The sequence below is a fragment of the Bufo gargarizans genome, unplaced genomic scaffold (assembly GCF_014858855.1).
Source record: "Bufo gargarizans isolate SCDJY-AF-19 unplaced genomic scaffold, ASM1485885v1 original_scaffold_1772_pilon, whole genome shotgun sequence".
Taxonomy (NCBI): Eukaryota; Metazoa; Chordata; class Amphibia; order Anura; family Bufonidae; genus Bufo; species Bufo gargarizans.
This window is the reverse complement of record NW_025334508.1, coordinates 149,373-293,551: the sequence shown is the minus strand read 5'-3', so window position 1 is coordinate 293,551 and position 144,179 is coordinate 149,373. Positions and strand designations below refer to the sequence as shown.

The 144,179-nt window shown below is 45.0% G+C and overlaps 1 protein-coding gene across 1 annotated transcript; it reads left to right on the top strand.

Annotated features, from left to right (window-relative positions):
- The first annotated feature begins 45,589 nt into the window (after nucleotides 1–45,589).
- On the top strand, nucleotides 45,590–121,289 carry LMTK2 (lemur tyrosine kinase 2). The gene is made up of 15 exons (XM_044274469.1): nucleotides 45,590–45,993; nucleotides 69,622–69,743; nucleotides 72,344–72,488; nucleotides 78,866–78,939; nucleotides 83,812–83,930; nucleotides 85,023–85,110; nucleotides 95,568–95,701; nucleotides 104,684–104,768; nucleotides 105,357–105,478; nucleotides 106,569–106,718; nucleotides 107,729–110,261; nucleotides 111,147–111,279; nucleotides 113,015–113,269; nucleotides 115,252–119,973; nucleotides 120,347–121,289. The coding sequence occupies exons 1-14, from the start codon at nucleotides 45,897–45,899 to the stop codon at nucleotides 115,278–115,280; spliced, it is 4,086 nt and encodes a 1,361-aa protein (XP_044130404.1). The 5' UTR covers nucleotides 45,590–45,896; the 3' UTR covers nucleotides 115,281–119,973; nucleotides 120,347–121,289.
- The last annotated feature ends 22,890 nt before the right edge of the window (nucleotides 121,290–144,179 follow it).

Below are 144,179 nucleotides of genomic sequence, written 5' to 3'. Positions count from 1 at the left end.
TACATGCAACTGGTATCACTAGGGGAATGAGTTTCATTGTGCTTTTCCTGTGCAATATTGTTTTCTACTGGGGTTCTATGACAATGTTTGTTGAATCTTATCACTTATTTACTGTATTTTATTTTTGACCCCCATGATTGTTCATTGATTTTGTTGCATTGGTTGCGATTTAAGGTTTGTTATATGTCTTCTTAAAATCATATTTTTACATATTTGATTATTATTTTAGGTGTGCACATCATTTTCTATATGTGTTACTATTATTACGCTATTAAGCTTGCCTTTACAAGTTGCATCCTGCTTCAATATCACTGTTGGTTCTCATCAGTGCCCGTCTTACCTATTGTTGCTCTGTTCATCGACAACTTAGATGATGTGTATATGATATGGTGAAAGTACAGGCTGCTACACACATACTGACACCAAATAGGTGGGGGTTATTTGTGGGTTATTTTATGTTATAGGCATTTAATTAAATAAAGATACCACATTTCAAAATGAGGTTTTAGTGTGTATTTTTTATTTTATTCATATTTATAATTATATTTTTATATATTTTTATTTTTCCCCATATTTGGATGTGAGCAGGAGGAGGCAGGCCACAGGTGGGAACTCAGCAGCCTGACTCATTTAACATGTGCACCAGAAATCTACTCCAGCTCCTGTGCGCAGTGGAATTTCCTCGTGCTTCGTGGTAGCGAATCAATTTTCCCTGAAATGGTGTAAAAAACTAAAAAATATCATAGTTAACTCATCCATTTGCTTGTGACGGGCCGCCGCCATCTTGATTGAAGATCTCGCACGAAATCCTGTGCGAGGTGAGGTATGATGTCACCCAGCCAACTGGCGTGATGGCGTCATCACAGGCCGTGTGAGATTTCGACAAGATCTTTAATCAAGATGGCGGCGTCCGGCCCGTCGCGAGCAAATGGTTGACGTAAGTATGATGTCATTTATTTTTATTTTACACTGTAATATTGCTATCAGATGCCAAGATCAGCTATGAACGCGGCCTCTGTGGGGTACAGTGACGGGGAGCGACGCAACCGCCGCTCCCTGTCATTGCACCCACTACTGCTTACAAAGAAATGCACTTTGTGATGAAGTAATTCGTCACAAAGCAAATTGTCTTGTAAAATTCAGCAAAACAGCAGAATCAAATTTTTCAATACTTCACTCAACACTAATTCCTACAAACATTTGCCCCATCTAGTGGCCATTTCAGAGAATGCAACAGCCTGTTAAAATTCATTGGTTAGAGTAATCACATCAACACACAAAAACATACCTTCACCGCTACTTTATAACACGTGTGTTTAAGTAGCTTTTATCAGTTAGGAATCATGAGCAGCAAGGTGAATCACTGCAGAGAGGCAGTACTATCTGTGCCTATGTAATGTACTAGAATAAACAGGGAGGCAGTATAACGTATGTTCACATTATAGGCAACAGGCTTAGTGGTTACAGAGTAACTGCAGGTTCAGTTAAAGGCAAAAAGTTTATTAGGGACACTGCGGGTCATTTACTATTCAGAAATACGCCTATATTAGGCGTATTTCTGGCGATGACGCTCACGCGAGGTCTAAAAAAGTGGGGTTGAAGGGGCGGACCAGCAGTTCCATCTCATTCATTATTTTTTATGCCCGGTATAGACGTAGAAAATGGTCTAAACGTAAGACAGCAAGGAAGCTGTTTTACATTTAGAATGGGCGGTGGATAGGCTGAAGTTATATGGAGGCCAGCACATCTACATACTGTAACTTCGGTGATCCACCTCCAGCTATAGGGGTATTAAGACTGGCATCTAAAACACCGGTCTTAATAAATGTGCCCTACTCTCTTTTTAAGTGGCAACAAGCAAATATTGAATCAAATCTAACGCCCTAATAGGGACCCTCGGGATATGATAATCAATGTAATGTACGGTCAACAGACCAAAAAAATCCCTTTAGGGGTCTCTAACTAATGCTGAAATATATCTTTATTCATGCTGTATTAAAATCGTGATTCAATAATTCGATAAAGGAACACCTAATGTTAAAGCTTTCAGAGTACAGTGAGGTGTGATATATATTAGGTTCTCATATATATTCAACTTTCCCCTGTTGGCTGTTGCTACCAGTAACTCAGGGATATAGTCCCAGTCAACATTTATTTGTATATATACCTATCATGGTGCATCACCCATGAAGGTACTTGGAGCAAAGGAACAGTTTTGTGTGTTGATATATCACTGGTTTATGACAGAAATTGATATAACTGTCACTACGTCACATTGCAGTGGAGTGTTGGCAGGGTAGGAGTTTATGGTTTTTATTTTGTACCCCCTCAGTCCAACATGTTGCTAGTGCGTGGCCGCTTATTCACAGTCGACCACACATCTCAACTGTTCGAGACACTCAGTATATCTAGCGTGTGACAATTTAGAGGTGGTTGCAACTTTTTGAAACAATTGACAATACTTATATGGTGACCTTCTTGTGTTGCTAGTACTGTATGTTGGCACTTGATTGCAACAATGTGGCTGGATTGAAAGGTCTCTCCTATGTTCTGTTAACTCTTTACTCTGCCTGATATTCCTAATCAGCTAGATCTTAGCTTGATTGGTATTAACACTCTGCCGTTCGTCTGCTCCTATCTCATCTAAGGCTACTTTCACACTAGCGTTCGGGCGGATCCGTTCAGAACGGATCCGCCCATAATAATGCAGACGGAGGCTCCGTTCAGTACGGATCCGTCTGCATTATTTTAGCAAAAAAAAGCTAAGTGTGGAAATAGCCTGGGACGGATCCGTCCAGACTTTCAATGTAAAGTCAATGGGGGACGGATCCGCTTGAAGATTGAGCCACATTGTGGCATCTTCAAACGGATCCGTCCCCATTGACTTACATTGTAAGTCTGGACGGATCCGCACGCCTCCGCACGGCCAGGCGGACACCCGAACGCTGCAAGCAGCGTTCAGCTGTCCGCCTGTCCGTGCGGAGGCGAGCGGAGCGGAGGCTGAACGCCACCAGACTGATGCAGTCTGAGCGGATCCGCCTCCATTCAGACTGCATCAGGGGTGGACGGCTGCGTTCGGGTCCGCTCGTGAGCTCCTTCAAACGGAGCTCACGAACGGAATACCGAACGCTAGTGTGAAAGCAGCCTAAGACTGTTCCTGTTGCTCCTTATTGCCTTCTCACTGTATTCTGCCTAAAACTTAGCACTGAACTATTAGCACCCCTCCCTACATGTTTAGCCACTGGCTTCGTCAGGGGAAGTGGGGTCCTTATGTAACATCCTGAATTATGTCACTAAAACTACTGTCACCCAGCTACATGATGTTAAGTGTATATGTGTTATCATCCTGTGTAATCTTACATTGCATTTTCCATTATCTGGATTTCCTATGTCTGTTTATATAAATTGCTGTAATTCTCCATGTACACCAGTAGGTGGCGGCAATGTGTAGGCAGTCTATAGAATAGTTTAGTATATCTAGCCTGGAATAGTCCATTCCAGTCTAGGCTCCCCTGTATGAGCAGAAGTGGGAGGTTCCCATGTCCTGTATCATGAGGAGGAGAAGGAAGTCTTGTGAGTGTAACAGCCACGCCCTGCCGGGGTAGGTTGTGTTATTAGGAGCTCCCAGAACCAGGGATCCCAACCCTGGATCCCGCCTCGGCTGAGGCCAGGATCCATCTTCCCAGCTTGAGTTATCCGCCTCAGCTGGTCGACCAGAGAAGCAGCCAATCTCCAGCCTCCAGGGAGAAGCATACCCTGTGAGCCAAGCTGTGAGTACATTTCCCAAGTCCAGGAGAAGCCAAATACCTCTTCAGCTAGTCAGACCCATTATAAAGCAGACTACAGACAGAGCAGAAGACAGATACCTGCCAGATCTACTAGGCATATGATAAGAAGCAGAATACGTATAAATTCTTGCCACATATTGCCAATACCTGCTGGGACCCAAGTCTAAAAGCTGTAACTTGTATGGATTTAAAGCTGCCATTCAGTAAAGACGAGTTGGACGATATCTCCTGTCTGGATCTCAATTATTCCATCAAATCTCCTATTAACAGCACTCAGATTTATTGCAAGTGAGCCAGGACTCAGGAGTCCAGCCGTACCAAGGTAGGAGACACCGTTGACACAACCATATCTGCCATACAGAGACATTATCCCCCTCTGGCATTCCTCACCTGGTATGTGAGCTATTACATCTCAAAGGGCCCTGCTACAGTACCTGCGCAAGCTGCAATTGGCGTCACAAACTTTTACACATATAAACTGACCCACTGCATAGCAACCCCACTGACCCAGTGTCCTGCTCATTGCACTTAGCGTGCACGCGCTCTCATTGACCTCTATTTGTGCACTGCAAATGTCCATCCATCTGCTGTCTACAGCCTATCGTAACATTATTATCCCACAATGGCAGGTGCGCCTTCCTATCAGTTCAGAGCGCGTCATTTTACTCACATACTATGCGCTTGCTTCCCTTAGATCCGTCACAGGCTCTGCGACACTGATGCCTCCTCCCCTCAGATTATGTCAGTTTTAACATTAGGTGTTCCTTTATAGAATTATTGAATCACGATTTTAATACAGCATGAATAAAGATATATTTTAGTATTAGTTAGAGACCCCTAAAGGGATTTTTTTGGTCTGTTGACCAACACAGTCCTTTTAAGAGGCCCCCAGTTACTGGCTGCTATTCTTACTCTAGTCTCCTCAGTGACAGCAATGACCATGACTGCATGGCTTTCTTTCCAATCTGCACAGTCCCGATCAGTTGCCATATCCCTAACCTCATGGCAACCAGTATTCCACACAATCTCTCACACAAGGTTGCTTACAGGCAGTAGACTGGCTGGTCTTGATTACAGGTCTATTATACAGGCCTTGGTCTCTTCCAGGATTGCATCAGCTAGCTGTATTCTTTGTATCCTCAGCTCCGACCTCCACAATGCTTAACTGCTCTGTGGCCCTAATTATGCCCTGAGGTGTTGTCCTCTTATGATGAGTACCAAGCACCTCCACTTCCTAGCTAGCTACATCTAGGAACATTACTGACTTTGTTTCCAGGAGGGTTTTCAGTGGGCTAATGCCAATTGGGCTTGCTGGGTTAATTAATGCTGGTAGCTCCAGGTACATATCTTCAGGATGGCAATGCAGCTAAATACTGCAGTGGGGCACGTGAGCAGATGGCGGGCGGTCACAAAGCAATGACATTTACACGACTGCCTGTGCTGGGTCCCGGGAGTCACAATGACATCATTGCAACTGCTTGCTCAGCGATGCAGGCATCTCAGGACGTAGCCTGGGGCCTACATCATGGACGGTGGCCAGGAACAGCACACAGGTATTAGTTGTTTGTTTGTTTTTTCTTCACTGGCCACTTGGGGACATCACTGAGCAATTATAAGGGACATTTTTGGGGGCACTATGGGGGAAATCACTGAGGCACTATAAAAGACAATGCTGTGGGCACTGGGAGGACATCACTGGGGCACTAAAAAGGACACTATTAGGGGCACTGTGGGGACGTTAATGGCAGCATTATAGGGAGGTATTACAAAGGCACTATAGACATCATTACTGGTGGCACTATGAGGGAGTTTTTTATACTGAAGACACTATAGGGGCATTTTTTGTAATCCCGTGGGAACTATAGGGGGCATTACTGAGGCATTTTCTAATACTGTGGGCACTATACAGGGTATTACTGGAGAAACTGTCAGCTTTGTAATACTTGGGAACTATAGGAGGTACTACAGGGGGCAATTTTTAATACTGGGAGCATTACAATAGGGGCATTACTGAAGGCACTTTGGACATTTAATACTGGGGCACTATAGGGGAATTTTTAGTTCTGGGGGTATTATCACTGGGTTTTTTATTGCTGGAGGCACTATAGGGGACGTTACTAATACTGGGGCACTATATAGGCATTATCACTGGGGGTACAATGGGGGATATCGCTGGAGGCACTATAGGGGATTTCTTATTACTAGAAGCATTTTATGAGGCCTTATTATTACTGGGGACCATGATGGACATTAATACTGGCGACACTACAGGCATTATTACTGGGGGCACAATTGGGTTTATTATTGCTGGAGGCACTATAGGGGCATTATTATTACTGGGGGGGCATTTAAAGGGACACTATTATTACTCAGGGCACTATAGGGGTCATTATTACTACTGGGGCACTGTTTTTTTTATCAGTATAGTATTTGGGGGCATTGGGGAGCACAGCAGGTACAGTACTGGGGGTGGCACGAGGATGACACTATTGGGGAACAAGGATAGGAAGTTTGTGTTAATAAAGTGGCCAGAATGATGGAAAAGTAAGGAATCTAAGATGTCTTAGTAAACTGTAGAAACAAGATGTGGCTGAAAGAATTTGTCATGGCAGTCTACGTCAGACGGAGAAGATGAGGAAAGAGAACGTCTACATCAGAGGAGACGTCACTTGATGTAATAGGTATGTGATGCTGTATTCTCCTGTATGTTTGGTATTGCTGAAAGACCAGGCAGTATGCTGGCTCGCTACTGTGGCCCACGTCTCACCTCCTTAGCCCCCTCCTCCATATCTTAATTAGAGGCAACTGTACTGCTCCAGCAGAAACAAATATCACAGTGCAGCACAGTATATTGCCCCATTACAATCTGGTTTTTACACCCTACATTCAAAAGAAACTGCCTCACCAAAGTGACAAATGACCTCCTAATAGCAAAATGCAACGATCACTACTCTCTGCTCATTCTCCTTGACCTCTCTGCAGCTTTTGACACTGTAGACCACCATCTCCTTCTCACTATGCTCCAATCTATCGGCCTAAAAAACACTGCCCTCTCCTGGTTTTCTTCCTATCTCTCTAGCCATTCTTTCAGTGTATCATTCGCCCCCTATATTCAGTCTCTCGCCCGCTCATGTCGCCTGCACCTCAAAAACATCTCTAAAATCTGCCCCTTTCTCACTATGGAAACAACAAAAACTTTCATTGTCGCCCTGATCCATTCCCGCCTTGATTACTGTAACTCACTATTAATTGGCCTCCCCCTCACCAGACTCTCCCCTCTCCAATCTTTACCTAATGCAGCAGCCAGGGTCACCTATCTGTCCAACCGCTACTCCAATGCCTCCGCCCTGTTCCAGTCATTGCACTTGTTGCCCAAACAGTATAGAATCCAATTTAAACTGCTTGTTCTTACCCACAAAGTGGGTGAGAGGTTTGGTCTGGTAAACAGGTATTTTCCTCCAAGCATGTGCTGCTTGGGCTGATTTACAGCCAGGTGAGGTCAAATACCAGACCGGATTTTAAATGCCGGTCCAGGTTTTGGCAGCACCTGGCTGTCCTTAAATAGGCAGCTGGGCTCAGAAGCCAAGTCTCTGTGTTCGGATCTGGGAGCCTTGTGTCTGGATGAAGGCTTGCTAGCTGTTTGGCGTGAAAACAGGTTGGTGCTACTATCAGCAAGGACTCTTTGAGGCAGAATTGCCGCATGGTGTGAATTACCACCAACACCGCAAGGTGACTTTTTGTTTGAATATGACTGCTTGTTTTGTCACTTGCCTAAAGTGTGAATAAAACACTGAACTGTTTGATCCAAAGAACTTGTTGTTGCCTCTGTACTGACTCCGCTAATCCTGTCTGCCAGAGCGAGTCCACACACACCCTACCCGTGCTCTCCGTTCAGCCAATGACTTATGACTGACATCCACCATAATCCGAACCTCTCATTCCCATCTCCAAGACTTCTCCCGAGCTGCACCCGTTCTCTGAAATGCCCTACCCCAAGAAATTAGGTTCAATCACAATATACACAGTTGTAGGCGCTTCCTAAAAACACATCTATTTAGGGTGTCCTATCACATCCGCAGATCTAACTCCTCTCCATATATAGACCATTTATCATTTCCTGAACCTGATCCTCCACCGCACCCAGAAGGACTACAGATATTGGCTGGTGGCTGGCTCATGCAACTTTATATCTACTCCCCTATTTTCCTAAAATGGCTGGATCACTGTACAAAACAAGCACTTTTTAGCTTTTTTGTCACCCCTTCCTCCACATAGATTGTAAGCTCTTGCGAGCAGGGCCCTCAGGACTGTTTTGTACATGAACCCCTTAATCGTAAAGCGCTGCAGAATATGTTGGCGCTATATAAATAAAGATAATAATAATTATTATTATTATTGTGCAGCAGCTGCCATTGTGTGGTACCTGTATAAATTCTTATGCACTAATCTCCCTCTCTTGGTGGCTTTAGCATGTAATTCAAGAAGAGATTTATAGCAGTATGGGGTAGATTTATTATTGTATTTGTGCCATTTGTCTAATTTTGCTATGAGGCTCTTTGAGATACGTTTACACCCTTGGCTAAGAAGTAATACTAGGAATAGTACAAGGACAAGATGGTGCAACACTTCGAGATGGTCAAAGATTGACTTACATGATGGCTGCCTTCCAGCAGATTGTGCTAGAGGCTCAGCTTTCACTCCTTTGTTTGAAAGCGGGCTAATTTTAATACATTTTACCCAGAGGGGCAATGCATGGCCTATAAGACTCCTTCTACTAGATGCTCTCCACAAGAAGAAGTAATACCCCCAGATCCCGTATGCAGCCTTTAACTCGGCTGATAAAGGAAGTTATTTCACATCAGATAACACACAACCCTAATTCACTAGCACCACTTATCTCCTTTGGAAACAATGTGATCAGGCAGGTAGATAATTAACGGGAGTAAAACGTTGATGACCTCAGTTCAGGATAGGTCATCAATATCTAATCGTGGAGTCCGACTCCTGGCACCCCAGCTGATCAGCTGTTTGAGGAGTCCAGGGTGCTCCAGTGGGTGCTCCAAGCTCTTCCTAAGGCATGTGACGTCTTCTTCATTGGTCACATGGCCTCTGTGCCACTCAGTCCCATCGAATCGAATTTGGCATCTTCAAACAGCCGATCGATGTGGGTGCCAGAAGTCAGACCCCCCACTGATCAGATATTGGTGACCTATCCTGAGGATTGTACTCCTGGAAAACCCCTTTAAATTTCTGCTGACTATAACATAAGGTCATTTCCTAGCTATAGTGAGAAGTACATTTACCTGGATGCAAGGTATCTGATCAATAAGTCTATTTACTACCTGCACAACAGACTGCCATGCAGTAAACACTCAGACGGTCATGTGTAACTGGAGTTTTCCTAAAGCAAGAAGATATTCTGATCTTTACAAGGTTGATTTAGAAGCTGTCAGCTTGTTGGGCCCTTTTCCAGCCACCTGTTTAAAGCCAAAGTGCCAAGCAATAGATCAAATCTCTCTTCTCCGGTCCCCGAACACTTCTTGCCTTGTCTCATTAGTGACCCTTTGTGCTTTATGCATTGGTGGGACGTGCCTAGATGGGAGTAAATCATGTTGCAAAAACCAGACCGTCACTTCGCAGTAGATGACTTTAATATGGTGGATTTATTGGTCACATATTACAGCATAGTGACGCGTTTCGGCACCAACGTGCTTTCATCAGACTAGGTATATACATCTCTACATTGATTCTTTAAACAGACAACTAAAATACAGAGGAACTGACGTCATATATAGGGCTCCTCTCCTTATGCAAATACAGAAAACTCAGCAATGATAATGTGTAATATTATATGAAGTCTGAAAAAAGGATATACGGTAATCCAATTCATCGGGTCGTTTAATTCCGCTAAAGAAAAAGAAATTGCTTACAATCTATATACTCCAATGCCTGCAATTAACATGCAGGATACATCAAAGGAAACAGGATACATTGTATTCACGGTTAAGGCCCCTGGGTTCCATCGTTTGCAAACGGTGGATCCAATATGCCTCTCTCTTTAGTAATAACTTATTTCGGGGTAACGGAACGCGGTTGTGCTATATTGTGTTTCTGTTGGTGAAAGTGAAAGCGCGCAGGGAGTAGTAGATTGCCTTTTCTGATAGTAGATTTGTGCTTACTCAGTCTGTCCTTCATTCTCATTGAGGTTTCCCCTACATATAGCAAACCGCATGGACACTTGAGAATGTTAATCACAAATCTACTATCGCAATGTGAATGTGCCCCGTATTGGGATGTTTTCACCCGAATGTGGGAGCCCTTGATAACACTGGAGTAATTTACACAGTTACCTTGTCTAGGAGAAGACAATGTGCTCTGTCTCATTTCCATTTTATTACTACCCACATCGGCCCCAACTATTTTGTTTCTGATGTTATCAGCTCGTTTAAAACACATCATGGGTGGTCTCTGAAATTTACCTATCTGTGGGTAGGTTTTGGCTATAATATGCCAATGTTTATTAACAATGGTCTTCAGACGTTGGGTCCAGGGGTGGTATTTTACCACTAAAGGAATCCGTGATTCCTTTTGGTCTCTGGCCACCTGTATGTTCTCCACTTTATCTCTCTGTGCCTGTAATAGTGCTAAGGGGTAACCTCTTTCTCTAAACTTAGTTGTCATCTCATCTAATCTTTTTTGACATGTATCGGCATGACTGACAATACGTTTCACCCTTTGATATTGGGAATAGGGGATGGATTGTTTTATGGATGCTGGATGGCTACTGGAGAAGGTGAGTAGACTATTCCTGTCCGTGCTTTTTGAAAATAGATCAGTGCGTATCTTACCGTCAGCCCCCTTGATGACCCAGGTGTCCAAAAATGGAATTCTATCTAAATCCTGATGTACAGTAAATTGTAGCTCCTCCCAGATGGAGTTCAAATATGTAGTAAATTCCGTGAGGGATCGGACGTCGCCCCGCCATACGCAAAAAATATCCTCGATAAAACGACGCCAGAATATGCAATGTTGCTGGTACATTAAATTGGAATAAACAAACTGACTCTCAAATTGCGCCATATAAGTATTTGCGTACGGCGGCGCGATGTTCGATCCCATCGCGGTCCCACGGCACTGCCGATAGAACGAATCTTGAAACAAAAAATAATTTTGCTCAACTAATATTCTCAGGAGTGTTAGAAAAAAATTCTCTCTATTCTTTTGTATGGACTAGTGTCTAAGAGACCTGCGACCGCTCTAATGCCCTTCTCATGTGTAATTGATGTCTAAAGATGCACACGTCAAGAGTGACCAGTATGCAGCCATCACCCACCTGGAGCGCGTTAATTTCAGACCAGTGTCACGTATGTATGATGATGCTTGTTGAGTTAGAGGTGTTAATATCTTCTCAAGGAAAAGAGCTGGAGGAGAGAGAATGGAGTCTGTGGATGCCACAATGGGGCATACTTTGCACTTTCGGTAAAGTATAAAAAAACAGGGGTAATCGGGTGTTGATTAATGAGAAAATCACCCAACTTGGCATCTACAACTCCATTCCCTTTTGCTTTATTGACCACCCTCTGTAAAATCTCTTTAATATGATAAACAGGGTCATTTTGTAGTATCTGGTAAGTACTACTGTCCTGTAATTGTTGCAGGATTTCAGTAACATTGCATTATTTATCAAGGACAACCTTTCTTACCTCGGGGCACTCCCCAGTGTTAGGACTCCCGACCAGATGGTAGTTTGGCGTGCCCCTGGTGTGAATTGTTGTATGAGTGCAAGGCAAGGCGTGTAGGGTGTGTAGTGGACGGCGTATGGTGCAGGAGTCAGTAACCAGGTTAGATTTAACAGAAAAAATGTTTCTCTTTACTGTAGTTCAAAATGTAGTTTGTAGTACTTCCAACAGTCTCAGAACATGGTTTCAACAATGTACAGTGCAAATCTTCCCCTAGATGGTTCTGTATGGGATAGACAGGTTTAGATTCAATGCACTCCTTCACTATTCCTCTGCAGAATCTGAGACTAACAATAATACTTCTGATAAAGATAGCTGTAATACGCTACTGTGACGTACAGAATTAGGGAAACAACTGACCAGGTTGTGTCTAAGCGTGGATGGTACCTGAGCAGTATTTCCCTCACAGCACTAATGTCTATAGCTTTTGATAGCAGTTTTCTGTAGATTGTATTATTTTCCCTTATAACATGGTTATAAGGGAAAATAATAGCATTCTGAATACAGAATGCATAGTACAATAGCGCTGGAGGGGTTAAAAAAATTATAATAATAATTTAACTCACCTTAGTCCACTTGATCGCGTAGCCCGGCATCTCTTCTGTCTCCTTTGCTGAACAGGACCTGTGGTGAGCATTCATTGCAGGAACAGGACCTGTGGTGATGTCACTCCGGTCATCACATGATCCATCACCATGGTAAAAGATCATGTGATGGAACATGTGATGACCGGAGTGACATCACCACAGGTCCTGTTCAGCAAAGGAGACAGACGAGACAGCGCGATCAAGTGGACTAAGGTGAGTTAAATTATTATTATTATTTTTTAACCCCTCCAGCGCTATTTTACTATGCATTCTCAGAATGCTATTATTTTCCCTTATAACCATGTTATAAGGGAAAATAATAATGATCGGGTCTTCATCCCGATCGTCTCCTAGCAACCGTGCGTGAAAATCGCACCGCATCCGCACTTGCTTGCGGATGCTTGCGATTTTCACGCAACCCCATTCACTTCTATGGGGCCTGCGTTGCGTGAAAAACGCACAAAGGGGAGCATGCTGCGATTTTCACGCAACGCACAAGTGATGCGTGAAAATCACCGCTCATGTGAACAGCCCCATAGAAATGAATGGGTCTGTATTCAGTGCGGGTGCAATGCGTTCAACTCAATGCGTTCATCTGCGCGGAATACTCGCCCGTGTGAAAGGGGCCTTAGAGATTTCCTTTCCTTCTCTCTATTTCTCTCTTTCCAGGAATATTTCAATCTAAAGAAGGTTCTCTCTTGGTAGATCATGGTTAGTCTCTGTAGCTTGAGGCCTAGTACTGATGACAGAAACATATGGACATTGCCTCCTCTCTCCTTCCCTGCTAAAACTAAATGCCTCTACTAGAACTAGGGGTGGAGATAACCATCCACACTGCAGTTTCCCTAGGGATCGTGGTAGAGTTGATTAACTCTGGGGTACTGCATAAGCAACACCACAGATATGTCTTGACTGCTAACCCCATCAACAAAAATTTTATGGTACACTTAAAGGGCGGTTTGAATTCAAAATCTCGTACCTGTCTTTAATCGGCGCAGGCGCGAGACTTTGAATTCAAACAGGGCCAGCAGAGAACGATTCCGTTCCCTGGCCCTGTCAATCACACAGCGGAGGGGGCGTCATTAGGATCGGAGGATGCGGCTGCTACCAGCAAGTAGCCGCCCTACTTGCTGGTAACAAGGTAATTTACATATTATAAAAATAGCTTTTTAACAAAATCTACTGAACCAAAATGAATATTTAGCTTATGTATAGGGAGCTCGCAGTGTAGGGATTATTATTAACCAAGAAAAAAAAAATACGGTTTAGTTGGCTGACAGAAGCCCTTTAAGGCCACATACACAAGTTGCTGTGGAAAATCTCTGCAGCAATTCCAAGGATTTGCAGGGAAATCTGCAGAAGCAAATCCATACCAAATTGTTTGGATTTTGGTGCAGATTTTCTTGTAGACCTCAGCGGCGGCACCCGAAGAGAAGCAAAAAAAAACACACACACACAGAATCCTCCCCTCTCCTAGTGCTCCTCTGACTCGCTTGCCAGTCTCTGTACAACCCAGGAAAAAGGATTTTTTTCTTTTCATCGCTATATTCTGACCCCCATAACTTTTTTATAGTTTTGTCTACGGAGATGTGTGGGAGCTCATTTTTTGAGGGACCATCTGTCATTTTTGACAATACCATTGTGGGGTATATATGACAATTACTTTTTATAAAATTTTCTTGGGAGATAAAATGATAAAAAAACATTGAATCGCCCTTTTTTATATTTCTTCTGTTATGTCATTTACCTTATGGGCTAACTTTTTTTTATATTTTAATAGTACGGGCGTTTTTGCATACAGCATACAGCGATGCCCATGGTGTTATTTTATTTTGGGGAAAGGGGGGTTGATTTGAATTTTTATATTTTTTTTATATTTTCAAAACTTTTTTATTTTTTTTTAATCTTTTTCTTAGGTCCCCAACCGGACCACAACTTGCAATCCTTAGAATGCAACTTATACAGAATAATGCAAATTGATCCATTATTCTGTATAGAAATCACTGTATCACAGTTCAGTGCTGCCATCTAGTTGCTTGAACTTGGATATAGTAATAATGATGTCACGGTCCCTCCAGTGACAGAAGTTAGAAGATCTGAGAGACTGGCTGCACGTAAGGTCATCTGACAGCCTATCTGTTTTCACTTGTTGCAGTGTTGTTGTTGGTAATGACCACACCTCTTGTCTCGGGTGTAGCTGGTGGTCATTACTGCTCCTCTATTTAGTCTGGACTCACACTTCATACCATGCGGTTGATATTCTCTGCCTGGAGTTGGAAGAGCTGGTGTGTGAGCCTCATCTGAGTTCCTGCTCATCCATTTTCTTTTGAAGATAAGTGTACTTCTCTTGATATTTTGTTGCTCCCATTTGCTTGTTGTTTACTAGGTCTTAGGGAGATGCTGGTTTGTTCATCTGGGAAGGAACCAGTGGTCTTAGACCCCGTCACTAATCCTAGGGATTTTCAGGGTTACTAGGGCCTAGGTTTCCGGTGTATGAATATTACCACCTTCAGGGTCTATTCATACTGACAGGAGTCAGGTCTAGGTTTAGGGTTTCCTTAGGTGGTCACCATTTCCCTTTCCCTAGTCTTGAGGCCTAGTTCCTGGTAATTTTCCTTCTGTTGTCATTGTGGTGTTCCTCCCCTCCCCCTACAATGTGACAAATGAACCTGGGAGTCTAGGATAGGCTGTGGCTAATTTATAGAACAGGGTGCTTTCCCTGATCTCTACTGGTGGAAATCGTCCCTGAACAGGAAGCCCGCGCTTCCGGTTTTTAACACTCTCAGATGCTGTGGTGACATTTGACCATGACATCTGAGTAATTAAATGTCCAGGTCAACATTACCACAGATCGCGGACATTGGCCTCGGGTGCCTGCTGTTTCATACTATGGCACCTGCTCCAGAGCAGACACCATCTTTCAAGACCCAAAAGGCGCCGTACATTTACAGCGGATGACGGAAATGGTTGCATGACCAAATGTGTATAGGACAGAGCTTTCTTTCTGCACAGACACTGGAGCTCGTGGAGGTACTTTGGGAGAGAGGGGTTGTGTATTACTGCAAGCCACCCGGTGAGGGGGAGTCCACTGGTGTGCAGTCCTGGGGTACAGGCTGTATGACCACCCGCTCCACTGCTGTAGCTTTTTGTGAGGGAGGGGAACTCAATCCTGTTAGGGGAGGGGGCATGTGGCGTATTCTGGGCCATGAGGGTGCACATCTGTGTGAGGGGCTTTATGGGGTGTAAATATGTGAGGGAGGGCTGGAATCAACAGAATGTGACTGTGTTTTGGGGGCCCCACTTTAGATTTTGCCCAGGGCCACATTTTGTCTAAAACCGGCCCTGCCAGTATGGACCATCATGTGACAAGGGTTAAACCACAAAAAATATAAAGTCCCAGTATTCGCACAGGTGACGGCATCTTGAGACTTTTAAAGAGAGCTATAGATAGTAGACGGAGCGGAGCAGCTGTTGGTGAGAACAGAATTAATCAGCTCTAACACAGCAGGGGGAGTTTTAATATCAGCCTCCAAACCATAGTTCTGAAGACGCGAGCTCATTACACTGGAGCTGGCGGGGAAGGACAGGAGGAACCTCCGATAAAACAACATCATCTTTATATTATACCGTGCAAGTCTAAAAGCTCAGTCCGGCCCCCACATCGCAGCACAGCCGCCACAAGCATTTAAAATAATTACCGACTGAGAATATGAATATAATAAAGAGGAACAGCAGTCCTAGAGGCGCAATGTATGGTGTATCTTAAAGGGCATCTGTCAGCAGTTTTGCACTTATGACACTGGCTGACCTGTTACATGTGCACTTGGCAGCTGAAGGCATCTGTGTTGGGCCCATGTTCATATGTGCCCGCATTGCTGAGAAAAATGACGTTTTAATATATGCAAATTAGCCTCTAGGAGCAATGGGGGCGTTGTCATTACACCTAGAGGCTCAGCTGTCTCCGCAACTGCTGCACTGTCTTAACTTTGACAAGGCCAGGCAGTGTAAACGTGATCACACCCGGCCCTGACTTCTCCTAAAGTCAGATTGCAGAGGACGCGGCAGTTGCAGAGAGAGCAGAGCCTCTAGGTGTAACGGCAACGCCCCCGTTGCTCCTAGTGGCTCATTTGCATATATTAAGACATCATTTTTCTCAGCAATGCGGGCACATAGGAACACGGGACCAACACAGATGCCTTCAGCTGCCAAGCGCAGATATAAGGCCCCTTTCACACGATCGCATTTTCAGCGCGGGTGCAATGCGTGAACGCACTGAATCCTGACCCATTCATTTCAGGGTCTGTGTACATTTTTTCACGCATCAGTTCTGCATTACGTGAAAATCGCAGTATGTTCTATATTCTGCGTTTTTCACAGAAGTGAATGGGGTTTTAGTGAAAAACGCATTGCATCCGGATGTAACCTGGTGCGAGTTTCTCTGAACGCATCCTCAGCCAGTTTCGTAGTTACAAATCTGCTGACAGATGCCCTTTAAGTGAAAAGGATCAAACATACATTTTAGTAATAATTTAATTACAATAAAATACAGTTAGTCGCTGTGACCGATGAGCAAATTGATTGCTGACATAAAAATTTGCCGTTTGCAAACTAGTTTTTAAAGATTATGGGGTAATTTAAAGGGATTCTGTCAGCAAGATTTTCGATATAGAGCTGTTCATATCATCCTCTCAGTCTCCATTATCTAATTAAAAATATACTGGTTTTACCCCCCCTGTCCTTTCATTTTTGATAAAAATCGGTTTTATTAATATGCTAATTACCTTACTTACTCGTAGCCCAGCGCCGCCCCACTGCTAATTATGCACTCCTCTCATCGCTGATGGTGCGCCGTAATCTCGCGCATGCGCCCTAAATCCACTGGTCAGCGCCCGCGCGGTGTCCTGGCAGCAGCCTCAGCGAACGAAGCGCGCATGCACCAGCTGTCTGCACACTTCGCTCGCGGGCGCTGACCAGTGGATTTAGGGCGCATGCGCGAGATTACGGCGCACCATCGGCGATGAAAGGAGTGCATAATTAGCACTGGGGCGGCGCTGGGCTACGAGATAAGGGGCGCGGCTGGGCACAAATGGCCGGAGGTACAGCCCCTTGGACATGCTGGTAAGGTATTTAGCATATTAATAAAACCGATTTTTATCAAAAATGAAAGGACGGGGGGGGGGGGGGGGTAAAACTAGTATATTTTTTATTAGATAATGGAGACTGAGAGGATGATATGAACAGCTCCATATCGAAAATCTTGCTGACAGAATCCCTTTAAGAACTGATATACACCAGAAAGGTTAGTTGTGCCTCAATCTGCGACTTTTTCCCGCTCATGCCTAAAAAGGGGGGCACGACGTGGGCCTGTCTCATTCATTCCGCTCCTCTACATAACTTTGGCTGATCCACAGACAGCGCAGAGGTTATTAAGTTGATAAATGACCCCCTATGCGCAAATACATTTTCCAGATTGGAGATTTAATTTGCCAACTTTGATATTCCATGATGGCATGCTTTTTCAGCACTGAGTAAAATTAAAAATTCTCAAATTAATCTTCAGACTGAGAATCTTCAAGTCTAGTGAGTAACTCATTCAACCCCAGCCACTTATTTAAAAGGTTGTCCGGGATTTACATATTGGTGATCTATCCTCAGTATAGGTCATCAATAAGAGATCAGCGAGGGTCCTGGGAGTCAGACTTAGGCCCCTTTCACACGAGCGTGACGGATTGGCTCCGGATGCGTTCAGGGTGCGTTCAGTGAAACTCGCACTATTTTGCAAGCAAGGTCAGTCAGTTTCATCTGCGATTGCGTTTAGTTGTTCAGTTTTTTCCGCGTGGGTGCAATGCGTTTTGACGCGTGTGATAAAAACTGAAGGTTTACAAATAACATCTCCTAGCAACCATCAGTGAAAAACGCTGAATATAGAACATGCTGCGATTTTCACGCAACGCAGAACTAATGCGTGAAAAACAACGCTCATGTACACAGACCCATTGAAATGAATGGGTCAGGATTCAGTGCGGGTGCAATGCGTTCATGTCACGCATTGCACCCGCGTGGAAAACTCGCTCGTGTGAAAGGGGCCTTAGACCTCTTCTTAGGCCAGTGACGTCACGTACATCAGTCGCATGGCCTAGGAGCAGCTCAATCCCATTCAAATGAAATGGCCTGAGCTGCAATACCAAGCACAGCCACTACGTGATGTATGGCACTGTCCGTGGTAAGCCGCGAGGAGACCACAGCTGATTGGCACGGGTGCTGGGAGTTGGACTCTCGCCAATCTCATATAATGACCGATCCTGATGATCAGTCATCAATATGGAAATCATGGAAAACCCCTTTAAAGTTAAAGGGGTTGTCCAGGTTATAAAATCCATTTAAAAACTCCATTGGATAAGGAGTCATTCACACGACCGTATTTTCGATGCGGATTGTATAAGCACCCATTCATTTCAATGGGCCCACAAAAGATGGGGACACCCCTGTGCTGTCAGATCCGTATGTCTGTTCCACGTGCTCGCAAAAAAAAAAAGAACATGTCCTATTCTTGTCCGTTTTGCAGACAAGAATAGATATTTCTAACAAAAGAAGGGATGTGTTGATCTGCAAAATGCGGAATGCACACAGCCAGTATCTGTGTTTTGCGGATCCGCGGAATGGCTACATTCATGTGAATGCTCCCTTTTACTCCTAATTATCAGTAATTACCTGGAGTGGTGAGAAGCAACAAGTAGGATCTCCCTTTCTGGGGAACTTGGGTGACACAATTAGGGCCCATTCACACGATCGTAAAAAAAAATCTGCAGAATGGAACAAATGTGGACCCATTAATTTCAATGGGACCTCAAAATATGCGGACAGCACATCTTGTTCCGTGGCCCCGCAAAAAAGATAGAACATGCAATTGCGGACAAGAATAGGCAATTCTATCATAGGGTTGGCAGTTCCGTTCCGCATTGCCGTTATCCATGTTTTGTGGCTACGCAATATGCGGACCGCAAAAACGGATACAGTTGTCTGAATGAGCCCTAACTCAAATAATGTTTCATCCGTGAAGATGTTTGTGAAGTATCCATGTTTGGTCCCGGTGTCTGTTTTTTGCCCTCCACGTGACATCCGCACTCCACGAGCACCGCTCAGCTGAAAATTTATTTCCAGAACGTCTCCTCTATTAGTGATCAGTGAAAAATGGACCAAACACGCATGTCATCCGTGTTGTGTCAGTGATTTTTCACGAACCCATAGACTTCAATGAGCGTGTTTTTTCCGCATCACGGACCAGAGTGGTTCATGTCTTTGTGATTTTTTCACCGACCCCCGGACAGTGAAAAAATACAGATATATGTGAACAAACACATTAAAATCAATGGGTACGTGTGCTGTTTGCAGAAAATGCGGGCTACACATGTCAGTGAAAAACGGAAATGTGAACGAGGCCTTAGGTGATGGTCAGACCAATCCATTAGGGTACTTTCACACTAGCGTTATTCTTTTCGGGTATTGAAATCCGGTAATGGGTCTCAATACTGGGGAAAAAAAATGCTTCAGTTTTGTCCTAATGCATTCTGAATGGAGAGCAATCCGTTCAGTGTGCATCAGGATGTCTTCTGTTCCGTCCCTTGTACCGTATTTGATCGGACAAAATACCGCAGCTTGCTGCTGTATTTTTTCCAGCCAAAATCCCGGAACACAACCGCACTTTCCATAGAGATGTATTACTGCTGGATCCGGTACCAAGTGTTCTGAAAATTGCCGCATTGCCGGATCCGGTTTTCTGGTCTGCGCATGCGCAGGGACATGGGAGGAGCTATTTTAGCTTTTGATCTTTGAAAAAATTTAAATACCAGATCCGTTATTCCGGATGAGACAGAGCCAGTATATTACCGGATCAGTCTAACGGACCAAGAAAAAACATATTTGCCGGATCCGAACAACACTGGTGTGAAAGTACCCTAAGCCAAGGTTACATTTCAGTGATTTTCTGAGACATCAGTTCGATTTTAGATGCACTGACTACAGGGATTCGTAGGATTTCTCCAGCCCTGCTCTTCAGCTACATAGTCACTGTAACCTATGCTCCAGATACATGACGTCAGCCAGATTGTAAAATATCACCTACGACTTCCTCCTTGTGAGCTGTTTGCTTTTGGAGAATGCAATAAATTCCTTGGTTAAAACCAGTAATAGAAGATAAGAAAAACGGTCACGGGGCGACTTATCTTCTAATCCAAGAATGTTAAGGTGACTGAAAGGAAGAAAAATCCAAGTTCAAGCACTATAGACATTCAAGCTGTCAAATAAGGAGTGCTTTCTCCCAAATAATAAAAAAAAACCTGTAATTATAACCTTCATTGGCGTTCTGTCCGTATGCTGACATAAACAAGACAGACTTTAGAATTTCAGATTGGGGGAGTTCAGGGGGCGTTTCTGTAGCCTTAGGGCTCGTTCACCCGACCGTGTGAAGCCCGTGCCCGTATTGCGGATCCGCAATACACGGGTCCCGTTCCGTGGCCATTCAGCATCATGGATGCGGACCTATTCCTTTCAATGGGTCCGCAAATCCGGAGATGCGGAACGGAACCATGGAACGGAACACTACGGAAGGAGTGCTTTCTGAGGTTCCGTTCCGTGCTTCTGCTCCACAAAAAGATAGAGCTTGCTCGATCTTTTTGCGGAACCGAGGGATTGCGGACCCATTCAAGTGAATAGGGCTGCGATCCCTATGGGGCTGCCACACGGCAGGTGCCCGTGCTTAGCGGACCGCAATTTGCGGTCCACAGCACGGGCACGAGCTTTACACGTCATGTGAACAAGCCCTTAGGGCTCATACACACGAATATATGTATTTTGTGGTCCGCAAAACACGGATCCATAAAAAATACGGTTGACGTATGCGCGACATCCGTATTGCATCTTAATTTTTGGTGGATCCAATGTAACCATGCCTGTCCCTCTCCGCAAAATGGACAATAATAGGACATGTTCTATCTTTTTTGCGGAACAGACATACAGACATACGGAAACAGAATGCACACTTTTCAGTTTTTTTTTATTTTGCGGACCCATTGAGGTGAATGGCTCTGCATACGGGAGACACAAAAAAAAAAAAAAAACGGAACGGACTCTGAGAAAAATACGTTTGTGTGCATGAGCCCCTAGTATGATGCCTGTAAGCTCTGTACAATGCTCACTGGTCACGGTCTATCCCTCCCCTCCAGCCATTACTCCATCCAGTGTATTTGTTACTCCCTCTCCTGTGGGCATGCTCAGTCGGAGGGAGAATGTAGCCAGCCCACCCAATGGGGCGTCACTGCTGAGGTCCCATCCACTGTGGTGCTAGCATTCTAGATGGGACATTATGACTTCCGATGAAGCTCCAGCACTATGTATCCAGTTCCACAAACACAGTAAATGCGGCCGAGGGGTGACCGGCGTGTCCTTTCTGCTGCGACTCTCTCATTGCAACTGCCACATCTTCTAACCGAACATACGGCTGGTGGCGGTTGAAGATTTAAACTGAGCACGTTCGACCAGCTGAGTTAGACGGTCAAAAAAATAGTTCAGTCTTTTTGACTGATCAGGACGGAGATAATACCGCAGCATGCTACGGTTTTATCTCCGGCCAAAAATCCAGAACACTTGCCAGAATGCCGGATCCGGCATTTTTTTCCATAGGAATGTATTAGTGCTGGATCCACCATTAAAAATACTGAAATGCCGGATCCGTCCTTGCGCAGACCGAAAAAAACGTGAAAAAAATAAATGCCGGATACGTTTTTCCGGATGACACCAGAAAGACGGATCTGGCATTTCAGTGCTTTTGTAAGACGGATCAGGATCCTGATCATTCTTACTAATGCCATCAGTTGGCATACGTTTTGACGGATCCGGCAGGCAGTTTCAGCGATGCAACTGCTTGCCGGATCACTCTGCCGCAAGTGTGAAAGTAGCCTAAGAGATGTTTTTTGTAAACCTTCAGTTTTTTTATCACGTGCACGAAAAACGCATCAAAACTGCACTGCATCTGCACGGAAAAAACTGAACAACTGAACGCAATCGCAGACAAAACTGGCTGAACTTGCTTGCAAAATGGTGCGAGTTTCACTGAACGCATCCGGAGCCGATCAGCCACGCTCGTGTGAAAGGGTCCTAAAAAAATAAAAATGTAAAGAGGACCTGTCACCTCTCCTGTTTTGTAATAACGTCCCTGGAGCATCTATTCTTATGACTCGATGATGTGCCGTTCCTCTATTATTTACACTAAAAATGTATGAATGAACTGCTAGCGGCCTGTATTAAAGTTCCATCTGGGTGTCACCAGTTGGGGGGGTGTCCTCGCACAGTCTGACACTGGAGGCACTGATCGGATAGTGTCAGACTGTGCAGGACACCCCCAGCTGGTAACACCTAGACGGACCTTCTTTCATTCTTTCAGGAAACGTCCAGCAGGAATAATAAAGGGACTGGCACAACGCAGAGTAATAAGAATAGAGGCTCCAGAATTGTTACTACACGGAGAATGGAACAGACACGTCAGGAGAGGAGACACGCGGCTGGACAACCCCTTTAAGTTCATTCAAACCTGTATTTTCAGCTTTCAGTATTTTTATTAGTTGTTATGCAGCATTTTCAGCACCAATCATCATGAGATCATTGAAAAACAAATGACATAGATATTTTTATGTTTTACAGGAATCTGTCACTGCCGTCTCGGACTAATATTTCCTGTAATACGTGAGTAGTCCTGCAGATAAGGAGAAGTTCAGATCACTATATTTTATTTTCCTAATGTCCCCGGTTCCCCCGCTGTCAGCGTTGGAAGCTGTGCTGGAATACATTGTCAGGAGTCCTCTCCATTATATTAGCATGGACTGTGTATCTCAGCGCAGCTTTGAGTGCTGACAGCGGGAGAATGGGGGACAGTAGGAAAATAGGAAATAGTGATCTGGACTCCTTATGTGTAGTACTACTCATGATAACAGTCCAGAATCCTGCTGGCATATTCCCTTTAAGGGTCCATTCACACGTCCGTTGATTCTTTCCGGATCCGTTCCGTTTTTTTGCAGAACGGATGCGGACCAGTTGTGTAACCATTCATTTTCAATGGGTCCTGAAAATGGGTCCTGTGTGCTGTCCGTTTCCGTTGTTCCGTTCCGCATGTCCGATAAAATATAAAACTTGTCCTATTATTATCCGCAAAAATCGGTTCCTGGTACAATACAAAGTCAATAGAGCCGAAAAAAAACGAATGACATACGGAAACATTTTCAGGAACAACGGATCTGCAAAAAACGGACCAACATTCAGGGTTATAGAAAAATACTGACGTGTAAATGGACCCCTAATCAGTATTTCCATCTACCAGCTTTATTTCTGCAGACAGAGACAATTTGCAAATTAGGAGGGACCATGGCTATTGATGGTGCGACTGTCAGGTAACGCTTGGCATCTGTGCAGATTGCTAATGCCATTTGTCACTGACCTACTGACACAGACGCAGCTATTGCTCCCTCCGTCCAGACAGGGCAGGTCAGGTAAAGGCTGATGCCGTCTGGTCCCAGGCGTCTCTCTTCTCTCTGCTAATACCCCCACGGCTTCCGCCACCTGCTGCATAGGCTCTTAGAGGGTCGTGTCGCCATCATTTCCTATGAACGGGACAAAAAAAAACAGCGTAAAACATATCGTTATGTGCACAGGGTCAGATGTGATCTGCCAGAAATCATCTGGGGTTTGCCAGTACGGGTTAAGCCTCAGCGTTCCACGTACGTGTTCTCCATTCATTCATTTTAATGTGTGTATTCACACATCACTTTTTTACCGTGGTCCGCGGGTCCGTGTTTTTAGCACGGATGCATGCTCTATTTTATCCATATTCACGGATCCATCACGCCCATTATAGTCTATGGGTCCGTGAAAACCACGGATGCAACACGGATCACCAAGAAGAGATGCTTTGAAAATGATTTTTCAGCTGTGCAGTGTGAGTGAAACACGGATGACACACGGACAGCAAAAAAACGGACACACGGATCCAACACGGAGGCTTTACTGACACCATGGTGTCAGGATCTGTTCTAGAAAAAACTGATGGTTTTGCAGGCAAGTTCAATCAGTTTTTTTTCTGCCACTGCGTTCAGGGTGTGCGTTTTTTCTGTCCGGATTGTATCCAGATTGAACGCATTTTTGACGCGCGTGAAAAAAACCCTGAAGAATAACAATCTACATCTGCCAGCAACGATCATTAAAAAACGCATTGCAGCCAGGTGACTAGTTTTTCACGCAAGTCCCATTAGTTTCTATAGGTTGAGGGCTACGGGAAAAACGCACAATATAGAAGATACTGCGATTTTTCCTGAACGCAGAGATGACGAGTGAAAAACGACGCTCATGAACATAGACCCATTGAAATGAATGGGTCAGGATTCAGTGCATATGCTATGCGTTCACTACACGTATCACATCTTGACGGAAAACGTGCTCATGTGAAAGGAGCCTAAGGCCCACACTGAATCCGGACCCATTCATTTCAATGGGGCTGTGTACATGAGCGTTGTTTTTCACGCATCACTTGTGCGTTGCGTGAAAATCGCAGCATGTTCTATATTCAGCGATTTTCATGCAACGCAAGCCCCATAGAAGTGAATGGGGCTGAGAGAAAATTGCATTGCAAGATGGTTGCTAAGAAATGTTGTTTGTATACCTTCAGTTTTTTATCACACTCGTGCAAAACTCATGAAATCGCATTGCGATAAAAAACTGAACGCGATCGCAAACAAAACTGAATGAACACCCGCCGTGGGGCAGCCGCAGCGGATCGAGGACCCATTCACTTTAATAGGTCAGTGATCAGGCCGTTCCGCAAAACGATAGGAAATGTTCTATCTTTTTGGGGAACGGAAGTACGGGACGAAACCCCACGGAAGTGCGTCCGTAGGGTTCCGTTCCGTGCTTCCGTTCCGCACCATTCCGCATCTCCGGATTTGCGGACCCATTAAGGTGAACAGGTCCGGATCAATGATGCAGAATGCACACGGAACGGTGCCCGTGTTTTGTGGATCCGCAAATGCGGTCCGCGATTCGGCCACGGAGCGCACACGTTCGTGTGCAATAAGCCTAAATGTAAGTGAAAATGCCAGGGCCGATGGCACATCCGCGGCCCCCACCATTACAATGTGGCGAGGACGGTGTAAAAATTCAGCGTGCAACAAAAAATTGTCACATTGGCATTAAAGGGGCTTCCCACGAAAAATATTCTACAGTTTTCAAAATTTTAAAATTTACTATAGCCACTGAGCTATTTAATAAAATGTATCTGTATAGCGCCACCTGCTGTTTGTTCTTTTTCTTATTTCTTTGTACTGCTCACTGAGATGGCCGCACATGCTCAGTTTATTCCTTCATCTGCTGCCTCCTGTGCTGTGATAGGGAGAGCATGGACACGCCCCCTGAGCTGCAGCAGAAAGGACACTCCCCTTGATATAAATCTAGCAGAGCAATGAATGTGGAGAACCCTGGACCCATGTGAGGTACAGGGCTGGGTCTAGCATTGTTAGAAAGAGATTGTCATGTCCTATATGATGTCTGATTTTCAGATGGATAGCAATACAACAGCAGTATCAGACTACACAGTTTGTAGTCTGTTACCATGGAAACAAGTGGTAGCTATAGACACAAATATGAGACTTTTAATTGAAGGGGCCATCCTGTGATTAATATAAAAAATTAAAATCTCTAACAAAGCCAGAACCAGCCCTGTACCTCACATGGATCCAGAGATCTCCCCATTAATTGCTCCAATTGCTCTGCTAGATTTATGTCAAGCTGCTGGCTCAGGGGGAGTGTTCTTTCTCAGGGGGAGTGTCCTTTCTCAGGGGGGAGTGTCCCTTCTCAGGGGGGAGTGTCCTTTCTCAGGGGGAGTGTCCTGTCTGCTGCAGCTGGTAACAGTCGATAGATGGAACTGAGCATGTGCCTCCACCTCAGGCGGACAGAGAAATTAGAAGAAGAACAAACAGAAGGTGGCGCTATACAGATTTCCTTGAATAACGCGATGGCTATCCAAAATTTTTAACTACATGCAATTACAGAAGTATTCCACACCCAGGTGCTGTAAAACTGAAAACTGTAGAATATTTTTCATGGGATAACCTCTTTAAGACTTAAAGTAAGTTGCAGGGATTACCGTATTTTTTTTTTTCATTTGAGTTGCACTGGATCAATAAAAAATTACCAAGAATGATGGACCTTCCCTTTAAGTGTTTATCCTATATGGACGCCTTTGTCTTACATCGGTCATGCTGAACACAAGGCAGCTGGATATTGTCAGAGTGAGGCTACTTTCACACTAGCGTTTTTGCTGGATCCGGCAGGGTTCAGCAAAAACGCTTCCGTTACTGATAATACAACCATCTGCATCCGTTATGAACGGATCCGGTTGTATTATCTTTAACATTGCCAAGACGGATCCGTCATGAACTCTATTGAAAGTCAATGGGGGACGGATCCGTTTTCTATTGTGGCAGAGAAAACGGATCCATCCGCATTGACTTGGGGGTCATGCCGGATCAGTCTTGCTCCGCATCCCAGGACGGAAAGCAAACTACAACATGCTGCGGTTTGCTCTCCGGTATGAGAACGGAACGGAATGCATTTTGGATCATTGCTTTCTGTTCAGTTCCATTTTGTCCCCATTGACAATGAATGGGGACAAAACTGAAGCGTTTTTTTACGTTATTGAGCCCCCTATGACGGATCTCAATACCGGAAAACTAAAACGCTAGTGTGAAAGTAGCCTAACCCACAAAGCAAATGCCTGATTTCCCTACAGCGCCACTCCCAGGAATGGTGAGGCATTGCCGACAGCCCATTACCATCAGTCGGCCTCCATGGATGCCTATGGATGGATATGGCTCTTATCTTAACTAGGGTGCTCGGATTCGGGTTGAGTTTAATATTTTACAAAATGCTGAAGGATTACATATATTTGCATTCTCCGATGGCAATAAAACGTATACAGCCGGCCAGATTCACTAAGCACTGCTAAGCTGAATCACATCTTCCTGCCAAGTCATGCAGACAGGACAGAGCTTAGCATCGGCGAACGTGGATGATGCAAAATAATGCAGCTGCTCGTGGGTTAATGACACATATTGCTCCATCCTGAGAGGGTTAACAAAGAGGAAGAGGATTACGACAAGGAAGCTTAAAATTACAGGCCGTGCCCGTGTCATTGAAGAACATAACATGCTAATAGACATCTGTAATTGCTGGGTGCTCACAAGCGAGCTGTAATAAATATGCATAAGTAATAAAACAATCTATCGGTATTAACTATAAATCAGCAGAGTGCAATGAGCCGCCATAATAGGTAATTGCGTAATATCATATCACACACCTGCATCCTGCAACACTCGCGTTGTTGTTTTCCGATATTGAGATCCGGCAGAGGATCTCAATACCGGAAATAAGCGGATCCGTTTTGATTTTGCTCATCGGGATGCATCCCTTCTGTTAGGATGCGGTTGTGTGAAATCAAAACGGAACAAACCAGATGCGTCACTAAATACATTGAAAGTCAATAGGTGATGGATCAAGTTTTTGAGGATCCTAAAAAATCGGATCCGTCACCATTGACTTACATTGTTTTTAGTGATGGATACGTTTTTTTTTCAGTTTCTATGACCGGACACAAAAAACGCAGCTTGCAGTCACAAAATGAAATGCTGACGGAACAGAAGACATCCTGAAGGGAGCTCTTTCCAATCAGAATGCATGAGGACTAAACGGAAACGTTTTTTTCCCCCCTGGTTTTGAGATCCTCTGCCGAATCTCAATACCATTAAAAAAAAAAAAAAACTATGCAAATGTGAAACAGGCCTAATTCGGGACAATCTGTGTTTTGCCCCCCTGGAAATGCCCCCAAAGAGCACAGGGTCGCCCATTTATGAGCAGGGCTAACATAAGTGCCCAATTTTTGGCATGGGACAGGCTCTGAACATTAGGGACAGTCCCTGCATAATCAGGTCTATTGGCAACTACGTAGGTATAAGAGACACCAGTCTCTAATATGGGTGAACTGCAGAGCCCAGCATGCCTTAACATTGTGATCCCTAATATAATATATAATTATTCCAGAAGGAAATGGGACAATCTTGTGCTCTACCACTCTGGAGGACCTGCCTCCTCTCCATTACATGGAAAACCCATTGATTTCTATGGACTGATCTGGATATTAGCAAGAAGGCACCCTGTCCTCAACTTATCCTTCGGGATGCCTTCTTATAAAATGGGAGCAGTGCTGCAGTTAACAGCTCCATCCATTGCACAATGGGCGAAGCTGTGAACTTCCAGTACAGCAGCTACACTGAAACAGGTGATTGAGGTGATTGGTGAGATTGCGGAGTGATATTGATGGTCTATCCTGAGGATAGACCTTCAATATCAAAATCCTAGACAACCACTTTAAGGCTGACCAACCATTCAAGAATGCTGTTGGCGGATGGTTTGTGCTGTCTAGCACACGGACGCTCCGCTTGTCCAAGCATGCATGTGTTCTGAACGGAGAGAAAGGCACTGCTAGATACCTCTGGCAGTGGCTAGTCTCCCAAGAACAAAAGGATCATGCAGTTAAAATCCAGCTGCCTGATCCATATCTCCTCTAGGTTTGGCCAACATGTATCTGAAGTGCGTGACCAGCTTAAAAATTAGGGTACAGATAGAAGAGAGTATGTCTGCAGTATCTGACTACATGCAGGCCGAATTTGTAGTCTGTAACCACGGAGACACACAAATCTGCATATGAGCTACAGACACAATACCATAGAGGATTTTTAATTAAAACAGTTTCCAAACTTGCTTTATTTTTCATGTTATGTACATTGGAAGAATAATAAAAAAAATGTGAAAATGGACCTTCTCTTAAAGAAGCACTCCCACTCTTCTTACCAGTAACTGTATTTGTGTGTTATACCCTCCCTTCTGATCCTCAGCTGTGTCATGTGACCAGCACTCTGACTTTCCAACTCACACAGCACCTTATCATGCGTATAGGTCAGTTTCTCTGTGTATTCCTATAGAAGCCTCAATGTCAGTCTCATAGGAATACATAGAGAAGTGACTGACTTCCTGTCCTCTGTCAGTTGGAGATCAGAGTGTTGGTCACATGACATTACTGAGGATCAGAAGGGAGGTTATAACTCACAAATACAGTCACTGGTAAGAAGATTATCTTCACTATAGATTACATCATGCACCTTTCTAACAGGCCAGAGAATAACATTTTTTTGTGGGAGAGCTTCTTAAAACCTCTGCCTTTATACCCTGAAACCACTGGACCAAGTCACAAGAAATGCCTCTATGACAAGTCCTCATGTAATCTAAATCTAAAGTTCTATACCATTCCAAATAGTCCAAGCTGTTCTAAAGCATCCTAATTACCCTGATTAATTGGGAACAGCTGTTTTAATCAACTCAACAGGTGAAAAACAGCAGCTCTCTGCAGTTGGTTTGTGGACAGTCATGGCTAAGACAAAGGAGCTCAGTGAGGACCTGCGGCTGCACATTGTGGCTGCTCACAAGTCAGGAAAGGGCTACAAGGCCATTTCTAAATGTTTTCAAGTTCCAGTGGCTACAGTGCAAAGTATTATAAAAAAAATACAAGATGTGGAAAATCTCAGAGGACGTGGTCGGAAGCCAAAAGTGACACCTGTGCTGGCCAGGAGGATAGTTAGAGAGGTGAAAAAGAATCCAAGGATCACCACAAAGACCATCCTGGTGAATCTGGGCTCTGCTGGTGGCAATGTCTCAAGGCAGACAATCCAATGGACACTGCACACTGCTGGGTTCCACTTCTCCAGATAAGGCACACAAAAGCTCGCTTGGCCTTTGCAAAAGCTCATCTGGACAAAGAAGACGACTTCTGGTCTTCTGTGTTATGGTCAGATGAAACAAAAATTTAATTGTTTGGTCACAATGATGTTTCCTTCATTTGGCGTAAAAAAGGAGAAGCTTTCAACCCAAAGAACACCTTCCCCACTGTCAAACATGGTGGTGGGAACCTAATGCTTTGGGGGTGTTTTTCAGCCAATGGACCAGGGAACCTAATCACAGTAAACGGCACCATGAAAAAAGAGCAATACATGAGGATTCTCAACGACAACATCAGGCAGTCTGCAGAGAAACTTGGCTTTGGGCACCAGTGGACATTTCAGCATGACAATGACCCAAAACACACAGCAAAAGTGGTGAAGAAATGGTTAGCAGACAACAACATTAAAGTTTTGGAGTGGCCCAGCCAGAGCCCAGACTTGAATCCAATTGAGAATCTGTGGAGGGAGCTAAAGATCAGGGTGATGGCAAGAAGACCCTCCAACCTGAAAGATTTGGAGCTCATTGCTAAAGATGAATGGGCAAAAATACCTGTGGAGACCTGCAAAAAGCTGGTCTGCAATTATAGGGAGCGTTTGATTGCTGTAATAGCCAATAAAGACTTTTCTATTGATTATTGAGAAGGGTATGAATAATTTTGGACTGGACACTTTTTGCTCAAATGTAAATAAAAGCTGAGAAATGTTTTCCCCCACAATAATGCCTCTTGTACATCGTCTTATTATCTTTTGGGAGACACCTAGGTCATTTCCCGTCAAAAAATTACTTGCTGGTTTAATAAAAGTAACTAAGTAAAAATTTGCCAGGGGTATATAAATAATTATGGGCAGCACTGTATGTTGCCCCCTTATCCCAGTCTACAACTTTCTTCTCTAAAATTATAAAAATAATACACTGGTATCTGAGTGGTTGGTCACTGCCCATGAAAGTGGGAGAGTAATAAAAGTCCAATAGGGCTCATGCACACGAACATATTTTCTTTCCGTGTCCGTTCCGTTTTATATTTTTTGCTGACCGCAAAATACATACGGTCGTGTGCATGAGCCCTAATAGTGCATGTTCTCCAGATATCTACATAAATATAAAGTTTTGTTGCTTTCTAAGGACAATTCCTCACAAAACAAAGAGGGAGATTTATCAAGACTGGTGTAAAGGAAAATTGGCTTAGTTGCCAATAGCAACCAATCAGATTGATCCTTTCATTTTCCAAAGCAGCTCTGAAAAATGAAAGGTGGAATCTGATTGGTTGCTATGGGCAAGTAAGCCAGTTGCTCTTTACACCAGTTTTGATAAATCTCCCCTAAATTCCGGGTTTTTCATATTCTTGGCCTATCCCCAGGATAGGTTATCAATATGAGATTGGTCGGGGGTCCAGCTCCCAGCTCCTCCGGACGATCAGCTGTTTAAGGAAGCTGTGGCGCTCACTGGAGCTCCAATGAGTGTTGCAGCCTCCTTTCGGCTTACCAAGCACAGCACTGTATCATTTTGGTGCACTTGAATGGGACTGAGCTGCCCCTAGGCCACGTGACCAATGAACGTGACGTCACATGGCCTAGTGAGAGGCCTAAACGCTCACAGAGCATCGCGGCCTCTTTGAATAGTTATACGGCGAAGGTGCTGGGAGTCCTGGCCCCGGCCAATGAGATATTGATGACCTATCCTGACGATAGGCTATCAATATGAAAATCCCGTAAAGGCTATCAAAATGAAAATTCCACACATGGAGGACTGTGTACAGTTCTGGGCTCTTGTAAACAAGGCAGACATAGCAGAGCTGGAGAGGGTCCAGAGGAGGACAACTAAAGTAATAACTGGAATGGGACAACTACAGTACCCAGAAAGATTAACAACATTAGGGTTATTCACTTTAGAAAAAAGACGACTGAGGGGAGATCTAATTAATATGTATAAATATATCAGGGGTCAGTACAGAGATCTCTCCCATCATCTATTCATTCCCAGGACGGTGACTGTGACGAGGGGACATCCTCTGCGTCTGGAGGAAAGAAGGTTTGTACACAAACATAGAAGAGGATTCTTTACGGTAAGAGCAGTGAGACTATGGAACTCTCTGCCTGAGGAGGTGGTGATGGTGAGTACAATAAAGGAATTCAAGAGGGGCCTGGATGTATTTCTGGAGTGTAATAATATTACAGGCTATAGCTACTAGAGAGGGGTCAGTGATCCAGGGAGTTATTCTGATGCCTGATTGGAGTCAAGAAGGATTTTTTCCCCTAAAATAAGGAAATTTGGCTTCTATCAAATGAGGTTTTTTTTTGCCTTTCTCTGGATCATTTTGCAGGATAACAGGCTTTACTGGATGGACAGATTTTTTTTTTTGCGTTATAAACTATGTAAAATTGTCCCTTTAACTGTTAATTTTTTTCGCAAGGTTCTGCTCTACAGGCTTTGCCCGCACTAAATACTGCAGAGCGTACAGATGTCTTTGTAAGTATGGAGTATGGAGGCACTAAATATAAAAGCAACTGTCAGATCGTCATGGAAACGGGATGAGTAAGGTTCATGGCTAGTGTACTCGAATCTAAAAATTCACGATGAGGAAAAGATTAAATGATGGACTCTGCACAGGGGAATGTGGCCTCCTGCACTCGGCCCAGATTTTTGGGCAGGTCCCGGAGGGTGACCAAAGCTCCTCTAACTGGTCCATTGTCTGCTGACAGAATGTGAAATGCTCCGGGGCACAGGAGGCCGGTTAATGCTGCATAATGGCTTATATTGGCTTCAAGAATGAATGGGCAACCCATCATCACTAGAACATAGAATAGCTGACCTTCTCTGGTCACCATAGTTATGAATGATCCACTGCTTTCCACCAGCAATACACTGTGCTGACATTGGGCACATGGAAAGTATTCATCATGTCCCGGATGACCGGACCTGGGTGCAGCACCCCTTAGGCCCCTTTCACACAAGCGAGTTTTCCGCGCGGGTGCAATGCGTGAAATGAACGCATAGCACCCGCACTGAATCCTGACCCATTCATTTCACTAGGTCTGTGTACATGAGCGTTTTTTTCACGCATCAGTTCTGCGTTGCGTGAAAAACGCAGTATGTTCTATATTTTGCGTTTTTTCACGCAGCCCTGGCCCCATAGAAGTGAATTGGGCTTCAGTGAAAAACATATTGCACCCGCAAGCAAGTGCCGACACAATGCATTTTTCACTGACGGTTGCTAAGAAATGTTGTTTGTAAACCTTCAGTTTTTTATTCCGCCCGTGAAAACGCATCAAAAACGCATTGCACCCGCGCGGAAAAAACTGAACAACTAAACGCAATCGCAGACAAAACTGACTGAACTTGCTTGCAAAATGGTGCGAGTTTCACTGAACGCATCCGGAGCCAATCTGCCACCTTCATGTGAAAGAGGCCTTACACCGGGCATCCTGACGTGGCTTCAGTCCACCAGGGTTTGTATCTCTGCCCTTCAGCCGCTGCACTGTGCAATGGTCCGGTGGTACTGTTATAAACTTACCTGGCTTCAGTAAAGCAGGGTCTGTCTCACCAGCCATCAGCCGCCGCTCTGGTCCATGCTATGGTGGTACTGTTATAAACTTACCTGTCTTCAGTCCAGCAGTGTCTGTCTCACCAGCCATCAGCCACCACTCTGGTCCTTGTTATGGTGGTACTGGTATAAACTTACCTGACCTCAGTCCAGCAGGGTCTGTCTCACCAGCCATCAGCCGCCGCTCTGGTCCATGCTATGGTGGTACTGGTATAAACGTACCTGACCTCGGTCCAGTAGTGTCTGTCTCACCGGCCATCAGCCACCACTCTGGTCCTTGTTATGGTGGTACTGTTATAATCTCACCTGGCCTTAGTCCAGCAGTGTCTGTCTCACCGGCCATCAGCCACCACTCTGGTCCATGTTATGGTGGTACTGTTATAAACTTACCTGACCTCGGTACAGCAGTGTCTGTCTCACCGGCCATCAGCCACCACTCTGGTCCATGTTATGGTAGTACTGTTATAATCTCACCTGGCCTCGGTCTAGCAGTGTCTGTCTCTTATGCCATCAGCCACCACTCTGGTCCATGTTATGGTGGTACTGTTATAAACTTACCTGACCTCGGTCCAGCAGTGTCTGTCTCACCGGCCATCAGCCACCACTCTGGTCCATGTTATGGTAGTACTGTTATAATCTCACCCAGCCTCGGTCTAGCAGTGTCTGTCTCTCATGCCATCAGCCGCCGCTCTGGTCCATGTTATGGTGGTACTGTTATAAACTTACCTGACCTCGGTCCAGCAGTGTCTGTCTTTCCGCTCATCAGCTGCCACTCCAGTCTGTGCTTACGAAGCTAGGGGATATCAGGAGTGGAGCATAGGTGGCTGTTACATGGTTGTTCCAGGTCTCCACCAGCATCATAGCATAGACCAGTGTGGCAGCTGTTCGGCAAAGACAGCTGGATGAAGGCCAGGTGTAGCTGGCCAGCTAAGACCTGTCCTAGGTTGCTAGTATAGCTTATATGTGTATACAGCTTAACCTGCTAATAACCTTAATACAGTTCCTATGTTTATGTGTTAAAGACAAAAGCATGTTTTGGATGTCATATAACTTATATTTTGTGTTCACAGAAGGAGAAAAAGATAATATTCCTTTAGGATTCATTTTGTAATGTAAGGTGGGCTCAGTGGCACAACAGAAACAACAGAAAGCATAGTGTTAATCTGTTGTTGCTGGGAAGAAGTCTAGACAAATCACAGCCAGCTTCTTACACAGCAAGAATTTTAACCAATCACAGCCAGCCTCACACACAGCCTGTCTGGGAATTCCCCTAGCAGGAGCTGCTGGAATCATTACTCACCAGAGAGAGGAGCTGAACAGACACACAGTTCCAGTCAGAGTCCAGTTTTATGGGAACAAGAGGCCAAAATAGGTATTTAAAACAGTGATATAATGTTCATATTGTTAGTATTGTGATTAGAACTGTATACCGAACCAGTTATATATGTGTTTACTTACAGTTCCACCAAATTGCAAGCATACAAATTAGATTCCATACAAATTGCATACAAACTGCAAACTGCACATACCAGATCATAAGCAATTACATACTCCAAACTAAGTTGAGCAAGCAGAACTATTAGTTAGACCTCAGATATACCTCTCAAAGAGATCATAAAGTGCTTAAATAACTTAAAGTGAGAGTACAGATACCCAAGAGAGAAATATATCCACTATTTTATGTTAAATGACAAGATTGGACAGTTGAACCACCATCTTAATCATACTGCCATTTTGTGATATCTTTTCAACACTTGTTATGTACATGGACTATCTGCTGCGGAGGCGGCAGTGTTATATATGAAGAAAAGTTGAAGTTATTTCAAGCATTTGTTGTGCTCTTTAAACCTACTGTTTCCATAGAACGGCGCTAGAGGAATTACAGAGTGATAGACAGTCTGGTTAGACTAAAAGTCAGAGATACCAAAATTCTTCTAATGCCACAGCGCAAAAGGCACTTTATAGTGCTGCGCCTGCCACACCAGGTAAGTTCATAACACTACCATCATAGACACAGCAGTGGCTGCTGAGCAAACAGACAGAGACTGCTGGGTCGAGGTTAGGGACGTTTTTAACAGTACCTTCAAAGCAGGGGCGTAGCTATAGGGGGTGCAGAGGTAGCAGTCGCTACCGGGCCCAGGAGCCTGAGGGGGCCCAAAGACCCTTGTGGTGCATAAGAAGACACTAGTAATATAGAAAGTCCATGCTGGTTAAGTTACACCTCTGGCTCAAGGGAAAGGGGTTAAATCAAGAATTTGGCATGGGGGCAGAAGTGCCGTTTCAATTTTAGCCTCGGGCAGCACGAAGGCTATGTGCTTCCTGCCCTTGGCCACAAAGCACTGAGGGAAGGGGGGCCCCAAGCTGAACTCTTGACCCAGGGCCCATGAGCCATTAGCTACGCCCCTGCTTCAAAGCATGGACCAGAGTGGTGGCTGCTATGCAAACAGACTGCTTGATCGAGGTCAGGTAAGTTTATAACAGTACCATCATAGAACGAACTAGGGCGGTGGCTGACAGAGACTGCTGGATCGAGGTCAGGTAAGTTTATAACAGTACCATCATAGAACGAACTAGGGCGGTGGCTGATGGCGGGAAGACAGAGACTGCTGGATCGATGTCAGGTAAGTTTATAGCAGTACCAACGTAGCAAGGACCAGAGAGGCAGCTGAGGGGCAGAGACAGCTGGATCAAGGCTAGGGAAGTTTATAGCAGTACCTTCATAGCACAGACCTGAGTGGTGGCTGATGGGTGAAGAGAGATAGACCGCTTGATCAAGGTCAGGTATTAACAGTACCATTGTAGCATGGACCTGTACGGTAGCTGATGGGCGAAGAGATAGAGACTGCTGGATGAAGGTCAGGTAAGAGTACATTCACACTAGCGTTTTATTTTGCCCCTATGACGGAACTCAATACCGGAAAAAAACTCTTCAGTTTTGTCCCTATTCATTGTCAATGGGGACAAAACTGAACTGAACAGAACAGAACGCTCCAAAAAGCATTCCGTTCCGTTTAGTTACGTTCCCAGACCAAAGAGCAAACCGCAACATGTTGTATTTTGCTTTCCGTCCTGGGAAACTGATCAAAACGGATCCGTCGGGACCCCCAATGCAAGTCAATGGGGAGGGATCCGTTTTCTCTGCCACCATAGAAAACGGATCCGTCCCCCATTGACTTTCAATGGAGTTCATGATGGATCCGTCTTGGCTATGTTAAAGATAATACAACCGGATCCGTTCATAACGGATGCAGATGGTTGTATTATCAATAACGGAAGCGTTTTTGGTGAGCCCTGCCAGATCCAGCAAAAACGCTAGTGTGAAAGTAGCCTGAGTTTATAACAATACCATTGTAGCACGGACCTAAGTGACTGTGGACTCATTGAGTTAAACTCTAAGGGCGTTATTCTGGCACTTAACTGGTATTCACCCTTTAACCCCTGTACAGGCATCTGGTCTTTGCTGCAGGTAAGCAACCAGACCACTACCTCCTGGGATAATCCCAGTGCAGTTGGCAGCTGATCCACAGGGAACAGGGACTCTGGTGCAAGCACCATAAGCTTGGGACACAGAAAACGCACCAAAAACCGTAGGTATAGGCTAAATAGTCACTAAGGCTACTTTCACACTTGCGTTTTGGCTTTCCGTTTGTGAGATCCGTTCAGGGCTCTCGCACCCGGTCCAAAACGGATCAGTTTTGCCCTAATGCATTCTGAATGGAAAAGGATCTGCTCAAATTGCATCAGTTTGCCTCCGATCTGTCTCCATTCCGCTCTGGAGGCGGACACCAAAACACTGCCTGCAGAGTTTTGCTGTCCGCCTGACAAAGCAATTTAAGTCAATGGGGACGTATCCGTTTTTTCAGACACAATAGAAAACGGATCCGTCCCCCATTGACTTTCAATGGTGTTCAAGACGGATCCGTCATGGCTACAGAAGACATAATACAACCCGATACGTTCATGACGGATGCCTGCGGTTATATTATTGTAATGGAAGCGTTTTTGCAGATCCATGACGGATCCGCAAAAAACGCTAGTGTGAAAGTAGCCAAAGACTTGAATGCAGGTTTCTGAGATCCAGACAACACACTTGAAGCACAGATGGTGGGAGACACAGGATAGACAGGCAGATAGGCAGGGTGATAGTGAAGATAGACACGAGGTAGGCAGACTGGACATTTGGTAGGAACACAGATGAGGCAGATGAACAGGGTTAACTTAGGCCTCATGCACACGACCGTTGTTGTTTTCCGTTCCACAGAATGGGGTTCCGTTGTTCTGTGATCCGTTTCCGTTTTTGATTCCGTGTGTCTTCCGGACAAGAATAGGACAGGTTATATTTTTTTTACAGACTGGAACCACGGACGCGGATTGCAAACGGTGGACTATCCGCATTTTCAACGGCTCCATAGAAATGAATGGGTCCGCATCTGAAACGCTAAAATCGGCGGAACGGACGCGGAAACAAACAACGGTCGTGTGCATGAGGTCTTCAGCAAATAGCATTTATCATGTAGAGAAATTTAATACAAGGCACTTACTAATGTATTGTGATTGTCCATATTGCCTTCTTATTTTTCCATCACATTATACACTGCTCATATCCAGGGATTATGACCACCCTGTAATCTAGCAGCGGTGGTCGTGTTTGCACACTATAAGAAAACGCGCTCTAGTGACCGGGACTGTGGGAGCTCACATAGGCACGCATGAGCAGCAGCTCCCGTCCTGACCACCTTGTATCTGCGCTGCAGCGGTGGTCGTAACCTCTGGAAACGAGCAGTGTATAATGCAATTAATCCAGCCAGCGAAGGAGGCAATATGGACAATCACAATACATTAGTAACTGCCTTATATTAACTTTCTCTACATGATAAATGCCATCTGCTGAAGAGAGACAGACCCTTGAAACACACACTGAACTGAAACTGGTAGTGCTGGAACAGATAGGGCAGGTAGAAGCTGGAACACAGGAACGGGATAAACGCTGGTAAATTGCAATAGCACTAGACCAGGCATGCTCAACCTGCGGCCCTCCAGCTGTTGCAAAACTACAACTCCCAGCATGCCTGAACACCCTACTGCTATCAGCCTACAGCAGGGCATTGTGGGAGTTGTAGTTTTACAACAGCTGGAGGGCCGCAGGTTGAGCATGCCTGCACTAGACTATCAAACACCTTTGTTAGTCACCAGGTAACCTAAGGCCTCATGCACACGATCGTTGTGTGTTTTGCGTTCCACAAATTGCGGATCCGCAAAACACGGATGGCGTCCGTGTGCGTTCCACAATTTGTGGAACGGCACGTACAGCCATTGATATAACTGCCTATTCTTGTCCGCAAAACGGACAAGAATAGGACAGGTTATATTTTTTTTTTGCGGACAACGGAACGGAACTACCAGTGTGCTGTCCGCATCTTTTGCGGCCCTATTGAAGTGAATGGATCCGCATCCAAGCCAGCAAAAATTGCGGCTCGGATGCGGACCAAAACAACGGTCGTGTGCATGAGGCCTAAAGCTCAGGCACCCTCTGCCTGGAGAGAGCAGGGAGATGCAGACATAGACAGCTTGCCTAATACCACATTGTGTCATAAAATACCTCCCCGGGACTGGCAAATAAACTGCAAAGTGCAGCACACAATACCGCCCAAGCAGCGCCAAGCTAATGCCATACTGCAATACAAACTGCCTCCTCAGAAGTGCCAAACAACACAGGGCAACACAAAATACATCCGCAAAACATCATAGTGCAGCACAAAATACCTTCCTAGAAGCGCCAAACAATACTGCAGCATAGCACAGAGTACTTCCCCGCATCATCAAACACCACAGTGCAGCACAACATACCTCCCCAGAAGCACCAAATACCACAGTGCTGCAAAAGATACCTCCCCAGCAGTGCCACGTAAACAACACAGTGTACCACAAAATACTTCCATAGCAGTGCCAAACAAGTACCACAGTGCCGCACAATAAACAACTCCAAATACTACAGTGCAGCACCATATACCTCTCCAGCAGTGACAAACAAATACCACAGTGCCGTGGGAAATACCCCCTCAACAGCACCGCATACCACAACGGACAACAAATTGTATCCCTGCGGCACCAAACATACAAAGTGAAGGAAAAAATGCAGTCCAGCAGCAGGAAATATATAAATGGCAGCATACAGAACATGCTATTCTACCTGCTCGGCAAGACTCAGCACGAGGGGAATGTGGACAAGACTGACTGTACTCTGAAGGCCTGGTGTGGGACAAGGGGGTAGAGCTCACTGCAAGTGCAAGCTCTTACCCCGGTCTCTATCATGTACCACCAATAGGTAAAGAGGTTTCTTCCAGGAAAAGAGAACCATCTCGCTAGCGCCACCTTCTGGAAGTGTCTCCCTATGAGTCAAAATCTGACTTTTTAACAAGCCTTAGGACATGATAAGGAAAGTAGCCAGCCAGCCATCCATCCATCCATCCATCGACAGCTGTTACGGGGTGCTTGCCCCTCGTCAGTACAGAGCAGGATTCTGGCTGGCTGGGTGCAACGCCTTGAGTGCACCTGAGGCAGGGTACTGGTTCCCTTAAAGAGAACAGCTATGCATGGAGGCTTAGTAACAATGCTCGATGGGGGAAAAATTATGCAAAAGAGGTAACTCCCAAGGAAAGAGAACCATCTTGCCCGCGCCACCTTGTCGAAGTGAGTCCAAATCAGATTTTTTAACAAGCGTTGGGACATGCGGAGGGAGGGGGGGCCCACTGGCCACCAATGAGTTAACTACAGGGGAGGGAGGGGGGGGGCCCACTGGCCACCAATGAGTTAACTACAGGGGAAGGAGGGGGGGGGCCCACTGGCCACCAATGAGTTAACTACAGGGGAGGGAGGGGGGGCCCACTGGCCACCAATGAGTTAACTACTGGGGAGGGAGGGGGGGGACCGGCCGCACTGGCCACCAATGAGTTAAAAACAGGGGGGGGGGGGCACCTGCCAGGCAGCAGGGGGCAGTCATGTACACAGTTTTTTTTAGTATATTCTAACCTGAAGCGTCCCCATGCCTCTGTGTTAGAATATACTGTCGGATCTGAGTTTCACAATGTAACTCATATCCGACAGTATAACTAACATAGAGGTGTTCCCATGGTGATGGGGACGCTTCAAGTTAAAATATACCATCGGATTGGAGAAAACTCCGATCCGATGGTATAAAAGGGACTCCTGACTTTACATTGAAAGTTAATGGGGGACGGATCCGTTTGCAATTGCACCATATTGTGTCAATGTCAAACGGATCCGTCCCCATTGACTTGCATTGTAATTCAGGACGAATCCGTTTGGCTCCGCACGGCCAGGCGGACACCAAAACGACATTTTTTTCATGTTCGTGGATCCTCCAAAAATCAAGGAAGACCCACGGACGAAAAAACGGTCACGGATCACGGACCTACGGACCCCGTTTTTGCGGACCGTGAAAAAAACCTGTCGTGTGCATGAGGCCTTAAACTGGTGCAAAAGATTTTCTAGAGGATCAGACTTGATGAAGAGAAGGGTACGCCCATTTTTTTCTTGGGTCCATTGACATTTTTTAGGGCATGTTATTTTTTTTCCCCAGGACCCTCTACATATAACTGTCACGTGAAGCTGCAGCAATAACACAGCGCTGATGTTAATACGACCCGTGACCCTGTATGGACGGATCCATTGATTACTGTTGACTAAGGCATTTTATAAAGCAAATACAGTCATATTTATATAAGCTGCTGAATGTGTACAGTGCAAACTGCTCGGGAGGCGTCTGGTATGTGCTTATATAAGGAACACGCCGCTTGTCATCGCCGCAATTCTCAAGATTCCACATTTCTGCACCTTATCCCATCCAGACAGCGCTGCCGTGGGACAAAATACATCACTCCTCCCTATTCAGTGCACTAGATTCCTCATGCTCAGGACCTGCGCAGGCGCGGTGTGTTTCAATGGAGGACACATCACTCCTCCCTATTCAGTGCACTAGATTCCTCACCTCCAGGACCTGCGCAGGCGCGGTGTGTTTCAATGGAGGACACATCACTCCTCCCTATTCACTGCACTAGATTCCTGATGCCCAGGTGCCATTGGCGGATCGGGAAGGGGGTGGGGCAACAGGGCAATTGCCCCTCCCCCGAGAATATAGTTAGAGCCAGGGGCGGACTGACCATTCCGGCGGCGGCGGCGGCAGGGAAAGATAGGTGCTTCCATTATGGAAGCGCTCATCTCTATATTCATCTGATGAACGGTGCGGGGCAGGTGAGAGGCGTCTCCCTTGCCCATTCCTCTGATAGGCTACAGGCACTAGGCCTGCAGCCTATAAGACTCCCGTGCAGGCGGCGCGATGATGTCATCACGCCGCCTGAGCCGTACAGAGCGGGACACAGGCCGGAAGAGGCCTGCATCGCATCGCAGTGTCATGGAGGTAAGTAAAGGGGTTATTGTTTTAATTATTTTTAGTACAGTATAGCAAGGAGGGGGGATGGGGCCCTATATACTGGCACATTATGGGGGGGAGCACCATGGAGAAGGGGGGAAGGAGCACTATGGGGGCATCTAATGGGGGCCCTATATACTGGCATATTATGGGGGGGGAGCACTATGGAGAAGGGGGGAAAGAGCACTATGGGGGCATCTAATGGGGCCCTATATACTGGCACATTATGGGGGGACACTATGGAGAAGGGGGAGAATTATTAGTATTGTTGGGATTTTGGGGAGCACTATTACTGTGGGGGCGCCCTGGCACAGTATCAGCTTAGCACAGTTATTTTTGGGGGGACATTACGGTTACACTATTAGTGTCAGGGGCATTATTTGCTGGGTGCAGTTATTTTTTTGTGCATTGTGTTTTAATAATAATTGAAGGGGGTGCTATCTGTGTGTAACTAGTATTTTCAGGGGGTTTATCTGTTTCTACATTATAGTTTTGGGGGGCACAGCGTCTCAGTATTGGGGGTGCATGATGGGATGTTGAGAAGGTGGGAGGAAAAGTAGGAAACTAAGATGTCTGTCTGTCTGTCAAACTCCACAGAGATGAGAGATGGCTGAAAGAAATCATCATGGCGGTCTGGTCTGAATGAAGAAGATGAAGAAAGAGAACATCTACATCAAAGGAGACGTCACTGGATGGAAGAGGTATGGGCGCGATATATGGGTGGGGCTGTGTGTGGGTGTCGCTTGAGGGTGGGCGGGAACACAGGGGCCCCACAATCTCCCCCCCCGAGACCAGGCTCTGGATCCGCCACTGCCAGGTGCAGCATGTTTCAATGGGTGACACGTCACTCCTCCCTATTCAGTGCACTAGATTCCTGACGTCCAGGACCTGCGCAGGCGTGGTGTGTTTCAATGGGTGACACATCACTCCTCCCTATTCAGTGCACTAGATTCCTGAAGTCCAGGACCTGCACAGGCGCGGTGTGTTTCAATGGAGGACACATCACTCCTCCCTATTCACTGCACTAGATTCCTGACGTCCAGGACCTGCGCAGACGTGGTGTGTTTCAATGGAGGACACATCACTCCTCCCTATTCAGTGCACCCAGATTCTTGACGTCCAGGACCTGCGCAGGCGTGGTGTGTTTCAATGGAGGACACATCACTCCTCCCTATTCAGTGCACTAGATTCCTGACGTCCAGGACCTGCGCAGGCGTGGTGTGTTTCAATGGAGGACACATCACTCCTCCCTAGTCAGTGCACTAGATTCCTGACCTCCAGGACCTGCGCAGGCGTGGTGTGTTTCAATGGAGGACACATCACTCCTCCCTATTCAGTGCACTAGATTCCTGACGTCCAGGACCTGCGCAGGCGTGGTGTGTTTCAATGGAGGACACATCACTCCTCCCTAGTCAGTGCACTAGATTCCTGACCTCCAGGACCTGCGCAGGCGTGGTGTGTTTCAATGGAGGACACATCACTCCTCCCTATTCAGTGCACTAGATTCCTGACGTCCAGGACCTGCGCAGGCGTGGTGTGTTTCAATGGAGGACACATCACTCCTCCCTAGTCAGTGCACTAGATTCCTGACCTCCAGGACCTGCGCAGGCGTGGTGTGTTTCAATGGAGGACACATCACTCCGTCCTCCCTATTCACTGCACTAGATTCCTGACGTCCAGGACCTGCACAGGCGTGATGTGTTTCAATGGAGGACACATCACTCCTCCCTATTCACTGCACATGATTCCTGACGTCCAGGACCTGCGCAGGCGCGGTGTGTTTCAATGGAAGACACATCACTCCTCCCTATTCAGTGCACTAGATTCCTGACGTCCAGGACCTGCGCAGGCGTGGTGTGTTTCCAGGGGCGTAGCTAAAAGCTCATGGGCCCTGGTGCAAGAGTTCAGCTTGGGCCCCCGTCCCTCAGTGCTTGTTGGCAAGGGGCAGGGGAGCACATATCCTTCCTGCTGCCTGAGGCAAACATTGAAAGGGCACCCCCTCATGTCAAATTCTTAACCTAACCCCTTCCCTCCAGCCAGAGGTGTAAATTGACCAGTATGCACTTTCTAGAATGCCAGTGTCTTATGTGGCACAAGGGTCTTTGGGCCCCTCAGGCTCCTGGGCCCGGTAGCGACTGCTACCTCTGCACCCCCTATAGCTACGCCCCTGTGTGTTTCAATGGAGGACACATCACTCCTCCCTATTCAGTGCACTAGATTCCTGACGTCCAGGACCTGCCCAGGAGCGGTGTGTTTCAATGGAGGAAGCTGAATGTCGTGTTTGGTCACATGCCCCTCCATCTACAGCCTACTTTAGAGACAGTGATAAATTAGTAGGTTGCGTCTATGCAATCAATGGATTCAGCGATCATGTGCCGTTCCAGAAGCATTGATGCCGAGACCAGCGATTGGCCCGTAGCGGTGACAGGTGTGGACAGCACGTCATTCTGGTCCAGCGGGGGCGGAGACGGAAAGTTCGGTGCTGGACCTGGAACACTTCGCACGGATTTGTATTTTATTTTTATTTTTTTTATTTCACATTATGTAGAAATTACTTTCTACTCTCAGACAACCCCTTTAAGATGCAGAACCCTTTACGCTGGGTTCAGACCTGAGCGTACTTGAACGTACGCTCTGCATGCGCGATTGTACGGGCGTTTGCAATCAGAGACAAACGAACGCCCATTGTCGCGAGTTCCCGCTGAAGTATATGTACGGGAACGCGCGACAAGACGCCCCAAAGAAGCTCCTCTACTTCTTGGGGCGTCGGGCGTTTTACAGCGCGATCGTACGCGCTGTAAAACGCCCAGGTGAGAACCATTCCCATAGGGACTCATTGGTTCTTGCCTGTTGAGCGTTTTACAGCGCGTAGGAACGCGCTGTAAAGCGCTCAGGTCTGAACCCAGCCTTAACGGTAGGAGCAAAAAATATGCTGCGTAATCGGCTTGTAAGTCTTAGCCTTTCTGCTGCCCGAGACGAAAACTGAAACCTCGCCCCCCTACCCAAGGCAAATTTCTTAGTCTAACCCTTTCGCTTCAGCCCATGGCCCTTCGGCTGCCCCCCTCTTGCCCGTACCCGGTGCTGCCTGGGGCGATCGCCTCACCGGGCCTCATTGGTGGTGCATATTCACAGGCAGCAGATTCGCTGAAGTTAAAAATCTGTTACATTCATCAAGCTAGTGGATTTCTGCAAATGATGAAATCTCTGCAACAAAATCTGCTGCATGTGAACAGATCATCCATAGCTTACTGGGAACACTGGTGGACACCCCGGCTGTCTATAGGGACTCCATATTTGGTGCTGGTGGCACTATTTCTGGGTCATTGATGGTCCAGCCTGAGGTCATCTATCAGTTTGGTAGGGATCAGGCTCCGGGTCCCCTGCATACAATTAGGTGTATGACTCTAGTCCTAAAGCGCGGTGTGAACAGAGCATTAGCAGGGACCGGCTCATAGAATAGCGCTTGCGTCTTCTCTCCTAGTGACGTCACCGCACTCACCTTGACAGACGAGCGCCGCCCCCTTGCCTCCTATTGGTAGGGATATTCCAGAATCTGAATTCCGATTGGACGCCGGGTTTGCCAATCGGAAGACTTGTTTTTTTGCTCCCGCCTTTGGCCGCGGCGAAGTCGTGAGGGGGGGGACATGGCGGCCGCTATGTGGTGAAGCTGCCTAGGAAACTGCGGCGGTGTGCGTGTGCTCCGCGGCCTGGGAAAACTATGAGAGCTCCGGGGGTTCCGTTCATGACTAGGCCCGAGAGGAGGCTCTGGAGGACGCTTGGTGACAGCGGCGGAGCGCAGTAAAGGGGACGCCTCGGTGTGTGTCAGGCTCCGGGTCACGGCTGAGACTCCCCCCTCCTCCCGTCCTCGGGGAGAGGGACGCCGTGTGTAACCGGCTGAGCGTGCCCGCTGGGCCTGGGGGAGCGATGCTACGTACGGGTAGACACCCGCTGGGCCTCGGACTCTTGGTCCTCCTGACTCTGGGGCGAGGACAGGCGGCTCCACTTCCGGAAACAGGTGCAGGTAAGAGACTGGGGGCCCCGGGCCCCTCACAGCTGCTGCGGCTCTTCTCTGTCAGCTTCTGACGTGTATTTGACGTCATCATTGTAGTATATCTGATTATTATTATTATTATTATTATTCTAAGGTTATATTTTTTTATTCTGGTCACACAGGTTAGATGTGGAAACATGGCTGCCTTCCTAATACAGCCCCACTCCTGTCCACAGGTTGTGTGCGGTTCTGCAGCTCTTCTCCATTGACTCCATACCAGACACAACCAATGGTCAGGGGTGGCACTATTTTTTGGGAAGAAAGCAGCCACGTTTTTACCTTTATCTGATCCTGATTCCCCCCCCCCCCCCACTGATGATTTGACAGGTCAGGGGGAGAACCGTGGCATCGCTCTCTGGAGTCTGCCATTAGACAGTTCTCTGAGATCTCCATCTATCTAATGTCTGAGACCTGGCAGATCCAGTCCCAATAGTGGTTGGCGGTTCTGGAATCCGACTTCTCGTGGAGATCAGCGGTGCCAAATGCATCTGACATCTGCCTATCCCAGGCTCTATTGCTAGTGGTGATGGTCTGACTTGAAAACATGTCTAAGGCTAAAAATCAGTTGGTGTCCATGGGCTGACATGGCGATTAAACCCTAGGTGTAAAGGTTTGGTGCCCGCTTACACGTTTTAGGATAGGCAATTAGTGTGTGCCCAACCACAGGAGTCCCCACTAAGCTAAAAATGGTGCTTGCTGAAACACCACAGCCCCAGGGTGTTCCCGTCTAAACATTTGACATCTCCACCGATGGTTTCAGGTCCTGCACCTATGTTGAGTGGGGCTCCTTCCATTCATCTCTATGGGAGTTTCGAAAACAGCCAGGCACGCTTACTCAGCTTTTTTAGGAGCTCCCATAAAAGTGAAATGAGTCGCGCGTGTGCGGATGCCTGTCCATTCCTGGCAGCGCAAGATGGCGCTCTGTTCTCCAGATAGGTATGGGAATACCCTTTATGTTCGCACAAATGATTTTGAAAATGCTGATTTTCTGTGCCGACCTGTTCCCTTGAATGGATCTGCAAGATACGGAGAGGTGTGGAGCAGAAGCTCGTGGATTTCGCTCCACGATTCTGCACCACAAAAAAATAGAACGCGTTCTTTTTTTTTTTTTTTTGCGGTGCGGACTGAATCTTGAGGGTTCATGTCCACGCATTGTGGGCCGCAGCTCACACGACTGTGTACATGAGCCCTTAGAGGCATTTTTTGGCCCAGAAAACGCATGAAAACCGGTGCCCAAAAAAATGGTTGTTACTCGAAAGATCTTAATAAATTGCCCCGTGGTGTGGATTTGAAATCCATAGCATGTCCGTTTATATTGCGGGTTTCTACCATGGATTTCAGCCTTTTCAATGCATACGGTCAGTGGCAAATATGCAACACAGCCACACGTGAATTTGGCTACAATAACGTGCACCCTTCATCATTTTTACTTTATCCTGGGAATGTTGAGAATCTTGAAAATGAATGCACAAGTTGGCTTAGAATTTTTGACATTTTAAAGGGGTTGTCAGTGTTCCATTATTTATAAAAAAAAATAATTATTGAAAATGCAGGGAAAGTATAATAAAAATAATAAATAATCCACCCCAAATCACTTCTGTTCCAAAGTGACCACACCAATGCCCCTCACTGCTGCAGCCATGACATGCCCATATACTGCATGTGACTGCTACAGTCAAGAAAGCAAAGCCTGGTGGAGAGGATTCGAGGGGACTATGGATATGTTCAGTTTTCATGTTTTGTCAGTTAGTGACAGCTTCTCTCTATCTCTCTCGTTGACGGGGGAGGGGCACATGACTGCTGCAGCCAATCGATGGCCTCAGTGGTCACCTGTAACCTATGAGCCACATGAACCAGTCACAGGTGACGGGTCACCACTGCAGCCAGTGATTGTGAATCTAGATGAAATGTGTATTTCACTGATGGTTGCGTGGAGATGTACATTCTTATTGGGTTTTTCTTCACGCGTGCGAAAACCACGTGCAATCCAGATAGGAAAAAAACACACACACTGAACGCAGGGAAAAAAAACTGTGCAAAACAATTAGTTTTTCCCTAAACAGGTCTTTACGCAATCTGTATATCTTGCTGTAATTGAAGCAATAATATCTCAGATTAGACGAAGATATTTGAAAATGTTTATTAGTCTATTAGAAGATCGGCCATTACTAGCTTCACACGTTGCCACAATTTGACCACTTTAGTTTTATTACTGCAGCCGGCAGATGTTCAATGTGTGCAAATGAGGATTTCTGCGTTCCCAGGCACACACGGTGGTGGTGTCCACTAAGGCCTGTTTCACACTGGCAACAATGGTTCCGGCATGGGGAACAGCCTGCCGGATCCGTAACTACCGTGCGCTGCCCGATGTCCACTATAATGGTGATCCGGGGAGATCTGGCCTCAGCACAGCAAATATGCCGAGAGGCGGCTGGACATAAATCACTGCAACATGTGCTCAGTTGGGTTCCTGTCTGGTGAATTAGGGGGCCAGGGTAGTACATAGAAGTCTTGATCATGCTCCTTCAACCAGTATTGGACATTTCTAGCCAAGTGACATGTCGCATTGTCTTGCTGGAAGATCCCATCCGCCCCAGGGAAGACAATCGGCAAGTATGGGTGTATGTGATCTGCAAGGATGGATTCATGCCCCCCCCACCAAATTATTAAGTATAAATCACCCCCTTTCCCAATAAATAAACATTTCACATATTGCCATGTCCGAAAAGTCCAAACTATTAAAATATCTAAAATAAAAATCTGTGGTGAAGGTTTTTTTTTTTTTTCTAAAATGAAAATGCACAGAATATCGGTATAAGCTATCTATCGGCCTGAAAGTTCACAGGTTATCGGTATCGGCTCTAAAAAAAATCAGCATCGGTCGATCCCCTAGCCTTTGCAGTGACCATCCGTCTGCTCCGGAGCCCCATACACACAGTAGGGTTCGCTGAACGGTTGTGTCAGACATACGTCTGGTAGCCCTTGGTTCATTTTGGAGGAGAGCTGTTCCCCTGTTTGGTGTCGGTCCGCCCTCGTGCACCTTCGTAGCCGTCATTCACCTCTCGCATCAACGGCACGTGGTTCTCGGCAGCTTCCACATCGCTTATTCCCAAAGCTGTATTTGTCCACTCATAATACACTTTCACCACAGCAGCAGAAGAACAGTTCACACTGTGCAGATTCTGAAATACCGCCGCTCTTGGCCCGAAAACCACCAATTACTATCCCTTTCTGCAACTCCTGATAAATCTCCCCGTCAGCAGCGAGGTCTATGTGCGCATACAGCCTATCGCACACCTTATATACCAACCAAGCCGCTCGCTGTACGTGACTTCCTTCATGAGTTGCACATTGCCGACTTCAGTAGGAAGTGGTCCTAATAATGTGACTCAGCTAGCCACACATACAGGGCATATTGTAACCTAATTCTCAGGTAACACGTGCCATCAGTAAGCTGGTATCGTACAATTGTTACATTGTCTGTCCTTATCTAGAGGAAAACAAAGCAGTCAATTGAGTACACGCTGCGTTTCTCGGTCTGCAGGTGGACAGGCAGATATGGAGGACGTGCAGTGTTTGCATGCTGCTGTCTCATTGTGCAATACAGAAATCAACCCGTTAAATCAATCTGATGTATTGCCCCACAACAGAGGATCTCACAATCAGATTTGCATACAAAGGCACTGTACAATCCTATGTACAGTCTGTCTTGTGTAACTTAAGGCGGGTTTACACGCCCCGACCAGAAAGCCTTTCTTCCCGACAGTGTAGCTTGTTCAGTGAGGGAGACCGCTGCAGTCACATGTAGTGACCGCCTTCACAGTATGAGGACGAGGCATCGCCATTGTGATCGATCCTCTCCATACAGCTGCACTGTTGCTGGCCAGCAGATCGCTGTTTACACGGCACAATCTGCTGCCCAGAAATGATTATTAATGTCTCATGAGCAGCAGGATCAGCCGATGAAGGAGCCTTTCACTCGTTCATTGGGTGATCGGCGGCACATTTAGGCAGGAAGATTGTGAGGAACAAGCGTTCGCAGGTAAAACGCTCGTTCATTAGGTAATTGGAGTCTTTCAACATGTTTGCCGGCAGCAGATTGTGCTGTGTAAGGCTAAATGGTGACAGGATTGCGGATCCGTCATGGATCTGCACAAACGCATCTGTTCAGATAATACAATGCATGCATCCGTTCAGAACTGGATTTCTTGCTACTGCCACGGCCATCCGATTCATTTCTATGGGATCACCGCTGCTCAGCAATCCTGCCCGCAACAAGTGCCGCCGTGTAGCCCTAGCCTTCTGCTTCCGGCAAACAATGATTCAGTATGGGAATGAGCGATGGCATTAACGATCACTTGTCACCCATACTGTGGAGGAGATCGCGGCATGTAATAGCTGTGGTCTCCTCCACTAGTGAGCAGGTGATAGCCAGGAAGGAACACTTTTCTCCTGTCAATCACCTGCAGAATCTGTATGTGTAATATGGCCTTAAAGGTCCCTTTTAGACTGGACAATTCAGCAGGAGCTTGTCGGGAAGGAAGCGCGCCTGCTCGTCAGTGAAGGAGACAGTATGGGGAGGAGTGATCGCTAATACTATCGTTCGTCCTCACACAGACTTGTTTGCAAGCAGCAGATCCTGTTTAGACACCATGATCTGCTGTCGGCAGACTATTTAGGAGCCCACACAAGCGATTGGGTTACATGATGAACTAGCATTCTGCTCATTAATCAGATAATCGGCGGCACCTTTCTACCGCAGGTAATTGCTATTGAGCGTTCCGGTGACCTCCTAGTTAGCGATTATATGACAGATTCTTGGCCCATGTAAAGGACCCTTAAGGGTCCGTTCACACATCTGTTGTTCTGGGTCCGCATCTATTCAGCAATTTTGCAGAACGGGTGCCGACCCATTCATTTCAATGGGGCCTCAAAAGAGGCCCCATTGAAACCGTGTGCTGTCCGCATCCGTAGTTCTGTTCCATGGCCCTGCAAAAAAGAGCATGTCCTATTCTTTTCCACAGCCACGGACAAGAATAGGCATTTCTATCATGGGGCCAGCCGTGTGTGGTCTGCAAAATGTGGAACGCACACACCCGGTATTCGTGTTTTGCAAAACGTTTGAATGGACAGTAGAAATCTTGTTTGGCTTTGTTTGAGTTTTATGTCAATTGTGGTAGGGCTGATTACGGTCTCCGCTCCCCGATGTGTAGAATTATTGTTTGCTGCTAACAATTTATTTTTATTTTTTTGTGCTACTTTTATCCACTTGTGTGGCTACTTTCACACTCGCGTTTGGTGCCGATCCGTCATGGATCTGCACAAACGCATCTGTTCAGATAATACATCCGTTCAGAACGGATCCGTTTGTATTATCTGTAACATGGCCAAAACGGATCAGTCTTGAACACAATTGAAAGTCAATGGGGGACGGATCAATTTTCTATTGTCAGTGAAAGCCGATCTGTCCCCATTAACTTACATTGTGTGCCAGGATGGATCAGTTTGGCTCAGTTTTGTCAGACGGACACCAAAACTCTGCAGGCAGCGTTTTGGTGTCCGCCTCCAAAGCGGAATGGAGACAGATCGGAGGCAAACTGATGCATTCTGAGCGGATCCTTTTCCATTCAGAATGCATTAGGGCAAAGCTGATCCGTTTTGGACCGCTTGTGAGAGCCCTGAACGGATCTCAGAAACGGAAAGCCAAAACGCCAGTGTGAAGTTGCCTAGATGTTGCAGCTCAGTCCCACTGACTAAAGTGAGATCACACAGCAATACCCCCTCAGATCTGTTTCTGCTGTTGCCAGAAATTGGTGGAGGATGCTCTTGTTTTTCTGTAATAATGGCAAACAAATCATTCCACATGACTTTGCATATATCTGTACAAGGTCATGTGATCCTATTTCGTATCATTGCCTGTTGTATTTCAGTACACGATAAGACACGTGCATTTTAAAGGGACAGTTTCCTGAATTACTGGTACTTCAGTGTTATGGTACTTTTACACTTGCGTTTTTCTTTTCCGGTATTGAGTTTCATCCTAGAGGCTTATTACCGGAAAAAAACTGATCAGTTTTCTCCTAATGCATTCTGACTGGAGAGCAATCCGTTCAGGATGCACCAGTTCAGTCCCTCTTACGTTTTTTGGCCGGAGAAAATACCACAGCATGCTGCAGTTTTCTCTCCAGACAAAAATCCTGAACACTTGCCGGAATGCCAGATCCGGCATTAATTTCCATTGAAATGTATTTATGCTGGATCCGGTACTAAGTGTTCCGGAAAACCGGATCCGGTTTCCCGATATGCGCAGAACTTTAAAAATAAGAAAAAAATAAATACCAGATCCGTTTTTCCGGGTGACAACCGGAAAGACGGATCTGGTATTGCAATGCATTTGTCAGACATATCCGGATCAGTCTCACAAATGCATCAGTTTGCGTCCGGCAACGGAACTGCCTGCCGGAATCTTCTGCCGCGAGTGTGAAAGTAGCCTTAGTACACACACTGCTTGCGTAATATTAAAGGTGTTTAATACTGATGACCCGTCTTCAGGATAGGTCATCCATACCTGATCCATGGAGTTCCGGCGCTTGTGTGATCAGTTGTTTTGAAGAGGCACTGAGGACTCCTTGCAGCTTACCAAGCTCAGCGCTGTCCATTGGTTAGTACCTGTGCTTAGTATTGCAGTTGAGTCCCATTCACTTGAATGGGGCTGAGATGTGCCTAAGCCATGTGGCCACATTGAGGCCACAGCGCTCGTGGAGAGACGCAACCTCTTCAAACGGCAGATCAGTAGGGGTGTCAGGAGTCAAACCCCCACCAGTCAGACACTGATGCCCTATCCTGAGGTTAGGCCATCAGTATCCATGCACACGCCTCATAATAATTTAGATGCATCTTGGGAGGTCTGGGAGACAAAGCTAAAATCTTCACCCACTAAGAATTGGCATAAGTTTCAGCTGTAAGTTTCCATCAGCTTTCTGGTGTAACTCATTACATTTGTCAGGCTTAGTAGCCTCTGACCACCTCAACTTTTCGAAAAGTCGCATAAACTGAAGTCACAAGTTTTTGCTCAACACTGCATATGCGCAAATGACTTGTCTACGTCATGGCGTGTATGCTTTAATAAATGCCGCGAAGAGTCTGGGGTTTGTTTTGGAAGACAATGCTTTAAAGGGTTATTCCGATCTTTTGGACCTCCTTTTGTTGTGGATATGACATAAATGTCCAGATGGAAATACACCTTTTAGGGCTCATTCAGACGGCTGTATGTTGCTTTCCGCATCTGATCCACAATTTTGCGGATTAGGTGCAGTCCTGTTCTCCTTTGTGGGGCCCCAAAAGATGGCCCTCTGTTTGCTGTCTGCATCTTTTCTTCCGTTCCACGGCCCTGCAAAACAAAACATGTCCTATACTTGAAAATCGGGACGTGGCCCCAAGTCTATGGGTTCACAAAAATGTGGAATGCAATCAGTTTTTTTGCGGACATGCTGAACCGTCTGCAAAAAACAAAAGCAGATCAGCATTTTCACTGATGGTGTGCTGAAACTGGTCTAAATCGGCCTTTTTGGCCTAAATTTGTATTGTATGGGCCGCTTCAGTTTTTCAGACTACTGAACCTCAGAGCTGAGCGGTTACGGAGTCACGTGGACGCTCATCGCCTCTAAGGGCTCTGTAGGACGGTAAAGTATTTTCCGTGAAGCTGCGCCTGTTACATTACAAGCCTTGACATTCTTGTCATTCCTTATCATGGAGTTGGGCTTCTGGGTGTTCGGTGTGGAAGATATTCCCCTCAAGTCTTTTGTCTTCATAGACTTGTAGTAGTTTATTTGCTGGTTTTGTTTTTGTGGCGTCTTCACATTGTATGTTGGTTTGTTAACACGCTGACTTTTCTAATTGTCACCTGATGATCCTTGTTGTGCAGTGCTTTCTAATATATAGAATGGGATTAGCCCTGAAACAATTACTCGATTGAATCGATTTTTTGCATCAGAGTCATATGTCACGTGACCACGGAGTGGGAGTGAAGAGCTTGCTATTACTCCCGCTCCGTGGTCTCCCGCTGGCCCGCAATACTCACCTTTCCAGCGGACACTCCACATCACATACATGGTCACAAGCTGCACTGACCTCCAGCGCGGAACGATGGAGTGTCGGCGGCGCCCCTGCTGGAAAGGTGAGTTGGTTCAACTAAGGCTCCATTCACACGTCCGCAATGTGTTTTGCGGATCCGTGGCTCCGTGTATCTGCAAAACACGGAAAGCGTCAATGTGCGTTCCGCATTTTGCGGACTGCACATTGCCAGCACTAATAGAATATGCCTGTTCTTGTCCGCAATTGCAGGGCGCCCAGAGTGCACAGCGTCATAGCAACCAATGACTCCGGTTGTCAGGGGGGGGGGGCTGCTGGCACAATTGGGGGGGGGGGGCTGCTGGCACAATTGGGGGGGGGGGGCTGCTGGCACAATTGGGGGGGGGGGGAGCTGGCACAATTGGGGGGGGGGAGCTGGCACAATTGGGGGGGGGGGCGGGGGAGCTGGCACAATTGGGCGGGGGAGCTGGCACAATTTGGGGGGGGGCGGGGGAGCTGGCACAATTTGGGGGGGGGCGGGGGAGCTGGCACAATTTGGGGGGGGCGGGGGAGCTGGCACAATTTGGGGGGGGCGGGGGAGCTGGCACAATTTGGGGGGGGCGGGGGAGCTGGCACAATTGGGGGGGGGGGCGGGGGAGCTGGCACAATTGGGGGGGGGCGGGGTAGCTGGCACAATTGGGGGGGGGCGGGGGAGCTGGCACAATTGGGGGGGGGGCGGGGGAGCTGGCACAATTGAGCGGGGGAGCTGGCACAATTGAGCGGGGGAGCTGGCACAATTGAGCGGGGGAGCTGGCACAATTGAGCGGGGGAGCTGGCACAATTGAGCGGGGGAGCTGGCACAATTGAGCGGGGGAGCTGGCACAATTGAGCGGGGGAGCTGGCACAATTGAGCGGGGGAGCTGGCACAATTGGGGGGGGCGGGGAGCTGGCACAATTGGGGGGGGGGCGGGGGAGCTGGCACAATTGGGGGGGGGGCGGGGGAGCTGGCACAATTGGGGGGGGGGCGGGGGAGCTGGCACAATTGGGGGGGGGGGCGGGGGAGCTGGCACAATTGGGGGGGGGGCGGGGGAGCTGGCACAATTGGGGGGGGGGCGGGGGAGCTGGCACAATTGGGGGGGGGGCGGGGGAGCTGGCACAATTGGGGGGGGGGGGCGGGGGAGCTGGCACAATTGGGGGGGGGGGCGGGGGAGCTGGCACAATTGGGGGGGGGCGGGGGAGCTGGCACAATTGGGGGGGGGGCGGGGGAGCTGGCACAATTGGGGGGGGGGGCGGGGGAGCTGGCACATCTGGGGGGGGGGGGGCGGGGGAGCTGGCACCAGCACACAGGGGGAACGAAGGGTGTTGGGGACTGATGGCAGGGGGTCTAAGTTTTTATAAAGGAAAACAGTATTAATTCATTTTTTCTTATTAGAATACTCTATTAATCGTAATAATAATCTATAGGAAACATTATTTATAAAATTGTTTACTGCAGCCCATTATGGGATTATAAAATATGGACGTGCCCCTCTGAAATTTAGAAATTCGTAAGATGTAGTTTACACCTTTTTGCTGTTCTTCACTGACTTAGTTTGCTTATTCGACTTTAGGCCACCTGCACACGTTGCGGATTACATGTTTTTATTTATTTATTTCTGCATGGGTTCTTGTGTGGAAAAACCGCAGCGTAATGCCTCATGCACACGTCCGGTGACTTCCAGCCAAAACCTGTTGGGGCTCTGGACACAGAACAGGAGCAGATCTTTCCCTTATGTCTGTGGAGGCTCCAGTCCTGGTTTTGGCTCCCAATCACTGACCAAAACAGTGGCGTGTGAATGAGGCTTAATATAGTACCAGCAAAGTACATAAGATTAGACACATCTCATGTACACTTTTTTTTTTTTCCCGTGCGGAAATTGACCTGCCATGCGGATTTGAAATCAATTGTTTGTCAGGATTTCACACTTTACAATGCAAGGGTGAGATCTGCAGCAAAACCTCAAGTACCACACGCATGATTTGATGCGGAAACTGACAGAGATCCACACAAATTCATGCACAATTTCTGTTAGACATCCATCACCCATGTGCAGGTACCCTTAGCGTTAGACTAGTTTGCATTCCTTGAGGCCTCTTGCACACAAACGTGTTCGTTTTTTTTTCTTCTTGTTTCCGTTCCATTTTTGCGGGTTCCGTATGCGGAACCATTCTTCTCAATGGTTCCGGGAAAAAAAACAACGGAATGTACTCCGTATGCTTTCCGTATATCTATAATCCAATAGTCGTGAGACTAATAATTCCTGTTTAAGGTCTATTTTAAAACATAACTTTTATTTATTTATTCCCATACATAACACATAGTACAAAACAAGAAAAAACTGTTGAGAGACTTTAAAAATATATATGAAAAGGGATAGTGTACAGGGGTAGATTGTGACACAATGTCACTATGTACTAGCTATTTCACGGTTGTATCCTTTTGTGAATGATGTTTATTAATTATCATGTGATATATCTCAAAAGTTTGCCACTGGCGGTTCCTCACTTTTGGTTATCTGCTGGTGTTCTCTCACCAGGTTTTAACTATCATTCATTCGATATATTGGCTGTGCTGTCTTAAGATAATATTGATAATTGTTGGAGGAATTAATCCTACTAATTCATTATAATATCGCATTCGCTGTCAGCACAGTCAACTATATCTACACTGCCCTCGTGATTCTGATTCGAAGCGCACTGCGTCTGCAGGTCACAGTGCTACAGATCCGCTATCCCTAACATATTCCTAAAAAGTATTACAACGCAGCTCCCTCGACATGTTTCACCGCACACGACGGTATATCCGTACCGCTAAAAGATCCGTAGCCCAATTCAAGTTAATGGGTCAGCAAAAAATACGGATTGCATATGGAACACATCCGTTTGTCATCTGTTTTTTGCGAATCCGTGCCCACTTTGCACATGTTTACTGTTTAAAAACATTACTGTACATTACAGTAATGATTAAAAATGTAATGTTTCCGATCCGCAAAAAACGGATCGCATACAGAAACCATACGGAGATTTTTTGCAGAACGGAAACAAACTGAATGACGGATCCGTGAAAAACGGACCGCAAAATACACAACGTCATAAGGTCATGTGCAAGAGGCCTGAGGGTTTAGTTGTGTTACCATAAGGCCTCATGCACACGACAGTGTTTTTTCTCTGTTTTGTTTTTTTGTCTGACAGGGGAAAAAAAGGAAGGTTAATGAAAAGTGTAATTTTATTGCACCAAGGTCTTTTAGAAAAAAGACACTGACGTGGACACGGATGACATACCAGTTGTGCATCCTTTTTTTTTTTTTTTGACGGACCCATTGACTTGAATGGGTTTGTCCTCCGTTTTCCACTGACACTGTTATACTTTTTTCACGACCTGGGATCACGGACATGGAGAAAAAACGGAGCAGTATCATTTTTTTTTTTTTTCATAGCTCCAGAGAAATGAATGGGACCTCCGCTAAACTGTGAAAAATGACGGAACGGATGCGGATGCACACAATGGTCGTGTGTATGAGGCCTAAACTGCAGTGAATAAAAGCCATGTATAAATCAATTAGTGGAGCTGTGCATGATACTGCCGCTCCGCCCGCCATGGACCCTTCATCCTGATGATAGGCTTGGTAAATGCTTCCAAACCTGGCTGTGTGTTCGCACCCTTACTAACATACTGATTGCATGTTGGAAATTAAATGGAATCGCATAGAAGGGAGAAGAGGGAAGTCAGTCTGCATTCCCAATATTGGAAACTGAACCATCATTTAACCCCTTAGTGACCACCCATACGTGTTTTTACGGCGGTCACTAAGGGGCCTTAGGCTGGGCCGCCGCGTTTTTACGGCGGCCCGGTCTAAGCGCTGCACGTGCAGCGGGGAGCGCGGACCCGGCTCTAACAGCCCGGACCGGCAGGAGTGCTGATCCGGGCTGTTTAACCCTTTAACATGCCGGGCGCGCTGCATGTAAAGTGGTGACAGAGGGAGCGGACTCCCTCTGTCTCCCATCAGCACCCCGAAAATAAGATCGCGGGGTGCTGATGTGTTCAGAAGCTTACCTTGCTTCCGATCAGGGCCCCGAGCCTGTGTTCAGTTCTCTCCAGCAGGCTGTGCCTCTCTGGCGCAGCCTGCTGGTCAATGTTTGAAATGCATTGCTATTGAAATGTAATGCTTTATAGAGATAATGCATTACATTTTAAAAGCAATCAAAATACTGTATATTATAGTCCCCTTGTGGAACTTTTAAGTAGTAAAAAAAAATTGAAAAAAAATACACATTAAATAAGAAAATTCCATAAAATAAAAAAATATGCTTTTCAATGAAAAAAATTGCAAAAAGAAAATATCCCCAATGTGTTTGGTATTGTCGCGTCCCGGACTACATAACGACCCGGACTACATAAATATTACATAAATTATCCCCTATGGTGAACGCCTTAAAAAAAAAGACAATTTCTAATTTATTATTAGTTTCCACCGAAAAAACGTAATAACAAGCGATCAAAAAGCGCCATTTACTCCAAAATGATACCAATGAAAAATACAAGTTGTCCCTCAAAAATCAAGCCCTCACACAACTCCATAGAAAAAGAAAAAAAAAGTTATGGGTCTTGTGAAGTGGTTTTTGGTTAATAAAAGGGGTTTTATTAGAAAAAAAGTAGTAAAACGTAAAAGAAATTATAAGTATTTAGTATCACTGTAATCGTACTGACCCAGAGAATAAAGATAATGTTATTTGTACCGGAAAATGAACGCCGTAAAATTTATAATGTAAAAACGCAGTGGCAGTATTGCTATTTTTCCCCATCTCCCTCCCAGAAAGAGTCAATAAAAGTTAATCAGAAAGTTATGTGTACCCCAAAATGGTGCCATTAAAAACTACAACTTGTCCCGTAAAAAACAAGCCCTCATAAAGCTAAATAGACGAAAAAATAAAAGTTATAGCTCTTGGAACGAGACCATGAAAAAAGGAAGAAAAACGCTTGGTCATAAAGGCCCAAACAGGCTTGGTCACTAAGGGGTTATGTAGAGTTAATAAGACCTCAGTCATTGACTTGTGGTGGTGCTAATACTTACCTGGTAGAAAATCTCAGGGGTTGGCAGCACTACTATCCCACACAATTGGGTACAAACCAGTATACAGGCTTCAAGCCGGATGGTGCACGCAGATGGGGATCCTGACTAGGGGTCCCAATTCTTCCAGACACTCCAATAATCCGCAGCACTCGCCAGTAGTTGGTGAAAGAATGGTGATTTATTCACTCAGACAGCTAGGTTACAGCGACGTTTCGACCGGCAATCCTTGCTTGATAAAGACCAACCGGTCGAAGCATCGCTGTAACCTAGCTGTCTGAGTGAATAAATCACCATTCTTTCACCAACTACTGGCGAGTGCTGCGGATTATTGGAGTGGCTAATACTTACCTGGTCACCTTCGCTTGGTTCCGGCTCCATTGCTCCCCGTCTGTCTCTGCAGCTCCATTATGTTCTGACAACAACCTGTTTATAGTCGCCACGTGACCGCTGCAGCCAGTGATTGTCCCCATGTGGCACTTCACTGGGGCACATGCTACGTAGCTGACGGGTCACAGCTGCGTCTAGTGATTGGCTGCAGCTGTCAAGTGGTGCCCCTCAGTGGCCATGGAGAAAGGGAGCTGGAACCTAGCAAACGGGGACCAGGTAAGTATATGCCCCACTGCGGTTCGGCCACTCTGAGGTCTTAACTCTTGAATAGCCACTTTAATACAGGGAACTGGTGGTTAAAGGAATGTCATCAGAAAATGATCTATTGTTTAAATCCAGTTTTTATGTCAAACTAGTGCGTGTTTTTTTTTTTTTTTTTTTTTTGTCTTTTTCCATGTCAATATATTAAAGATGTATAGAAGGCCTCATGCACACGACCGTTGTGTGTTTTGCGGTCTGCACGGATGTCGTCCGTGTGTGTTCTGCAGTTTGCTGAACGGCACGGACATCCATTGATATTACTGCCTATTGTCCACAAAACGGACAAGAATAGGACAGGTTTTATTTTTTTGCGGACCACAGAACGGAGCAACGGATGCGGACAGTACATGGATCCTTTGTATCCAATCCATGTGCAAAAACTGCGGCTCTGGTGCGGACCAAAATGGTTGTGTGCATGAGGCCTAATCCTGCAAGTTTCACACTGGCCACTAGGCCTACAATAATGAGACTTCCTGTCTTTTGAGAGCAGCTCCATAGGACATAGACACAACGGACAGGAGCTGACCCCATTGACTTATATAAGAGAGATTTTATAGGCATGCTCTGTGACCTGGGCAGAGGTCAGAAGGGAGTAGATAAGCTGTGATATCGCCTACTGTGCATGGTGGATCCTGTGTCATCTGTATATAGGTGATATCTGTCATTGTAGGTCTTCCTGTGACGGCTGCTGAGAAGTTACCTGTACAGGAAATCATGGCCTGTTAGGCCTAGTGGCCAGTGTGAACACTGCAGGGTTATATACTTCCTTTTTAATATATTGACACGGGGGGGAAAAATGAAAAAGCAAAACAAAACATTAGTTTCACATAAAAATGTGATTTGAACAACAGTCCATTTTGTAATGGCACATTGGCGTTGATTTTGCTTTTCCAGTTGTAGAAGTACAGATGTGTTGTCACAAGACATTGGGTGTGAGAATGGGAAGTAGGCGAGTGACTCACCGTCCATAATGCTACGTGTTGTTTGCTGGCTATTGAATCATCATGTAAGTATTTCACATTGTCTGTATAGTGTCTAGCTGAACTGTAGAAGGAGAATCGCAGTGCTCCGGGAGACCTCCTCCATGCAGGGTGCCTGCCATTTTGTCTTTGTAGGCACCGTGTAGTGGACAGCTTTATTATAGCACTGTGAAGCCATAGGCAGAGAATCTACATTTTATGAGCCACTTCGATTTATTGTTGAAGAGCATGATCAACCTATTAAACCAGCCATGTGACCTAGTAGGGTTGATCATGCTGGCAGCTTATTTTTCTGTATAGGTTGCAGTGTTCCCGAGATCTAAGTGTTTTTATCAGGCGGTCGGAGCACCCAGTGGCAGGCTGTAGCGCTTTGGGACTTCGTAACACTTATATCGGCGCATGTAGGCCGTATGCTGCTGCTTTCCCTTTAATTTGGTGCCCCTTTCTGGAGATAGGTGATGGTACTCTATCTAACATTGGGGGTATATCCTAGCAGTATGCCACAGATGTTGAGATAGGAATGCCCTTTTAGGGCTCATCCACACGGCCGTAGCTGGTTTTGCGATCCATTTATATATTATGTGTGTGTAAAGTGAGGGTACGGTAATTAGAGCCCATCCTGGTGGTTTTAGCAAATGCAGAGAAGACTACTCGAGGATGTATGCTTGGGAAGGTAAATTCTTGCCCACCTCAACCTCAGAGCTGTGTGCAGAATGCAGATACTGCGTGTGCTGTTATTTTACACTCGGTGTGAACACCCCCATAAAATACAAGAACAGAGGAGTCTTTGGAGACGGGTAGCGAAAGTCTGTGATGTAAGAAGCGCCTGTCACTGTGACAAAGCACCAGCTCCGCTCCTCTCCCACACAGCTCCAAATAGCACACGTGTGGTGAGCATCACACACTATATATAGAGGCCGATCTGGACGGAAAGCACGGATTTCATCATCGCTTCTGCTATCCCGACACTGTATATAAATCTCTGGAGAAGGGAGAGGACCTTATGTTGATAGTAGTGTTAAGAGTCTCGAGGGTCTATAAAAGCAGGTACCCTACTTTTTATAAACATAAGGTCATCTACAGAAACGGCAGGTTTTTTAAATTCCTTTTCTCGTTTAGGTATCAGAGCAATCAAAAGAAAGTCATGTTCTAACATAAGGACCAGAACCCGAGTTTTCTTTAGCCTCTTGGCTATTAGTTTTTCTATGTAAGTACCCTGGACCACTGAGAGGTCTATCTTCCTGTATGGCTTAAAGGGGTTGTCCGGGTTCAGAGCTAAACCCGGACATACCCATATTTTCACCCGGCAGCCCCCCTGATGTTAGTATTTGAGCATCTCCTGCTCCGATGCGCTACCTTGCTTTGCGCTAGATAGCACAGGGCAAGGGCTCTTTTGTGTACGAGAACACACTGCTGGTTGGAAGCTTCCGCCCGTGCTTTACCGCTGCCCTACCCGTTTTACTGGCTAGGGCAGCGCTAAATCCCACCCATCCTGGCCCCAGTACGTCACCGGAACTCCTGAAAATGCCTTTGCCCTGCACGATTTAGCGCAGGGCAAAGGAGAACATCGGAGCATGAGCTGCTCCGATGCTCAAGTCAGGGGGGCTGCCGGGTTCAGTACTGAACCCGGACAACCTTAAGTATGTAGTGCAGTGTCCAGGGATCACACAGAGGACTATACGGCACACAATATATTGTGTATAAGACTGTCCTATATGTGCCTCCTGTGCATTGGTCCCAGACGTTAACCACTGTCACCAAGCCACAACGACCAGACTTCCCTGTTCAATTCTTATTGCATTAAGTTTTGCACAATCTGCTGCTCTGATCCCTACAGGACAGGTTTGGTGCTTAAAGAAGGGTAGGGATTCTATTTCTGCATGGAAGACATTATAGAGAAGACTGGTTACTGCAGAAATGGCAACACCTAAAATAAGAGATATATATATATATATATATATATATATATATATATATATATATATATATATATATATATATATATATATATATATATATATATATATATATATATATATATATATATATATATAATTTTACACACAGACCAAAAGTTTGGACACACCTTCTCATTCAAAGAGTTTTCTTTATTTTCATGACTATGAAAATTGTAGATTCACACTGAAGGCATCAAAACTATGAATTAACACATGTGGAATTATATACATAACAAAGAAGTGTGAAACAGCTGAAAATATGTCATATTCTAGGTTCTTCAAAGTAGCCACCTTACTGCTTTGATTACTGCGTTGCACACTCTTGGCATTCTCTTGATGAGCTTCAAGAGGTAGTCACCTGAAATGGTTTTCACGTCACAGGTGTGCCCTGTCAGGTTTAATAAGTGGGATTTCTTGCCTTATAAATGGGGTTGGGACCATCAGTTGCGTTGTGGAGAAGTCAGGTGGATACACAGCTGATAGTCCTACTAAATAGACTGTTAGCTGCTTTTTTCTTGCCATAATACAAATTCTAAGTAAAGAAAAACGAGTGGCCATAATTACTTTAAGAAATGAAGGTCAGTCAGTCTGAAAAATTGGGAAAACTTTGAAAGTGTCCCCAAGTGCAGTCACAAAAACCATCAAGCGCTACAAAGAAACTGGCTCACATGCGGACCGCCCCAGGAAAGGAAGACCAAGAGTCACCTCTGCAGCGGAGGATAAGTTCATCCGAGTCACCAGCCTCAGAAATCGCAGGTTAACAGCAGCTCAGATTAGAGACCAGGTCAATGCCACACAGAGTTCTAGCAGCAGACACATCTCTAGAACAACTGTTAAGAGGAGACTGTGTGAATCAGGCCTTCATGGTAGAATATCTGCTAGGAAACCACTGCTAAGGACAGGCAGCAAGCAGAAGAGACTTGTTTGGGCTAAAGAACACAAGGAATGGACATTAGACCAGTGGAAAACTGTGCTTTGGTCTGATGAGTCCAAATTTGAGATCTTTGGTTCCAACCACCGTGTCTTTGTGCGACGCAGAAAAGGTGAACGGACGGACTCTACATGCCTGGTTCCCACCGTGAAGCATGGAGGAGGAGGAGGTGTGATGGTGCTTTGCTGGTGACACTGTTGGGGATTTATTCAAAATTGAAGGCATACTGAACCAGCATGGCTACCGCGGCATGCTATTCCATCTGGTTTGCGTTTAGTTGGACCATTGTTTATTTTTCAACAGGACAATGACCCCAAGCACACCTCCAGGCTGTGTAAGGGCTATTTGACCATGAAGGAGAGTGATGGGGTGCTGCGCCAGATGACCTGGCCTCCAGTCACCAGACCTGAACCCAATCGAGATGGTTTGGGGTGAGCTGGACCGCAGAGTGAAGGCAAAAGGGCCAACAAGTGCTAAGCATCTCTGGGAACTCCTTCAAGACTGTTGGAAGACCATTTCAGGTGACTACCTCTTGAAGCTCATCAAGAGAATGCCAAGAGTGTGCAAAGCAGTAATCAAAGCAAAAGGTGGCTACTTTGAAGAACCTAGAATATGACCTATTTTCAGTTGTTTCACACTTTTTTGTTATGTATATAATTCCACATGTGTTAAAGGGAACCTGTCACCAGGATTTTGTGTATAGAGCTGAGGACATGGGTTGCTAGATGGCCGCTAGCACATCCGCAATATCCAGTCCCCATAGCTCTGTGTGCTTTTATTGTGGGGAAAAAAACAATTTGATACATATGCAAATTAACCTGAGATGAGTCCTGTCCCTGACTAATCTCACGTACAGGACTCATCTCAGGTTAATTTGCATATGTATCAAATCGTTTTTTTAAAGCAATAGAAGCACACAGAGCTATGGGGACTGGGTATTGCGGATGTGCTAGCGGCCATCTAGCAACCTATGTCCTCAGCTCTATACACAAAATCCCGGTGACAGCTTCCCTTTAATGCATAGTTTTGATGCCTTGAGTGTGAATCTACAATTTTCATAGTCATGAAATATGCATGCCATTCTTGATTAATAGACATACTTAGCACAGCTGAGAGTTTGCTGCAGTTGTATGCAGTTTTGTTAATTCTCTGTAAGGGTTAGTTCACAGAAGAAAAATACCCGCCTGTGGAACCGACAGCAGAACGCCAAGGCTGAGCCCGCTTCACTCTGATTAGCCCTATCCAATGGGGCATAATCATTGTGTGGCCACACGCCATGTCCACGTCTCCTGCCTGCATGGAAACCGTGGCAGGATGGGGCATAATGCTGCTTTTCTTTTCAGTGCACAGAAATAAGAAATGCCAGTCGCTGCCTTCCATTGAAACAGTAGGATGCAGGCGTGAGGCGTCTCTCCACGCTGACTCTGACACAGGCATAAAAAAAACGGTGTGTGAACTGTGCTTGAACCGGGCCTAAGGCTTTATTCATATCTGCGTTGTTTACTTTGTTCTGCTCTGTTGGTTTCTGTCATTTTACCGGACAAAATGGCACAAGATGCTGAACTTCTTTCATTGTGCGACAGAGCCTCCAATGCAGGTGTGAATGAAGCCTCAGCAGATATCTCCCCTGTCCTCCTAGTTTGATACTTGTCTATTGCTGCATATGAAATGTAGAATGCTGGCACAGAAGTATGAGAAGGGGATTTGGACTTTAATATGTCCCGCTTTCCTTTTATGTCCAGTGTCTGTATGGAGATCTTGTATGATGGTGGTCTGCAATTTTCTCCATTCCCTGTCTGTTTAGAGCCTCAAAGGGGGTATTCTGGTAAAGTTAACTCAAAGGGGTTCTCCAGGCTTTTAATATTGATGCTGACCTATCCTCAGGATAGGTCATTAATATCAGATCGGCGGGGGTCCGACACCCCCGCTGATCAGCTGTTTGAAGAGGAGGCACGCGCCGTGCCAGCGCTGCCTCCCCTTCACTGTTTACCTTCACGCCATCGCCTCTGCAGCGGTGAGCAGGTGTAATTACACCCAAGACGTCCCATTCATTTCAATGGGACGGATCGCTCCTATACAAGTGTATGGGAACGATTCGTCCCATTTGAAATGAATGGGACGGTTAGGTGTAATTACACCTGCTCACTGCTGCAGAGGCGACGGCGAGAAGGTAAACAGTGAAGAGGAGGCAGCGCTTGCACGGCATGCGCCTCCTCTTCAAACAGCTTATTGGCGGGGGTGCCTGGTGTCTGTCCCCTGCAGATCTGATATTGATGACCTATCCTGAAGAGAAGTCATCAATATTAAAAGCCTGGAGAACCCCTTTAATTTTTAAACTGCATTAAGGCTGCAAGCTGTGGCCCAACAAGAACCCATAACTATAACCAGCGTTTTAATTTATCTTGCAATCCATTTGTCTAGCTCCTGTGAGCCTGCAACACACCGAGAGTATCATGGTGCCTGATCTTCCCTCACAAAACCTCAGACTACAACCCCCACAATCCCTAGCTTTCCTGCTGTGACTTTGTGTAGATGTTTACTTATTGGCTGCCTAATATACAGTCGGTCACGCCCCCTCTTCTCAGTAATCACCAGCACACTGGCACGCCCTTTGTTTCTCAAGACATTTAGCTAGAGAACTGATAGCAACACACTGAGCATGCTCGACCTAACAAAGGCTCCGAACTACAGGTCCATTCCATGGTAATTAATGAGGAAAGGCTGTGGTAGCAGGAAGAAAACTACTTTTATAACTGGTGACTATGTGAAGTTTACATCATATTGGGTAATTACTGATGATGAATTAGTGTAAAACACAAGTTATATTTATGGTACCCGGAGAACCCCTTTTTAGGTTAGGGCTGCAAGGTGACATATAGGGTACAACTACACTGCGACATTCATGTTGCACCAGTGTCACTCAACATATTTTATGATAGTCTAGGGCTGTGGTGGCGAACTTATGGCTCGGGTGCCAGAGGTGGCACTCGGAGCCCTCTCTGTGGGCACCCGCACCCTGGAAAAAGTCTGGGGCCTGGTTCACACCTGAGCGTTTTACAGCGCTTTCCTACGCACTGTAAAACGCTCAACAGGCGAAAACCTATGTTTCCCTATGGGCATGGTTCTCATCTGCGCGTTTTACAGCTCGTATGAACGCGCCTTAAAACGCCCTACGCCCAAAGAAGTACAGGAGCTTCTTTGGGGGCGTATTGTCGCTCGTAACACCTCTGTTTTTCATTGGACATCTCTGTGGTCAATCACAAGAACGCGCGTACGACGCATGTTTCCCATTTCCAAAAACGCACTGTGAAAGCGTCTGACTAAAACGCGCGTATCAAATATGCTCAAGTATGAACCAGGCGTAAGGCGTGCAAGTATGCCTTAGAGTGCTTAGACTTTTCCTGCCATTCATCAGCGCAGGGTGCACTACGATCGGCACAGGCAGCGCACTGAATGTAGGCAGGCTATTATAGGTAAATGGAAGATATACTATATTGGAATGTAGTAAACAGGTTAACTTGCCGTGTTGGCACTTTGCGATAAATACAGTGGTTTTGGGTTGCAGTTTGGGCACTCTGTCTGTAAAAGGTTCACTATCACTGGTCTATGGTGTCGCACTACGATGTGATAGTTGCACAAAATCCATTGTGGATGGTTTTTTTGTGACGGTCATATCGCAGTGTGACACCATATTCTAGCATGATAAAATATGTCTCATGACATTACTGTGACAAATAGTCCTGTGACAAATGTAGCACCGTTCACCTGCTGTCAGCATCCAGGGCTGTACTGAAATACATTGTCAGGACTGCTGCGCTGCACTGACTCCTGTGTAGTGTTCAGCGAACGTGTGGTTACAAGGTTCGGGTTATCTAAGAATTGCGTTGTACCATATGGTCTGTGGTAGCGGAATCCACAACGCAATTCTTCGATAACCCGAACCTTGTACGCCAAATTTGAAACCACAAGATTGCTTACCACTACTCCTGTGCATGCACACTGCAATCCTGACCACTCATTTCAGCGCTGATGGCTGGAGATTGGAGGGCAGTCGGTAAAGGAAAAATATTGATCCAGACTCCTTATCTGCAGTTCTACTCCTGTAGTATCCCTGATAATAGTTAAGGATCATGGGGATACATTCCCTTTTAATTTCTTGCTTTTCAGACTTTAAAGAGGTTGTCTGAGATTTTTAAAACTTAAAACAAAATGCTACTTGCCCTTTAAGCGTAAGTTCCGGTTTTTTTTTTCCCCACCTGGTTTCCACTTCAGTTTTGTATTTTGAATGTGGCCTCATTCAGTTTGGCTAATCCATGAGCGGACACCCACGGAAAGGCCTCTTATTTTTATTTTTTTCGTAGCACAGTCTGGAAATCTGTGCAGAAAGAACCTGCAGTGTTGTTGTGGGCAGCTGCGCGGCGTCCCATTGGAAGACGTTGGAGATGGGTTTCGGCATAAGAATCTGTGCACAAACTCTAACGCTGGGTTCACACCTGAGCGTTTTACAGCGCGTTCCTACGCGCTGTAAAACGCACAACAGGCAAGAACCAATGATTCCCTATGGGAATGGTTCTCACCTGGGCGTTTTACAGCGCGTACGATCGCGCTGTAAAACGCCCGACGCTCAAACAAGTACAGGAGCTTTTTTTGGCGCGTTTGACGCGCGTTTGGGCCATAGACTCTTTGGACAACACTGCTGTCAAACACCCAAACGCGCGTTCACTATTAAAAAAACGCGCATAAAACGCACATAGAAACGCGCGTTTGAGAAACGCCTAGGTGTGAACCCAGCGTTAGTGAATGAAGCCTAAATGTTCCCCTGCTCTTCAAGACGTTGACTAATGGATATACACAGCTAGATTGTCTGTCTGGCAGATTATCGGAACAAACTTTGCTACAAACGCTTGCTCCCAATCTGCCGGCGTAAATGTGCTGCCGATCACCTGAACGAGCAAAACACCTGAAATTAACTTTCATGCAGCACATTAAATCATGGTTTCTGGTCAGCAGGTCGTGCTGTGTGAACAGCGATCTGATGCCCAGAAGCAATGAATCCTTATGAGCAATGGCAGCCAGTAGCCATGGATCGTCCCCATTTAGCAGAGGTCATGGCTGCATGGAAATACAGTGCTTTCACCTCCACTAATGAGCAGGCGGTTATCTGGAGGAACCATCTCTTCCCTGTAATTGCCAGCTAGCTTTCCTTAATTTGAAGTATAAATGCTTTCCCTATTGGCTGGTCACTGGGGCCCTGATTATTAGCCAATATTGCCCAGGCCTAAGCTGCTAGAGTTTGCATGTTTCCTCCGTGCAGGAGTAAATTGGTATCGGTGAGCTATTGCACCATATCCTCCATGAAGGACCCCATGAATACCCTTCTCCCATTCCTACCTCAAGCAGGTCCAACGCCGATATATTCCAGAGAACCTCTGACCAGATTCTGTAGAACCCCAAGGTTCAAGAAAACCGTGGTCAGGAAAATGCTGCTCTGTGCTATGGCTAATTTTATTTCATTCTTTAAAAACTGAAAACTTAAAGGGTACCTGTCATTGCTGACTTGTCTGAGATTTTGATCTATGGTGTTCCAAGTGCTGAGACCCCCACTTATTTCTAAAAACCTGGCGGTGCAGAAGCACTGACTGAACTGACCACTGTGCCCAGCTTCTACTACTTTTGCCACCGAACACCGCCTTGAGCACCTGTGCCCCCTGGTTTTAATGTTAATTGAGGGAGGGGGGGGACCTCAGCATCTGGAACCCCAGTGATAAAAACATCTGAAATATCCCAATGCCTTGTCAGAAGTCTCGGTTGTAGGTACCCTATGAAATGTGTATTATGTGTAATGTCTCAAACTGAGTTCCATAGCGTCTGCTAACACTGATTTTGCTTTTTCCTTTCAGATGTTACAAGCAGTGATGTCCCTCTGTCCCTTGTGCTGCTGTCTGTCTGCAGTTTTGTGGCTTTGGTTCTGCTGCTTATAAGCTGTATATCCTGCTGCAAAGAGAACGACATAGATTTCAAGGTGAGACTTTTCAGGTCTTTGAAGCCTGGGCTACATGGCGATCTCGGTGTCTCGCGCTGCCAAGGATCTCAGTGCAGCTATAGAAATGAATGAGGTTTTATGTTTGCTGCAACCCTAGAATCGCCCAAAATCCAGCAGAATTGCAATTCTGGGGTCATGGTCGCAGCAAACGTGCAAGTCGAGCTGCAAACCCTGTGTACTGTATTTCTATGGCTGCACTTGTACACTGCAATCATTGATTGCAAAATACCTGTCGCTCAAAACGGCCATGTAGCCTCAGCCTTATCAAGATTTTTTTTTATTTGGGCGAGGCAAGGGGATTGGTATCTGCTTTGGACCCATGTCACTTTATAAAGATAGTGAGCAAACACTGTAAAGTGGTTTCCGTACATGCAGGTCACCTTGCTCAGTACCAGTTCAGCCTGCAAGCCGAGAAACCGAAATGCAAATAACAATATCTAGTCTCGGTGGTCACAGTCGAAGCACGAATTGCTGGTTTAGCAAGATCTTCCGCCAGCATGTAATTCAGGTCTGCTTCCTGTAATTAATCAGCTGCAGTATATTATAGGCTCTGTGTAATCTGTGCTGTCGTATGCTCCCATACCTGATCATAGATACTGAGAATAGCTGCAGTTAAGGTTCTTAAGATTTGGGGATTTTTTTTCTGCTTTCGTCTCCAGTCTGGTAACATTCCAGGGAAGACTTCTGGCATTCAGTCCGAGTGAAACACAGTAGATTTCACTGTACTATTGACACATTTTTCAGCCCTGCAGCCTTCCCGGACTAGTTAAATGTCAGAAGAAATGTTGGTCCGGACAGGAAATGTATATTTGGATGGTATAGGGCTGTGATGGCTAACCTCCGGCACTCCATCTCTGGTAAAACTACAACTGCAGTTGGCCATCATTGGTGTAGGGCAAATATAGGTTGTATGATATGTAATTTTTCTAAGATCACAGGGCACTCCTGTGGAGCAATCAATGTAGGATAATGAAAATCCACAACAAACTACAGTACAATACATGCGAATAGGCTTTCAAAACCCCATTCACACATAGCAGCAACAGTTCGTCAACATGGATCTTTTGCCGTGATTTCACCCTTTTCAATGTAAACTGTGAAATCTGCTGAGTAATCTACATGTAACACAAAATGAATGCTTCTGAACACAACCATAAGGTTGTATTCTCTGTTAATTCCGTTTTTTGTTATGCTTTTAATAGGTACATAACTAGAGGCAAAAGATGATTATAGGGGTTTTCTGAGCAAGCTAATGAATATTGAAAAATACCTGTCTGAATGCTCACAAGGTGAGCCGAAGTAATTTTTCATTTTCAGTATCTTATCCTGCTCTGTGCTGCACCTTTGTTTTAATGCTGCCAGAGCTTGCAGTGGACAGATTTACCATATAAAGGACTGCAGTTTCCATGATTCCTCTATCTTCTGAGCCATTGCCTCTAGATAATGGCGTTTTATTTTAATTATTGTGTGCGGTGATACACTATGCAGTTAATACATGACCCCCGACTAATTTGATTTTATTGTTAAGCTCCAAAATTCTCCTTGAGTTAACCAGCATATGGAGGACCTGAAATCAGATTTTCACTCTGGAGGGATTGGCACTACTGTGTTAAACTATTGCCTGCTCATAAGAGTGCTGTCTAAACATGTAGCAGAGTGACCAAATACTGCCCCAATTAATTATGAACAAAACTGTCCAGTCATTAACAACAGACCAGTAGGGCTAGTAACCAAAAGAATTGCAAAGGTCCAGAGTGCCTTTGTATACAGTCCTACTATGTAAACTTTTAGTTGAAAGGAAGTCTAGCATATTCAGGAGCTGTGGGCTCTTCCCATCACCATTCATATCCCTATTGAAATAAGTCTTTGCATCCAAAACAATTCAGAGAAAAGCCCTACTGCTCAGAACTTCATGTTAGAGGAAGCCCTTGTCTAATCAGGACTTCACCTGAACCAGTGATTACATTCCCAATAAGTGTGCGACCACACGGCGTGGGCGATTTGCGGTGAGACCGCACTGCAGTTGATTACCATGCGGGCATACAAGCTGCAGTGGGCTGTAATTAAACTAATCAGGACTGCATTATTTTGTTGGATTCCATTGTTAATGGCCACGCTGCCAACAAGAAAACACCCATCTCCACACTCCCCATGCTACACAACGTGCTGGATCGCCAGATGTTTCCCCCATCGAGAATATCTGGGGCTGAATGGGGTGACGGCTCTTCCTTGCACAGCAGCCATTGACCACGTGTCTGAGCTACGGGTCCAAGTTGAAATGTCTTGGCAAGAGATACAAATGTTTGATGTCCTCCTGTGGTATGACTGCTACCATGCCAGAGTGGCAGCCTGTATCCCAGCAAGGGGCGACTCTGCCTCATCATATTCCCTACTGCAAAACCTACTGTAGAATCTCCTTGATTGTTGCACTTACCTTGACAGCAAGAAAAGCCTAGAACCACTGTATACTCCCTATATGTGGTAACACTGACATTGTCATAGGATTATGCAGCCTCCAGCAGTGCTACAGCTGTTTGTCGCCACCACCTTTGCTTAACAAAGCTATACTTTCCCTTTAGGAGTTTGAAGATCATTTTGACGATGAAATTGACTTTACCCCTCCTGCTGAAGACACGCCATCCAACCAGTCTCCTGCTGACGTTTTCACATTAATAGTCCCTACAGTCTCTTTGTCTGTTCCAACTCAGTTGCAGACTCCTCAAGGTTAGTAAGCGTTTCATCCACAATCTCATTAAAGCGAGCCTATCAGTATAAATGCGGTCCAATCGTCAGGAAGCAGGTTATAGAGTTGCATAAGCTGAAAGAGTATATATAATTTTGCGTAAGTGCCCCTTGCAGGCATTAATTGCAGGTTACATTGATTCTTTTCTCACAAACTATATCTAAAGGGGTTGTCTCACTTTAGCAAATGGCATTTATCATGTAGAGAAAGTTAGTTAATTTTATTTTTCTATCACATTGTACACTGCTCTTTCAAGGAGTTATGACCACCCTACAATCCAGCAGCGGTGGTCGTGCTTGCACACTATAGGAAAAAGCGCTGTCCGGGATTGTGCATAAGCACCCATGCGCAGCAGCTCCCATGCCCCGCCATCTTGTATCTGCTCTGCAGTGGTGGTCATAACCCATGTCTTCACACGGCACTGCTCTTTCCTTGTAGAAATAATCCATTACAATTTTTATTTTATTTTTTCTAAATGCACAAATTGCACTAAAACTAAATTCGGTCGAGCATTAAAATATTGTGGCATGCAACATTGCTAGTCCAACATGTACATTACATACGTTGCACAGTCAATCTTGTGCTGCTAGATGGCAGCATCATACAGAGGGAAATGTCCATATACGATACTCTTGACAAATGTTTAAACAACTGATTGTCTAAAGCAGGAATAGGCAACCTCCGGCACTCCAGCTGTTGTGAAACTACAACTCCCAACATGCATACTTATGTTCTTCTCAGAGCTCCTAAAGAAATGAATGGAGCATGCTGGGAATTGTAGTTTCACAACAGCTGGAGTGGCAAAGGTTGCTGACCCCTGGTCGTTAAGGGTCTTTAGATCTGCTAATGTCCAAATAGTCAAATGAATGGGGCGGCACCGCTAATGTCCGGATGGTGATAGATGGCTGTTCACATACCCTTGTCCTTCAAACAGCATTTGTGGTGCACAAGCCAATGTTAGAAGTACATACAATCTTCGTATAGTAGATAAAGAAAAGACGGCGGCACTCGCCACCATAGTAGCAAAACTTCTTCATTCTTACACGATGGTACGGATAAAATAGGGCTGGGGTGGACTTCACCTTCACACAGACCGCAATCCTGCGAAGGCTGTTTCGCGCTTGCGCGCTTCTTCGGATCTATGTTAGTAGGTCCATGAAGGAGGAGGATAACTTTTTCAGGAATGGCATTTAATGTGGCTATAAGATGTAATGGCTGACTAAACACTCCCCTTCTCCCCAATTAAACAGTGGAATCAGGTAATAAGCCGCTACCCTGATGCCTCTGACAGCGGCTTATCTCCGCAGGGCAAAGGATCAGTCATGTTGAAATTTAGCTGAGTCTTTTATTCCCCCAATATCTGCTGTCGGGAGACAGGTTGTAGGGTCTTAAAACTGGAATGTGGGTGTCATTTGCTAAAACAAGAGATTTCTATGTGCCAGGGTAGCCTTTTGGCTCATCTGAGCACTGGGGCCCTGAATTTGAATGAGACAGAGGACAATGCCAGCAATTTGTATGTTCTCCCTGTTTGTGTGGGTTTCCGTTAACGTGTAGGCCACGTTCACATGGAATTTGTTCCTTCTTTTTTTTTTTTTTTTTTTCTGCACTGTGTTTTGCATCCTTCTTTGTAAGCCAAAACCAGTAGTTCTCTGAAACGTGGGAGAGGTGCAGATCTTTCCATCATAATCTCCTTGTTTATGTTCCTTTCCTGATCTTGGCTAGCCAATACTAATGTAAAATGCCGACTAAAACACCGCCATGCCGTCATAAAAGGAAAAAAGTGTTACTTACCTCCCTGATCACCATTGCTCCTGTTTCAAAGTTTCCAAGGTCTCCGCTAGTCTTTACTTTGCTGGTCCCTCTCCACACAAGAAATTATCACTCAGCTAATTTCTGGCCATCTGCCTCAGCCAGTTATTTGTTTGTTTAGTTGCTGTTTTTTTTATTTTAAAAACTCTATTGTGACCCTCATTTTTGGAAAAAAAAAAACATTCCGGCCACTTAGCCATCCTAGTTTACAGCATCATTGGTTAAAGGGGTTTTCCCACGAAAAATATTCTAGTTTTCAAACCAGCACCTGGATCTGAATAATTGTATGTAATTAAAAATTTAGTATAGCCACTGAGTTATTCAATAAAATGTCTGTACAGCGCCACCTGCATTTATTTTATTTTTTTTACTGATCTTTGTCCTGCTCACTGAGATGGCCGCACATTCTCAGTTTCATCCTACAACTGCCTCCTGAGCTGTGATAGGGAGAGCATGGACACGCTCCCTGAGCTGTGATGGGGAGAGCATGGACACTGCCCACTGAGCAGCAGCATAAAGGACACTCCCCTTGAGCTGCCAGCTTGATATAAATCTAGTAGAGCAGTGAATGTGGAGATCTCTGGATCCATGTGAGGTACAGGGCTGGGTCTAGCTTTTTTAGAAAGACATTGTCATGTGCTAGATGATTATTTGATACCACTATTAAAGGGGTTATTTGAGACAAAAAAATGCCCTCCCTCCATATGGTGGGCCCTTTACACTAAATCTACTTACCTGGCTCCCTGCGCCGCTCCTGGTCCCCAGACCACCGCTGCAGCTTCTCCCCGTGTCCAGATGAAAACATCGGGGGTGGCAGGAGCCTCCCTAGCATCGCTGGTGACACTAGGGAGGCTTGTCCTCTTCCCTGCCTGCCATTGCCGCAGGGAGAAGCAGCGTTTTGGGGACCAGAAGCGGCGCGGGGGAGCCAGGTAAGTAGATTCAGTGTGAGGGGCCCGGCCATATGGGGGCCTTTTTTTTAGTCTTGGGTAACCCCTAAGGGCTGTTTCACACGAGCAGATGCCGTGCGTGACATCCGCTCCGTGAATTACAGCCAAGACCCGATGCGGACTGCAGAAGCACGGAGCAGTAACATGACTGATAACGCTCCGTGCCTCTCTGTGATCTCTTTACTACGAAATCACAGTGACAACTTTATCTCACTGATTTCGTAGTAAAGAGATCACAGAGAGGCACAGAGCATTATCAGTCATGTTAATGCTCCGTGCTTCTGCTATCCGCATCGGGTCTTGGCTGTCATTCACGGAGAGGATGTCACGCACGGCATCCGCTCGTGTGAAACAGCCCTAAGTATTGTCCTGCAGCAGCAGCCTGTGTTTGCTGGCAGATCTACAGGGTTTGAGCAATGCCCTGATATGTTAGTTTCATCAAAGTTTGTGTCTGTTGAAACAGGATTATAAAGGTGGATACAAAGTAACCATAAGATTCTGTTTTCACTGTAGCATGGAAATACGGATGACCCAGTTTAGATTTTCAGTCTGCAGTTGTTTTTCTCGCTCATCATAAGAAAGTGAAGGGTTTTCTTTATGAAGTATGACATTTGTCAAGTCTAATCCCATCCAGTCCTTGCTGACTTGATTAGAGCTGGGTTATATCGACTCCGGGAGACTCTGAAGATCACCAGTGATTGCTTTTTTTTTTTTTTTTTTTCTTGCACTCTTGAAACCCAGAGCGCTCTTTAAAGAGGTTGTCTGGGCTTCTTCTATTGATGACATCCTCAGGATAGGTAGTAAATATCAGATCAGAGGGGTCCGGCTCCCCCGCCAGGTAGCTGTTTGAGGAGACGGCACATGCAGTGTGCACGTGCCTTATCTCTTCCTGTTTGCTGCTGTATGTCTATGGTACAACAGCGGCAGAGCAGGAAGAAAAAAGGGAGACTGCGCTCAGCGTGCGACATCTCCTTAAACAGCTGATCGGCGGGGGTGCCGGGTGTCAGACCCCTGGTGATCTGATATTGATTAACTATCCTGAGGATAGGGCATCAATATGAAAAAGCCCAGACAACCCCTTTTAAGATCTCTTTAGATGGAATGATGCAGCAGGCGGTTGTCACAAAGGAAGCGTTCCTTATCAGCAGTCGCCGTCAGTGGAGGAGAGAATTGCGTTTGCATGCAGCGATCTCCTCCACAGTATGGTGAGTAGTGATGGCGAATACCACTGCTTGTCCCCATAATGACTCATTATTTGCTGGCAGCAGATGCTGTTTAGACGGCACGATCTGCTGTCTGCAAACTATTTAGGTGACCGCATGAATGATGTGATTACCATTCATCAGTTAATTGGCAGCACCTTTACACCGCCAGATAATTGTTAACGAGTATTCCTATGATTGCTTATTAGCGATTATCTGGTGGGTTCTCTGCCTGTGTAAAGGGCCCTTTCAGGGTCCATTCACACATCCCTGTGTGTGTTTTGCGGATCCGCAAAACAGACACTGGTAATGTGCATTCCGCATTTTGCGGGCCGCACGTTGCCTGCACTAACAGAATATCCCTATTGTCTGCAATTGCGGACAAGAATAACGCATGTTCTATTTTTTTAGGGAACGGAAATGCGGACCCAGAAGTGGGGGTCCGCATTTCCGGATCGAGTTGTGTTGGTTGTAAATGAAATGTGAGAAGTATATTTAGGGCTCATGCACACAAACTTTTTTTTTTTTTTTTGTCCTGGTCTTTTTTGCTGCCCGTATGCAGAATCTTTCACTTCAATGGGGCCATAAACTGAATTGACTTTGTGCATTCTGTGTCTGCATGTCTGTTCCGCAAAAAAATAGAATATGTCCTGTTATTGTCTGTATTATAGGCAAACAGAGGACTGTTCTGTTAGGGGCATAAGAAACACACAGCTGGTATCCACAGGGCTCCAGATGGCAACCAAAATGGTCGCCAATGCGACTTTGAATTTACAAATGGCGACAAGACTTTTTAGTCTCTTTTTTGTGTAATGGTCATGTGAACATACAGAAATGGAATGCACACTGAGTCACTTCCATTTTTTTTTGCAGCCGCATTGAAGTCAATGGTTCCGCATACGAGCTGCAAATAAAACCGGAACAGACATAGAGAGAAATACGTAGGGTGCTGACAAACATTCAGGCTTTTTGAAGCCAAAATCAGGCGTGGATCATAAACGGAGAAAAAGTATTAAGACATTTTTTTTTCTTCACTTTTTTTAGATATATATATATATATTTTTTTAAATGTGCTCCTGCATGAAACAACTGAACATGTAACGGCTGCCTTAGCAATTAGGAGAAGCAGCACTTTAATTCCATATGCAGATGAGCAGTTAAGTGCACCAAGGGCTGAGCCAAGCCACTCTGTGCACTCTTGCACCTCCTGCTTTCTCTGCTAGTACCTCCCTTTCCTTTATTGACGGGGCAGGCAAGATGACAGGGACCTGGCCAATTCAGTAGGGGGAAGTGGCTTTGGCCCGCCCTCGGTGCACTTAAAGGGAGTCTTTCACCTAATCTGAGCGTTTTAGACCGCTCAGATCAGGTTATAGACTCTCTAACCCTCATTACGATCATACCTTTGTCTTATGTGTCCCTCGCCCAGATAATGAAAATAATACTTTTTAAACTTATGCAAATTACCTTCTGAAGGTGCCCAGGGGCGGCGTTACTGGGAGATGTGCCCAGAAAAACACACCTCCAGCCGGCGGACGTCACGAGCGGCACCAGAGGACAGCGGGCTGGGAACTGGCCCGCACCTGCGCACTGCTCTGCCCATTATGGGCAGAGGAACATCCTTTCATATTGCGCATGCGCCGGCCGGCTGTCTTTAGTTGGCCGGCGCATGCGCAATATGAAAAGCTGTTTATCTGCCCATAATGGGCAGAGCAGTGCGCAGGTGCGGGCCAGTTCCCAGCCCGCCGTCCTCTGGTGCCGCTCGTGACGTCCGCCGGCTGGAGGTGTGTTTTTCTGGGCACATCGCCCAGTAACGCTGCCCCTGGGCACCTTCAGAAGGTAATTTGCATAAGTTTAAAGTATTTTCATTATCTGGGCGAGGGACACATAAGACAAAGGTATGATCGTAATGAGGGTTAAGAGTCTATAACCTGATCTGAGCGGTCTAAAACGCTCAGATTAGGTGAAAGACTCCCTTTAATTGCTTAGTTGCATATACATTAAAAGAACTGTTTCTCCAGAATGAAGCAGTGAAAGGTATCATTACATTCAGCTGAGCTAGCCATATATATATATTTTTATTTGCTCTGTAAAAAATATTCCGTGGTATGGAGAACCACATCATAAGATGGTTTGCCCCCTCATTCCAGGACTGAACTGCTACTATACGATCATGCTGAAAGCATAATTAACCACCTTCTTTCAGTGTTTAGAAATGAGGCCTGTTGTGCTCTGTGCTGCATACCCCACATTTTCTTCATTCCGTTATTCTCCCACACACCCAGCAACCTTTTTAAATGCAGGCAAATTATATGTATCCGCCTAGTTTGCACCGAGCCGCTGTTTGCTCTGGACGTGTCTCATATATGTATCTAAGTGTCGTGCATTTTGTCATTCCTCTAGATGCGTCAAAGTTCCAGATTGCCCGCCACAGCCTGAGCTACATTCAGGAGATTGCTAATGGCTCGTTTGGCAAGGTAGGATTTTTATTTCCTCTTATATTGGAATCCATTTCTGCACTGGTAAATGTAGGAAATGACCCTGGGGCAGTTTTATCAAAACTGGTGCGAGGGAAAACTGGCTTAGTTGCCCATAGCAACCAGATTCCACCTAATAATATTTTTGAGTTTCTTTGGAAAATGAAAAGTGGAATCTGGTTGCTATAGGCAACTAAGCCAGTTTTCCCTTGCACCAGTTTTGATAAATGTCCCCCGTTATTGCACGGGCTTTGAAAACCGCAGCAAGACAGTTTTGTCCCCATTCATTGTCAATGGGGACAAAACTGAACACACCAGAACGGAGTAAACTGATTCGGTGCCCATTGACTAGCATTGGTTTTAGTGCTGTATCCGGTTTCTTAGGCTACTTTAAGACTGACGTTTTGGTTTCAGTTTGTGAGATCCGTCCAGGGCTCTCACAAGCGGTCCAAAACGGATCAGTTTTGCCCTAATGCATCCTGAATGGATAAGGATCCGCTCAGAATGCATCAGTTGAGTCTCCATTCCACTCTGGAGGCGGACACCAAAATGCTGCTTGCCTACTGATGCAGAGCCAAACGGATCCGTCATGACACACAATGTAAGGCTACTTTCACACTTGCGCTTGATCGGATCCGTTCTGAACGGATCCGATCATATTAATGCAGACGGAGGCTCCGTTCAGTACGGATCCGTCTGCATTAAGAACTCAGAAAAATTTCGCAAGTGCGCAAGTAGCCTGAGCGGATCCGTTCAGACTTTCAATGTAAAGTCAATGGGGGACGGATCCGCTTGAAGATTGAGCCATATGGTGACATCTTCAAGCGGATCCGTTCCCATTGACTTACATTGTAAGTCTGAACGGATCCGCTCGCCTCCGCACGGCCAGGCGGACACCCGAACGCTGCAAGCAGCGTTCAGCTGTCCGCCTGTCCGTGCGGAGGCGAGCGGAGCGGAGGCTGAACGCCGCCAGACTGATGCAGTCTGAGCGGATCCGCGTCCATTCAGACTGCATCAGGGCTGGACGGAGGCGTTTGGGTCCGCTCGTGAGATCCTTCAAACGGAGCTCACGAACGGACCCATGAACGCTAGTGTGAAAGTAACCTAAGTCAATTGGGATGGATCCGTTTTTCACTGACACAATAGAAAATGGACCTGCCCCCCATTGATTTTCAATGGTGTTCAAAATTGATACGTTTTGACAATGTTAAAGATAACACAAACTGCTCCATTCTGAACGGATGCAGACGGTTATATTATCAGTGCGGATCCGTCTGTGCAGATCCATGACTGATCCGCACCAAACGTGAGTGTGAAAGTAGCCTTAATTTTTTATATAATACAACCTGATTCCTTTCAGAACAGATCCAGCCATTTGTATTAGGCCTTATGCACACGACCGTTGTCTGCACCCGTGGCCGTTGTTCCGTTTTCCGTGATCTTCTGCGGACCCATTGACTTTCAATGGGTCAGTTGAAAACTCGGAAAATGCACAGTTTGTCATCCGCCTCGTGATCCGTGTATCCTGTCCGTCAAAAAAATATGACCTCTATTGACCTCCCTCCCTCTATTGTATTATCATTGTTGGCCAGTGTGCGCCCCCCGCCCCCCCCCCCCCCCCCCCTCTCCAATCATTGCATTGGTGGCAGCGGAGAATTCCGATCTGAGTCCCAGTTTAATCGCTGGGGCTCCGATCGGTAACCATGGCAACCAGGACGCTACTGCAGTCCTGGTTGCCATGGTTACTTGGCAATATTAGACTCATCATACTTACCTGCTGCGCTGTCTGTGACCGGCCGGGAGCTCCTCCTACTGGTAAGTGACAGATCATTAAGCAATGCGCCACACAGACCTGTCACTTACCAGTAGGAGGAGCTCCCGGCCTGTCACAGACAGCGCAGCAGGTAAGTATGATGCTTCTAATATTGCTAAGTAACCATGGCAACCAGGACTGCAGTAGCGTCCTGGTTGCCATGGTTACCGATCGGAGCCATAGCGATTAAACTGGGACTCCGATCGGAACTCTCCGCTGCCACCAATGATGGGGGGGGGGGGGGGGGGAGGAGAGAGGAGGCCGCACACTGGCCACCAATGATAATACAATAGAGGGAGGGGGGGGGGGGGGCCCGCACACTGGCCACCAATGATAATACAATAGAGGGAGGGGGGGCCGCACACTGGCAACCAATAATATTCAAACTGGGGAGGGAGGTGCGGCACCTGAGGGGTTAATTGTGCGGATCACAGCCCCCTGTAAGAGATCGGGTGCTGCCAGGCAGCAGGGGGCAGTCATGTACACAGTTCGTAGTATATTCTAACTTGAAGCGTCCCCATCATCATGGGAACGCCTCTGTGTTAGAATATACTGTCAGATATGAGTTTTCACGATGTAACTCAAATCCGATGGTATATTCTAACATAGAGGCGTTCCCATGGTGATGGGGATGCTTCAAGTTAAAATATACCATCGGATTGGAGAAAACTCCGATCTGATGGTATAATAGGGACTCCTGACTTTACATTGAAAGTCAATGGGGGACGGATCCGTTTGCAACTGCACCATATTGTGTCAATGTAAAACGGATCCGTCCCATTGACTTGCATTGTTAGGATCTGTTTGGGTCCGCACGGCCAGGCGGACACCAAAACGATTTTTTTTTTTCTTCATGTCCGTGGATCCTCCAAAAATCAAGGAAGACCCACGGAAGAAAAAACTGACACGGACCTACGGACCCCGTTTTTGCGGACCTTAAAAGTCATGTGCATGAGGCCTTATAATAATGGAAGTGTTTAACTGCAGTAAAGTGATCTGTACAGACCAATTAGTGGTCAGTGTGAAAACCGCTGGATTTTGTTTTTTTATATAAAGATGGTAATGTGGAAAATGAAAGATATCCCTAAAGACTCTTTAAAAAAAAAAAAAAAAAATTTAAACAATTGCCCATTTTCTTATGACACATTCCCTTTAGATCGGCACCATGTCATTGTCTGCTTTGTATTTTTGCCAAAATGTCATCCTTTTCAGTGTTAAGGGGTTAAATGTAAAGCAAGATCTACATGTTAGGTTACTTTCACACTAGCATCTTCAGTTCTGCTATTGAGATCTGTTATAGGGTCTCAATAGCGGAAGACAACGCTTTAGTTTTGTCCCCATTCATTGTCAGTGGGACAAAACAGAACTGAACGAAACTGAGTGCACCAAAATGCATTCCGTACCGTTTGGTTGCGCTCCCATCGCGGACAGAATAACGCTGCAAGCGGTGTTTTTCTGTCTGATGTGGTGTGGACACGATAGAAAACTGATCCGTCCCCCATTGACTTTCAATTGAGTTCTTGACTGATCCGTCATGGCTATCGAAGACCTAATACAACCGGATCCGTTCATGACGGATGCATGTGGTTGTATTATTGGAACGGAAGCATTTTTGCAGTTCCATGACTGATCCGCAAAAACCACTAGTTTGAAAGTAACCTAACTCACGTGGATTTTGCTGCGCAATTACCAGTGGTATGCCGCTCAATCCAACGCCAGATTTGTTGTGATAAAATCCATTGTGTGCACCTATCCTGAAGGGGTTTGCTACCATTTTTAAAATGAAGATTAGCAAACGCAGGTTACAAAACATCAATATCAAATATCAGCCCAGAAATAGTACTGGGCACTGTAACAGACCCTGATCAAAACCTACTCGGTATACAATAGATATACCTACACAAAAAGGGACTGAGACTAAACAGGCTGCAAATCCAAAAAATACTTTATTAGGCTACTTTCACACTTGCGGCAGAGTCATCCGGCAAGCTGGAACTGCCTGCCGGATCTGGCAAAACGTATGCCAACTTATGGCATTTGTAAGACTGATCAGTCTTGAAAAAAATATATGCCTGATCAGTTAAAAAAAATGCATTGAAATGCTGAACCAGTCTCTGGTGTCATCTGGCAAAACGGATCCGGCAATATATATATTTTTTTTTTTTACAGCTTTCGGAAGGACTGATCTGGCATTCCAGCATTTTGAATGCCGGATTCGGCACTAATACATTCCTATGGAAAAAAAATGCCGGATCCAGCATTCAGGCAAGTGTTCAGTTATTTTTTCGCCGGATATAAAACCGTATACGGTTTTCTCTTTTGCCTGATCATTCAAAATGACTGAACTGAAGACATCCTGATGCATCCTGAATGGACTGCTCTCCATTCAGAATGCATGGGGATAAAACTGATCAGTTCTTTTCTGGCATTGAGCCCTTTTGACGGAACTCGGTGCCGGAAAAGAAAAACGCTAGTGTGAAAGTAGCCTAAGGCCTCTTTCACACTTGCGTTGTCCGGATCCGGCGTGTACTCCACTTGCCGGAATTACACGCCGGATCCGGAAAAACGCAAGTGTACTGAAAGCATTTGAAGACTGATTGGTCTTCAAAATGCGTTCAGTGTTACTATGGCATCAGGACGCTATTAAAGTCCTTGTTGCCATAGTAGGAGCGGGGGAGCGGTATACTTAGTCCGTGCGGCTCCCGGGGCGCTCCAAATTACCCTAGCTTGCGCTGCAAACCGTATAGCAGGCTGCGTTCAGTCCTTTTGAGAAATGCTAGGATGCTGTATAGGATTTTACATATATATATATATAATGTAATCAAGTATTAATATTAAGCTGCAGAATTGGATGAAGAAATCTCAGTTCCCTCACATAATCAAGAAATGGCTCTGGGGTGTGGAGATTTTAAGTTTAGAAGCAGCGTACTGATCAAAGCTGAGCGGGTGTCACTTCCCCAGGCTTCTGTTATGGCTGTCCCCGTTGGTTAGGATGTTCATACCTTCCTTTTTATGTGCTTCGTGCTACATCTTGAGCTCATCTCCGCTGTACTTCTCAGGTACTGTTGGGCGAGATCTTGAGAGACAACAGCGTGGCAAGAGTGATTGTAAAAGAACTGCGAGCAAGTGCAAGTAGCAAGGAGCAGGATCAGTTCATTAAAAATGGCGAGCCGTACAGGTAGGTTACACCTTTTTCTTAGGGCTCTGGTTGCACTTTGTATTTGCTTTACGTTTAACACGTATTCTAGAAAAACCTCCCAAAGTATGCTTTGGCTAGAGACGAGCGATGTTTTGAAAAATTTGATTCATCAGCTTTGCCGAAGTTTTACTAGAAAATCGATTTGATGAATTAATTCGTAACAAATCACTGTAAAAAAAAAACAAAAAAAACATACAGCCTATCAATGGGATCAATGCTTGTGTAGAGGCAGTACACTCCTCTCGTGATTGAAAAAGACCTGCGCTAAGCGTAATGACGTCACTGCGCACTCTCAGCATGTTCCGTGGTGACTATGACGTCACTACGTGATCATGCAGGGAGCACGCAGCGATGTCCTCTCGCTCAACGCAGGTCTTTTTCAAGAGAAGCATACTGCCTCTACGTGAGCAAGTGGATGAGTAGAGTTTATTTTATTTTTTTTTTATTTCCTTTTATTTTTAAGACTACTCCAGCTGCCATTTTAGGAAAAAATATTAATTATGCCGAAGCACGAGGAAGTTTATCTTCGGGGTGAATCAAATTTTTCCAAAAATTCTGACCGAATTCCACTTTGGGTGCTTCGCTTAGCTCTGCTCAACACTAGCTATATCCCATACAACCGTATATCATTCAGTCACATGTTCTAATGTTAAATGCATGCAGTAAAGGCGCCACGTTGGAGCCTGTGAATGTGTATGTTCCCCAAACGTAGGCAAAAAGTGAGATTAGTATAAAAGCGCAGTAACGATCGGTGTGTGGAATAGAAAATGAAAACTTCATCTTTAATACAATGGGCGCAACTTATCATTTGCGGTGGTTTTCTGTCTCTCATGCCTATGTCTGTTAAAGTTCTCCAGGGAGTTGGCTGGGGTGGAGATTTGACATTTTTTTGCAACTTGGCAAATGCACCTTAATTTAGGTGCAATTCCGGTTCTTTTAGAAAACTGGTGAACTGTGTGGTACACAGTCCACCAAAATTCCTGTGGTCCCCAATGCATATGATATGACACCTATTTGTGAGCCATTACTAGAGTATTTTAATCATGGATTTTCTTTTCCTCTCTTTTCAAGCTACCTGCATCATCCGAATATTGTGCAGTGTGTTGGGCAGTGCCTGGAGACTTTGCCCTACCTCACGGTATTTGAGATATGTGACTTGGTAAGTTATTTACTATGCTATAAAAATAGCCTCTAACTTGAAGTTACGGATCATGTGAATGATCGCCAGCTCTACAATGCTGAAAGTTCTCTTCTGATCTCTTACACTGAGGATCCCAGTAAAGGTGAGGGCTGCACTGGGACATAACGGCATGCTGGAAATTTCTGCCATGGTCCTAAGAGAGCATGGGACTCCCCCATTCACTTCTACAGGGCCTGCGTTGCGTGATAAACGCACAATATAGAGCATGCTGCGATTTTTCACGCAACGCACAAGTGATGCGTGAAAATCACCGCTCATGTGCACAGCCCCATAGAAATGAATGGGTCCGGATTCAGTGCGGGTGCAATGCGTTCACCTCGCTCAACTCGCCTGTGTGAAAGGGGCCTTATACAGACAGTAATTTTAAAGGGGTTGTGCAGGCAGTATATATTGATGACCTATCCTCAGGATAGGTCAACACCCGGCACCCCCGCCGATCAGCCGTTTGAAGAGGAGGGAGCGCAATTTCCTCTTCATTACACTGCCCGTCATTTCTGAAGTCTCGGCGGTGCAGTGCAATGACAAGTACTCGATCTATTCACTTGAATGAAATGAGTACATGTAATTGCACTACTCTGCCGCTGCAAGGGAGACTACCTTTAGACTAATGAAAGGGAAGCAGTGCTCGCATGGAGCACCGCCTCCTCTTCAAACAGCAGGTCAGCGGGGGTGTCAGGTGTCAGATCCCCGCCAATCAGATATTAAAGGCTTTCTATCACCAGATTTAACCCTATTGTGATGTGCTAATGTCAGCTAAACCTAACTAGCCTACTCCTACTTTTATCTATGCCCCCGTTACGCAATCTCGCACCATTCAGCATTCGGCGCAGGCACGGTGAGGGAAAGATGCTTGCAGGCTACCAGCTTCCTCACCGCGCCGAATGCTGAACGGCACGAGATTTCACCAAAGCACAGGGCTGGCAGACAGATGCGCGCGTGCTGCCTGGCCCTGTCAATCAGGACTCGGAGGGAGATGAAAAAGATGGGAGAACGGAATCTCTAGGATCAGGAACAACCCCCCCCCCCCCCTTGTTCCTAGAGGCTAATTAGCATATTATAAAAGTTAGATTTCTGGCATAACGGGGGCATAGATAAAAGTAGGAATAGGCTAGTTAGGTTTAGCTGACATTAGCCCATCACTGTCAGCTAGCTTAATAGGGTTAAATCTGGTGACAGAATCCTTGTAATCATCAATATATACTGCCTGCACTACCCCTTTAATATTTTATTCAATCCCTGTTCCACCGAAGGATAAAAATAGATTTTTCTTTTCATAATTTTACTAATATATCTATCTATCTATGACATAAAGATATTGGGGGTCATTTATTAACCGATATATGCCACTTTTGTGGCGTAGATCTAGCACAGATTCTGTCGCACACAATGTTGCGGCAGAATCTGCGACTTTTTTCTCAGATCACGCCAGGTCTAAAGTGGGAGTGGCGCGGGCATCGAAGGGGTTGGGCCGGCAGGCCTGTCATTATTTTCTACACCTGGTTTAGGTGTATAAAATGGTCTAAATGTAAGGGCTCATGCACACTACCGTATGCTCTCGGAGACATGCGGGCCATATGTCCCGAAGCGGCATACATCGTGCGCACGATGTATGCCGCCAGGACATATGGCCTGCTCACGGACCGTATGTCTCGGAGGGCATACGGTTGTGTGCATGAGCCCTAAGACAGCAAGGAAGCTGGCTTACGTTTAGATTTAGCGATGGTTAGGCAGAAGTTATGGAGAGGCCGGCGCCTCTTTAGAACTCCACCGCCAGCAATTAAAACTGGCATCTAAACTGCCGGTCTTAATAAATGACCCCTGTTATACATATGTGGGTAGCCACGCCAAAAGTTCCTGAATCAGTTTCACAATGTCCACGGTTTCTCTGTCCTATTTCCGACCTAGCACAGCAGCATACTGTACATTAAAAAATAAAATAAAAATTGGTCATGGTGGCTGTTTTTTGTAGGTAGTGGAGATTATCATCTCCTTCAGTGATCTCCTTCCTGCTTCTCTCCAGCCATTGCAAAACAACAACTCCCAGGGCGTGCTGGGAGGTATCGTTTTGCAATAGCTCAAGGGCCAAAGATTTTTGGCCATGAACCTACTTGATGCATCTAAATTGTACCTTTGTAATGGCTTTAATCACCTGTATTCAGACCAGCCCCTCTTGGTACATTGCTATCAGATTTCTAACGTTCAGACTTTGCCCCTAGTTACTAACGGGTGACTGTAAGGGTAATGAGTGAATGCAGTACTTTAATAATCGCAAGCTTCTTGTGAGTACTTGACGTACAGACAAAGATGAGCTAAATGGATTGAGTCACGCTCGCTACTGCATCCTATAGTGCCTACTGGTTCTCTATGGTAACCAATGCAATTACATTATAACGTGTGTCACTGCAGGTACCCTATAGTTTAAGCACCAAGCACCAATCGGTACCATAGATGTGACCAGATTCCTCTGTCATGTCCGTCTCCTGCACGTTCAGCAGGGGGGGGGGGTTTAATAAGGCGTTTTTAAATTTTATTTGCATTAGTAGCTTCTTCTGTTCACTGCCCACTGCATCAGCCTTGATTTGTGTGTTGCATTGTGTAGGCCACACTTAGGTGATTCATTGAGGAGTCAGAGGACTATAACACTGCACACACGGTGGGGGGATCTATGCAGACTAAAGGGCATTCTGCAAATTTTCTGGTTTGCAGTACATGTCTGTGTGAGGAGTGAAGTTGGCAGCAGAACCTATATGTATCCCATGCCAATTCACAAATTCTAGTTCATCTCTAAAATGAAAAAAATATATAAATTTGAACGTGACATTGGTCAAGATCAGCTCTCGCAGCAGCATGGTCTGGAGCCAACATTAAAGAGTATTCCAATGACGCTTCGTCAAGGCGTGCCATCGCTTTATAATCAGTGTGGCTGTGCTACGGTTTCCTTCGCGGTGGGTGGCCGGAGCGCTGCTGTGCAAGTAGAAACAATGAAGGTGGATGCAGATGTGCTGCAGCCGCTTCATTATTAGGATTGTCAGGGTCCAACGGATTGGACCCCAAACTATCATAAATGGCATTTCCTAGGTATATCAGTCATGCTCGATTTATGTTTGCTTGTGGGCAGCTTCCATTGAGCATAATACGGGGTCAAATGGTTTCTGGACCACAGGTTCTAATAGCATTATAGATAGGTGGTGCTGCTTGGGTTATTAGACCCATGGCTGGGCCAGGATTTTGCAGATGTAATTCATGCCCATATTAATCTCATTTAAACCGGTCTGTGATCAGAATTGGTGGCTTTGAATCTACACAAGTCCTTCATGACAGATGGGCGGGCAACCTGCGACGCTCCACCTTCTGTGAAATTACAATTCCCAGCATGCTCCATTTATTTCTGAGTAGAGCAGAGCAAGTGTGAATCATGGGAGTTGTAGTTTTACAACAGCTGTAGTGCCGCAAGTTGCCCACCCTTGGTATCGGGGGACGTATTATCAAACTCTTCAGTTTTTGCATTTTTATGAGCAACATTTATCCATAGCATTCAGTTGTTGCTGCCACCTAGAGAAGAAACGGCAAACTACATGAAATCTTTGGTTGAATGTACAGCTTGGACTCGTTCCAGAAGGGTAAATGCTGGGAATTGTTTCCCTGACTAGTGTGTATCGTCATCATTTCTCCCACTTGTAAATGTAGTGATTCAGATGACGACCCTGTATTAAGCCTCATTCACATGTCCGTGCTCAAATCTGAGCAGGTGGTCAGTGATGCATCCATGAAGCTGCAAAAGTCGAGGATGAACAGCACTCCTTAGTATAAGTGTAGTGGGTGCTCGTCTCCAAGGGAGTGGTAAAATCCCCCAAAGGTAGTGTGAACTATAAAAGAAAAAAAACAGAGGCAGCACGTCCAAACTTGTGAAATTTTAATCCAGATGCAACGTTTCGGCTTAAGGAAGCCTTTTTGAATATATATGGGAGTGATACCTGAGCCATCTTAGTTGTGTAGCCATGAGGGACGCTTCGCAGGCATGAGCAGTCCCTCATGGCTACACAACTACGATAGCTCGGGTATCCCTCCCACATATATTCACTGTTTATTAGCGGTTTTAATGTATTTTCTATGTTATATATAGTTTATACACGCCCCCTGACCCCAGTGAGGTTAATTGGGCTCATGGGACATCCTTCTCACATGATGGTAATCTTGGGGTATTTAAACCCCCACTTGTTGGTGTATGTGCATGCTTAAAAAGGCTTCCTTAAGCTGAAACGTTGCATCTGGATTAAAATTCCACAAGTTTGGATGTTAAAATTCCACAAGTTTGGATGTGCGGTCTCCGTTTTTTTTTCTTTATTGTTCGCATCCGTGAAGCTGTCCGTGAAGGAGCAGTGTTCGGTCCGTGTGTCCATTTTTTGCTGTCCATGTTGCATCCGTGTTTCACTGACACTGAACAGCTGAATTTTTTTTACCCAAAGATTCTCTTCTTAATGATCCGTGAAACATGGATGCAACATGGATGGCATCCCTGGTTTTCACGACCCACAGCCTATAATGGGCATGATGGATCCGTGAACACGGACAAAATAGAGCATGCATCTGTGCTAAAAACACAAATCAACGTACTGTGCTAAAACATCGTACAGCAAACGTCTGTGAAATGCTGACGTGTGAATAAGGCTTTGGCTACATGCACTCAACAGTATCTGTTTTGCGCTACGCAAAAAAATAAATAAAACCAATGCCACGGACAAGAATAGGACTTCTTTTTTTTTTTTTTTTTGCAGGGCTACGGAACGGACATACTGATTTGGACAAGCAGGTGTGAACCCAGCCTTAGCTCATGATTGACACACCACTGAGATCAGCATTTCTGTCACTATTTTATGCTGCCCTCAGTGAGATCAGCATAAAGTAGATGACAGGTTCCTTTTTAAAGGGGGTTTCCAGCTTTTTTTGTACTAGTCTAATTTTCATTAGCAGCCTTTTGTACTTGTTGAAGAAAAAACCTGCCCTCCTGCCCCCCATCACTCTCCGGCTCCCTTCTGCAGTCCTTTGTCCCTGTTCTGCAAGCCATTAGACGGACTGGGTCATGTCCACTGATGCAGACAGTAATTTGCCTCAGCGGTGACATGTCCCTTAGCTGATTCACATGCCACTTGGGGACACGTCACAACGAGGCCAGTCATTGCCTGCGGCAGCGCATGAAACACTGTTTTCTACTATAAATAAGGGTTTTCCCTAAGTAAAGTATATTAGAAAAATGTTCCCTATCCATGTCCCTATACATGCGCAAAAAAAAAGTTACTTTAAGGGGGTCAGAATATGGCAATGAAAAGATGTTTTTATTTATTTTTTCAGTAATGAAATACAAGAACTATATAAATTTGGTATTGTTGTAATTGTACTGACCCAGAGAATTAAAGGCATGGGTCAGTTAACTCGTAAGGGTACGCCATTAAAGCGAAACCCATAGGGCAAAAGGGCTACATGGCTGGGATTTCCATGGCAGTTGCAAGAAATCCAGCCGTGTTGGATTTATTGCGACTGCCGTGGTGATCCCATTAATTTCTATGTAATCACAGCTACTCAGCGATGGCCACGACCAGTGTCGCCCTTGCCTAAAACTGTTGTGTAATTGCATTTATTTATTTTTTCCAATTGCAACCTATTTGGAATTTTTGTTCCAGCTTCCCATTACATCATATGCAACAGTGAACTTGTCCTGGAAATAAATAAATAAAAGTCCTCATGTGGTTATGTGAACGGAAAAATAAAAAAGTTATGACTGGGAAGGTAGGGAGTAAAAAAATAAAAATAAAAAAACAGGAAAAGGAAAATTGCAGCCTCTTCTGGTTTGTTTTAATAAATACGGTATTTGTTTTTCTAAAAAATAAAATAAGGCTGGGTTCACACTGTTTAATTCCCCGCTGGGTTTTCCATTGGGGGATATCTGTTTGAATGCTGCAACGGATCCATTCACAAAGTGAGGAGCTATTCTGTCCGGCAAAAAAGCCTAACCATTCTGAATAACCGTATGTTGTCGTTCCTGTAATTTAGGTGATAATTTAGTGCTTCCAATTCCCCTTGTCAGTACAACCTGTTTCTACACTGACAGTTATAGGCTTGTATGACGGCACACCATTATGACGGTGACTCCCAGTTGTGAAGTGAATCTTGAGGTGAGGGTTTCTCAGGTTGGACTGGTGCTGGAAGGAATGTAGTTATGCACAAAGCATTGTGATTGCAGCTCTTGTGTCGGCATATCGGTTAATATAGCCTTTATTTAGGGTGTTGCCTGAACTCTAATTTCAGAAGCCTGATTTACTTGGCAGTGATGTCACTATTTATTCACACCTAATGGAAAATGTTTTGTGAAGGCGTTAAAGAAATCGGGGTTAAACCTGTTGTCTTCCTGCACTACTTTCACGTAGTGTAGACTTTAACTATAGTCAGATTCATGGAATTAAAGGGAATGTGTCACCTTTAATTCTTTCTGCGAGGTAAAACCAGACACGCCTTTTTTTTATTTATTTTTTTCCTCTAATCTGTTTTTTTTTTTTTTATATTTCCTGAACATTAGGGGGGCAGCCATCTTGTTTGAGCTGTGTACAGCATCCACTATAGGGCATAGACTCAAGGGGAATCCTTGACTGGAGAGTTTTGTAGACATGTTCTGTGACGTGTCCAAAGGGCACTGTCCTAGGAGGGAGAGAAAAATGGCTATTAGTGGATCATGTATAATCTCTCATTTTAATCTTACATGTGATAATGAGATGACTGCTGAAAAGGCATCTGTACAGACTATAGATGAGCAAATTGATATGTCTCATCAAGCAGAGTTCTGCATTTTCAGTGGGGTGCCCCCTAAGCTGAGGATGCTCCCCTTGCTGCTTGATTGACATTGCTGGTCATCTCGGTCAGCCCTGACAATTTCATTATACACAGAGGGGATCTGCTTCCTCTACTGGAGCAACAACTGTGCATGTGTAACAGCACATGAACAGTCGCTGCACTGATGTCTGAAGCAGAGCTGCTGCACTTGGGCTGCTGCTCGGAGCAGAGGAACATGTATGAGATGTGAGGACGGTCTGAGATGCCCTGCCCTGTCAATCCTCGGCTTCAGGGACACCCCGTTGCAGGTTACAAATCAATTCGCTCATCTCTAGCACAGACAAAAAGGTGGTGCCTGTTAGGCCTAGTGACCAGTGCAAAACATCACCCAAAATTATTTAAGGGGAACCTGTTACCTCCCAAAACCACCCCAAGCCACCAGCAGCGTGTTTGTGATGATGCCTTTCTTCCTGAAGGCAGATGCAGCAAAAGTACTGAAAATGTTTTTATCCCCTGCCCGGCGCTTCTCCACACATGCTTGTAGTCAAGGGGGCAGCGGCCTCCTTGCCTCAAGTCACGGTAACAGCGCTCCTTCCCTGCCCCTTCACTGTGACTGACAGCGCTTATGCAGAGTTCGGCTGCCTTTGCCAAACAGCCGTCTGTCAGTTACAGCGAAGGGGCAGGGAAGGGGGCGCGGTTACCGATTCTTGAAGCAAGGAGGCCGCTGCCCCCTTGACTACAAGCATGTGTGGAGAAGCGCGCAGGGGATAAAACAACATTTTCAGTACTTTTGCTGCATCTGCCTTCAAGAAGAAAGGCATCAGAAACACGCTGCTGGCTACTGTCAGGTACTGCTGGCGGCTTGGGATGGTTTTGGGAGGCGACAGGTTCCCTTTGAAAATATGCTCAACATAAAGACTTAATTTGAACATTAGATCATTTTCCAGTGATAGATTTTCTTTAAGAAAAGAAGCCATGACACTAGTTTTCTCACCGCTTTAGGCCCCATGCGCACTTTTTTTTTTTTTTTTTTGCAGCCCTATTGAAAGGAATGTGTCCATGTGGTCATGTGCATGGGTCCTTATATTGATCTTGTATTGTACTATTCTGTGCTGGCATGACTTTTACAATCTGATCCTTAGAGGAGTGTGACTTTCTCTGACCACTTTTTGATTCACTTCTTGGCACTTAGTGACAAACTCTTCTCAATGGCAATAAGGTGTTTAGATTGAGCCCCACTGGGTACAGAGAGCGATGTCTGTAAAGCGCTGCATTAAAATCCTCTGTTCTGACTATATTATTCATATGCTGTTTGGTTTGTGAAGAGAGAAATTAAAAACGGCTAATCGTCCTTTTTATATTTTTAGGCAGTTGTATGCTGCCACCTAGTGGTACATAAGTGTAGTGTAAAATGTAATAACAAAAAAAACCTTACCTTTTTAAATGTCTCTGTGCTCCAGTGCAGCTGCTCTATTCCCAGTACCAGCTGGTCCCGCAGTGAAGATGTCATATCCATCATTCACATGGTATTTGAACATAACGACTTTGGATCGATGATTCGAAGCTCTATTCGCTCAACACTAGATGGCTGCCATTGATCAAATGAGCGGCACTTGATCGCTGTTGGCCCAGCGAGAACTGAAGTAGCGGGAATTTATAAAGAGTTTTTGGTTTATTTTATGTCGCTCAGTGCTCAATTTTTTATTGTTTTTTAAACTTTGAAAACCTTTTAACAAAAATAAAAAGGGGGGGAAATCAAAACGGCAAAACCAAAACTCGGATAATGCTGGAATCGCACGTTTGGTTTTAGATGCACATTCACAAAAATTACTGTATATGCCATACAGAAAAACGGAATGGAGACAAAAAATGGCACAACAGATCTGTGAAAAAATACTAAAGCCATACATATGTGATTTATTTTTTTATTTTTAGTGGACCCTATACGGAACTATTCATTTCAATGGGTCTGCAAAAAAAAAATAAAAAAATTACTCAGTGTGCATTCAGTTTCCCTATTTCCTTTCCGCAAAAAAATATAACCTGTCCTATTATTGTCTGCATTACGGACAAGGAAAGGACTGTTCTGTTAGGGGCCGGCTGTTCCTTTCTGCTAAATATTGAATGCACAAGGACATCATCCGTATTTTTTTGTGGATCAGTTTTTTTGCGGCCTACAAAATACATACAGCAGTGTGCATGAGGCCTAAGAGCCATGATGGCACAAGGAGTGTCCTGTCATCTGTTACCTATTATCAAGACTGGCTATTTCTGCTCTGGTCTGGATACCCCCTGCAGTTCCAGGCGCAGGCCTCCTCATAAATTAGGCGCATTCTCCGGCAGAGAAATCTACAGCATGTCTGAGCTTGCACCAGAAAACTGGCATAAATTAAGACAAATTGGTTGCATCTGTGGGAAGATGCGACAAAAAAAAAAAGTTGCATACACAGTTTGCAACTTTTTAACACCACTTTACAGGCAAATCTGAATGGCTAAATCTCCGTAATTCCTCTTTTTTCCTGAGGTGGCGCTGCTGAGAAATTACACTCCGACCGCCACCTTATATTTTATAGATTATCTCTGGGGCTCGCTGCAATAGACAATTCATCCGCTACAGATACATCCGCATCTGTGTCGGGCCTGATCTGGCACAAATACCGGCTACATGCAACAGTTTCCATCCAGCCGAAACCCTGCATTTATGCTGAAAAGCGTCCGGATCACCGCCAGAACCCATTATAGTCAATTGGGAGCCCACAGTGAACTGTACAATTTGGCAGTCCGCCGCCACATATGCAAACATACCCTTACCTTAAAACAAAAATGGATTCCAGAAAAGTGCTCTACCCCTTATTAGTTTTCACCCAATGTACAGAGAAGTTTGTGTGGATGTGCCTGGCTTATACAGTAGCAAGGGAATCCGCATAGTCCCCTGCTGACTGCAGCACACATGGACATCACTTATTTCGTGTTTGCCAAGCAGAAAGTATTGCAGTGACCCAAAGCAATCGATCACATTCTGCGTTTCATATTTATTTTATTTTTGGAGCAAGTAAGAAAATGATGGATGCGATTGCTTACCATGAGAAACGAATCCACTTTGCAGTAGTTTTTTTTTTTTTGCACGTGGCATAGGGTTTCTCCCATTAGAGGAACATTCAGTACATTACTACACAAGTATCTTGTGTGCTGCTCTGTAAGGGCACATCTTGCTGGAGCATGCCATGAAGCTGGAGTGCTGCTGGCCTCACGCTTCCAGATCCATGTCTTCCTCTGGTCTTCATGCCGTGATTTGCAGAATGCATTTGTCTGGTGAAAGCGCAAGGGTAAAAAAAAAAAAAAAAGATCCAAACGAACAGAACCTACAATTACCCATAAAAGGCAGCGTGCCCCGTGTGTGCGTTGGGGAAGAATTCTTATTTGAGACCTGAAACTTGATGAGTTGAAGACTATTAAGCCGTACAACTTTACTAATAATAACCTTGTTGACTGATTAGATCTAAGTAATGTATTTAGTTGCTGCTTTTTAAGCATCTCTGAAGTGCAATCAGCAGATGAACAAGCGGATGATGATATGTTGCTTTCTTTTGCAGGGTGACCTGAAGACCTATTTAAGTAACGAGAAGGGGAAACTGAATGGAGAGACAGAGATCGTGCTGCTCCAGCGCATGGCGTGTGAAATTGCTGCCGGCCTGGCCGTCATGCACAAACACAATTTTGTACACTGGTATGTTCTGTATTCACATTTTATATTGCTATGAGTCTTTGGATATTTATGCACGCTTTGGTGACCAAATTAAGTTTACTTGAAGAAAATGCTATGTTTTGACATCCAAGAAGCAACAAAGGTGAAGAATTTAAAGAAAGTTAGGCCTCATGCACACGACCGTGTTGTGTTTTGCGGTCCGCAAAACACGAATGGCGTCTGTGCGGCACGGACAGCCTTCAATATAAATGCCTATTCTTGTCCGCAAAGCGCGGACAAGAATAGGACATGTTGGTTTTTTTTTTGTTTTTTTTTTAACGGGGCCACGGAACGGAGCAACGGATGCACACATTGAAGTGAATGGGTCCGCATCAAGCCGCCAAAACATCGGCTCGGATGCGGACCCAAACTACGGCTGTGTGCATGAGGCCTTAATTAAAGGGCATCTGTCAGCAGATTTGTCCCTATGACACTGGCTGACCTGTTACATGTGCACTTGGCAGCTGAAGCCATCTGGGTTGGTCCCATGTTCATATGTGCCCGCATCGCTGAGAAAAATTATGACCGGTGAACAGTTTGGTTATTTTCCTTAGTTTCCTCTAAAAGATCTCCTAGAAATAACTGGCAGCATGGTAAATCAGTTTGCTCTATCACATCACTTTGGAATTAATTATTTCAGTATCTTGCAGTCAGGGCGCAGATACTTAATCTGTGGCCTGAGAAAGCACTTGTTGCCATTCTTTACAAATAGTTGACATATGACACTTGGTTTCGAGTGCAGTTTCTGACCTCCTAGTTTAAGTCGTCCCACATGCCGTCTAGACCATGCTCAGGGCGTCCTGTGCAAGGAACAGGGGCAGATTTGCGAAAAGTGACGTACTTTACACGGTTTAAGAATACGAATCACAGTCTTAATGAGACAAATTTACTATTCGGGTGCATGAATCGTTGTAAATGTGGAACATCTTAAATCCTGCACCACACTAGAATTGTCGGTGTGCCAAAAAGAATAACTATCTAGAGCCATGGATGTCACTCATGGCCCTCCAGATGTTGCAAAACTACAACTCCCATCATTCCCTGATGGCTGTAGTATGCCCAGGCATGATGGGAGTTGTAGTTTTGCAACAGCTGGAGGGCCACAAGTTTGACATCCCTGAGTTCTAGACTAAGTTGGCATAGTTTTACTCCAAAAATGCACCAAAATTTCAGCACTTTTTTAGTGCACAAGGGATCATTTAAGCTGCTCCCCCTTTCCATAGAAGCCATGCTCTCTTCTCATGAAGACAGGTCGCGGCAGACTAAGTAAAAAAAAAAAAGTTTGAAAAGTGTAAAATGGTTGGTAAATGTGATGCAAAGCATGAACGCACAGTTTTTTCATGCAAAACGTACCAAATAACTGGCACAATCTCAATAGTAAATCGGCCCCAGTGTGTTAGCTGGGAGCATATATTTTGTTTTTGGGTTGTTTGGCCTATACTCGAAGGCCTCATCCACCCGACCGAATGCATTAAGCAAAAAATACGGATGACGTCCATGTGCATTCCTTAGTTTGCGGAACGGAACAGCTGGCCCCCAATAGAACAGTCCTATTCTTCTCCGTAATGTGGTCAATAATAGGGCATGTTCTATTTTTTCACGTAACGGAAATATGGAAACGGAATGCACACGGAGTAACCCTTTGAAATGAAGGGCTCCATATATGGTCCGCAAAAAAACCCCAGAAAGGACGAGGAAAGAAAATGTTCATGTACATGAGGCCTAAGGATGTGATGACTAACCTCCGGCACTCCAGCTGTGCTAAAACTACAACTCCCAAGATGCCCCATTGCTTGGCTGTTCTCAGAACTTCATTGAAATGAATGGAGCATGCTGGGAGTCGTAGTTTCACCACAGCTGGCGTGCCGGAGGTTAGCCGCCACTGCTCTAATGTAAGACAGACTCCTGTGTTGTCCGTTTATCATGCTGTGGGTCTGCACTCCATTATCCGCACTCAGTGGGGCTGATTGGTGCGTTGCCACCCACCAGTTTTGACTTGGACTTTTCCCCTGGACATGATAGATGGATCTATCTCTAATTTTATTCATTCAGTCTTCTGAATGGCAGCATGGGGGAATTTTCTTTTTATCTAAATGCTGCATCAATATACTGTGGCCACATAGGGCACTGCTATATACCTTTGTGCACATGGAGCTATCATAAGGGCTTAAAAATAGAGACAGATCTGGGGGAAAAAAAATTTACATTTACTTTTTGCAAAATAAAAATAAAAAAATCACAAAACTAGTACATTTTTTCCATAGACTACATTCATATGAGTAGCATTCATAGACCTGGATGCCAGCACCTGGGACACATCCACTGCAGTGACCGGTCCTTTTACTGGCACATACGATTTAATGGATTTTAGTTTTCCGTGCGCCCCGTTCAGAGACGGCTCATTTTATCACAAAATACAAGCCCACAAGTCAAAGCAACATAATATGTGAGTCAAATAATCACTACTCACAGTTCCTTGGCTCACACAATCCCTTCAATTCTTTATTAACATCTTTCCATAAGAAAAGAGCACAGCTTATTATCTGATGGCCTCACAGAGAACACCAAGTTTTCCCCTCCCTCAGACAACATTTTGGAGGACGCCCCACAGGTTTAATTACGGTAGCATTGAGAGATGTTTATAAAGAATTGAAGGCGTCCAAAGGAACTGTGAGTGGCGATAGTTTGACTCGCTATTCTGTTCTATTTACTGATGAGAGGGTAGTCACCGCAGACCAGGCTCGGGCTATTCAGTTTCTCACCTCGCAGAAATGGTGTCATCTGCTATGTGCGTATTGATGAATAAACACTTTAGATTAGAGGCTCGTTTTACATTGATCTTCTTGAAATTGGATCTGACGGCTCAGCCGCGTGGGTGGCGTGTTCTGAATTCTGGCTGCCAGTGGCTTGTTGGGATCAAGGTGGATTTCCTTTCAGGTTGCATGTCGTAGTGTCCATTATATGCATGGTTTATTGCAGGGATCGGCAACCTTCAGCACTCTAGCTGCTGTGAAACTACAGATCCCAGCATGCACACGTACTTGTAATTCCCATAGAAGTGAAAGGATTCTGAGGTTGCTGATCCCTGGTTTATTGGGATTTATTCTACACAAATGCAAGCAAATTCTTTCACCTATTGGGTCAGCTATCCGATAATAACAGCCTGATGTCATTGTACTCTATGGTCTGTAGTAGAGATGAGCGAATGTTTCAAAAATTAGTTTCACCAGTTAGAATTTTTTTTTTTTATTCAGTTCGATACAAATATATTCACTGTGAATTTAGTTTAAAAAACTATTTCCTTGCTGCAGAGAGCCTTTATAGTGGTGGACACTGTGCCTTGCAGTAACACGCTGCTGTGGTAGTGAAATAATACTGCGAGTCCGTATGACACGCGTCACTCTTAGTATCACTGCACACATCACTTATTAGGGCAGTCTCGGGGGCAAAAACTGACCAAATAACTCAAGTATGAACTTGAAACAGAACCTGTTCTATAATTCGCTTATATAAGTAGAGCGCCCCCCCCCCCCCCCCCTGACAGAGTGGAGAGGGTGTCAGCAGTAAGTTTGTGTTGACATCACTGATTTTTTTTGACTTTTTTCTGATCTGTCAGAACAATAACCCACAAAAAACAGATCCTGTCTGTGGAGCATACGCCTTAACTCGGTCAGCATTTGGTCAGTAATCTATCAGTATTGCTAATGCCAAAAAAACAGGAGTGGGTCCATAACAGAGATGACTGAGTCAACCATACATGAACCGCTGGGTTGCTGGTCAAGGCACGACCGCTAGATGACATCGGGAGCTCAGGCCTCTCACTGCGACTCCTGCTGCCATACCCCCTTACTCTGCTGTGACCTGTGCCAGAAACATTTAGGCCTCTGCCCCTGCCCTGTGCAGGGCCTGGCACTTCTGTCTGACATACGGTTAGAATAAATAAATAAATGGGAAATTAAAACGCCCCAAAAAAGTCTAATTTTCTCACTTCACCACACAACGGCAAATACTTTTTTGTGCCACTAATACACGCCAAAAAGGGCTCTAGAACATATAACTGCACCGCTGATTGGCAAATATATTTTACTTTTGCCACTAATGCACAACAAAAAGGGCTGTAATTTTCGCACTTCACCAAACAATGAGCCCTTTTTCCCCACTTATAAAAGCCAAAAAATGCTTTAGAAACTATAACTGCACCGCACAAGGGCAAATAAGACGTAGAAATATTTCCTTGTAATAAACCCTGTTAATGGCTGTATCACACAGCACTTGCACCCTAATAACGGTTTGCAGGAATTACAGAGCTGTATAATGGCAATTTGGATCCCTAGTCAGTGCAGCAAGGTGTAATAGGATTGTTCCTGTTACCCAGGCTGTAACCTCCCCGACTGAACCCTGTTCTACATAAATACTGTGGAATGATTCCTCCCTATCCTTTCCCTACTCCTTGAATTATCTTTGTAAATAGGTTATTTTGAAGTCTTTCCTAGCACTGTCCCTAGCGCCTGCAGATGTCTCTCCCTGCAATAAGTACACTGGTAAATGTCAGAATCCAAGATGGCTGAGGCTATTTATAGGGCTGTGACATCACAGGGCTGGCTGCTGATTGGCTGCATGCATGGCATTATGGGTGATCCCGTGTTCCCAGAGTTCCTTTCTTTATGTTTGTACACGTGCAGCAGCCATTTCAAAAAACAAATTCAGATTTGGTGCGAATCGAATAAAATGTGAAATTTGGATCGAATTCAACTTCGTCAAATTCGATTTGCTCATCTCTAGTCTGTAGCTTGGGTCGCCTACAAGTCGCAGTGCTGTGGTGAAGGGGGGGACTTGCTTGACAATCGCACAAATTTCAGCAATTCTTATGATCCTTGCAAATCACCCGTGACTTCAAGGGAAACTGAGGCCACAGAAACATACCATGGCTTGCTGGAGACCAAGTGTCGCTGTGGAATCCTAACCTAAAAGCGGCTAAGTAGGTGAAAATGTGAGGTATGGAGTGTGCATCTGTTCACACCCTCCATCCTTTTCAGTCCCCACCAGATGGCAAGCAGGTTTAGTTCCAGCACAAGTTGAGTTTCTATTTATTGCCAATTAGTGATCTGATTTGGTATCCGCTCTTAATTTGGTGCAATTCCAAGATGAGATGTTGCACAAACTGTACCACGGCTTGTTACTGGGCACGTGTTTAAAATATACCATGCATGGGGTGTGATTTGGAGTCATTAGGGTACGGTCACACAAGGATTTCAACATGTATTCCAATGTTTCTAGTGGGAATTGCATTGCCATTCCTCATAGCTGAAACCACAGCGGGCGTTCACAAGCTTTCAAACCGGCACCAGAAATCCAAGCTTCAGCCTCTGATTTCTGCCACTGAATCCACAGCAAGTGCACGTTGGATTTTTCTGCCGTGTATTTAATAGCATGTGAACATACCCTGACTTTTCCTGGTCTTGTCATGTGCTATGACAGCTGACGTACACGTGAGAGGTGATAACTTGTGTTTACTTCCAGCAACAATATCCTGATGCTGTCTGAGTTACAGGCAAATCTCCAGCATCCGTGATTTTGTTGTTGGTGGTAAATGAATGCAGCCAGGCCGCCTCTCTGGACTCCCTCAACCCTCAGTCCAAACATAGTGAACCTGCCTCTCCCTTGGCTATCTCCTGTATGATTATGAAATGTGTCATAGAATCCATTGAATTATATAGACCAAGAGTTATATTGTACACTGGTGGGTAAGGCTGCTGCCTCTTCTCCCGACGGTCTGGGGTTCAATGCTCAGTACATACCTGTGCAATAATCTCTAACAGTTATTCAATACAATAGTGGGTAAAGCTGCCTCTTCTACTGAAGGGCTGGAGTTGGGTGCTCAGTACATACCTGTAAAATAATTTCTAACAGTCTATACACTAGTGGGTACGGCTGCTGCCTCTTCTACTGAAGATCTGGAGTTCACTGCTCAGTAAATGCATGTAAGATCATAGTTCTTCCATGCACTGGTGAATTATGTAGACCAGAATTCACTGCTTGTAAAGCTACCGGACCTGCTGCTAAAATACTACTACTTTAATCCTTTGAAAATCTTTGGCGTCAAGTGCAGTTGAGGCAAGCCTTATGGTGGCTATACACATTCGATCTATTGCAGCCAAATCTGCCAATTTTGGTGGGTTTGGCTCACCATCTAATGTACTTGGCATCTTCTCGACTTTCCCCCAACAGCGGATGTTTGGCAATATAGAAATCCGGCATGTTTGATTTCAGCTGCCCTATCTTTTTCTTCTTAGAGAGGGAGAAGCTGTTGCAGGGTGTCTGGCAGCAGCTTTCTTCCCTCTGACCATTCATTGCTTGCTAAGCGGGGCTTGAGTATGCATAGGAGGACTAGACTAACAAAAGGGGTCTGCTAAGCTTTTCTTAGTATAATATAAAGGGATATACATGCGCTACTTTTATGTTAGTAATACCCTACACCAGTGATGGCTAACCTCCGGCACTCCAGCTGTGGTGAAACTACTCCCAGCATGCTCCATTCATTTCTGTGGAGTTCTGAGAGCAGCCAAGCAAGTGTACATCTTGTGAGTTGTACTTTTACCACAGCTGGAGTGCCGGAGGTTAGCCATCACAGCCCTAGACTAAGGGCTCTTGTACGCAAACGTTTTTATTTTTTCTGTTCACGTTCCGTATACTGAACCATTCATTTCAATAGGTCCACAAAAAAAACCTGAATGTACTCCGTATGCATTCCGTTTTTCCGTTCAAAGATAGAACATATCCTATAGTTGCCCGCAAATCATGTTCCTTGGCTCCATTCAAGTCAATGGGGGCTGTAAAAAAATCAATAAAAAATGGAACGGATACAGAATGCATCCGTATGTCTTCTGTATCTGTTCCGTTTTTGCGGAACCATCTATTGAAAATGTTATGCCCAGCCCAATTTTTCTATGTAATTACTGTATATGACATGCTTCCGTTTGCGATCCGCAAAAGACACAAGCCAAACGGAACGGTGCAACGGAAACACTACTGAAACAAAAACGGATCAGTTTAAAATGAACCGCAAAACACAGAAAAAATGTTATGGTCGACTTGTGTACAAGAGGCCTAAGGTTACGTGCACACTAACGTATTTGGTGTCCGTTTCTTTTTTTTTTTGTGGATAGGATGCGGACCCATTGCGGACAGGACACCGTGCGCTGTCCATATCAGTATTTCCGTTCCATAGCCGCGCAAAAAAGAAAAAAATAGAACTTGTCCTATTGTCCATTTTGCAGACAAGGATAGGCATTGTTACAATTTTTTTTTTTTTGCAGACCACAAAATACATCGGTCGTGTGCATGAGGCCTAAGGCTGAGGTATTTGTGCTGCCTCCTGACCATGTAGCTCTGGCCCATCTATTCTGCTGCTCTCTCCTCTCACCCAAATATCCCTGTACTAATTGATTTGTACTAAAACGATTGCAGCAGATCCCTGGGGGTCCAAGCAGCAGAGCAGCCTGCCATAAGTTTATGCTTGGTAGGCCATTTTAACACAAACTGTTTTGGTGTTGTTTTTTTTTTTTTTTTTTTTTTTTAACCATGCTTTAGTGCAGTTTTACTAAACCTGCCTAAGAATTGGACATTATGGGGGTCATTTATTTAGACCAGTGTTTTATATGACTGTCTTAATAAACCCTATATCTGGTGGTGGATCCGCCGAAGTTATGAAGAGGTGCTGGCCTCTACATAACTTCAGCACATCCAACACTAGTCTTATTGTGAGACCGCTTTCTAGCTCGCTTACATGTAGACCAATTTCTACGCCCTAAAAAGGTGTAGAAAATGATCCGGCCCTTCCCCGCCACACCCACTTTTTTTAGGCCTGGCGTAAGCGGGGAAAAGTCTCCTAATATAGGTGTATTTAAGGATAATAAATGACCAGTTATCGAACTGGCTTTTTTTTCTTAGACATGCTTCTTCTGCAATATTGGTACATCTTAAGCCTCTGGCGTAGCACTTTGAGGATTGAGTCCTAGTATTCGGCGCTGCGGGGAGCGTGCCACTCATTTCCGTGGATGATTGAGGGAGATTTCTGCCTGGGAGATTTGGCCCTTGTCGGCTGCATCTCCCTGACCAACTGTGGCCCTCCTGAACTGACTGCATAATAGAGATTTATCTGATTGCAGATCTAATGTACTGTGCTTGCATGATGGAGTACAGTGCAATAGATTTGCGATCACATATGATTTAAGTGTACCATAAAACACTGTGATGCACCCAGTTTGGGTTAGGAGGGCGGAAGTTGGTCCGGAAGATGCAGCCGATACACGGTGTTTCCTGGTCCGACCGTGGTCATGGGAGACCTTTCCTCATATGCGCAGAAAGCTCTCAATCATGTGCAGGGGCGGAGGTAGGTATACCTGCAAGTCATGAATACACGGACTCCTTCCTTCGAGGGCGATGCCAGTATAGCTAGTATATGGTAAATTTCTCTAATATATTTTCTACCCACACAACCAAATCGGCGGCCCTTCCCGCTACCCTGCCTGAGGTGGTGACGGATTTCCTTTAAAAGTTGTGTCTAGAAGAGGGGACCAGTGCTTCGGGTCACTTGCTTTCATGAAGAGGTGATTGAACTGGCATTTCCTGCGTTTTTTTTTTTTTTACTGCAAAAATTTAAAAGGTTAAAGCTTGCACCTGAATGCACTACTGACCGCTCTGTGTGCTTTAGGTTTATCATGTCTAGAATATCCGGTGAGCAAATAATTTCTTAAAACTATTTACTTAAAATGTGGTACTGAAAGATGGAGAACTGCAGACCTATTGCCATCCAGTGTGATCCTGTGTGTTATTCAGACTGGCACAGAAATGACCTGATCATATATGTATACTGACCTCTGATATATTGGTCTATTTTTATTTATAGTTTTTTATTTATTTTCCCTTCATATCTGATGTATTCTGCGCTATCCTGTTTTTCAGTGATGTGGCCTTACGAAATTGCTTTGTGACATCTGACTTAACTGTAAAAATAGGAGACTACGGTATAGGATTCAGTCGGTATAAGGTATGTATACTGCATGTGTCTATTGCCTTTGGATTTCCTCTGCATTGCTATGATCCCATATTACATAGTAATACTATTACCAAAGCCTGAGTGTTTATACACTTTACGTATATTCGCGGCAAGTCATAAAGAAAGGGTCTCTAGGTGGTGCTGTATTTAGCGGCTATAATTGGGATTTTATGTAGTTTTAAATTTCGTCACTAGATGGCAGCAACACCTTTTTGGAATGTTCTAGCGACATCTCAAAAGCTTTAATCTATGGGCACCCGACTGCTGAGACCTCCACCAATTGCTAAAATGAGGATTGAGGGCTCACACGAAGCGCTGTCTCCTCTCTGCAGGAGATGATATCAATAGAAAGTATATGAATATCTACAGTTCCATATGTGGATTTAGTGCTGTGATTGGCCAGGTTAGGATGCTATGAATGAAGTGTGTGTTTATTCATGGCATCTGATCATTTTCTGGAAAGTGTCTGCCTCAAATGTATTATATGGGACATGATTATGTTTAAATAGTGGTATTTCATGTTACTTTTACTGTTTAACTTGAATTTTAGTTCTTCTTTTAATTTTTTTATTTTTATAGGAAGACTACATGGAGACCTCTGAAGAGAAGTTTGTCCCAGTAAGGTGGACAGCGCCAGAGTTGGTAACGTCATATCAAGAAAGAGTAATAGTTGCAGATCAGACCCGTGCCAGCAATATCTGGTATGTAACAAGTCGTGAAAGAAGCCTGTTACCTATTTATTAAAATAGCTTTTTGTTCAAGGGGTTGTGGGGAGTAGGGTGGTACAGCCCAATAAACTGACCACTGGACTCGTCTCATAAAGTGATAATTTTTTGATCGGGGGATCCAAGCGCTGACCAGGGGCTCAGAGGAACTGTATCGCTCAACCAACTGCAGTTCCTTGAATGGCCCGGAGCACTACTGCAGGGAAATTCTGTGAAGGGGCTGCAGCCCCTTTTTCAGGATCATCAGGGTACCACACTTTGGACCCTTACCAAGCATAAAGCATATGCCAATGAATGTAATATTTTGTGTTAATTCTACTTTCACACTTGCGGTAGCAGGGTTCGGCAGGCTGTTCCGGCGGGTGAACAGCCTGCCGGATCCGTGCTAACGCTAGCCCCCCATGCTGTGCTACAGTTTTTGTCCGGTCGCGCCTCTGCTTGTTTGCCGTGTTGCGGCCGTCCCGCCCCCATTGTAGTGAATGAGGCCGGAGCGGACTTCCGGCGGCACAGTGGGCTAGCGTTGGCACGAATATGGCAGGCTGTTGCCCCGCCGGAACAGCCTGCCGGACCCTGCTGCCGCCAGTGTGAGCTGTCAGCAGTGTACAGAGAATAGAGAGTTTTAAGCGCACCAGCGAATTGTGCGTTTTAGGGAAGTAAAAGTATAAGAAATATAAAATCAATTAATAAAGTATATTAGAAATAGATTTATTAAGGCATTTGGGACAACATATTAAAGATTGTAACAGAGGATTAGTTACTCTTTAAGTTAAGTGTTATCTGGGTTAGACTACCACTATGTAAAAAGTCCCTCATGATGTACAGGGGTCCATGCAGCTGCTGTAACTCAATCATCTGGAGGAGGAAGCAATTGCTATGTCCTTGTTACACGGCACCCATTGAAATCTTTAGACCCAGAATCATCGAGATGCACTCCTATCAGTTGCTGTGCACACTGGGTGGTCCTCACTGCTGGATCCCCGTTTGCCATGTTCGAATATATTAAGGGGTGTTGTTTAAAGCACACAGAATCTGACTGGTTTGCACTTTGCTTGTTTTTTCTACCTAGGTCTCTCGGTGTGACACTCTGGGAGCTCTTTGATGACTGTGCCACTCCTTATGCTGAACTTTCAGACAATGAAGTCTTAACTTATGTTATCAAAGAGAAAGAAGTTAAACTTCCTAAACCTCAACTTGAACAGCCATATGCAGACAGATGGTAACACACTTATTCTCATGAAGTAGCTCAATATTACTTTTTAGGAATCAATCGGGAATCAATTTCCATTTGCTTGAAGACACCATTATGCATGGAAATGACTAAAAGGAAAAAAAAAGCCAGTTTCATGGGGCAGGTTTGTAGCTGTATTACAGCTGTAACTCCCAGCCCAACTGTAGGTCTATCGACCAGAACTAGAGATCATGGATGCCATTTGTATCTATCGACCCACGATTATACTTGTGTTGGAGTACTTTCACACTAGCGTTATTCTTTTCCGGGGCTGAGTTCCGTCCTAGGGCTCTATACCGGAAAATAACTGATCAGTTTTATCCCCATGCATTCTGAATGGCGAGCAATCAGTTCAGGATGCATCAGGATGTCTTCAGTTCAGTCTTTTTGACTGTTCAGGACGGAGATAATACCGCAGAATGCTGTGGTTTTATCTTTGTCCAAAATTCCGGAACACTTGTCGGAATGCCGGTCCCCGAGTGTTCCGGAAAAATGGATCTGGCACTGCTATGTGCATGCTCAGACCGCAAAAAAATTTAAAAAATAAATGCCGGATTTATTTTACCGGATGACACCGGAGAGACAGATCCGCCATTTCAATGCATTTGTCATACGGATCAGGATCCTGATCCGTCTGACAAATGCCTTTTAGCTTGCATACGTTTTGACGGTGCCTGCCGGAATCATCTGCCGCAAGTTTGAAAGTACCCTTAAACTGGCCACACAATAAGGATTGGATACTTTAGTGTGGGTCCAGACGCAACAATGAATCAACCACAGATTTTACCATCTTTCCACAGCAAAACCTGCATGTATTGGCTCACAAATTTGTTCTGGCGTTTTTTTTCCCCTGCTAAAGAACTGCCATAAAAACGCTTACGTATAATTTCTTACCGCATAAATTTTTAGAGCATTTTCTCTATAGTGATGTGTTTTGTTTTTTTTGGGTGTTTTAAGTAATCTTTTTTTTGTTTTTGTTTTCCCCCTCCTCTTCTAAGGTTTGAAGTCTTGCAGTTCTGTTGGCTACCTCCAGACAAGAGACTGACGGCAGAAGAAGTGCACAGACTACTGACATACCTCCGGATGCAAAGCCAAAGGGAGACAGAAGCGGACTTTGAACAACGCTGGAATTCTCTTAAACCAAACACGAACAATCGGCAGCCTGCCGTGAATAACTTGGCATTTCCTATCTTGGATAACTTCAACGGCGATGAATTGGGCCGCGAACTGGACGAGGTTCTTACAGTGACTGAAACTAGCCAGGGGCTCAGCTTTGAGTACGTGTGGGAGGCAGCCAAAGAGGATCATTTTGAAGAGCACAGTCACTCAGACTCGGACACTGCAGTCAACTATAATAGCCTCTTCTTCCCTGTACCCGTAGATGTTTTTCAGAAGTCTGTGTTGGAATCGGAACAAGGCAAGCCGGGGCACCCTAGCAGAGAAGATACCTTTCCTATACCGGAGGTGCTTCCGGTTTTTGATTCCCACAATGCTTCTGTAGCTAACGATTATTACATCCGCTTGGAAGAGCAAGGTGAAAGCAGGTTAGACTTCGATAGCCGCAGCGGTCACAAAGAACGGAAGAATGAAAATCTACAGTTCATTGCTCTTACTGATCTTCGTTCTGCAGGAGCCAGTAAAAATAACAATTGCTCATCATCAGTATCCAATAAATCAAGTATTCCTGAATACCTTCATGTTTTCAATCGCCCAGATTTTCCACTCCAGAAACCTGAAGACCATGTTGAGCCATCAGACAATCGATCCATTGATGTGTCTTTTTCTGACTTTACAAAAAAAAGTTACGGACGGGTTGATCATGAATCGCCTGTGACTGATTTTTCAAAAAAGGGGGGGCAGCATCTTTTTGACCCAAATACTTTCCTCTTTGACAGTATTTCGGATACAAGTTTAGGCTTGGCCGAACTGGAAGAACTCTCGGACAATTTTTTCTTCTTGCAAGAGAAAAATCTATTGTCTGACCACCCCACTTCATTGCAGGGTAAGGTTGGGTCAAAGAACATTTTTGAAAATACTAGTAATTTGGACATTGAGCTCACACTGGCAGAACTCGATAATTCCTTCCTAAACTTCTCAAGTGAAGTGTTGACAGGCAAACAGGAAAATGCGCAAATAACTGACTTAGAAAAACCAGGTTTTGCTGCCCATGAGGATTTTCTGAAAGAATTATCAACGAACCCTCGACTTTCTGGAAAGGAACTTGAAAGCACAGCCGGAGGTGTCCTCTTAAATCAAGCTGAAGACGTCAAAATTCAACCCGACGAATCAAGACTTTCCATAGCAGATATGGAGAGTATTGATCTGTACAGATCCTTTGGTCATGTTAGCGCTGATAAGGTCCATGGTGATGTCACACATAATGATCAAGTCAGTCCTGAGCCTGTGCATGAACTTTCCACAATAGATGCTTTAAAATCTGGAGAACATGTCAACGGGGATCTTAATAGAAGTCCACTTCTTGTAAATACTTCTACTTCACTGGATTCAACCAGTCAAGACAGCTTGTTAGATTATAGTGTATCACACTGTTCGCAGTCCTTAGTACCATCTGTCGGGACTCCTGACTCTTTAGACTCTTTGGATGTTCAAAATATTTTAGAGGGCGACGAATCGCACAAATTCACACCATCTGACAAACCTGCTGATAGCGGCTACGAGACGGAGAACCTTGAGTCTCCAGAGTGGACCTCACATGCAAATGACTCGTCAAGCCATTCTGTTGCCAATTCAAAAGTGTCTTCCTTTGCAGCACCTGTCATCATAATATCAGAAGTAGACATAAATGATGAAGAACTCGATATTAAACTGCCAAAATCGATCAATGGCGGTAACAGTTCTTATCGAGACTCCGCTTATTTCTCTGACAACGATTCAGAGTCGGAAAAGAAGCTTGATGTGTCAGAAGTCAAAGCCATCGAAAATGAAGAAACAAGTTTACCATCAGAGAGCGACGCACTGGAAGAGACGACTAGACGCTTTCCTAGGAAGGTCCTGGTCCCGGATGAGCGGGCTTTGAATTCAGACCATTCTGAGCACATTTTACCAGTTTCACCAGCTGAAGACATCACATCTGAAAACGAAGAGGAGATTGTAAATCCATTTGGTCCTTCTGAAGTATTCTGCTCGGTGAACGCCATCAAAGGGCTGCCATTTTTGAGCCACAGTGAAGGACAGAAACTTAAAGAGCCCGATATGGAGGGGAAATACCTTGGAAAGCTTGATGCTTCTGGCCTGATTGACTTATCGGAGGATGGAATGGACGCGGATGAGGAGGATGAAAACAGTGATGATTCAGATGACGATATAAGAGCCTTTAACCTCCATAGCTTCAGCTCTGACAGTGATGACGACACAGTTCATCCAGTGCCTGTTGTGCACATGGAAAGAGACGATGGGAAAAACCTAAAAAGCCTCATTAAAGCGCGCAAACCTGCGGCAGGCAAGCAGGAGCGGAGAAGCAGGAAAGCGGTTTCCTTTTTTGATGATGTTACCATCTACCTATTTGATCAGGTACATTTCTTCCAGTTTTTTATTTTTTTATTTTTATGGTAAGCACCAGTTGTGTAGAAATGGCAAACTGGCCAGTATTACACTATGCCCATTATAACCAGCTTTCTCTTGAGTTTGAAATCTGCACACACAAATTTTACCCCATCTAAATTACCCATAGTTTAATATTTTAGCGTAATTTTAAACTTTTAATGAATTGTCATATTTTTTTTTTTTATATAATGGAAATAGGGTTTCATGATGTAAACAAGGGACATTGCTGATCAGCATCATGATGCCAGCCTTCAAGCTCGTAAAACTAGTTACTTATCTTTTCCACTTTCACACTGTTGGGCTCTTAGGCCACTTTCACTCAAGTGAGTTTTCCGTCTGAATGCAATACATGTAGTGAACACATTGCATACAGTCTGAATCCTGAGCCATTCGTTTCAATGGGTCTGTGCACATGAGTGCATCTTCTATATTGTGTTTTTCACACAGATCAGGCTCCATAGAAGTGAATGGGGCTGATGTGAAAAACCAGAAGGCATCCAGATGCAATGCGTTTTTCACTGATTGTTGCTAGGACATGCAGGTTTATTCTCCAGTTTCTCCTCATGCACGTGAAAAAACGCATGTAATCTGCATACACTCCGGAAGGGAAAAAAAATGCACACATTGAACGCAATTGTAGGAAAAAAAGATTGAACGTGCCTGCAAAACCATCATTTTTTTTAATATATTTTTTTTTTCTCCCCTAAACACATGTTGACTCCGTTTCACTCGTGTGAAAGATGCTTTATGCAGGACTAGTATTCAGCTTTCGGGCCAGAAAAATAACCTACTTTTTCTTTCCTATTTTCGTGAAACACCCATTTAATTTATCAACCTTTCTTAACAAATTAGGAAACCCCAACCAAAGAACTAGTATCTCGAGCGGTGGACACCAGCAGTCAAATGTCCAGTAACAGCAGTCCTATCTCTCCATCTGCTCCCGGATATAGATTTACAAATTCTGAAAGCTCTACTGATGAAGAAGGTATGGGACGTTTCAGTTACCAGAATTATGTATACGTGACTCTTTAGAGTAAGTTCAGATGTGGCAGATTTTCAGTGCTTATTCGACAATGCGGATTACTGCATAATGCATTTCGATGGGTTTTAAAAAACACCACCCTTGTGTAGCAGAAGATCTTGGGGCCGAAAAATGTTCACATTCATAGCATGATCCTTTTTGCTGCGGAAATACCACGGCATTAAGGCCTGGGCAACTTTTTGTAGTGCGACTGTAGTTAACTATTTAACTACAGCTGTAGTCCAAATGAATGTATTCAGTTAAATGCAATCTTGTGGACTGCAGCTGTCATTCAATAGTTAAAATCAGTCGCGCTTAAAGTCGCAGTGTAGCCCAGGCCTTAAAGGGGTTTTCTTATACTTTTCTAATGATGACCTATTATAGCTCAGTATCTGATCGGTGATGGTCTGAAACTTGAGAGCCCCGCTGATCAGTCTGCTGTAAGGGTACAGAGTGGTGGTAACCAGTTGGTGTGTACATGCAGAGTCTTCTCAAATAGCTGATTGACAGTGGTCCTGAGTGTCAGACCCCCACTTATGGGATACTGATGACCTATCCAAAGGATATTTCGGTCAGTAGAAAAACCCTTGGAGTTCACTTCAGTGTAAGGGATGCAGTGTCCTGTAAATTCGCAGCTCTGTTCACATGTAACACATGCGTTTTTTGCTGCAGCTTTATCATGGATGTGCAGCGGCATCTGGCAGTGGCCTTGTTCTGCTGCATCTGGCCTTTCCTTTACCCTGCTTTCACACCTGAGCGTTTCTCAAACGCGCGTTTTACGCACGAGTTTTTATGCGCGTTTTTTGTAATAGTAAACGCGCGTTTGACGCGCGTTTGTGTGATTGACTGCAGTGTCCTATGGCCACAAACGCGCGTCAAAACGCCCCAAAGAAGCTCAAGTACTTGATTATGCGTCGGGCGTTTTACAGCGCGATCGTACGCGCTGTAAAACGCCCAGGTGAGAACCATTCCCATAGGGAAGCATTGGTTTTCATGTGTTGAGCGTTTTACAGCGCGTTTGAACGCGTTTTACACTGCTCATATCACGATTTAGCACAGTTGACCAACATAAAAATAGTACCTGTATTGTCTTTTACTTGTCCACAAACGGGAAAAAAACACTTTGCCTGCGCATTTCTCTGCCCACTATGGAACAGTGCGCATGGCCGGGCCCGGCAGTGAGATATAAACCAGAGAAGGAAGATTAATAAGGAGAGGAGGGCCAAGGGGAGCGGTTATGTGGGCACATCAGAGAGGGGCCTGGGCACTTGCAGCCATAACGCCATCCCTGGGCACTTGCAGGCCCTAAGGTGTGTGTTTTTTTTTTTTTTTTTTTGGTGGACAAAGACACAATACAGGTACTATTTTTATGTTGTAAAATGAGTGAAACTGGATCGCAGATCCTCAATACTCTTATCTAATAACTGCGTCTCAGAGAAGTTTATCGTATACCTACCCCTATGTTGCATGCTGTACATATGAGGCATTAGTATACAATTTGATCAAAAAGCATAGACTATTTTTATGTTGGGCAACTGTGCTGAATCGTGATGAGCAGTGTAAAATACTCAAAGTAGCTGACACTCCCTTTAATATATTTCTTCAGCAACAGCTGACCGCTTCACTGTAATGCCCATTATGATGTTTTTAGTATCTGTGTACGGTCTTACCCTGTAAGCTAAGATATTTTTATTCTTAGGTGGTGGTTTTGAATGGGATGACGACTTTACATCTACTGAGCCAGCTTTTATCAGCAAACCACCAGCAAACCCAGTTGGCTCCAAGCTGTCTGTCAATCCATCGAAATACTTCTCCCCTCCTCCACAGCCTCGGAGTCCTGATGAGAGCTGGACGAATGCACCTGCACCCTTTTATTCAAGATTCTCCATTTCTCCAGCAAACCTAGCAAATTTTTCTCTCACGCATCTAACAGACTCTGACATGGAGCAGGGTGGTGAGTGATCATTTCTGTATTAATTGCCATACTGAGCTGCCTCCCATTAAGGGCTCATTCAGACGGCCGTATTATTATTTTTTTTTTTTTCCGCACCCGTCCCACATTTTTGCAGAACAGGTGTGGACCCATTCCTTTCAATAGGGCCGTAAAAGATGCAGACAGCACACTGTGTGCTGTCCGCATCCGTTGTTCCCTTCCGCGGCCCAGCAAAAATATAGAGCATGTCCTATTCCTGTCGGCAATTGCGGACAAGAATAGGCATTTTCTATGAGTGCTGGCCCTAGGGGTTCACATCATGTTTTGTGCCTCTGACGTATACATTAGAAAAAAGAAAAAAGATACAACCTGGCACACCACGTTCTTGTATCCTGCACAGTCCTGTGTATAACATATATGTTAAACGGATGGGAAAACGGGATATGAACCCAGCCTAAATACTGACCAGCCACCAATGTTCCTTTTTTTTCTTCTTCTTCTTCTTTCTGGGCTAGCAATGGCTGTTTGCACTTGCATTATACAGAATGACAAGTGATAAGATAAGCTTTTTAGTGGCAAAAAAAAAAAAAAAAGCTGGACTTAACATTATTATTTCCAGATTAGCTGTAAAGTGACATTGAACTAATGTGTGATTGAAGCAGATGTGTGCAGGTATGAGAGAAGAGCAGGTGGAAACCTGACGCTGCAGTTAATATTTTACTGCTGTGAAATGTAGGAAAAACATGTAGCGACAGAAACGACTGGATGAGTTCTGCTAAACTTGACCAACGAGTAGTCTATGGACCAAATGACACTGAGCGCTGCAACTCTCAAACGGGGTAGGTCAATGCCCAATCTAAACGGGTACACTAAATAATGAGCGTGCGCCGCTCTTTACAAGGAATGAAGGAAGAAAGTTTCTTCTTGTTCCTTCCAAACAAGTTTGCACTGATGTTGTAGGCCACTTCAGCTGCGTCGTTCTTCACGTTGCTCACAAAATTCCCTGGAAAATATCCTCCAATTCAAGGCGAACCACAAATCCCAGCTCTACTAAAAAAAAAGGACACAAGACAAGCAGACGTCCATAGTGAAGCACTGCACGGACATCCGATCCATGCACAGATAACACAATAGTGCATGTAAATTACAATCCTCTGTAGCATAGCTTAACTCTAGTTTCGTGTCAGCCCCCCTAGAAATCATCATTAGCTGCTACTAGATTTTATTTTTTAGACTTTTGAAAAAGCCCTTTAAAGCAAACAACTGAGTGCCATTAAAAGTTATGCAGCTACTAATAATTTGACCCCGTAGCATAAATATCAAATTGGTATTATAGCGTTTTTTTAACAGTTTTACTGGCATCTATGGTTTCTGAGCATGCTTGTTCAAAGGGAAGAAAGAAGAAAAAAAGAAAAGAAAAATGTAATATCTGTGCTATTGGTTTGACACTATGGGGGTCATCTATTAAGACCGGCATAGGTTTAGACCATTTTCTACGCAAAAAAATTGCATTTGTTAGTAAATGACCCCCTGTGGGTTTAAAGAGAATCTGTTACCAGCAACCTCTTTATCAACTGCTTGCTGACACATAGCTGTGGTTCACCTGATTAAACGCTGTTTTTCTTTTGTTAATCCAAGGCTCCGTTCCAGAGTTATACTTTTTTTTTTTTTTTTATATGCAATCTAGGCCCTTGGTGCAATGGGGTCATCACGGTTGCACAAGAGCTCCACTTCTTTCTATGTCCAGCCCCTCCCTTGCTGCTTTGCTACTGCCTGGCCCTGTCAATCAAAGCGGCGAGAAAGGGGCTGGCCTAAGAAAGGAGTGGAGCTTGTGTGCAGCACAAGAACAGAGCTTTGGATCAACAAAAGAGAAACTGCATATTTAATCAGGTAAACCACAGCTATAACGTGTCTATGCAAACAGATAGTGAGGTCACAGGAGACAGATTCCCCTTAACTTCATAACATTTTTCTTTAATTATATCTTATTATTCTCTTACCAGGCAGCAGTGAAGATGGCGAGAAAGACTGACGCTGAACTACTGCTAAAAACGCTTTAAGTGGAGGACGTACGTGCAATGTTATCTCTTTACAAGAGACTCGGGGACATGTGCCGCATGTAAAATGTAAAAACTGTGTAAATGACTATTGTGCAACCCGATTCATCATCTCCACTCCTCCAGCCATGCTCGACGCCCCCTCCCCCCGGTACTACTGCCGTCATATATGTAAACGCAGTTTCGGGACTGGGAACTCTACATCTTTTTGTACCTGAATAGTGTGTAATTTGCAGGATGTGTACATACAGGTATATAACTCTATCTCCAGTGTCTGTGCTCATGTGACGATAAGTGCATAAGTGACAGTGTCTCCCATGACGTTTAAAACACAATGTATTGCTTATTATTGCACTGTAATGTTTCTTGCATATCTATATCTGTACAGAATTTTTTAATTAAGAGGAAAAAAAACACTGCTTGTTATAAATTTTATCTGTATGAATGTGTTGATATTTGGTCTTTGCATTGTACACTGTGTAATAAGCTGCTGCCGGGACTCGAGCTCAGTCTCTTGTATGCTGTACTTTTTTTTTTCTTTTTGAACAGCAATACTTCCTTCTTAGTTTCAGGTTTGGGATCTCCTTTCCTCGTCTTATAGGAATATATCGTGTGCGGACACTCTGTGGCGTTTACTAAGCGGATAGTGCAGTGTTAGCACCTGTAATACCAGTACTAGTTCTAGGAACGGGTTGGATCACGACAACCGCTAGTTCTGTTACTAGTGTCATGATTCTTGTTGCATGCTGCAGAGTTTGGTGAGTTTTGACGTTTAACAGGTCAGTGCTCCTGACATGTCTGTTTTAGCAAATACTGGTATTATCCCCAAAAGAACACTTCCAGAGCATTTTTTTTTCTTAGAACTCAGTGTTGTGCCTCATTTATTCCTTTTGGAAATGTGTAAATAATTTTTGACAACTGAGGTTTACTATTCTCCCTGTCCAAAGGAGGCTCATCCGTACCTACACTGACCCTGTGTTTGGACGTTGTCATATTGACTAGGGACACATCCTATCTTCAGGGAGAATGGTTACGCCCAGTTGTCTATTATTCCCTCCTGAAAATGAATAGAGGAATGGCTCAATGCAGAGTATTTAGGTGGTTGCACACTAAAAAATGTTCCCCCAAAAATATTTATTTTCTCAGGCGTTTTCACATAGACTTCTCCATACTTCTCTACATTTTTTTTTTTTTTTTTTTTTTAAAGGATGTAAAAATTGCTTGTTAAAAAGCTAAATAAACACACACAAACCTGAATGCAAGCATCCACCCATACAAGATCTACTGAAACAGATATGTCAGGAAAGCTGGCAAGGACTTTTTAAATCTTCTATTATCCTCTAGGCCTAGTTCACATGTTGCAATTATTGTGGCGTTTTGCCCTTTTTTTTTTCTTAAATGCAAAATTTGCATGAGAAACAAAAGGAGCAAAGTGCAAAACCTTCATTATAAAACTGTTGCTCCACAACACTAACAAAGTTTTGGAAACTAGGTCCCTTTGTTATAGAGAAATGACGTTGAGTGAGGGCATACGTACCATAGAGGCAGGCCATGCAGTTGCCCAGTCCTGTTGGGGAATTAGATCATGAAAAGAGCCTTAAAGGGATTGTGCAAGAATGGGCATAATGTGACCATTTGTCGTGATGTAAGGGAAGCCGGTCACCGCTGAGGCCCGTGATTGGCTGCAGCCGTGTCAAACCGGATGTTTGCAGCAAGGGAGCCCAGCGGAGCATTGCAGACTGGGAGGAGAAGGATCAGGGAGCCAGCGATGGGACGCAGGTAAGTCTGGTCAAGTAGGAGAGTTTGACAAAACCCTCTCCCCATTCTTGCACAACCCCTTTAAATGTGACACAAACACCAGGTGCCAGGACAGCTAAACCAGGGACCATAATGGAAGTCCCATTTGCTATGTATACCACTGGAATTGAGTTTAATTCCCTCTTCCCATTTCGGCCACATTCACACAGTTCACTAAACCTGCATTGCTGGTTTTGGCTTGAAAAAGGTTGCCGCAAATTTTTTCTGTGATTCCGGACTTTTTTTTTTTCTGATAATCATGTGGTTTAATAAACTTGACTGACTTCTTCCATGATTGGAATGGTCATCTCTCTGCTGCTATAGGGGACTACTATTGTGAGCTATGTTTTATATTTTGGTGTTTGTCTAAGCATCTTGTGTATTTTCTTTTTTGCTGCCCCTTTTGTCGGTGCGGATCATACTGCTGGTGTCATTTGGAGTCTTTCTATTTGTGATGTATTTTTGTGGTTTATTTTATGATTAGTGCTGATCATGCTGGTCTTCTAGCATCTGTGGTATAAGACGTAGGGCTTTTTGAGTAAAATGTATAAATGCAACCCTTACATGTTGCTCCGAGATTTATTTTTTATTTTTTTTCAAAACGGCTGTATAGTGAGATTGGTGGCAGTGGGAGAGTAGAACTTGTTCAGATGAGCACTATGATTAATATATGAATATATTCCTGAGCAAACATTGTCGTCTTGCAGTGTGAATCAAAAATGCAATAACTTTGCAAATATTAATTAAAATTCCCTACCGCCCTGTGTCTACATCTCCTCTGCAGGCCTATGTGTCTCAGTGGTAATCTGATCCTGTAGTCTTACTCCTATCTGTGCCTAACTGCTTGCTAGCTAAGCAAATGGAAAAATAGGGGAATAGATGGGAGTGTAGCAGCAGGGTCAGACTACAAAAGGCTTGCTTGTAGTCTGTAACCGTAGATGCACATAGGTCTGAATAGGAGCTGTAGACACAAAACAAGAAGATTCTATTTTTTCATTTTAAATGCTTTGGAGCAGTGAATAAAGACAAGATGTATATGTGCTATTATAGAGCAAACCAAAGTCTTAAGGCTCCCGTACACCTTAGGGTATTGAGGCCAAGAACGGCAGGTTCTGTCAGCAGTCTACTAAGCAGGGGGCTCCTAACTCTTTTCCCTGACTATGATCGTCATCGGGGGAGTGAAGTATCGGGCAAACTGATAATTTTCAATTGATCCTGTTGTTCTTCCGGGAGAGATGCTGCCACCAGAAATGTCCAGCAACCGCTTTCTCCCCTTTAAAGGCACTTTCGGCTCAGCCGAAGGTGTATGGGGGAGCCCGAAGGGAGCCAGGATAGATAGCTGTCAGCCGTACGATCACTGGCCTACAGCTACTGTAAGTGTATGGCCGCTATAACTGTCCACTACTAGGAAATCCTGTCCTGCTATATATGGACTATGCGTGCACCCATCAGTCACATGAATAGGACACTAAAGAGGCACGATTTGGGGGTGGAGGGGGGGATGTTGGAGGTCTGCTTGGTGGCCCCTGTATTGCCCACCACTAGGTCTGGGTGTTGTCCCAGGTTATAAATGTAGTGCAACGGTTTCTCTGACCAGTCCAACACCATTATGACTATGACTGCTACTGTGTTTGTTTTGTGACTGCGTAAATGTAAAGGATATTTTGCAAATTATAGCTGTGAAGGTATTAAAGGAATGCTAAACACAGTGCACATAAAAAATATTCCGGCTAATCTTCCCTTAGTCTAGGGCTGCATTGTGACTGATGATGATGCATGTCGGACGGCCCAAGGTTGCAGTAATGCTGCCTGTAACGCAAATAAAGAAAGTAAAATGGGGCACTTTACGATCAGCAGGTTTCGATTCTCTTGCCACTGTTCTCTCATTGGCCACTTGCAGGTTTAAACACGATCCCAGTCACTGTCATTAGTTGCAATGCAGCTAGTCGGCGTGTAGACCTAGCCTCAACGTTCTTCTTTCCTTGGAGCCTATTTGTCTGATAATACAATTATAACTGAGAAATGTATAAACACATTTGGCTGAGCCATGCCCCCTCACCCCCTGACTGTCCTGTGTCTGGCTGCAGCAGGAGCCTCTCCCATGTCTGTAGTACGACAAAACAAAACTAAGATTTACCTAAAAATGAACTCTTTAATCCCTGCATTCTCAGTAGTCTGACTGACAACAGTACGGGCACCTAGGTTTCTTTACTTTCATCATTTTCTAGGTTTAGTGTTCTTTTAATGTGATTGTGATTTCTCTTTTACCTTTTCCACATATGTACAATGTAAAATGCAATAACGAAGAAAATGTGTTTGCCCCCTTTTTAGATTCTATCTATATATGGATAAATATCTAATAAGACTTCTCCGGGTAACTTATACAGAATTCTATGTGTGTATGGAATTCTTTTTTTTTTTTTTTCCCCCATGTTGATGGAATATAATATTTTGTCCCTGCGCCAGCGTAAACCAGAATGCTGCTTCTTGTAGACGTCTTCCGAAATCCTGTTTTGTGAGACTGAGGTAATGTTAAGTGATACACTGCAAAAGAGAGCTGTAAATTTTATTTCTTTCCTCGGAAACAGTGCCACGTATGTCTGTTGGCTACTTCTGGTATTGCAGCTTGACCCCATTCACGTAAAAACTGCTGAGCTGCAATTCTAGTCACAGCCCATGGACAAGAATAGTGCTGTTTCTGGAGGCATACCAAGCCGCGTTTTTCGTATATCTTAAAGATGCCTGTACAGACATCAGCTGGAAGGTACATTTGCACTGACCAGAAGTGTCTGTATAGGGTGCGCAATTTAGCACGTGCATACACCTCCTACTTATTTTGAGAGATTGGTGTTTCCCTTTCAAAGGACATCTGTCAGCAGATTTGCACCTATGACACTGGCTGACCTGTTACATGGGCGCTTGGCAGATGAAGGAGTCTGTGTTGGTCCCATGTTCATATGTGCCCGCATTGCTGAGAACAATGATGCTTTAATATATGCAAATGAGCCTCTAGGAGCAACGGGGGCGTTACCATTACACCTAGTAAACATTACGCCTGGTTCTGTCAAAGTGCAGAAGGTGCAGCAGTTGCAGAGAGCAGAGCCTCTAGGTGTAACGGTAACACCCCCATTGCTCCTAGAGGCTCATTTGCATATAATAAAACATCATGTTTCTCAGCAATGCGGGCACATATGAACATGGGACCAACACAGAGGCCTTTAGCTGCTAAGTGCACATGTAACAGGTCAGCCAGTGTCCTAGGGACAAATCTGCTGACAGAAGCCCTTTAACATCAGTTCACACTCCAACGGTGATGTTCGCTGATCTTGTACATTAATTATATATTTTTTTTTTTTTATCCTACTCTTCGAGGCAGTAGAAAATAAATTAAAATGTGTTCCCTTGTAACACATAGGAAAAAAAAGCTAAAGTCCACAGCAAGTAGCATTTCTGTACTATCGGCCATACGCAGGTTTTCGACAATGTACCTCTTTTGGTTCCAATCTCTGCACTGATCTCGTTTCCTATAGTAACCAGCAAAGTGCAATCCTTCAGTATTTCTAATTGTTATTGTACCTTGAATCCTGCGAGAAATATGAGATTAAAGCATGTCGATTTATTTAGCATCCAGCTGTAAAGCACTACCTTGTACTGAATATCCAGTATGCGTGCGGATATTAAACGGGGGATTAGGCTTGGACACTTTTGTAAATTGCCTTAACTCAAGTATCCTGTACGCAGTGGGTGATGTTTTTGGGTTTTTTTTTTTTTGTTGTTTTGGTTTCCGTTTCAAGGCAATGTAAGCAAATTTATAAATGTTGTAGCGACTGTCTACTATATTAACTGGGAAAACCGGACTTGAATTCCAGTGATTCTGCTGATCCGATTGTGTTGCCTTGCACAACGACTGTATATACAGAAGAGTGATGGGTGTGCAATCTCCTATATGACAGGGAGAGGGGACAGGCTGCAGGAGATTGTTTTCCTCCTAATTTACTTAAAGTATGTCAGGTCGACGGCAATATCTTTGATGAATTTCCTCATGTAATGGTCTTTAAATGGTGTACATTTTTTTTAATTTGTAAAATTTTTACTGTACATTTGATTCTCATGCCTAGTGTGATTCCAACTGCTTGTAATTTAAAACACTATTTAATATTCAGAATAAAAGCTATATATTTATAACCGCTGTGTTCCTTTGTGTCTTTGTAAAGCGATGTGCTCGTCTCTAGGTGATGGGTTATGATGTCTAATAGATACATCTGAAAAAGTGGAACAGCAGCTCAGAGGAATTCGTAAAGTATTTGATTTCTAGGGGTCCTTCTACAACCCTGAGTAAGCGCTGATCAGTCATATACGTCAAACTGCGCCCATTTAAAAGGTCTTTTCACACCGTCCAATGCAAAGTGAACAGGGGATGGGAGATGGTTATCATGAAGTGTGATGTGCTGCCAACAAATGATTTTTGGTGACTCAGAAACAGACGTTCAGATGAATTATCTTCTGTATGTGAAAAAAAATATTAATTCCAAGAGGAATAACTGGGGGACAGCGCAGATCTAAGAAATCCTCCAGGATTGTTATTACATGGGGGATAAAAGTATTTATTAAATGGGTTGTGCCAGGTTTTAAAGTTAACCCCTATCTTGCAGAAAGGCGATAACTGATTGGTGGGGGTCCCGTTCCCTTGATCTATTTCTGGAGGTCACATAGAGAATAAAAGGAGCAGCAGGGTGCATGCCCAACCTGCCGTTCCATTAGATAGGGAGAACCGGACCCCCACTACTTGGGATCGGAGGAGTGTCCCCCCCCCCCCCCCCCAATCAGTTCTTCAGTTCTCTCTGCCCACGGGACTTTAAAACTTGGCACAATCTCTTAACAAGAGGTGACTATAGGGGACCTGTGTAGGGGGAGGGGACACCATACAGAGACTGACAACTTCAAACTGCTCTCTGCTTAGGGAAGATATACCGTGTATACTTTTCCTATTTAAAAAAAAATAAAAAACTTCAAGAGGCTTTAAAATGGCTTTATCAGTCCAGTTTAAAACTGAAATGTTCTAGTCTAAAATAAGAGTAAAACATTTCCATAACTTTGAGGCAGTTTGGCAGCATAATCACATTCCTTCCAGAACTTTGGTGACAAATATTGGACATCTGAGAGGTTGCCAGATTAGATAATGGGGCATACATAGGTAACAGGTGCAGTGTCCTTGATTTATTTTTTATTTGAGGACATATAAATTTGCTTTCCAGCTATTAAATTTTAAGATAATCCGATAACAAACACTTCTAATTGTGTGGATATGTTTTCTATTCAGATTTCTAGGCTTCACTTGCTAAACTTCATCTATTCATCGTCAAAGGTGTTATCCAATTCCTATAATGACCATCCCCCCCAATGCCCAGGCCCGTTTATATAGATTAAACCTACCCTGCCCCAGGGCCCTGTGTCACTCCTCCTTATCCCTGCACGGCCGCTGCTGCATCTCCCCTTTGCATGGATCAGCCAATAGTAAGCCACAACGGGGACGAACCTCTCTAGTGTCAGTGGTGGCGGTGCGGGCATCAGGAGTGACATGGTTGCTGGGGAGTAGGCTAATATAACCTATATGAAGGGCCCGGGCATTAGGGGGTCATTATAAGGGTTGGATAACCCCTTTAAAGCCAAATTCACACAACCATATTTTTTGGTACTCCTAGCCACGTTTTTTGTGGATCGGATGCGGACCCATTCATTCTATTCTGCGGCCCCGTGCGCACGAGATGTCCTTTTCTTGTCCGTTTTGCAGGCAAGAATAGTCGGCGTGACAACCGGGACTGCAAAGAGTCCGGGATGCACACGGACCGCATCTGTGTTTTGTGAATCCACTAATTGCTGACCGTGACACGTATACTGGTCTTGTGAATGCATCCTAAAGGAAATCTGTTGGGAACGTCATTCTCCTCTAACCATGGGCAGCATAAAAAAACGACAGACTGCCTGGTTACAAACTGTATTTTAGGCCACATTCACACGACAGTGTGCAGTCCGAAATACATGGCCCTTGTGTCCGCTGCATCCCCTGGACAGACAGATGCTCCTCTGATAGTCACTGCTTCGTGGTAATTTGATGCACTGAGTTCCTATCTGACCACAGCTCTATTGTACTGGACTCGCAAGATGACGTGAGTTCATGTCAGAGGAGCTGCGGTCAGTCCGGGAAATGCGGCCAACACGTGAGCCATGTTTCCTGCACTGCGCACTTTGGAAATTGTGGTGTTTCAGAGTCAACAGGTTTGAAATGATCTGAGAATGGAGGGGAAAAGAGTCACGGGGGCAGCTCTCCACCAGCTTCTCTCCATCCAGCTTGGCTTGATTGACAGATTGTAGAATGATGTCAATCCACCCGATCAAGGCGCAAAGCCACCCAGATGACTCTTCCTGGGTACTTTTTTATCAAATCTTTTTATTGATATTTTATATATGTACATAACATATTAAAGGTGTCAGAGCATCATATAATAGAAATGGAGCAGAATGAACAATCTACAGATCTTTCAGAACTTTTAATTCGTCCTCTGTTCGAGAGTAACTTGCAGGAGCTCCTTGTAGGTTTTTGCCAATGTTCATTTGAAGCCGTCATGGACACCCTTGAACATAACAGAGTGAACCATTTATATAACAAATGGTGACAGTAGGTATGTGGTCGCACCCGGGGCAGTCAGGCAAACAAAGTAAGTAATCTACAGGTTTTGTGGTTTATAGATGTGGAGGAGGTAGAAATCCCTCTCAGATTTTCCAGTTAACCATGTGTGTGTTCTATATTTTCAACTAGTCAGAGGGTCTGTGAGAGGTCACTTTTGAGTGTCGATAGTGAGGACATTTTTTGCTTTTGTATTCTTTCCAAGGAGCCCGTTTTTAGGAATCTAGAGTGAGTTCTATTTGCCCAGCTTGCTAATTTCTCCATGAGGCACATTTGGTTGATTTTTGACTCCCATTGAGTAATAGTTGGGGGGGTTGGGGCTATGCCAGTGAAAGGGGATTAGGTACCTAGCTGCTTGGACTATCCAAGTAGGCAATTCGGATGCGCTTGGGGTCCAGTTGTCTGACGGGATCCACAATAAGACCAACGAGGACGATGGATGAATGGAGGTGCCAAATATTTGGTTTAATTTGTGTTGTACCTGTTCCCAGAATCCTTTTGTTTGAGGGCAAAACCAGAATATGTGGCCTAATGTGCCCCCTTCCTGAGAACATCTCCAGCAGTCGCCCGACTCCCGAAATCCCATTTTATGAAGTTTGTGAGGATCGTTGTGCCACCTGGTCATTGTTTTATTAGTGTTCCTGGATTCTGGCGAAGTGTGAAAAGCCATGGGATCTTAAATGTATTTGGTCTATTTCTGCTGTAGAAAAGGATCTCTCTAGGTCCTTTTCCCCATTGCCTGATATAAGCAGAGGTTCCCATGGATTGCAGATTCTTGTATAATAGTGAAATCGGGTGTTTTGGAATCGTAGGGTTGGACACTAATTTCTCAAACAATGTTGCTTCTTGTACAGTTGTGTTCAAAATAATAGCAGTGTTTAAAAAAAGTGAATAAAGCTCAAAATCCTTCTAATAGCTTTTATTTCCTTACACACAAATGCATTGGGAACACTACACATTCTATTCCAAATCAAAGCATGAAGAAAAATATATCAAATTTGTGTTGTTCCTCTAAAAACAATATTGAAAAGTGAATATTAGACTGTTAAAAAAATAAAAATAGCAGTGTTTGTATTCTTCTTTACAAACTCAAACATTCACTATATAAACTGAAAAATGTTTGAAGATTTTGCTTTCCTTTGAATCACTTCACTAATATTTAGTTGTATAACCGCTGTTTCTGAGAAAAGCTGTACATCTGTGTTGCTCGGAGTCACCAACGTCTGGCCCCTGTGAGCAGGTATTCCAGCCCAGGATGATTGGACTACATGCCACAGTTCTTCTCTATTTCTTGGTTTTGCCTCAGCATCTTTGATGTCATTCCACAAGTTTTCTATTGGATTAAGATCCGGGGATTGGGCTGGCCACTCCATAACATCAATCTTGTTGGTCTGGAACCAAGATGTTGCACGTTTACTGGTGTGTTTGGGGTCATTGTCTTGTTGAAACACCCATTTCAGGGGCATTTCCTCTTCAGCATAAGACAGCATGACCGCCAAGTATTCTGATGTATTTAAACTGATCCATGATCCCTGCTATGTGATAAATAGGCCCAACACCTTAGTATGAGAAACATCCCCATATCGTGATGCTTGCGCCACCATACTTCACGGTCTTCACAGTGTACTGTGGCTTGAATTCAGTGTTTGGGGGTCGTCTGACAAACTGTCTCCGGCCACTAGACCCAAAAAGAACAATCTTACTTTCATCAGTCCACATGGGAGGTGTCCGAGGGATAATTTAATTTGAAATATAAGTCAAGTTTTTGTGAGAGATTTTCTATAGCCTCCTCTGAGCCCAAAAGGATCTCCTTTAAACGCCAAGTCCATTCTCTGATGGGCAGGGTCGGTGCAAGGATTTTTGCCAACACAAGCGAAGCTACATTTTGGAATAGCTGTATAGGTGCACTATCATGTATTAATTCCTTCCTCTCTTGCAGCTTGTAGCAGGGCCTCTGTGTCCCTGTAACTGAGCAGGCCACAGATCACATCTTGTGGCGGCTCATCTTTCCCCGGGGCCTGGCGCAGGGACCTATGGATGCGCTCTATAGTGATTAGCTGTGTTCTGTTGACACCAAGGAGATCTGTGAATAAGTGTAGGGCAGCTTCTTGGAGGGCGTTCAGTACAATGGATTCCAGTAATCCTTTTATCTGAATATTTTTCCTCCTACTCCCTGTCTTCTTCCTCTGATTCAGGCCTGCAGCGCAATCTTGTTTGTTCGCGCCAGTTGTCTCATTACAAAGCGGTCCATCTCAGCTTGCCCTTTCTTTTGCTTGGTCAAATTAGGTTGTTCCCTGATCTTGTCTCTCCCTATTTTGACCATCATAGCCGAAGTTAGGGCGTCTTATTTGCCTAGGTACGTGTCTGTAGAGCGGGAACTCTGCTTCAGACCTCCATCGCGTTCAGCGGTCAGGCTCCGCCCCCCCTCCCTTCCCGGGTACTTTTAAAACTTGTTTTCTGAGAAATGCTGCAGAATGTCAGAGTAAAACATAGCTGTTAGTAACCAGGGAGCCTGTTGGTATTTCTTGCTGTACATGGTATGGGCAGTATAAAGTTCCTTACAGGTTCCCTTTAATTTAAAACAAATATATGGTGTGTGTATGTATATGTGTATATATATATATATATATATATATATATATATATATACACACACAGTACAGACCAAAAGTTTGGACACACCTCATTCAAAGAGTTTTCTTTATTTTCATGACTATGAAAATTGTAGATTCACACTGAAGGCATCAAAACTATGAATTAACACATGTGGAATTATATACATAACAAAGAAGTGTGAAACAACTGAAAATATGTCATATTCTAGGTTTTTTAAAGTAGCCACCTTTTTCTTTGATTACTGCTTTGCACACTCTTGGCATTCTCTTGATGAGCTTCAAGAGGTAGTCACCTGAAATGGTTTTCACTTCACAGGTGTGCCCAGTCAGGTTTAATAAGTGGGATTTCTTGCCTTATAAATGGGGTTGGGACCATCAGTTGCATTGTGGAGAAGTCAGGTGGATACACAGCTGATAGTCCTACTGAATAGACTGTTAGCTGCTTTTTTCTTGCCATAATACAAATTCTAAGTAAAGAAAAACGAGTGGCCATCATTACTTTAAGAAATGAAGGTCAGTCCGAAAAATTGGGAATACTTTGAAAGTGTCCCCAAGTGCAGTCACAAAAACCATCAAGTGCTACAAAGAAACTGGCTCACATGCGGACCGCCCCAGGAAAGGAAGACCAAGAGTCACCTCTGCTGCGGAGGATAAGTTCATCCGAGTCACCAGCCTCAGAAATCGCAGGTTAACAGCAGCTCAGATTAGAGACCAGGTCAATGCCACACAGAGTTCTAGCAGCAGACACATCTCTAGAACAACTGTTAAGAGGAGACTGTGTGAATCAGGCCTTCATGGTAGAATATCTGCTAGGAAACCACTGCTAAGGACAGGCAACAAGCAGAAGAGACTTGTTTGGGCTAAAGAACACAAGGAATGGACATTAGACCAGTGGAAATCTGTGCTTTGGTCTGATGAGTCCAAATTTGAGATCTTTGGTTCCAACCACCGTGTCTTTGTGCGACGCAGAAAAGGTGAACGGATGGACTCTACATGCCTGGTTCCCACCGTGAAGCATGAAGGAGGAGGTGTGATGGTGCTTTGCTGGTGACACTGTTGGGGATTTATTCAAAATTGAAGGCATACTGAACCAGCATGGCTACCATAGCATCTTGCAGTGGCATGCTATTCCATCCGGTTTGCGTTTAGTTGAAACATCATTTATTTTTCAACAGGACAATGACCCCAAACACACCTCCAGGCTGTGTAAGGGCTATTTGACCATGAAGGAGAGTGATGGGGTGCTGCGCCAGATGACCTGGCCTCCACAGTCACCGGACCTGAACCCAATCGAGATGGTTTGGGGTGAGCGGGACCGCAGAGTGAAGGCAAAAGGGCCAACAAGTGCTAAGCATCTCTGGGAACTCCTTCAAGACTGTTGGAAGACCATTTCAGGTGACTACCTCTTAAAGCTCATCAAGAGAATGCCAAGAGTGTGCAAAGCAGTAATCAAAGCAAAAGGTGGCTACTTTGAAGAACCTAGAATATGACATATTTTCAGTTGTTTCACACTTTTTTTTGTTATGTATATAATTCCACATGTGTTAATTCATAGTTTTGATGCCTTCAGTGTGAATCTACAATTTTCATAGTCATGAAAATAAAGAAAACTCTTTGAATGAGAAGGTGTGTCCAAACTTTTGGTCTGTACTGTGTATTAAAATGGTTGCCCAGATTAGAACAACAAGTCTGCTGTTTTTCTGCAAAAAACAGACAGGTTTTTAAGGGGCTTGTCCTTTCTGTTGTAAAGGTATGGCCATGTTCAGGTTTCTTGCAGTTTTTGAAGCCAAAACCAAGAGTAAATTGAAAAAAAAAGAGAAGTCATATCTCACTTATCTCATTTTATGAGCGCTTGCTCCGTACAGTATTCTAACAAAGTTTTATGCGAATCTACTTCAGGTGTTTTATCCGAACTAGATTTGCTCATCCCTAGCTGCAATCTCTGCAGAGATACAGTTTAGCCTTTTCCTTTTTTGTTTTGAAAATGTAAAAAATTAAAATTTAAAAAAAAAGTGAGTAAAAAATAAAAAGGGGATGTCTCATCTTAAATTTTATGACTTTTAGGAATCATTTCATCTTCTACTTGCTTAAAGGGGTTCTCTCACTTCAACTATTAGTACTTATTATGTAGAGAAAAGTAATACAAGGCGCTTACTAAGGTATTGTGATTGTCCATATTGCTTCCTTTGCTGGCTGGATTCATTTTTCCATTACATTATGCACTGCTCGTTTTCACGGTTACGGCCACCCTGTAATCCAGCAGCAGTGGTCATGCTTGCACACTATAGGAAAAAGCACCAGCCTGTGTCCACTCCCACGGTCCCGGCCCGGCGCTTTTTCCTATAGTGTGCAAGCACGACCACCGTTGATGGATTGCAGTGTGGTCGTAAGCCCTGGAAACAAGCGGTGTATAATGTGATGGAAAAATGAATCCAGCAAAGGAGGCAATATGGACAATCACAATACATTAGTAAGTGCCTTGTATTAACTGTCTCTTCATGAGAAATGCCTTTTGCTTAAGTGAGACAACCCCTTGAACTGTTCAGAGTAAGGGCTCATGCACATGAACGTATCCATATAGATTTTTGATTTTTTTTTTTCCGGACCGTATGCGGAACCATTCATTTCAATGGGCCCGTAAAAAAACAAACTGAAGTTACTCCGTGTGCATTCTGTTTCCGTATGTCCGTTCTGCAAAAAAATATTTTGCGGTCGTGTGCATGAGCCCTAACAGTAATTTTGACTCTGAGTGCCCACACATTTGCATGCCACTGTATATGCCGACCACCCGGATGTATATAGTCAACTGGTTAAAGACTTATTCTAACAAGGTGAGTAGCTTCTTGGTATCACTACTTTTCAACAGCCATTCCAAGGTGAATGTGACTGCCCTCATCAGACTGTGAGGCCTAGTAAGTAAACGCATGGGAGGCTAGCTGGGAATCCCTGGCTCCACTGACTAGCTTTTTAATATCCATTCATCTTATAGTTCACATCTCGCTTCTCCCCATTTTGCTATGAATTTTTGACCCTTCTTGTGTGCACACTTTGCGTTTTGAGCTACTCCTCCTACAGGGAAGCAGGGATAGATCCTTCTTCAGGATTATGTTTTGTCATTTGAGTTATGTTTGTTCTTCTCTGTTCCCTTAAAAATAACAAAGTGAGAAGACGGGCCAAGTGCCTGTAGCTGTTCTTCTCTATAAACCAAATCCTGTTTATCAAGCAGGAGACTTGTACCTGGCGGTGGCCTTTTCCCTGATGCTGTAATTTGTATAAGACGTTTATCAATCCTGTGTGCGCCGATAAGGTCATCACAACAGATGTGCATGATTAAATTTCATGCTTAAACTCGTGCGTATAATACGGGCTATTCTCCCCCCATGTTCAGGCCTCTTATACTGAATTGCACAAGACATTAAGATTTGGCAATGCAATAAAAGGGCAAGTGTTTTTCTCCACACCTCAGTTACAAAAGTAAAGTGTGAGCAGTGATTTAACAGAGTCCACTTGACAGGCTGCTCTGTCTCTACTTATATATGATATGCCATGTCTGGAGGGGTAAGACATCCTCAAGGGTAGATCGTATGTACTCAGGTTGGTGCCCTCTATGCATGTAGTCTCTCTTAAAAACTAGGGAGGCAGGGGCAGACTGGCCATAGACCCTACAGGGAATTTTCCTGGTGGGCTGATGTCCACAGGGCCACCTGAGCCTCCTCACTACCGCTGGACAGGTACATACTACTGGCGGAACTAAAGGGGTCATTATTTGAGGAAGTCCAGGCAGAATGCTGAAGGTAGGGCTGGCTTGGTGTTGAGGCCAACATCTCACCTCCTAAGCCTTCTGCTCCATATCCATATTAGAGACAAATTGGAGGAGAGAACATGGCAGCTATTGATGACCACCACAAAGGGAAAAGCTTCTGGGGAGTATTTTGTGCCGTATTAGGTTCTGGGGGATGGTACTCTGTGCTGCACTATGCTATTGCAGACCCTGCCAACTTGTATGGCCCCATCTACTTGTGTTGCCCCACCTTCTGGACCCACATTCAACATATTTTCTGCATTGCTGTATGTTGGTTTTTATCTGCACGGGATTGAATAAAGCCTTAAGTATTTTTCAGTGAAGCTGGACCATCTTTCTTTCTTTTGGGATCCGTTGTGCGCCCAAGGTTCAGGGCGAGGTCCGGGCTCCTGGCTTCCTGTGGAAGAGCGCAGCATTTTCCAGTGTTGCTCCACCTTCAACATTGGGGCCACTTTTATTTATTTTTGTAGTTTTTTTTCCCAAGGCCACTTTAAGTTCCCTGTCAACCCCTGTAGCACTGATCAGGGCAAATAGCGATGTTGAAGCTGGGTACCCTGTATGTCAAATAGGACTCTGCTGCAGCTAAAAGTGGCCATCCACTTTTTAAAAACTGTTGACTTGGAATAGATAATAAAAAAATAAATGTGCCAGATCTGTGATACGATGGATACCATTAGGCATGAGCAAATCGACTTCGGATGAAACTTCCGAAGTCGATTCGCATAAAACCTCGTTTCAATACTGTACGGAGAATGTATTGGCTCCGATGAGCTGAAGTTCTTACTTCTTGAAGTCTCATGAGACTTCGTATAACTTCATAAATTGATTTCTACTGTAAAAAAAACATTTCCTGAACTCGGGTTTGGTTCCAAGTGGTACCTTGGTAATAATTTCGGCTCATCGGAGCCAATACATTCTAATACTGTACAGAGCATTATTGAAACAAAGTTTTAATGCAAATCGACTTCGGTTGTTTCATCCGAAGTCGATTTGCTCATCCCTAGACACCATTAATTCTAATGAGGTCTGCCATTCTCCTGGACAAAATAGAGCAGCATTCTGCAGTATTTTGTCCTGTATTTTTGACAGAGTATTAAATTGAGCTTCCTAACAGCACTGCCAGCACAAAGGTGAACCTACCCTTAAAGGGGATTTCCAGGATTAACTATGGTTTTAACAGATATGCTCATGTAGTTGCTTACCTTATGTACGTCTTCCTCATGCTTTTTTGTTTTGCTTTCACTATGGACTCCTCTCCTGACCCGTTTTCGCCATGCAAACCAATCACTCTGTTGTTTCCATCCTGTAGGTACTGTAGTACTTCCTGTTGTTGTGTCCAACTCCAACCAAACCCATCATGCACTTCTTCCTCCTCTTCCACACTTTAGCACCACCCAGCTAGCTTATAGCTCCTCCCACCCAGCTAGTTGCATAGACATTCCCCTATCAATGGTCTTGCCCATGGATATTACTAGAGTTGAGCGAATCGTTGTTGGCGAAGTGGAATTCGATCCGAATTTCAGAAAAAATTTGATTTGCACCGAATCCGAATTTCCTCAAGCTTCGTGGTAACGAATCACATTTTTTCCTAAAACGGCTGCTGCACATGTTAGGACATGGAGCAAGGAACTCTGGGAACGAGGGATCACCCACAATGCTATCCATGATGCCAATCAGCAGCCAGCCCTGTGATGTGTCGCCCCTATAAATAGCCTCAGCCATCTTGGATTCAGCCATTTTCCAGTGTACTTAGTGAAGGGAGAGATGTTTAAAACTTTAATTTTGCTGTATAGAAGTTCAGGGAAAGGATAGGGAGGAATCATTCCACAGTATTGAAGCAGAACAGGGTTCAGTAGGGGAGGTTACAGCCTGGGTAATAGGAACAATCCTATTACACCTTGCTGCACTGACTGGGGATCTAAATTGCCAGTATACAGCTCTGTAATTCCAGCAAACCGTTCTTGTTATTGGGGTACAAGTGCTATTTGATACAGCCATTAACAGGGTTTATTACAAGGAAATATTTCTACATCTTATTTGCCCTTTTGCGGTGCAGTTATATGTTCTAAAGCATTTTTTGGCTTGTATTAGTGGGAAAAAAGAGCTTATTAGCTAGCTATTGTGTGGTGAAGTGAGAAAATTAGAACCCTTTTTGGCGTGTATTAGTGGCAAAAAAAAATATATTATTTGTGGTTCAGCGGTGCAGTTATATGTTCTTAAGCCCTTTTTGGTGTGTATTAGTGGCAAAAAAATATATGTTTTGCCACTAAAACACGCCAAAAACTGCTTTAGAACATATAACTGCACCGCTGAACGTTTTTTGTCACGAATACACGCCAAAAAGGGCTTTAGAACATATAACTGCACCGCTGAACGGCAAATATATTTTTTGCCATTCAGCGGTGCAGTTGTGTTGTAAAGCCTTTTGTGGAGTGTATAAGGGGGAATAAAAATAGGGGCCTATTTGTGCAGTTATTGTGTATGTTCTAAAGCCCTTTTTGGTGTGTATTAGCAGGGGGGAAAAGGCTTATTAGCCGTTGCGTGGTAAAGTGAGAAAATTACAGACTTTTTTGGGGTGTTTTAATTTCCTTTTTTTAAATTTATTTAATCTAACAGTGTCAGACAGAGAACACATCAGCACAGGGGAGTGGCAGAGGCCTAAATGTTTCTCGCACAGGTCGCAGCAGAGTAAGGGAGCGTGGCAGTAGGATTTGCAGCGAGAGGCCTGACCTCCCGGAGTCATCTAGCGGTCATGTCTTGACCAGCAACCCAGTGGCTCTTGAATGGTTGACTCGGTCATCCACTTCGTCCCACGTGACATCAGACACCTCCAGCCCAGAGTTGTGCGTTCGTCAGACACAACCCTTAGTTGGCATGGCCCAGGAGCAGGCCCTGTGCCCTCACCTGTCCTCAACCTGCCTCTGTCCTTTTCTGTTCCCTCAGCCAGTGAAGTATTATAGGCTGTGGGCTCAGTTCCACTATACAGCAAAGACGAGCTACTAGAGGACAGTCAGCAGCTACTAGCCAGCCAAGATGTGGAGGAGACATCTGCCGCTTCCTCCGGTATGCGGGCAAGTAGTGATGAAGAGAGTGGCTTGGGAGCTGGTGTTGCGAGCGGTCAGGCTCCTGACCCAGAGACCGTTGAGGAGGACATCAGTGACATGCAGACAGTACTCGATGATGATGTAGCCGATGGCTCTTGGGAGCCGGGTGAATTAGGGGCTTCATCATCATTGGGAGAAGAGGGTGGCAGCTTGCCCGTAAGGCAGCCTTGGAGCCAGCAAGTCGCTAGCGTGGCCGGGAGTCAGCAGGGTGGCGGCAATGGGAGGTCGTGAGCCAAACGTGCCTGGGGTAGACCACCTGCTTCACATGAGACTACCTGCCCAGAAAGTAGTGGTGCAGGGGTTCACGGAAGCAGCGGCGGTAGCAGTCAGTCAGAGCGGAATGTTGGGGATAAAATCACCTACTCAGCGGTGTGGCAGTTTTTTTGTTAAGCTGCCGGAGGAGGTGAACATGGCCATTTGTAGAATCTGTGGGCAGAAGGTGAAGCGTGGCCAGGGTGCCAATGTTGGCACCACAGCACTGCGTCAACATATGCAGTGTCCCCATAAAGTGCCCTGGGAGAACCGTGGCTCCGATGTGGTGGTCCAGCCTGCCGCAGCAACCGTTGCAACACCCAGTGGCATGCATCCGATTTCAGGCAGTCAAGGCTCCACCACCTCAGCCGAAAGGAGCTGTCTGTCCTTCCCATCATCTGCTGGTCCTGATGCTCCTGCTCCTCGTCAGTCATTCCGTCGGCAATCGATCACCGAAGCAATTGCCAAGAGACAACAGTATGCGTGCACTCATCCAACGGCGCAGAAGCTGAATGTGCTCCTGGCTAAGTTGCTGGTGCTGCAGTCCCTACCTTTCCAAGTGGTGGAATCTGCACCTTTAAGAGAACTAATGACTTGTGCCGAGCCATCATTTCTTTGCCAAAAAGGCAGTACCAGCCCTGTACACATATGTAGAACAGAAGGTGGGCCAGTCCTTGAGCCTGTCTGTGGCTGCCAAAGTGCACAGCAGCGCCGACGTGTGGAGCTGTAACTACAGTCAGGGACAACTGGCTGAATGTGGTTCCTGCACAGCCACACCAGCAACTTGGCCAGGGGATGCCGCTTCCTCCTCCACGCCGTTGGTGTTGCGACAATGTCCGCCTCTGCCTCCTCATCCTCCACCGTGTCCTCAGCCTCCACTGCAGGGACAATTCACAGTGCCCCTCCAGCATACCACATGTGCAGGGCATGGTGGTGTCATGCTGTTCTGCACCTCGTTTGCCTGGGCGAACTGAGTCACACAGGGGAGGAACTACTCCGTGTCCTTCATCAAGAAATCGAATCCTGGCTTTCTCCGCGACAACTCAAAATTGGAACCATGGTGACAGACAATGGGAAGAACATGGTGTTGGAGCTGCGTCAAGGAGAGCTGAGCCATGCACCCTGCATGGCACACGCGTTCAATCTGGTTGTCAAGCGGTTCCTGAAGTCTTCCACCCATCTGCAAGACATTCTAAAAATGGCCCGGAAACTTTGCATGCATTTCAGCCATTCATATATCGCAAAGCACACCCTTCTTGAGCTGCAGCGGCAGAACGGCATCCCCCCAACATAGGCTGATATGTGACGTTTCCACCCGCTGGAATTCCACCCTCCAAATGTTGGCCCAACTGTACAGTACAAACAGAGAAAGGCCATAAACGATTTCTTGATGATCCAAGTGGACAGGAGTACTCCCCTGTGTAACTTCGATGTCAGCCAGTGGCAGGTCATGATTGACACCTGCCGTTTGCTCAGGCCCTTTGAGGAGGCCACGTTATTTGTCAGTTGCCAGGACTACGGAATGAACAACGTAATTCCACTGCTTTATGTCCTGGAACAGATGCTGGCAAATCTGGCTGGTCAGGGGACTGGAGACGTGGCGCCTAGATCTCACGGCCACATGAGCCCTGTGGGGGCTGAACTTGAAGAGGAGGAAGACATTAAAGCACAAGCAATGTGTAGCGAAATGGGTGGTTTTTCTACACAGGTGACAGGAGAGGAGGAGCAGCCAGAGGAGCTACAGGGCGATGAGGAAGATGAGGCAGAGGATCCAGACACACCGTGGCAGTATGCAGTGGAGATGGAGGCAGGGAGTCCCTCCAAGTCACTTGTACAAATGGCCCGATGCATGCTCACTTGCTTGCGTAGTGACAGCCGAAATTGTCACCATTCTGCAGAGGAATGACTTCTGGCTCTCCACCTTGTTGGACCCTCGCTACCGGTCCAAAATGGAGGCCTTTTTTACACCGGCTGAGAAGGAGGACAAACTAAACTACTATAGAGACATCATATGTAGTCAGTTGGCCGCTGCCTATCTGCGCCATCGTCCATCCTCTTGCAGGTCTAACCGGGGGGCCCTCTGCACTTACGTTCTTCTGCCATGGCTGCTGTGGGGGGGGGGGGGGTAGGAGCAGTTCAAGCTCCATCAGCAGCAACTTGAGTCTAGAGTCACTGATGAGCAGCTTTCTTCACCCGCCTAGTAAAGAAACTACTCACCAGCAGCAGCAGCTAGACCTGGAGCAGGACCTGAACCAGAAGGTGGTGGCATACTTGGACAGCACCCTGCCACCCCACAGTCAAAATCCACTGGACTACTGGGCAGCCAAACTGGATTTGTGGCCGCAACTGCCAGAGTTTGCACTGGAAAAGCTGTCCTGCTTGGCCAGTAGTGTGGCATCAGAGCGGGTGTTTAGTGCGGTGGGGGCCATAGTTACCCCAAGAAGAACTCGCCTGTCCACCCAAAATGTGGAGAGACTGACCTTTGTCAAGATAAATCAGGCGTGGATCAGCCAGGATTTCCACCACCAATGCCTGATGCATCAGACTAGATCATCCATGGTGCCACACCAACAAATATGTCAAAAGAGACCGGTTTCTTCTGGCTACCTGCGTCAGCTACTATTCTGATGCTGCCACCCGCCTGATGCCACACATCTGATGCCAAGTGCTCCTTCTTTCCCCCACCATCTTCAGCTGGTACTGGTATTGCCACCCACCTCCCCACTCTGTGGTCTCCCGATGCTGCTGCCATCTGCACACTATGTCACTTTGTGGTCTCCTGATGCTGCTGTCACCTCCACACTATGTCACCTTGCCAGTCTGTGGCCTCCTGATGCTGCTGCTGCCACCTCCACACTGTCATTGTGCCACCCTGTGGCATCCTCCTGATGCTGCTGCCACACTCTGTCATTGCTCTGTGGTCTCCTCATGCTGCTGTCACCTCCACACTGTCACCTTGCCACTCTGTGGTCTCCTGATGCTGCTGCCACCTCCACACTGTCATTGTGCCACTGTGGCCTCCTGATGCTGCCACCACCTCCACACTGTCATTGTGCCACCCTGTGGATGCTGCTGCCGACCTCCAAACTCTGTCATTGTGCCACTCTGTGGCCTCCTGATGCTGCTGCCACCTCCACACTGTTATTGTGCCACTCTGTGGCCTCCTCCTGATGCTGCTGCCACCTCCAGACTCAGTCATTGTGCCACTCTGTGGTCTCCTCATGCTGCTTCCACCTCACCACTATGTCATAGGGCCACTCTGTGGACCTCTCATGCTGTTCCCACTCTCCGCACTTCATGACTGGGCCACTATTTTGCCTTTCGGCCTGGCTGACATAATTTATTTGACCCTTCTTATTTGTCACCTCGCCACTCTGTGGTCTCTTGAATCTGCTGCCACCTCCACACTATGTCACCTTGCCACTCTGTGGTCTCCTGATGCTGCTGCTAAGTCAACACTATGTCACCATGCCACTCTGTGGCCTCTTGATGCTGCCACCTCTACACTGTCATTGTGCCACCCTGTGGCCTCCTCCTGATGCTGCTGCCACCTCCAGACCCTGTCATTGGGCCACTCTGTGGTCTCTTCATGCTTCTTCCACCTCACCACTGTCATAGGGCCACTCTGTGGACTTCTCATGCTGTTTCCACCCTCCGCACTTCATGACTGGGCCACTATTTTGCCTTTTGGCCTGGCTGAAATCATCATTTATTTGACCCTTCTTCTCATCAGTCAGAAGGAAGGAAAAATGAGACGCACAACGGATCCTGTCTATGTAACAGCTCTAAGGCCTGCATGACATGGTCCCTATTTTGCATCAGAATTGGCTTATGATTTGGTAGCCAAAAGCAGGAGTGGGTACAAAACACAGAAGACATGCAAATATTCCGTTCACGTGTCATCTCTGTTTTGGATCCACTCCTGTTTTATTTTTTGCTTTAGCAATACTGATGGATTACTGACTAAATGCTGACCGAGTGAAGGCGGATGCTCCACAGACAGGATCTGTTTTTTGGGGGTTATTGTTTTGATGGATCAAAGGAAGGGCAAAATAATCTGTGAAGTTCACACAAACTTACTGCTGACACCCTCTCCACTCTGTCGGGGGGGTCTACTTGTATAAGCGTTTAACAGGTTCTGTAGACATCTATGTGGAATCAGCTGCCGACGGTGGAAAAGGAGTGCGCTTCTTCTTGACGCTAACATTGACCTGTAAGGCTGAGTTCACACAAGTTATTTGGTCAGTTTTGGCCCCGTGACTGCCCAAATAAGTGAAGTGTGCAGTGATTCTAAGAGCGATGCCTGTCATCTGCATGTCATACTGACTATGCGTGTTGGTCACTACCACAGCAGACTCCCTATGCGTTTTACTGCAAGGCACTGTGTTCTACACCACTATGAAAGCTCTCTGCAGCCAGGAAATAGCAGTTTTTAACGCGATTCGCCACAAATAAATTTGGATCGAACTGATTTTTTTCGAAAAAATTCTGCGAACTAGCCGAATCGAATTTTTGAGAAATTCCCTCATCTCTAGACATTACATCACAAGAAATAAGAAAGAGCTGCATGGACATGGTCATGTGACCACAGCCCAGAACTGGAGATAGGAGCAATAAAGGTAAAAGAAATAAATTACAGATACATAAATCATTATTCTAAAGGATGCTGATGCTTCTGAAAGGCCGTAGCAAACCAGTAATCAGTCATGGTTGATGTTGTCATGAGCCTAGGTAAAATATATTCCCACTGGACAGTTCTTCCTCTACATTTTTCTCTTGACAATGCATGTCACATCCATAAAAGGCTGTACTAGTGTTACAGTCAGGTCCATAAATATTGGGACATCAACACAATTCTAACATTTTTGGCTCTATACACCACCACAATGGATTTGAAATGAAACGAACAAGATGTGCTTTAACTGCAGACCGCTTTAATTTGAGGGTATTTACATCCAAATCAGGTGAACGGTGTAGGAATTACAACAGTTTGCATATGTGCCTCCCACTTGTTACGGGGCCAAAAGTAATGGGACAATTGGCTTTTCTGCTGTTCCATGGCCAGGTGTGTGTTATTCCCTCATTATCCCAATTACAATGAGCAGATAAAAGGTCCAGAGTTAATTTCAAGTCTGCTATTTGCATTTGGAATCTGTTGCTGTCAACTCTCAAGATGAGATCCAAAGAGCTGTCACTATCAGTGAAGCAAGCCATCATTAGGCTGCAAAAAAAAACGAAAAAAAAAAACATCAGAGAGATAGCAAAAACATTAGGCGTGGCCAAAACAACTGTTTTGAACATTCTTAAAAAGAAGGAACGCATCGGTGAGCTCAGCAACACCAAAAGACCCGGAAGACCACGAAAAACAACTGTGGTGGATGACCGTATAATTTTTTACCCGGTGAAGAAAACACCCTTCACAATAGTTGGCCAGATCAAGAACTCTCTCCAGGAGGTAGGTGTATGTGTGTCAAAGTCAACAATCAAGAGAAGACTTCACCAGAGTGAATACAGAGGGTTCACCACAAGATGTAAACCATTGGTGAGCCTCAACAACAGGAAGGCCAGATTAGAGTTTGCCAAACGACATCTAAAAAAGCCTTCACAGATGAGACCAAGATCAACTTGTACCAGAGTGATGGGAAGAGAAGAGTATGGAGAAGGAAAGGAACTGCTCATGATCCTAAGCATACCACCTCATCAGTGAAGCATGGTGGTGGTAGTGTCATGGTGTAAGCATGTATGGCTGCCAATGGAACTGGTTCTCTTGTATTTATTGATGATGTGACTGCTGACAAAAGCAGCAGGATGAATTCTGAAGTGTTTCGGGCAATATTATCTTCTCATATCCAGCCAAATGCTTCAGAACTCATTGGACGGCGCTTCACAGTGCAGATGGACAATGACCCAAAGCATACTGCAAAAGCAACCAAAGAGTTTTTTTAAGGGAAAGAAGTGGAATGTTATGCAATGACCAAGTCAATCACCTGACCTGAATCCGATTGAGCATGCATTTCACTTGCTGAAGACAAAACTGAAGGGAAAATGCCCCAAGAACAAGCAGGAACTGAAGGCAGTTGCAGTAGAGGCCTGGCAGAGCATCACCAGGGATGAAACCCAGCATCTGATGATGTCCATTCGGCACAAAACACCGCCCCAGCAGAACCAAATCCCACAGTACAGCGCAAAATACTGCCTCTGCAAAACCGAAAACCACAGTGCAGCACAATATACTACCGCCCACGTCATAGTATTAAACTGTACCATTATCTTGAGAACAGCAATACATTTGACACTGTACCATATAAAAGGTTAGTATATAAAATGAGAATGCTCGGACTGGGAGAAAACGTCTGTAAGTGGGTAAGTAACTGGCTGAGGGATAGAAAACATAGGGTGGTTATTAACGGTACACACTCAGATTGGGTCACTGTCACTAGTGGACTACCACAGGGGTTAGTATTGGGCCCTATACTCTTCAATATATTTATTAATGATCTTGTAGAAGGCTTGCATAGTAAAATATAAATTTTCGCAGATGACACTAAACTGTGTAAAGTAATTAACACTGATGAGGACAGTATACTACTACAGAGCGATTTGGATAGATTGGAGGCTTGGGCAGATAAGTGGCAGATGAGGTTTAACACTGACAAATGTAAGGTTATGCACATGGGAAGGAATAATGCAAGTCACCCGTACTTATTAAATGGTAAAACACTCGGTAACACTGACATGGAAAAGGATCTAGGAATTTTAATAAACAGCAAACTAAGCTGCAAAAGCCAGTGTCAGGCAGCTGCTGCCAAGGCCAATAAGATAATGGGTTGCATCAAAAGGGGCACAGATGCCCGTGATGAGAACATAGTCCTACCACTTTACAAATCACTAGTCAGACCACACATGGAGTACTGTGTACAGTTCTGGGCTCCTGTAAACAAGGCAGACATAGCAGAGCTGGAGAAGGTCCAGAGGAGGGCAACTAAAGTAATAACTGGAATGGGGCAACTACAGTACCCTGAAAGATTATCAAAATTAGGGTTATTCACTTTAGAAAAAAGACGACTGAGAGGAGATCTAATAACTATGTATAAATATATCAGGGGTCAGTACAGAGATCACTCCCATCATCTATTTATCCCTAGGACTGTGACTGGGGGGACATCTGCTGCGTCTGGAGGAAAGAAGGTTTGTACACAAACATAGAAGAGGATTCTTTACGGTAAGAGCAGTGAGACTATGGAGCTCTCTGCCTGAGGAGGTGGTGATGGTGAGTACAATAAAGGAATTCAAGAGGGGCCTGGATGTATTTCTGGAGTGTAATAATATTACAGGCTATAGCTACTAGAGAGGGGTCAGTGATCCAGGGAGTTATTCTGATTGCCCGATTGGAGTCCGGAAGGAATTTTTTATTCCCCTAAAGTGAGGAAAATTGGCTTCTACCTCACAGTTTTTTTTTTTTTGCCTTCCTCTGGATCAACTTGCAGGATAACAGGCCGCATACGTGTGGCAACATGGGGATTTTTCTCTCCCCCCCCCCCCTCCTGACCCCCTCCTCCCCTCTGACCCTCCTACGTTCTTGTCTCCCCCCTTATTGTTTTGTTTGTTATTATGTGTTTTTTTGCACTTTATCATATGACAGTACTGTCTCAAATGCATCCTTGTATTTGCGCCTATGAAGGCAAACTAAGATTGTACGTCTCACTGTTGTAAAACCAATAAAAACAATTTTAAAACAAACAGGATAACAGGCCGAACTGGATGGACAAATGTCTTTTTTCGGCCTTATGTACTATGTTACAATTGAATTCAGGAGGGCATCTGCAGCCGCTGGCCAGGTGCATAAGTGCCTGATGCTCCTACGTTAATTATTGCCGAGAGCATCAGATTGTTATGTACCTGGCTGGCGGCCATGAGGAGGGCTTGGATGGCCCATCAGGAAATTTCCCTTTGGGTCCATGGCCAGTCTGCCTCTGCACAGGAATGTGGGGAGGAGAGGAACCTGAGAGCCGCCAGGAGGGATTTGATTGGTGGTGATGTCATCTTGTAGTTTACAGGAAGTCAGCCACAGGGCGAGACCAACTTCCTGTTTACACATTAGAGCAAGGTGTCAAACTTGAGATCACATGAAAGGGTTTAATGTATGGCTGCAACTGAGTTAGGCCTCATGCACACGACCGTATGTATTTTGTGGTCCGCAAAAAATCAGGATGATGTCCGTGTGCATTCAGTATTTTGTGGAACGGAGCAGCTGGCCCCTGATAGAACAGTACTATCCTTGTCCGTAATGCGGACAATAATAGGACATGTTCTATATTTTTGCGGAACGGAAATCGAATGCACACGGATTAACTTCAGTTTTTTTTGCGGACCCATTGAAATGAATGGTTACGTATACGGCCCGCAAAAAAAAAAAGAAACGGAACGGACATGGAAAGAATATACGTTTGCGTGCATGAGCCCTTAGGGTGTAACAAATTACACTACTAGAATACTGGTGCCAAGATAGTAATATATGTATATTCTTTAAAGCAGCTTTCCCACCACAAGAAGCAATGGCAGATAACTTCTGGTAAGTTGGGCCTCACCTTATATGACTGCCACTACCCAAGTCATTACTCTGGGTTTATTAACTCATTTGCCATCACTTCCTGCATATCCTGTCAGTTGAAACCTCTCTGATCCTCAGAATGAAGGAACTTAAAGGGGTTTTCCAGAACTGGAAATACATCATGGATTGCATCTGTTATTGCAAATTCGTTTCACTGAAGTGCTTTTGCTGCAATGCCACGTACAACCTGTTGACAGATGTGGCACTGTCTTCGTAAGAAAGCAGCCATATTGTTCAAATCCTGGACAACCCGTATAACTTCAGAAAAATTTCACTGCAAACTAACTCGCCCAGTCATGTACGTATGGGAAAACTAAAACTGTGCAGTTCCATTAATCTGAATGGGGTTGATTTGGTGGCAAGCATCTGGATTTTTGCAAGCCCCATTCAGATGAATAATTTTCAATCGCAGAAAATTTTTGCAACGAAATCCGCCACGTGTGGAGTCCACCTTTTTAGTCCTTCTGGATCGTTGGGGGTCCTAATGTTATGGTATATCCTTGAGATGTACCATAACTTTTTTAGATTGAAATGCCTATAGGGCTCATTCATGGCCGGATGGTGGAGCGTAGAAGGACAGCACCTGGAGTGAACACTGACCCATTATAGTCAATGGGCTTAAATCATGTGTGATTTTCCACAAGAACCATTAGTCAGTGCAGTGTTTGCCATTTTGGTCTGATTTCCCAGAAGACTCACCCATTCTAGTGATTGGGTGCCCAGAAAAAAAAAAAAATGACTGCATGCAGACACCATCCATATGCAGTCCATTTAAAGGGTTTTTCCAAGATTTTCATATTGATGGCCTATCTTCAGGTAATTGGCAGAGGTGCCAGGAGCCAGACCCCCAGTGATCACATATTGATGGTGGAGTCCTGCTCCTGGCACTTCCGCTGATCCTTTGAGGAGGCCATAGCTCTCCGGTGAGCATTGCGGCCTCCTTGCAGTTTATCAAGCACAGTGACATACATTGTATAGTGGCTGTGGTTGGTATTGCAGCTCAGCAGCATTCATTGAATGGGACTGAGCTGCGTCTAAGCCATGTGAGCGGTGCGGTGACATCACTGGCCTAGGAAGAGGCTGCAGAGTGCCGCTGCCTTTTTTTAAACCGCTGAGTGCCCAGCAGAGTGCTGGAAGTTGGGCCCCCACCAATCACATATTGATATATATTAATATAAAAATTTCAGAAAACCCCTTTTAAAAAAATCATATTTCTTTTTATCTAATGTACAGACATGCTGGAGTTTGCTGATCTGAACAAGCCCATGATCTAGTTGAACGGCATGGTGGTTAGCACTATAGCCTTGCACCACTGGGGTCCTGGGTCAAAATCCAATCAAGTACAACATCTTTAACAGAGTTTTTAGGTTCTCTCTGTGTTTGCCTGCTTTCATTCTGATTACTCTGGCTTCCTCCCACATTGTGTGTGATATACAATTAAGGGCCCTTTACACTGGCTGAGAACCCTCGTTAGCGATTATCTGGCGGTGTTAAGTGTCCCAGCAATTACCCAATGAATGGGCGAAACGCTCGTTCTTCGGATAACTGGATCGTTTGTGTGGGAGTATAAATCACAGTAGGCCAGCAGCAGATTGTGCCGTCTAAACAACGAGTCAGTAATACGGACAAGCAATGGCATTAGCTATCACTCCTTCCTGTATTGGGGAGGAGATCGCTGCATGTAATAGCAATGGTCTCCTCTACTGGCGAGCAGGCGTTTGTCGGGAAGGAATGCTTCTTTACTGAAAATCGCCTGCAAAATTGGCTTGCGCAAAGGAGCTTTTAGGTTAAATGACATTGTGAGCCCATAGGGAATAGCGACTGACACACCACACCAAGGAGACAACCGGTGGTGACTATAGTCCTATTGGTGCTCACCCAGCTTTCCCAGAAACTAACACAAAAAAAATCTGATCTGAAGTTATCAGCGCATGTTGGGTGTTGTAGTTTTGCAGCAGACCACCGATATGGAGCATGCATCCGTTTGCACTTTTTTTCCGCCATATCC

Coding starts and splice junctions, on each gene's coding strand:
- LMTK2 (XM_044274469.1), top strand. CDS start 45,897: ATGCTACGTACGGGTAGACACCCGCTGGGCCTCGGACTCTTGGTCCTC. Junction 105,479..106,568: donor ACCCGTGCCAGCAATATCTG/GTATGTAACAAG, acceptor TTTTCTACCTAG/GTCTCTCGGTGTGACACTCT. Junction 106,719..107,728: donor CAGCCATATGCAGACAGATG/GTAACACACTTA, acceptor TCCTCTTCTAAG/GTTTGAAGTCTTGCAGTTCT.